A 127,269-nucleotide genomic window follows, 5' to 3' on the forward strand; every position below is an offset into this window, starting at 1 on the left:
ACGCCGTCCCTCCGTGCTCCGCGCGCGCGCTCCCTTCAGACATCCGTCCCGCGCGCGCGCGCTCCCTTCAGACATCCGTCCCGCGCGCGCGCGCGCCCTCGCCGCAATGTCACGCGGGGTGGTAATAACAAAGCCACGTGAAAGATTTATGGTGGGGCACCCCCCCCTCCCCCCCCTAAACCCACCCCCTCCTCCACCTCTGCCGCTGATTAATGGCCTCTCCAGCCCCGCGACCTTATTGCCGCACCTTAACTCATCACGCCAGACACGCCAAAAAATTACATGGAGCGCGCGGGCGGGCGGGCGGGCGGGCGGGCGGGCGCGTGTGCGCGACACGGGTTTAGCGGAGCGATACAAACGCGGACGAGGAGGGAGATTACTGTGGACAGCGCTACTTACGCATGACTCCGAGGACACAAAGTATCTGAATTACCGGCACGACTCGGCCCTGTCTGCTTACATTAACGTCGCTTTTCCCTTCGTAACGTGTCTTTTCAGCCCTCCTCCTTCCTTCCCGTCCCATTCCACCACCGACATCCCCCTCCCTCTCCCACCTTTCCGCCCCCCTCACCCCTGCCCCCAACATCTGCAAACAAATGCGTGCTTTGAAATTGTGCACACAGCCAACGCAAATACGTTTCCAACTGCCCATAGACCACGCTCGCACGCACGAGAGACAGAGATGCCCCGTATATCAGCAGTGTCATGCACTGCAATGAGATCGTGACGGCGCGCGCGGACGTCGGTGTGAGCCAAAACCACACCTGGCCGCCTTTGTCTCCCCAGTACTCGTGTGTACGCACCCAGCAAGGGTGGTTTGGCGAGTGCCACGCCCGTCCGCTATTGTCTCCCCAGTGGTCACGTTCACACACCGCACCGCGTGCTCATTGAAGGGTGAATCGACCTCGGTAGGGGAGGCGAGGCCGGACTGCTCGCTCATTCTCCACTCGCCATGATGTTCACCGCGTCTGGAAATCGAACGTGAGTGGATGTGTTTGTGGGGCAGTGCGCGCAACCACTGGACCGCCGACAATAATGTTCAGCATCACAGTCCTCACCTCCTTCTCAGAGCAAGAGCAGCAATTACCAGGTCCTCAGTATACATAACGTGGTTGATCAGTAGGGAGCCATCTCTTGACCTCGGCCCTGGCATCGATCAGCCTCCCATTGTACCAGATGGGAATTCCGCTGTGGGAGCCATGGAAAGCTTCTACAACTACGTGATCAAAAACGTGTTAAATGGCGTAGGGGTCAGAGGCCACAACTGTCGCACCCCAAGGTGGACAAGGAATTGCTGTGACTCCTGGACCACCCAGCTTTTAGTGCATAATTATATTGCTTCATGATCGTGAGCTGAGGATCAGGGACCCCCAAAAAAAGAAGTAAAATCCAAAGCCCAGGTTTCTTGATGGTATCATAGGCCTTGGCCATGTTAATAAGCCAGGTTAATGAAATAGAGCAGGTTCTATTGAAGTTCCCTACACCTCTGCTGTAGCAGATGGACAGAAGTTATGGCACCTGTGTAAGACTCACCTGGTCTGAGACCCCATTGGGACTCCACAATGTTCTCCTTCGAGTGTCTGGCAAAAAATGTTGAATAATTATTTCTTTGTACACCGAGGAAGGAGATACCCCAGTAGTGGTTACAATCAGTGCAGTCGCCCTACCTATTGTGGGGGACCACCAACGCATTCGTCAAAGCCCGGGGAATCCTTCCAAGCAGCTGTAATGAAGTCAAGGAAGGCAGCTTGCACACCAATCGCCAGCCTCCCACAGCAGTTCACTGGGGAGGTCATCTCTGCCCGGCAATTTGCCCGGTCTCAAGCTCTGGCAGGTGGCACATCAGCCAGGCACATCACCACCTCCCGCACATACACAAAGATCCCCTGTATAGCCTTAAGAGACTGTTGGGGCAAGTGCTGTTAGGATGCACCTATTTAGGCCGGAACTGCACACGAGGTCGTGGGTGCCCAACACCCCGCAGGGCCAGCACGAGGCTGAGTCGACCTCAGCGAAGCCCAGGACCGGTTCAAATATTCGCCGTCACTGTTTTGTATTGGCGCAGTGTGCCAAGCAACTGCTCTACCGCTCCCCACAGGCAACGAAAACGCACGTCACGTGCCTTGCACGCAGCCACTACATTTTGCTGCTTCTTACGCTAAGGGTGTGATAGATAACGGGGGGAGGGGGGGGGCATTTAAACTCAGAATGTTTGCCTATCGTGGGAACTCTAATTGCCACGTAATCGTTGGAAAATGACACCCCCCAGACAAATGGGCAATATATTACACCATGGGTTGGGAGCAAATCTGCACGTTGGGAAGACTTCCAAGTGGCGCTCGGGATGTTTAAAATGATTGAGGAGACGCGCGTAGGGTGCTTCACAATAATAATGTATATGTTTAATGCTCCCTCACAATTAAACGTGTACAAATGAAAATCGGCAATTTACACGGAAATCTGACTCGTGCGACGTCATAGAGCTGAACTTGACTCAATTAGATCTTTCGCGTGGGGAGATGAGATTGGGGAATCTCGACGCGGCTCAAGCGAGCCTGAGCACTGCTGATGAGACCGTGATTGTCGAGACCCCTCCGGACCGGGTACTCTCAGCGGCATCGGTTGATCTCATCGCCCCATCTTCCTTCTCGTTCGCGTTCCTTTTCCGATTCAAAACTTTCATCCTTCGGCAGCTTGCTTGGCTTGTTGCCGAGGAAGAAGGGGCGCATGGACGAGAGACAGCGCACACGGTCGACAACAACCACGTTCACTGTCAGGAAAGGTGAGCGGGGCTTGGGCAGGAGACATCGCTAACACGGATGATGCCCGGTGGTCGAGATTGGCCGGTGGGGGGGGGGGCTCGGCTGCCCGAGTTACCCGTGATCATTGCATTGCGAGGCGGTTATAGATGGCAACGGCTTGGGGGACGGTCTTCACCCAGTATTGGATAGATTACGACTGCTGATGGCGATGATGGTTTGGGTGCCTATTAGGAGACGCGACTATCGCCACCCTGTTGATCGCGCAGACGCCGAACAGCATCTGCAGCGCGAGCATTGGGCATGAATCTGGGGGAGTGTGGCGGTGGGGGGGAGGAGATAGCAGCGCATGCACTTATCTCTGCACACTCTTCCTCCAAAACGCTGTCTTGCTCCAAATACGAGCGAGTGCATTATTGATGCGGCGCGGCGTGCTCAGTGTGCATGCACGGGTCGTGGTGGCGGGGGGGTGGGGGAGTGAGGGGGGGGGGTCACAATCGCGAACATTTTGCAAAAAACCGCGAGCGACGATGATGCTTGAATTGAGATCGGGCGATTAATTCGTGTGTGGTCTTTGAGCTTGACAGCGCCGCGTTTTCGTATACCGTTACATATACGCGCCGTTCAGATGCCACTGCGCAATGCGTTGCCGCGTTACAGCCGGAGAGTGTTGGTGCGCGTCGTGGCGTTCACCATTCGCAGCAGCAAGGACGATGACATCCCGTGCGTCTGGAGTCGGTGATCCTGCGGCAACTTCTGTATGCGGTTGTCGCGTTCGGCTCCCGTGAGTTCGATTGCGACTTAACGAGACCGGCGTTTTGAAGCGACGTGCAACTCCCCTTCCACAGCAGAGAGCCCAATCACCGTGGGCTGAAGGCAACCCCTGGGATCCGACCCTGTAACCGCCACTCCTGACCCCTGTCTCCTGGCTTGTTGATCCTGTCGTTGTGTCTCCGCGTCTTCAAGGCGCTGTCTCTCAAGCACCTGAGTGGCTTGAGCCAAGCCCGCGCGCCATCGCTCTCTTGCGAACCTTTCCCATGAATCTACAGTGCAGTAGAATCCACTATTGTACCGTACGTCTGTGCTCCCCTCCTTCACCAAGCCGTGCTCACTCAGCGTGACGGGCTGTGGTCAAATCGACCGCGTTCGATCGCCGTCCACCGGGCGTGGTGGTGGTGGCTGGCGTCCTCTACGCGGCGAGGAGACCCCGAGATGGACGAGGCCGCCAGGTACCCTCGCGAGCCGTCATCTGGCTCCAATCGTACCCCCCCCCCTCTCCCCGCTCGCCCCACCCCTAGCTCCACGAGAGGGGGGCTATCTAGGGCTTCCTCTCGTCGTGGAGGGCGTTCCGTCAGCAGTGCTGCGAGCAGGGAAATGCAGGGCTGCGTCTTTACCTTTACCCAGTGCTTCAGTTCAGCCGGACGAGTCCGGAACGCCAATTCCCGGATTTGTGTTTGTTTCCACGGGACATCCATCTCGCGTTATCTTGTTCCCGCGATGCTTACTATGACAGTATCGTAATATTATAGGATTTTTGTAGATAGTCATAGCCTGCTACTCTCGTCATCTAGTGGTAGTGCCTTACGCCGATAATCTTTCCTCCAAGTCAAGGAGTAGGCGCGCCCCAGATAACACCGAGTGCGAAGTGAAGCCCTTCCTCTGCGTTCGTGAGTCAAGGCGACCTCCTGCCGCTCAAGTGATCATCGAGCCGATGCTCACCTCTCGTTCACAGCCCCGAGTCAATGGGGGTGGACATTCCACACTCTCGTGTCTCGCTGGCGAGTCTCTCGATCGGACCACCGCCGTTGACTTCCACACCAAAGTGGTAACTTCCTTTATCGACCAAGGAGGAATGATGGGCCGAGTCACCTCCCCCCAACAGGACTTTAAACTCGCAGCCATTCCGACCGCGAGCCGCTCGCTCTGCCTCTGAAGCCACCTGCCCGCCTGTATACGGTGGAGCGCGAAGTGGGGATGCAGCCCCGCCCCTCGCCTCCACCCCTCCCCCCGCCTCCTCCAGTGGCTCTCGCTGACGTTAGGGAGAGATGACAGAGTCGGAGAGGTCCCGGCTGGCTCGGGGACATCCGCAGCGGGGGAAGTGTCACATCGCATCGCGCCGCACGGCCCACACAAAGCGTGACATTAAGGCGAATGCATCTGACGGACGGGAACCGGCAGGATTCGGCCATAAGCGACAAACATCTCCCGCATTAGTATTCACGGTGACAGAAAGATACCTGAAATCAAGGATACATCAGAGCAACGCTTTGGACATTTCTAAGTGAGTGGGTGCGCGTCGTGGCCGTTGTCCTAATGAATATAGCGACGGTCGGGTGGTCCCGCTCCTCGGCTATTTCCGGAGCCGTCTGCGCGCCCCTCGCACGCTGGCAGTGATCTGTAAGGGGAGATTGACTTGTCAGTTTAGCCGGAGTGGGGCAGACACTTTTGACTTGGTACCCTCCCCCCCCCCGCCACCACCACCGCCGCTCTCCCCCACCTCCAACCTCATCCCCACGTCGCTGCTGCCCTCGTCCTATATGCGGCGAGCGTGGCGCGTTTGATGATGAAGCAATTATTGTCAGAAATAATTTTCGGTCCAATTATGGCAGAGGGCAAGACAGCGGAGGCTCCCGGTGCTAAGAGTGCGCATTTTTCACGTTTCATTGCAGATGTGAGCTCCGAGCGGGTTCATATCATCACTGCTACGTGAGACCAGCGCTCTTCCCCATCAAGCGGGAGGTCGCTCCTTCTACTGCCCCCCCCCCCCCCCAGGTTTGAATCTCTCTTCCCGCCGTCCTTCGTGATATCGACTCCATCACCGCTTCTTTTCAAGTCCAGGCTTAAGATCATTTTCTCGTTGCTCTCCCGATCTCTAGGTGTCAAATAAACGCAACGTGGCCACTTTCTCTCTGGGTGTGGGACCTGCGGGTCGCATTTCGACCCTGTATGAATACCAAATGTTATTGTACCGAGTGTCGATTTAGTTTTTTTTATATACCAGGAAGGTCCCGTTTGTGATGTTTGACTAAACTGTTAAGTACGTTTTGAACATTGGGATACATCGCAGAGCTCGCTCAGATATAGCTCGTGCACAGCAGCGGTCACATTTAGACCCTGTTACCATTTGACGTTGTGTATTGTGTTGTTCACACGCATTCCATCACTCTTCCATCTCCAGTGACCGGTCTAGCCACGAGCACGTTGGGGCACCGCGGTGGTGAGCTCCGGTCATGATCTTCCCCTTCACCTTGGCCGCTCCTCAAACTCTCGGATCAGCTGATTGTGGTCTCAGCTCCGTGAACATCTAAAGACAAACTCAACGAGTTCGTCAATAACGCGACCTGAAAAGGAAACATGAATACGATAGGAGACGTTTGGGTAATGTCATAATAGTTGGTGGAGCGGTGTCATCGTGATTAAAGCACCGCGCCAATGGCACTGCAGATATCCGAGTTCCATTCCCGACTCGGGATATCAGTGGCAATTGATTTCTAGTTGATTTTTAATTGATTTCTAGTTGATTTAGTTGATTTTAGTTTTAGTTGATTTAGTTGATTTCTAGTTGATTTAATTGATTTTAGTTTTAGTTGATTTCGTTGATTTAATTGATGTTAGTTGATTGAGTTGATTTATAGTTGATTTAGTTGAATCTTGACTTAAAGCTTTCGTGACTGCAGGAATTCATATTGTTTAGGTCTATCTACGTGACTTTACCAAAAGACCCAAATAATTAGATTTTGTTGATTTTAGTTTTAGTTGATTTTGTTGATTTCTAGTTGATTTCCAATTGATTTCTAATCGCAAAGACAGCGACTGGGGATGATATCAGCGGCAATTAATTTCTCAACCGGCTCTGAACCCCCCCACCCTCATCCCCCACGTCTTTTCTGGCCCGCACTGAGCAAAGTGGTGAAGTATGGTTAACACAATCCCGTGGCCGACACGGCATGGCGAGGCGTTCCTCCGGCAGTGGATCGATAAGAGACATTGCTGATTCTGATTGCTGCTGTTACATTTGATTGGCGATGGCGTCCAGGAGTGCATTTGCTTACTGGATCGTGCATCGAGCTCACAGGTACGCATCAACCCACCATGCAATGTGCCAGCAACATGTAATAATGGTAATGTCGTTGATTTAGTCGTCGTGGTTTTTTACTGAAAGGTTTGTCCGCGACTCAATAGCTACTAAAAGCGCAACCATCCATAAGTCTACGTAAAAACTGGTCATCAGTGCAGTCTCCAACTCCACTCGATCTCTCTCCTGGCCCCTCTATGTATATGATGTGTAGAAGGACCATTGCCCCACACGTCACCGACTCAATGTTTTGTTCTACTAAGGCTACAGTCTTATTAAAGAACGTGTTGGGTATTTCACTGTTATATGACTCTGATATCACTTCAGCGTTTGAACTTTTGCACTTAAGGGTGGCTGCATTATTTATGAACACCTTCACAAAAAAAGCTAGCCGGAATGATAATTCCTTTTGAAAGTTTTATTCATTTTGTGATTATCTCCACATGCTACAACCTTTAATATGCGTTTAAAAACCTGTGTATCGTTGTGTGGGGAGCGGCAGTGCAGAGGTTAGTGCGCTGCGCTACGAACCTGGGTTCGATTCCCGCTCAAGGCCACCAACATCAGTGACGATTTCATGAACCGTTCCCGGACCTCCCCTAGGTCGACGCAGCCTCAAATGAGTACCTGGTGCGCTGTGTATAGCACCGCCACTCGGGCAACAAAGGCGGCCGGGCGTGGTGCTGGCCACCCACCCCCCCTCGTGTGCCGTGCTGGCCTTCCTAGGTGCTACTCGCTAACAACACTTGGCCCATAAGTCTGTTACAGGCTATTCGGGGGATCTTTGTCTTTGCTTACTGAGGAGGAGTGAGGGTGGCGGGGGGGGGTTAGAGGCGTCACGTGTCGGCCCCAGCTCAGCACCGGCGTCTCGCCACGTGTCATCTGCGCTCGGCGCAGTCGCGAACCTCCGCTTGCCACATCCGCTCTCCGCGTCGCCGTGACAAACTGTCGCATGCAAAATTAATGTGTTCACCAAAAATAAAAAAAAGCTTTTATCCTGCCCATCTCATTAGGGCTGTTTGGAAGGCAGACAGCCAACGCCGTGCCGTGTGCAGCTACAACACGGCTCAGGGTTTTTGTGTGTCTAGACACGGTACGCTGTGCTGTGGCGATCCATTTGTAGATACCCCAATACGCTCTAATGCCTATCGTCTGTCTTAGTTTATTCTCAACGGGTGATTGAATATTGTGAAGGGGAATACTTAAATATCTTACGGAGGAGAGCGTCACAATATATAATACGCTCTCACTGAGATGTAATGATAATGATTGCTGAGCCCAGACCCCCGCCCCAACCGCCGAAACGCCAAGCGGCCAGTAGGAATCAGCACTAACTATATGTGCAATACATTATTCTGAAAGCGTTCCTTTAATTGAGCATGGTTGTTAAGAACTTGGACAATGATACTATTGGTGGGAATTCCAGAGATTTGTGGGAGACATACAGAGGCTTTGAAAGGAACAATGTTACAACACTTATAATGTATCCCTAATATTTTAGTGGGATATCCATAAATGGATCACGCTGTATTTGGTTTCTGATCTTTATGGCGGTATCCCGGGGTACCAAATAATACAAAATGGCCGAGGCAATTAAATATGTCATTTCAGGGGCACTATTTTTTCCAAGGGATGTACTTCACTCCGCGACTGGGGTACCAATGAATCCGTAATCGGTGCCACACTCCGCGATGTCGAAACGCAGTGAAGTCGATTGTGCCGAAACCCCGAACGCTCGCGGTACGCACCGTAGTGGTGCATCGTGTACAGCTCGTCGAGATGAGTCGATTTGCCGCATCTCCGACCATCACCAGACTAAACATGACTGCATCACGGACATTGTGCGAGAGCCGGGGTACTATGGTACCCTGGGGGTACCGCCATGAGGTTCATTTCCCCCCACAGCTATGGAGAGGAGCCGAGAGCGGCTTCCTCCTTCAAAATCTCAAAATCTCAGCTGCAATCTAATTGGACGCTTGGTTTGTTGTACATGGGCCCGCTGTGACTCTAGCGGTCGGTGTGGGTGAAACTGAGTCGATTGAATTATTCAGCATCGTGTGTAGTTGTCAAGGACACGAGGAGGACACGCCATGGCTGGAGTTGGTTTTGCTCGCTGGTCAAGACTAATGACGGAATTGCAGCCAAAGGTGGGGGGGGAAGCCAACCGAGGAGAGGACAAAGACAAAGATCCCCCGTATAGACTTAACAGACTGCTGGGGCAAGTGCTGTCAGCGAGCACCTGTGAAGTCCAGCACGGTACACGAGGTGGTGGTGTGACAAGCACCACGCCCGGCCGCCTTTGTCTCCCTAGTGGCAAGTTGTGCACAGCAGGTGCTCATTTGAGGCTGAGTCGATTTAGGGGAGGCCCAGGACCCGTTCAGATATTCGTCACTGGTGTTGGTGGCCATAAGTGGGAATCGAACTTGGGTCGCCTGATTAATATTGCGCAGAGCCTCACAATGAACCAGATATTCTATGTCATATATGCAGTATATACGTGCATGCATATTATATATATGTGGATCAGAAAATATATACATTGATAAAGGAGATGGAACAAAATCTGAAAAGAGGCGCACGTGCATTGGACGTTTACTGGACATCTGCAAAAAAACGTTGCATAGTTCTTCGGATTCTTCCACGATAAATAATCTAATTCTGATTATTGCATCGCAGAATCGTAATACGTCGCCTTTTGGGGAGGCCATTATCTAGCAGTGGATTGACCACGGCCGGTGATTGTTAAATCCACGTAGGACCGAATAATGGGGCTGAACACGCAGAATGACTGCGTCGTCTGCCTTTGATGCTTCTTAAATCGGTTTACCTGCCGACGTGTCTGTGGTCACGTGGGCAACGAGTCAATGACCCCCGATGAGTGAGAATCAAACGATAAAATAATAATGATACTATTGCTAATAATACTATTATTTAAACGAACGCGCGCGTACGGTTAATACGCTCACGGACAATCAAGAGTTAACCGAAACATGATTTCTCGCCGGCCGCATGTACATGCAGACAGACAGGTGGATTGTTGGCACAAGACTTTACCGCTACTAATGGTGAACACGGCACGGGTGGGGGCGAGGTGGGGAGGCGGGGGGGGGCTGTCAGGCTCACAGCGAGCATGAGTTATATTGGCCCATCTCGCGCAGCGGCAACCCTCGGTGGCCTCGATAGACAGCGACTTGGAGTCTAATTGGCATCGAACATCGTCACGCGCGCTACGAGTGACGAATAGAAGATATGCGTTCTGCTTAATTGGTTATTTTGTGATGTAAACACGTGGACAGATCGTTATCGGTGTTATCAGCCGTAACCGATCTGCTGCTGGATGGAGGCCGCCCCCAAGTCGTCTCCATCTCTCACGGCCTTGCGGTTTAATAATCCGCGTAGCACCGCGGCACGCGCGCTTATAATTATATAAACGCTGAATACAATTTGCTAAAGCCATGCAGGGAATCCTCACCGAGTCTCAATACTTTTTGTCAGGATGGTCCTGCAACATCGGGGTGGTTGGCCAATCCCATTCGTTCGTATTATTTGTGTTATGCTTGTTTTACGCAGGAAAGTCTGAGTCGAAAGACTCGTTTTCAGGAAGGTCCTGCCAAGTTGTAGCTGTAAGGGGGCGATGCTGCTGCTGCTGTGTGGAATCCCAATTGAGTAATTTGCAGGTATTTGTGTTCATCATTGGGATGTTTGGACAATACCAGTTACATCGTTGCGATGTTTGGCTTGTGACGATTGTTTGGCTTCACTCGGGAGGAATGACCAGAGCCTCCTTACAATCCCTACCATGTGCGAACAAAGACTGCATTTGAAAAATCTATTAAAACAATACAAATGAGATGGTAAAAAATATTGGTTTGCATCAAGCCGTGACAATCTATCGAGTCCCCATCGCTCACCGGGGTTCGCAGCTGTCAGATGCACCCGCATTGCGCAAGTTATAGTTTTGTAACAAAATATAATTCGCTGGCAGTGATCGCTCTAGCCGATCACGGCATCTGTAAATGACTAATATTTGTGGTGCAGCAAGAAGCCACGGAAGACAGCGAATTAATTATATCAGCAATTTGAACAATTGTAGGCAAGAGGGGCAATCTATATAATGCAATGTTCTTGAGTTAAATATCGTGGACGGAGATAAATGGAAGGAGGCCATTTGAGAAAGGACATGGCACGTAGAAACAGAGAGAGACATCGGTGACGCAAGGGAACCACTCAGCTGTTCCAGAGGTTTCCACATGGGGGCAATGGCATTGTGGGGAGAAGAGAAGCTGGCGAGTGGAGAGCAGTGGTCAGTGAGACCACACACACAGACACATGTCCCCCGTATAGCCCTAACATCCTGTTGGGGCAAGTGCTGTTAGCGAATAGCGCATATAAAGGCCGGTACTGTACACACGGCGGTGGGTGGGCAGCATCACGCCCGGCCGGCTTTGTCTCCCCAGTGGCAATGCTTACACACAGCCCCAGGTACTCATTTGAGGCTGAGTCGACCTAGGGGAGGGCCAGGAGCGGTTCGGATAATCGTCACTGGGTGTTTGTCGTGAGCGGGAAACGGACTCGGGTCTCCAGGTTCGTAGCGCTAACCGCTGCGCCACCGCTCGCCACCCTCTGGCGGCGCGATTCAAGGGCACATCACCGCACGAGGACCGCACGAGGAGCGCTGCTGCTCCTCCCCGCCAGGCCCCACGCACCCACGTGAGCCCAGATCAGATGTTTCACTTTGTCGGCACCACCTGCGGGATGAGGTGGCATAACATGCGTGGCTCGGATTTCTTGCCGTGGCTAACGACAGTGCATTTATGCGGTAACTATTTTAAATGAGTGCATGGGGTTGATCCAGTCATTCACTCCGTATTTGGTCGAATTAATCGGTTACGACTAACGGTTTGCTTGCTACCTTAGGTGGTACGGATACACTTATCCGCATTGCCCCGTGGACTATTTGAAGCGCAGAAACTTGAGTACTGAACTCAATTTGCCACTCCGCACCCCACCATGCCCCTCCCAACGCCCCGTTTTGCAAACCGGAGGTGACATAAAAAAACAACAAAGTTCGTGCAAGACGTGTTGAAGAAGACCGCATATCGACAGGAATGTGGTTTTACCGATCACATAGGCTTTATTCCAGATAGCAGGAAAAAAATCATACAAAATTAAATCATGTACATGTATTTACATCGTTATCTATAAATTAGGGATATGCATTTTGAGGCCCATCATATGCACACACACACACGCACGCGCGCGCGCACACGGGTACACGCGCACACACGCTCATGCACATTGACATCTCATCAGCAGACATTTCTTAAATATGTGAAGATGGCGCACCACACGTTGTGTATACGCGCACACAAACGCTACATCTGACACACAGGACTGAAGGCATGGCTACACACTACGCGTCTTTGTCCCTGCAGATAAAATATTAATCTCAAAAATGTTTTTACAAACTCTGTAACTAAACACGCGCTTCAGCTAAACACACCGTCGGAGATGGGGTTTTGTCAGAAGTAGGTCCCGTGTGATAATTAACGTGTTCAAACATCCGATTCAATTGTGTACCTTTTTTTCCCTGTAACGAAAGCATCCTCGGCGACTGTACACATGCACAATGCTACAGCTGAGCACATCACGTCTAATTCGGGGTTTCCAATGCGCCGGAGTTTGTTTGTTTCGATCGAATAAGTGCCATTCATTCAAACAAAAAAATTGCCATGAACATTGATAGGTCGGAGAAAGGAATAACATCCTTTCATAGAACGACTGATCATCCTCACGAACAGGATACAGCGGTAGCTGCCCTCTGCATGATGTTTGAATCAATGCATTTGGGACACTGCGAAGAGGCCGAGTCGGCATGCACGCGATGGGATTGTGTCCGATCGCAGAAAGGATTTCAAGTCGACGTCGGCCACACGTGACAGATGCTGCCCAATCGTAGACGGGCGACTCCAATAGGAACGGCGCTGTTTAAGACCGCACGTGGAGTAATATCATCGACATCACGTGACACCTGTAAGTGGCCGTCAGAGAGAACCAATCAGGTTGCTTACATCCTGGGAGACGTTTACTCACGGAGAGTACGTGGTTTAAAAACAAATAATATAACGCCAATCAACCGAGTTAATCCTGCAAACTTCTCAATTGGAACCCTGTGCGAATTTATGATGCTGTTTTGCGGCGGTGGTGCTGTGGCATTGAAACCTCGAACCAGTCACACAGATAAGGCGGCGTAAAGAAGCTGCGTTAACTAATTAATAACGTACGACGTGACCAAACGTTTGCGTCTGACTCGTGGAATTCAATGACGGCGAATGAAAGTATTGACAATGTGAGCAGAGAGTTGGTAGCTGCAGTAGCAGTGGCGGAATCGACACGGTCACAATCATCAACCAGCGCACGTGACAAACCCAGCCTGTACACACACACACACGCGCGCGCGTACACACACGCAGCTACGCGTGTGGATATATAAATATACGACACAAACGCAAGCAAAGACAGAGCGTGTGAACCCACTGCACACCTAACCTAGTTCATACCTACACCTACCTACACAGAACCTCTTGCTGAGCCTCAACGGTAAACTGCAGATATTTAAAAATAGAAGCCATATCACGTTGTCAACATGCCGTACGCACAACATAGATTGTGTTTGCTTTGTTGCGGGACAAGGTAAAATTACTTTCTGGTCCCGTGATAAGTGATGAAACAACACGTGTCGGTGTCTGCTCGTCCTCGTGGCTGCGTGACGAGCAGACACAATCAGAATATTCATTTATACTGGAGGAATCCGATGAGCTATGAAGCTCGTTATTTTCTTCTCACAGACGCGAGTACGCAAGAGACGCGCTCCATCCCAGCAGCGTCGAGCGGCGGTTGTGGCCCCGTCAGTTGAGTGTGGGGGAGCGGTGGCGCAGCGGTTAGCGCGCTGCACTACGAACCCGGCGACCCGAATTCGATTTCCGCTCAGGGCCGCCCACCAACACCAGTGACTCAGCCTTGAAATGAATACTACCTGGTGCCGTGCGTAAAACGTCGGCATTTGGGGGATACAAAGACGGCCGGGCATGGTACCGGACACCCACACCATCGTCCGTCGTGACGGCCGTCATAAGGTGCTCGCTCACAGCACTTGCCCCAACAGTCAGTTCATGGCTATACGGGAGATCTTTGTCTTTGTCGCCACAGCACTGCCTCTCTGTGCCATACTCTTAGGTTTTTTTTTCTCTGTGCCATCTCTGTAGCGGCCTTGGGCAGCTTCTGCGGATTTCACGAAGGCGACTACGTTCGGGCGCGGTGCCTCCAACATTGGAGGGCCTCCACTTGACGTGACATCACATTTGTATGCCACCGAGTAAAATAAAACTCAACACGTTCGTCAATAAAGACCGTTGCATTCAAAGGGGCATATATACCGTATATAGAATAGGCGACGTTTCAGGGGATGGCCCTTCTTCATAGCACATTGCCCGAAACGTCGCACATTATATATGTTTTTCATTTTAAGGCCACACAGTGTTATTGACGAATGTGTTGATATTTTGTGCTGTTAATTGTGCTTCTGCACCATTGCGGACGCAGCAGCGTCACCAAATAACAATATAGGGGTCTTTTTTGTCACGATTTGTGCTGTGTAGCTATCAGATGTGCTTTCGGGCTGCTCCACGCGATGTTTGGTACGATGTCCGACGTTTCGCTCCACGTCCTGGGACCCTCTTTCGCTCCTCAAGTTCTGGGAGAAGTTTCTGGAACGTGGGCGGTGAGCGTCAGATGAATCGCACCGATCGAACCAGGGCAGCGACCCGCAAGATAACCGCACGGGAGAGGAGAGGGGCTTATTCGGTGTTTCGACCAGGTAAGGCCCCACTGAGTTCCGTGGCTATTTGTCAGAAGCGACCTGGCGATCACAAATGACAGCTCAACGAAGTGGCTCGTCATCAACATCACGTGGACATTTTATAGCAGCAACCAAATACTCTAAACGCGTGATGTCGATTCTAAATGTGTGTGGGGGGGGGGGGACAGAGGACCTGGAGAAAAATCCACGCGACCACGGGGAGAGAGACACCGCAAACTCCAAATATACAGCAGCAGGCGTCAGGGTCGGGATCTAACCCACGACCCCCTGCGTACCAGGCGAGGTAGTTAACATCTCGCCAACATGGCGCCCTGTTGTTGCGACGTTTCTCTCCGTGTTCCGCAGAGCGAGCAGCGCCTCACTCCCAACTCGGCCCTCGCTAGTTAAGAGGCGTTATAAATAAATACGTAAATAAATGTATCAAACGTACACCTTAATACATAGATATATAGAGTATACATGTCCCACTGACATTTTTGATCCATTGCCACGTGATTCTTCTCCTTGCTTATGCACCAGTTGGTCCAAGGTTAGAGGTTGGAGTTGTGTGAATGACCAATATAATTCAAACTAGCTTGTTTGCCCGTCCAAGGAGGGTGAGTGTATATTGCAGTAAATCTGAAATATTCAATAGAAAAATTGTTCAGCTCATGATTATTAATGAGGGGGGGGGGGGGTTGCTCCATGTGGAGTGACGTCACCCGCTAATGGTTATTGGGGAGGGGTGCGCCATGTGGAGTGACGTCACCTGCTCAAGATTATTAATGGGAGGGGTGCGGCATGTGGAATGCGCGATCTTGTGCGTTAGTGTAAATTTCCACGCGGGCATGAATATTAATTAAGGGGGGGGCTCCATTGCAGTGACGTCACGCACGGATGTAGCACTCTGTTGCGGAGATTAATTTTTTACCGTCACTTTCTGTAAAGAAACGTCACGTTTGAAGCGACTTTGCGTAATCAATTATTTAATTCAGCTCGACCTCACTCTGCGTTAGTGTAAAAATCCACCCACTCATGAATATTAATGAGGGGGGGCGGGCCTCATGTGCAGTGACGTCACGCGGGGGGTGGGCCTCATGTGGAGTGACGTCACGCGCGGGACGGACAGACATTTCTTGGTGATTATAGCCGGTAATATGCATTCGTACATCTAATAGGTCGCGCATAGATCACTTAGATACGTGCTAGGCCAACCCACCAACGAGAAGAATACCGATTATCCACCGCTCCCTCCCTAAAGGCATCAAAACACATTTTCTCGACCCCACGTCCCAGCAGTTGGGCTGCCACGCGCTCCCTCCGAGCCGACCAACCACTGTAAGTTTCAGTAAACCGGCCGAGTTAACGCCTCTCCGCGTTGCAGTTTGCAATTCACATTACAGCTTCAGTTTTCTTTACCCCCCCCCCCCCCCCCAGGCAGTTCAGTGTGGTCACTTTAAAGATGATCATTTATTGTATTTAATGCATTCAAAGCCACGTGCCTGCCTCTTGTGCGCGCGTGTGGTGAGCGCTCACACACACACGCATAGGTGCTCGCTAACAGCACTTGCCCCAACAGTCTGTCAAAGGCTATACGGGGGATATTTGTCTTTGTGTGGCCAAGCCACTACCTTCGTGTGCCGTGCAGACCTTCATAGGTGCTCGCTAACAGCACTTGTCCCAACAGTCTGTTAAAGGCTATATACGGGGGGATCTTTATATTTGGAGGCTGAGTGGGTAGTGAGGGGGGGGGGTTACTGAAGAGCCCTACCGATGCTGCAACCACAACATGCACAATGAATCGAACGTGCACTTCACATCGCATCGCAGCCGTGTGGAGATGTTGCGTGCGACCCAGGCACGAGTGACATCGCGGCCACACGCGCGCTCACGTCCAACCCGCGCTCCCGTTCATTCATCGCGGCGCATCTCCCCGTCTCTGAGTTGCCAACAGGAACGTGGTGGCCGCACGGAGCGGCCCGAGTGGCTCACTCCGCGTCCAAGCAAATCAGCTGGCAGGCACCGGGGTCTGCAATGAAAATAAAATAATCGCCCGACGCCTTCGCCGCTTTAATGTCATGAAGGTCATACCGACGGCGGCGTGTACGTTCACGACAATCATTGTTTTTCACGCGTACGTTATTACGTGTTGTTAGTGCACTGCATTCGTGCTATATATATATTTAGAGTTGCCGTGATATAATTTACGACAATACGAATCGTCACGACGATTATCGCGATATCATGTTTTCGCGATGTAATTATCACGATATAATTATCGCGATATCAACCCCCCCCACCCACCCCTCGTAATTTTGTGTGTTTCGCGATCGCTATCGTTCCCTGTTTCTCGTTGCCTTGCCGTCTGAACTTCCAGGGGCGAGGCAAGGTTCCACCGAAACGTTCTCCAACTTCGTAATTCACACAAGCTTGCCGTCGAGAGCTAATTAACAAACTTAATTAACCACGCCGATGACGTGTCATGTGACCGACATTCTGCAAAGCAGCAATTGAATCACTAAAATAGCCATTTAGTTTGAACCTCACTTTTCTCTGCGTGTGTTGCTTTTGTTAGTTCGTAAATATTTTTGCCGGCTAATACAACTGTTTTGTTTAAAAATATATCGGTACCACGATAAGCACAATAGAACGGCGTGTTGCAAAGAAAGACAACACCACTGCCGTGGACTTTGTCTGTCGGTACATCGTATCGTTCGTTTCACCATATCGCGGGCAATCCTATAATCTGCGCATAACTCAACACAAAATATCCTGGCAGTTTGAAGGGCAAATCAACAACTCGGGCAGACTTCTCAAATCTTCAACACGTTCAGACGAACTTCTCGAAGCGAGTGCGCTGTGCCGCACTGACCAATGCTGTGGTGTTGTTGTCCAACACACCGGTGTGCTGTACTAGTAACGAATTGGCCACGTTCTGTTTACGTGACAACCCTTACTAGTTGGTTGTCGGGTGGTGACAGGTTTAACGACACATTTATATTTACGCGATCTAACCCCCCAAAAAAACCCCCTGTATGATGGAGGATATTGGTTGTGAAAGCCTACATGTTAAGCGGTGAAGTATAGTCAAACAACTCCCCCACATTACCGAGCGTTAAGTCTGAATGACATTTTTAGGCAATCTATACTTGATTCCTGACTTATCCCTGAATGACCTGAAGCTGTTCATGGGTGAATTGCCCCGTGTGCAAGTCCGTGGACGATGCGCCGAAAGGTTTACGTGTATAATACAGAGTACACGTTTGTAAATGCTGTAATTTAATACACGATTACCAACTCCGCCGCCACCACCACCACGAGCTGCAGACTGTCTCAACTGCCCATCACTGTGATTTACGAATCCTTCTTGACATCATCAGCAATCTTAAAGGCGTACACAGGGCAATCAACGGATGACTTCCCCACTCCTAGCTCTGTCAGCAGTGGCGTGCGTGAGCAATTGCAGGGCTGCGCCTCTACCTTCACCCACTTCTGGGAGTGCCCATGCGTCTGAATTTTGTTTTACATATGAAAGTGTAAATGTAGCGTTGCCCTCTAACGAACAATATTATTCGTATCATGGGACCTTTTTAATACTGGAAAAAAGGTCCAATTATACAGTTGCTCACCCCCAGCTACAAATGCTCTGATACGTGTGGCATTGTCTTTGAACTGTTCGCCGTTTGGCGTTCTCTGGTCTGATACTGGGAGTGAGACTCGGCCATAAAGGATGCTGTCCCTGGTGTAGGCCAATCAGTTTCAAAGGCAATGCAAACATCTTATCAAAGCATGTTTGTTTGCATGTTCACCACAAGTACGCGTGGTTAATGCAGACTTGATTCCTTGAATAAGGATTCTGTTTGGTGTTTTAACATCTTGACACAACTGTTTTTATTGCCTGAAAAGGTAAAACCTATTCTTACGTTTAATATTATTCCTGTCAATGAGTTACTCCGGAAGGCCTGAGTCTCATGGCTCTCTTTGAGACGTGTCCTGCTGGAATGTGTTTCCTCCGGTTACATTCACGAGCATTTGGTTTCGCGTGCCAGGAAAGCTAAGAACTCGGAGAAAAACCCGAGCTAGCACACGAGGCCCCCCCCCCCGCCCGCCACGCTTACAACACGTGGCAAGCCCTGGTGGCTATGAGCCATCCGGGCCAGGCTCAACCCTGCGGGGTTGACTGGGTCGTGGGGTGGTGGCGCGCTCCGACACGCGCCGACAAAATCGCACGATTTCTTCGCCGGACACGCCGAGTCGAGAGCGCGGTAGCCGCGATTGATGTTCAAATACCACGAGGTCTCTCCACTGTGGCTGCTACCAGCACTTCAAAGTGAAAGAGGCAATCTTCATTTCACACAGATTACCCCCCCGCCTCCCGTTCCACCCTCAACCCCAGCCCAAGTCTCGCCTGCTGCAATGCAAATGAATTCAGAGTCGAAAGCTACAGATCTCCTCCTCGATGGAGGAGGAGACCTGGTGGATATGACGTCATTGTTACCCACGGGCTACGGGGCAGATTGCTCGCCTCCCACGCGGGATGGTTAAAAATACGGACGCGACAACGATTAATTATCAATCGGTTATTTTTTCTTCTAAAAACCGTAACGCCGACGGACACACTGCACGGCACGCGTAGAACAACGCGTGACCGGGACTCGGCTTCAAAACAAGCCTGCCGTCATTATTAGGGGAGACGTGATTCTAAAATCGACCGACTTCCCACGGATTTCCGTGCACCCCTTTTGGTGCACACTCGTTTGAGTTTCATGTATTAGGTATAACCCTGTGAGCCATGCGGCTCTTGACTCGGGTGCAACCGCAACAAAACAAGAAACATCTTCAAGTGACTACACGCCCGCACACGTGAACGCGCGGTGCGCAGTGGGTTTTAGCGCACCGCGAAATGAACACCCGGTGACCCTGAGCGATTCCATTCCCGCCGTGGCTTGCATCGGTGGCGAGCGATATCTGGACCGGTTATTCCTGCGCGCCACCCTTGCCCGAACAGAGTCGAGCAGTTCAACAATCGCCATGAGAGCCCCCCCCCCCCCCCACGTGGCGTGTGGAGGCCTTCGTCCAGCAGTGGAACTGAAAGAAGGGCTGTAGGTGTAATATAATAATTATTTTAAATCCATTATTATTGAACGCATATACCTATGACTGGAATGTGACGTAGAAGTAGGCTTTGTGCAAATTGGGAAACGTCAAGGTTCGCGTGCGACGCCAGCGTTCACCCAGACTGAGCGGTGGCCCTGCGATTAGCGCGCCGTGCCATGAAACGCAGCGGCACCCGAGTTCAATTCCCCAGCCGCGGCTAGCATCGCCAGTGACGACGTGACATCGGCACCTGCTCCGGGCCTCCCCAAGGTCGACTCCGCTTTAAAAGAGGACCTGGTGCGGTGCGTAAACATCGGCACTCGGGAGACAGGAGGCGGCTCGGCGTGGTGCAGGCACCACCACCAGGATGTGGTGCATCGGTCGGGCCTTCATCGGTGCTCGCTAACAGCACGTGCCCCCAACAGTCTCTTAAAGGCTACACGCGGCGGAGGGGGATTTTTTGATGCAGATTCTACTGCAGGGATGGTGTAGCGGTAGAAATGCCTTCCCTGACAACAGCAAACCGTTGACATGTACAGGAAACCCTGGGCCAGGATGAATGGCAGCTGTCAGCGACTTCGGCAATCGACGTCACGTGGGCTTGTCCCCCCGGCTTAGAATCACGCACGCCGCGATATTTCTTCACGCGATGAATCTTCGCGCAACTCGATTCCTGGCAACTCTTAAAACCCGCGGCGTGGCGTCATTGGCATGGGCCCCGGTGTAAAGCATGCTATGGGACCCCCCAAACAGGCTAACCGCCCCCCCCACCCCCACCTCTCTTTGTAATCCCTGGGGCCTCTGGGTCCCTCCGGCCGATGGACCCCGGCGCAGTTGCACGGCCTGCGCACTCGTGCATAACGACGCCGCTGGCCACGATCCTCTCGAACACTCGCGCGGACCGCGCCGTTTAACGCCAGTGAGCTTTTGGTCAATTCTCACAGTGGAGGCGGAGGAGGCGGAGGAGGCGGGGAGGAGACTCCGATGGGGTAGAGGGAAGAGCGTGGAGACACGCAGATCGGGCACCCAAGCCGCGTCGTCTCAGCCTCACCTTTGGCGCCAGGTCGGCGCACGAGCGGACGCGGTCGAGGTTTGCGACGCGTGGAAGGCAGCGGCGAGGAAGGGGGGGACGGCGCGCCGGGGTCAGGCGTGATGCGCAGCAGCGGCGCAGTCGCCGTCGAGTGTGCAGGCGGTGCAACTGCACCGGCAACGCGCATTTTGGCTATGAAGGGCGCGTGTGTGGTGGGGCGGTGGGGATGGAGGACGGCTCGTTTGATTCTATGCACCAGAGCCCATGCCAAGCCACGCTCGCTCGCAATCTACTCAGCAATTTGCTGCAGTTCAAAGCATCTCGTGGTATCTGTGCGCCTTGACAACCCGTCCCCGGGTATCGTTCACTGGCGCTACGCAACGCGAGAGTGTTATTCAGCGGAAAGAGAGATAAAGAGAGAGAGAGCGCGTGAGAGCGATGAGGCAGCGAAATCTCAGCATTCATCCTCCATCTCCCGGATTGGAGGGATCGGGCTGCCTATCGCCTTGAATTGGTTGATCTGGTTTGACAGCTGCGGATTCATCGGCTTAATGAGTATGTTGCGGTTGACTGCATCCTCCACCTCGTCGGGGTACCACTGCTTGTCTGCCGTGACAGGTAGGAGGGTGACACGGAGAGAAGGACAAGGGAGGGATACCACGCACGCACGCGCACACACAGGCACACACATGCGCACGCAACACCGTTACAAAAATGACAAAAGCATCAGTGAAATTACAAAAAAAAAAGACGACCGTCGATAAAACCGCCGCGTAGGTTTTTGCGATTGCGCCCCACGGCTTCTCCGCCGCGTTTTCGGGTCGTGCCGCGTGGCCGTCGGGCGCGACGTCCGACGTTCCGCTCCGCGTGTCCGGGAGCTTCTTGGGGGCGCGGCGCACGGAGCTACGACGACGCGCCGGACGTCGCGCCGGACCGACGCGCGCGGTGCGAGCCGAGAAGGGCGGCTTCGACGGCGCGGGAGAGCGTCGCGGCAGCCGCTCGGAGCGGGGCGATGGAATGGAAATGTCTCTGAAGCCACGGCGACGTTTAGAGAAAACGCGGCTCTACAACGGGCGAGAAAGTACGGCCACGGCACGGGATACTGCGGCACGAGCATGCACTGCAATCGGCGGCATAGCGTGGTTGGCACAGGGATGAAATGGGTGCTGCCCCCCATTTGTAGCCCAGTGCTGGGGGCATCCTTCAAAGGGATGCCCGACTTGGTGGTGGCGGGGTGTCGCAGGGACAGTGTGACATGGGCCTCACACAAAAGAGGGTCCTCACGAGCGGCCTGGTTTGTCTTGTTGCATTGCGTTATTATAATTATGTAATGATTTGATCGAAAAAGTGGTAATTTTGTTTGAATTCTGATGTAGGCTTGAACGTAGCGAATGAGAAAGAGGCCCCACGTGGAATTCTGAACCTCTGGGTGGGCCTGCCCCTCTGGCCAATGGGTGCAACGTGTTTGGTCATTTTCGTTTTAAGTCGCATTGTTCCTGCAATAAATTGTGTTCCCTCTCTGTTAATTCTCGAGAGATATGCGCGCAGCCAGGCCTGTGATGCATTGTGCTCGTTGTTGTCACTAGCGGTGTAGCGTGGTTGGCACGGGCCCTGGTACAACGAATTAAATGGTCCCTCCCCAGCTCCATTTCCCTTCACCGCCCTGATAGGCTGAGGAGGGGTGGTAGGCACGTGGGTGGCGGCCCTGTGCAGTTGCACCGTCTGCACACTCGATAGCTACGCCAGCCGACTTGCACGCCTAGCAAGATATGTACACACGGCCCACGGCACAGCGACAGTAATTACCGGTTGCGTATTAATCCAAGGGCTGCACCGCTTTCGCTAAAAGGTGGGGATTAGAAACAAAACGAAAAGTGAATGCAAACTGTCGCAAACAAAGCATAGAAACGCAAATATAAACACAAATTGAAAATCGTGTACATCAGGCTACAGGTCAGGTGTGTGTGAATGTTGCAAATTTAGCTGTCATGTATTTTATAAAATTAATTTAAGTCGCCCGTACGAAACATTTAGAGGCTGTTACTCGTTTATCAATCCACTTCTGGATGCAGGCGCCTCCGGTCCATGCCGGTCGTGGGGAGTTGTTTGACCATACTTCACCGCGCTGGTCAGTGCGGTTGTGGTGTCACTCGCCACTAACGTTGTTAGCCACGTCCGGGAATCGTGCAGTGCCATAACCGTTGCACAGCTGCAACTGCATTGGGAATTTGTCGATCCAGGTTTTTGTGATATTTTTTTTACAATTCCAAACTCTGCTACAAGGTTGTAAAGATTGCCGGAGCACGAACAAACCGACATGTTTGGTGTTTTGATATCACCAACACAGTAAGCAAGACATTCCCGTCAGCCTTGCAGACGTGTCAAACGCAGCATTACACTTTTTGACGGAGTTCCATTTTTGACCATTTTCTGAGTAAAATCAGCCGGAGGGGGTTCCTCGCTTTAAAGCAAAAAACCCAAAAACAAACCTACTTTCAATTTGTCAGTCAGCATCAGTGCATCCGTCAGTCAGTCTGTCAGTCCATCTGTCTGCCACCGGTATCACCGTCGTTGCCTCTCAGCCAGTGTCAGTAATCCGCGGGGGCGCATTGCACATCGAACTCGGCGACTGATATCTGAACCGGTTCTGGGTACCCAGTTCACCAGCCCGCCATTGAACCAGCATGGTGAAGTATGACGCTCAACACAATCAACAGGCAGGCCTTCGCCCAGCAGTGCACCGACACAATTACGATCATAAACGATTGTAATTATTCGTGTTCATCGGTGTCCATATGTTAGGTTGTACTGAAACATTTGAAACTCTCTTGTACCCGAGCGTTTTAACCCAAGGTGAGCTGTGGTGCGCGTACCCCGTTGGTCGTCAGAAGCATCCGAAAAAGAAACTCAAAAGATTGAAAAATCATGACGAAGAAGGAAATAAAATTCAAGAAAATCAGCGGCGATGGGTAAGAAGCGAATTCCTCGTGAGTCCCAAGCAGAGAGATTCAAAGAAGAAGAATGAAGAGGAGGAGGTGAGGAGGTGGCTTCATGCTGGGTTCATGCTGTGGCGAGTGACCTCTGTGCTAAATACCTGCGCCAGGGCGGTTACTCCTGGGTGCGATCACACGCGCACACACACACGCACGCACGCACGCACACACACACGCACACGCACGCACGCACACACACGCACACACGCACACACACACACGCACACATACACGCACACACGCACAGACGCACACACACACGCACACACGCACACGCACACACACACGCACACACACACACGCACACACACACGCGCACACACACGCGCACATACACACGCACACACACACGCACACGCACGCACACGCGTACGCACACACGCGCACGCACACACACACACGCACACACACACGCACACACGCACACACATGCACGCACACACATGCATGCACACACACGCGTATGCACGCACATGCATACGCACGCACACACGCACGCAACAGAGGGCGGCACGGAAGACGAGGTTAGGCCACCGGCAGTGAGGGAAACAACAGCGTAGCAGCGCAACGACCGCGGAGGCTTTCCCCGATGCGCTGCCGCGTAGCTCTCCGATGGGGTCTTGGCTCGTGCCGCAATGTTTTTGTTCGGCACGATGTCCAACGTTCACGCGCTGGGAGCTTCTTCAGGAACTGAGTTCCTGAGTTATTCAGGGAGTTCCCGAGTTCCTTAGAAGGTGGAGCAACACGCAGGGCGATCCGGAAACCGAAGGTCTTTGTGTAACATCGGATGGACAAGGAACACTAAACCACTGTAGTTGACTGTCCATTGGATGAATAAAATGGGCTCTCCCGTACAATTCCCTTATTCGTCAAAGCGCGAGACCTGGGCCATACGACTTGGAAGAGGTGGGAGGTAACCACATTTGACCCCACATTCACTCGCGGTGGTGGTGCACCCATCGATTCTGGTGAGCGGCTAGGAGGACTGCCACTCCGGGAGATCAAATCGAACTGTGCGTGTGTACGTTGAACTTCATTCGCACCGTACGTAGCCAACCGTGCTAATCGGAGGTGCTGGGGCAAGGACAACAAACTAAACACAAAAAGCAGTGTTAGAGAAATGAGAACTGGCGACGTCCACATTGCAAGTTGAGTGTTCCGACCGTTACGCGATATTAAAAAAATATATATGTAGGAAGGGATAGAGGCCCCCCGCCACCCCCACCCCACATCACGCCCTGGGGGGCCCAGCAGGGCACCCGGCACTCACTTGGCCTTGGGGTCCCTCGCCCTGGGCTTGTTGTGGCGGGACGTGGCCGAGGAGATGGAGTGCAGCGAGGCGGTGTGCTTGCCCGTGAAGGAGTGCGAGCCGCGCGGCTGGCTCGCGTTGAAGTCGAACTGCATGAGGCAGAAGATGAGGTCGCTCGGGAAGAGCTCGAAGTTGTAGGGCGGGTTGGTGATCACGTAGCTGCGCGACCCGCGGGAGAGGAACGCGCGTCACTCGGTGGGGTGGGGGTGGGGGTGGGGGGGGAGTGTGCCGGGCGGTCGTGGTCGTTGTTGACCGGCGGCCAACGTCACGAGCCGACGAGCCGCCGGCGTTTCGTTCTCGCGCCGGTCGCCTGCTTTGTACTTTAGAAATCTGCGGCAGCGCTCCAGGTGAACTCGTATGTGGCTCCGCTGCCAGGTGGGCGAGTGACCCCGGGGCCTCTCCCGCTTCTGCAGAATTTTTTTCTTTGAAATTAAGGTCCCGTTGAAAAGTTACAAATCATCCGCGTCTCCATGGAGCCGCGCTGGAATGGCCCGGCGTGGGGGGGGGGGGGGACCCGCCGCTTATGAGCCGCGATTTATCCGCCCCCGGTAGAGATCGCCCGAACACTCTGGTACGCTCGGCGCGTGTACACAAGTGGGCTGCGGAAGAACACATCGCTAGAAGGGATGATAACGGTCACGATGTATCATAATTTCAACTTACAATGCGACGCTCATATTCGTAGAGAGAGAACGACTCGGAGGTTCTGGCTGACCGCAGACAAGCGGGAAGGCAGTCACGTGGCGATGAGCCACAGGATGGCAAGCGGTCGAGGCTAGCGACGGAGTGGCAGCCAAGGGAGGGATCGCGCCCCACGTGGACGCCTGCCACCAACGCCGCCACCGCGATAGCGCGACGAGATCAACTCGTGCGGATTTCCGCGTCGCGAGACCGCGGGGGGATGCCGAATCCTTCACCCAGAAGTGGATAGAACGTGGCTGATGATAATGAAGATGATGCCGGCCGTGCGTGGGAGGGTATTGTACGGGGGGTGGGGGGGAGGGGCGGGGGGTGCGCACGCTTCACCGTTTGGGTGACGGGCTGTTGGTGCTGAGGTGGGCGTCTCGGAGTCTGTGGATCCCGAAGGCGAGCATGCTGTACGTCTTGAGGGCCTTGCAGAAGAGCTCGCCGTAGCAGCCTCCCTCCTGCCACACGCACGCCGCACATTAGCCGGTGGCGAGGAACGCCGCCCTTCCAGAGCAGTTAACGCCGCGATGGTTCACGGCGTAACGGAATGCTCGAGTGCGTGCGTGTGTGCGTGCGTGTGTGCGTGCGTGTGTGCGTGCATGTGTGCGTGCGTGCGTGCGTGTGTGCGTGTGTGTGTGCGTGCGTGCGTGTGTGTTTGCATGTGTGTGTGCGTGCGTGTACGTGCGTTCGTGCGTGTACGTGCGTGCGTGTACGTGCGTGTGTGTGTGCGTGTGTGCGTGTGCGTGTGTGCGTGTGTGCGTGTGTGTGCGTGCGTGTGCGTGTGTGCGTGCGCGGGGGATGTACCCCGAGGTCAGCGAAGGGCCCGTCGGACAGCGCCAGCTGCGCCACGCGGCAGCGGTCGCGGCTCGCGAGCGTCTGCGGCGTGCTGTAGCCGCCGCGCAGGGCATTCTCCTCCGCCAGCAGGGCCTCGAGGTCGGGCGTGGCTCCTCCCGTCACCAGCGTGCGGATCAGCGTCAGCGTGTTGTCGTTGAAGTACGTCTGCGGGAGCGTACGCGGCCGTTAGCGCCGCGAGCGGTAAAATCGGCGGGCGGCATCCGACGAGCGCCGCCGAAAGAATCGCAGGCGTTCGATCGCCCGTCGGCCACCCATCTATTCGAGCGCTCGACAAGATAGCGACGCGCGTATTCCAGTACCCCGACAGCCGCCGATCGCTCCCAAGTGGCGGCGACGTCACCACGACGCTCGTGCCGTGCTAGGAACAGTCGGACGCAGACAAGGGGACGGGGGACACGCTCTCGCAAAAAATCGTCCACGGCACCACGAGAGGCTGCAGGCCCGGGCGGTGCTGGTGGTGGCTACGCTGCTGCTGCTGCACGTGGCTGCCTGTAGTCCAGCGCTGTGGAGGCCGCAGCAGCGAGGGCTGGTGGATCACCGCGCACAGACGTTGTGAAACTCCCTTCCTGCAGGAGCGCAATTCCCTGGCTTGCCAAGCAAAGGCAGTAGAGCAAGTGGACGAAGCGCCATCGGTTTAGATTCGTGAGGGGGTAGAGGGCTGCCTCTCCCCTCGGGCGTGTGGATTTTCTCTATGGGCTCCGGTTTCCTCCGGCTTGTATAATGAACACAGCTCATCGTTAATTGGCTTAAAACATCTGAAAATAAAAACCCAATGTAGCGGCAGGAGTAGGACCCTCCTGAAAATGAGCCCTTGGACTATATTGCGTATTTTATATATAATTACATTTACACCCCTTTGTTGTCGCGGTTTAGAGAACGACCCGTGAAAGCGGATATCACAGAACTAGTGCCCAGATCCCTTCGAGTGACCTCTGGTGCACACAGCAGGGAGCGGTGCGTTGCCATGCACTCTGCCAATGAGATTGTTTGTTGCATTGCAGTCAAAGCGATATTTCTTTAAAATTCTTCATAAAAGGAATTGTATCCACATGATTTAACACGACAGTCATTGGTGACCACGCTTAAACCATCACCTCACTAGACTCGAGAACCCGGTTTAATGACAGGCGGCTGCGTGGATCTGGGCCCAGGATCTCAGGCGTGCCAGCTCACTGTGCGACCTCCTCTCACCTGCCCCTGAAGCAGCACAGCTTACAGCGTGTGTGTGTGCGCGGGCATGTGTAAATGAATGGCGAGGGCACCATCGTCTCGATGATGGATGCACTTAAGTTCAGAGCGGCGTGTACATGTGTTCTCATCTCTTGCCATCATCTGCCCCGTAAAGACCGTACTCATTCGCTGTGCTGCCGACAATGACGCTGTTATTCGTGTATTTTTGTTATTTTATTTTCGTACACCCGTTTTCACCGTGCAAGAAATGTTGACCACAATCTTTACTGCCTCTTTGTATATCATCCGCTGGACGAAGGCGGCGTCCACACTCCGTGTCGATCGTGGGGGATTGTTTGACCCTACTTCACCACACTGGATCAGTGTGGGTTGGGAATGGGCAGTGGTCGCTACTAGCCACTGCAGGGAATCGAACTCAGATGGCGAGGTTATTCGTGCAGCACTGCGCTACCGTTGTACCACTCCGCTATGGTTTTCAAAAGCCCTCTGTCGCTCCACTGCTAGATGAGGTCCATTGTGTGACGGTGTTAATAACATTTTGATTCGTAATTAATCCCGTGGATGGAGACGACACCACGGGCGATCGAGAGTTGATTGCGATTTGCACAGCGTCACTTAAACGCTCGCAATTTGAACTCTGAATTCATTTACATTGCAGCAGGCGAGACGTGGGTAGGGGGGGGGGCGGAGGGTGGTGGTGGGAGTGGGTGGGAGAGTGGGGGGAGGTTGGAGAAACTCAGACGGAGCGACAGGCTGGCGAGGCGTGCGTCGGTAACGCAAGGTGGCAGTAGCACGGTTGTTCATTACTCCGCTCGCAGTTAGGGTTTACTTTGGCAAAACTGCTGTCCGGTTAGTTTATCGTCAGGGAGCTCCCGTTAACGCTCACTCCGCTGGCCTCACGTTATGCACGCTCAGAGCGGCTGACCCACAGCTCCGGCTCTTGCTTTGGACTCGACCAGGGCCGGTCAAGGCAGCGTCACAGCTCGCTCGAGTCCTCGCCGAATGTTCTCCGGGTCACCGATGAGACTTGGGAGTGGGTCGCACGTGGCAAGCAGTATCCGCAGCCGTAGCGAGAGGGATACCGGACGCAGTGTGCCGGGCACAGGGATATTTTTCCAGACTGCCAACCCGGACAGACCAGGTTGGAAATGAACCCTGACTGGACCCATCTCTAAAGAAGCTACAACCTCACAGTCGACACCGAATTATCTTAATCGTCAGAAGCGGTGCCATTCGGGGAGGGGGGGGAAATATATCGGTAAAAAAATCCATCGCTGGTGCTGCACTTCCATTCCTCTCGCGTCCGTGCTCCCCGCATTGACCCACGTGCACTGACCAGCGCGTGGTCAAGTATGGCTAGGGGGTGGTGGTGTTAATAGCCAGAGTAATTACTGTACTCATTTATCCCAGAAAGCCGCGTCCCGCCAGTCCGAAAACGCCGACGACACACCGGCAGTCTCTGCCACCGCGATCGTAGGCGCTCCGTAAAAACGGCGAACCGTTACCGCGCCGCCTGGAGCGACGCGATTTTCCGTCAGACGGCACAAGGGGGACACGCGGGTGGCCGGCCAGAATCGCGGTTTAATTTGTGCGAATTCGTGCGCCCGGTACCAAAGCAACGCGGGCTCTCGACATCACGGCGTTAAGAGTTAAGGCGGCAAGGTTGCAACCTGAATTCATGGCAGTTATTACCGATTCATCTCGACTGGCGAGACCTCCCAGGAATCCCTAATTAGAGGCATCCCTGTAGTTCCGGGGCTGCCTGTCAGACGGCGGGGTGTAATTATTTGTAATTTATTGCAACAAAAAAAGAAACGCGTTTAAATCTGATCGGGACAGCAGTAGGAACGGCGCAGCGGGGGGGGGGGTGGGGGACGCGCCAGGAACGCGGCACACGCGAGCGACCCGTTGTCAGATGGCCCAGGAAAACGCGGAGCTCCCATCAGCTCGAGTGCGGAGCGTTTCGCACGGAAAACAAATGACCGCGCCGGCGGGTAGAAACCTGCCCGCGGCAGCAGTTTGCAAAGTTGCAGCGGTTTGATCGCTGCGCCAAAATAATCCGCTCAGCGGGAGGTCGCTAATTCTCCTCCGCTGCCACCACGCTCTGGAACTCGGTATCACCCAGCCATCCGTGCTGTTGATTCCATGCCCCTCTTCGAGTCGGGGTTTACAGTGCCTAGGACTATAGATTCACACCACTGTTGATGCTCTCAATTCACTCCATGTTAACTACCTTGCCTGGTATACAGGTCATGAGTTCGATCCCGACCCCGATGATGCATGGATATTTGGAGTGGTGTGGATATTTTTCCGTTTCTTCTGGTTCCCCCCCGCACCCCCCCCCCCCCACACATTTAGAAACATGCGTTAAAGGTATTTGGCTGCTTTAAATTTCCACGTGATAAGCCACTTGGGTGAGCTACCATTTGTGGCCGGGTCGCTTCTGAAAAAGAGCTTACCTGGTAAAAATAAAAATAGTAAAATAAAAATGTAGAGATTTACGCAACTTTAGTACAAGTTCACACATCACTCGCCAGTGACATTACCCGGGCCAGGGAATCGAACGATTGCGTCGATTTATAATCCATGCATCGATTTGGGATGATTGTCATGCTCATAATACGTGCATCAAATCTCTCGTGCAGGAATCGACGGTGCCGATTTGCAGCTGGTGTTTGCGTGGACACTCTGTACGCTCCGACGACTAATGTGGAAACGTCGCCACAAGGGAGACAAAGGCGGCCGGGCGTGGTGCTGGCCACCCACCCCCTCGTGTGCCGTGCCAGCCTTCATAGATGCTCGCTAACAACCCTTGACTCAACAGTATGTTAAGGCTATACGGGGGCTCTTTGTCTTTTTTAGATGTGCAAGTATGTACTCATATGTGTGTAAGAATGTCCAATCGTGTGCTGGCATACGTATATGGTGCTATATATGCACGTGTGTGCATGTGTGTGCGTGTGTGTGCGTGCGTGCTTGAAGAGACTTTTGTGGCGAGTACTGCGAGCGAGCATCTGTCGAAGGCCGTTATGGCTACACGGGGGATCTTCGTCTCTGTGTGCGCGCGAAACGGTTCAGCGTGAGCGTGCGAGCCAGTGCTGTAAGTACGTGTCCGTGTGATGTGTCTACGTGATGTGTCTACGTAATGTGCCCGTGCGCGCCTTCGTACAAGCTGGGGCGGGGGGGCGTGTCTGTAGGCCTCCTACTCACGGCGCTCATCAGCGAGTCGAGCACGCTCACGGCGAAGGCGGTGCCGCAGGCGAACGGCTGCGTGAGATACAGCTCCGTGTCGGGGTCGTCGTCGTCATCCTGGTCCAGGAACTGCACGTTCGAGTCGTTGACTGGGCGACACCGGCCGACGGGGAGGAGGGAGGCAGGGCAGGTCAGGGAGGGGAGGGAGGGAGGGAGGCAGGAAGGGCAAGCAGGGCAGGTCAGGGCAGGGAGGGAGGAAGGGAGGGAGAGTAAGGCACGGGAGGGCGAAAGGACAAGAGCGAGTGTGACGAGACGGGTGGGCGGGGAGGGGGGAGCGTTGGTAATGAGAGAGATCTTCTTAGTTCTTTCGGTAAAGTCACATAGAATGGAAATAATAAAATAATAAAAATAAAACATTATAAAATTATTCTCACGACGTTTCGGCCACAACGCAAGCAGCCGTCTTCAGGTGGAGAACAGGTCTGTCGAGAAGTCGAGAAGACAGACTTGTTCTTCACCTGAGGACGGCTGCTTGCGTTGTGGCCGAAACGTCGTGAGAATTATTTTATTATGTTTTATTTTTATTATTTTATTATTTCCATTCTACGTGATTTTACCGAAAGAACCAAGAAGATGAATCCCTGCAGTGACGAAAGCTTTAAATCGAAATTTAATGAGAGAGATGTCAGGGTGAGTGTGGTGCTTCTTCAGGGCTCACACACAGCTCGCACCATTACGAGCTTGTCATCCAAGTCCATCGGGGTTCATCGACTCGACTTCAACGCATTGGTCAGTGTGGGTTGGTGTTGGAGAAGAATCCAGAACTGGTTAAAATATCGCTCGCCACTGATTGCTAGCCATTGCTGGGAATCAAACTCGGGTTTCTAAGTTCACAGTGCAGCGCACAAACCATTGTGCCACTGCTCAACCCATAAAACTCGACACATCCCATCACGTCAATTCCACCCTCTCCAAATACTAAGACTGCCTTCCAGATATGGTTGTGGTTAGGTCACTCGGGGTGTTCTGTTGGCCACCTATCCACTCGTGTGCCATCCCGGCCTTCATCGGCATTCACGGAGAGCAACGCGTGTCCCCAACAGTCTATTGAAGGCTGCAGAGGGGATCTTTGTCTGTGTCGTATACTGCATACACAAGTGGCGTGTGTACGTGTGTGTGTGTGTACGTGTGTGTGTGTGTGTACATGTGTGTACGTGTGTGTGTACGTGTGTGTGTGTGTGTGTACGTGTGTGTGTGTGTACGTGTGTGTGTGTGTACGTATGTGTGTACGTGTGTGTGTGTGTGAACGTGTGTGTGCATGCTGAGGAGAGGCTTGCGGAGCCCCAATGTGGTTTCAGGAAAGGGCGGTCCTGCACAGATGCCATATTTTCTGTCCGTCTGCTACAGCAGAGGTGTAGGGAATTCCAAAAAGACCTACATCTCTGCTTTATTGACCTGGTCAAGGCCTATGATACCATCAGTAGGACTGGGCTCTGGGTTGTTCTTCGTGCTTTCGGAGTCCCTGACCCTCTGCTCACGATCATTAAGGACCTTCATGATGGTGAGCGGGCCCGGGTAAAACTACGTGGCCGGGAGTCGGAGCCTTTCCCTGTACACCTTGGGGTGCGACAGGGATGTCCTCTGGCTCCCACATTATTTAACATCTATTTCGACTGCGTAGTTCGTGAAGCCTTCAATAGCTGTACCGGGGGAATTACCATTTGGTACAGATATAATGGGAGGCTGATCGACGCCCGGGTGCGATCAAGGGATGGCTCCCTATTGGTCAACCACGTTATGTATGCCGATGATTTGGTAATAGCTGCTCATTCAGAAGAGGAGTTGGAGACGCTGCTGCTGAGGCTGGAGTGTGCCACTAAGAGGTGGGGCCTTACCATCAGCCCCACCAAAACTAAGCACCTGCCTGGGTATTTTGTACCATCGGGCACTCCGCCCCCACAACTCCCAATCGGTGATGGGGCAGTTGTGGAGAGAGTAGAGAGTTTCCCATACCTGGGCAGTGTGCTCATGACCAGCTCCAGTTTATCAGCAGAGGTCTCACTCCGAATCAGTCGAGCGGCAATATCTTTTCATCGGTTGCGTAACGCTGTGTGGAAGCTACCTGGTCTGTCGCTCCGCACGAAGCTTCAGGTCTTCTCGGCCACGGTCATTCCCTCCCTTCTCTACGCTTGCGAAACGTGGACCCCCCTAGTGGAGCATCTTCGCCGGTTGGAAACATTTAGGCTGGCCTGCCTACGATCCATCCTGGGTTTGACCAGGCTGGATTGTGTGAGGAGCTCACAAGTCCTTGAAAGATCTGAGCAAAGTCCCATCAGTGAGCTCCTCCGGCAGGCAAGGCTGCGTTGGCTGGGTCATGTAGCCCGCATGCCCAGCCACCGCATGCCTAAACAGCTTTTGTTCGGCCGGATCGAGGGGGCTAAACGGGCGCGGCACGGGCTAGAGAAGAGATGGAGTGATGTGGTACAGGAGGACGTGGAGCTGAGTGGACTTGCCGATGACTGGTACCAGCGGTGTCAAGATCGGCCTCAGTGGAGGAGGCTCGTGAAGGACGCTACTGGGCAGTTGGAGGCAGTCGCCCTCCAACAACAACGGAGGGCGGAGGAGCGACGCTCACAACAACGAGCGGAGCGCCGGGTGGCTAAAGCACAGCAAGTTGGCACAGTAGGGGGCACAGGTGGTGCATCAGCCAGTCATCTCGGTCATCTCGGTCAGTCGACCCGTGGCACCTGGGTCTGCCCCGTGACCTCCTGCCAGCGGGCGTTCGACACTTCACGTGGCCTCAAGGTGCACATGGCCTGGCACAAGCGTCGTGGTGACGTCACCGCCACTTAGTGGCGAATGGCGGTTGTTGTGTACGTGTGTGTGTGTGTACGTGTGTGTGTACGTGTGTGTGTGTGTACGTGTGTGTGTACGTGTGTGTGTGTACGTGTGTGTACGTGTGTGTGTGTGTACGTGTGTGTGTGTGTACGTGTGTGTGTGTACGTGTGTGTGTGCGCGCGCGCGGTCACGTACCGAGCTCGGTGATCATGGGTACTCCGGACCCGTTGGTGACGGAGGGCTGCCGTGTGAGACCGTGCACGGGGCTTGTGTCCGGGGTAGTGCGATCCATGCCGGGCGGAGTGAACCCTGCAGGGTCAACCGCACAACAGCAGCAGCGCACCCAGCGAGGTCGTTACAACCGGTGAGATGGTTACGATTATAGAAATCAATACAACTTGAGATATCACTACAATCAGTGATATCAATTGAACAAGTGATATCGTTACAAACACGGATATTTCTTCTCCAACTAGAGAGATAATTACACGCATCGGAAGTATTACACCAGGGGTGATAACCATAACAGCGAGTTAAGAAATGGTAGCCGGGGAATTATTATGCTTGGTGAAGTCACAGTCACACGGGTTTGAAATAGCCGGAGCTAAGCGACACATCACACCAGCTGAATGACATCATCACACCCGGGGGCAATCGTCGAACTGAGTGACGTATTTACACCCACTGACAGCGCGTGGCGATATCCTTACAACCGCTGAAGTCGCCACATTTCGTAACTCTACTGCACCCTTCGATGAAGGTGGGTCATTACCCAAAACACCACCTGCTTTAAAAAAGACAAAGATCCCCCGTATAGTCTTAGCAAACTGTTGGGGCAAGTGCTGTTAGCGAGCAGCCATGAAGGCCGGCACACACACGAGGGGGTGGGTGGCCGGCACCATGCCCGGCCGCTTTTGTCTCCGGAGTGGTGTAGTTTACACACAGGCACCAGGTACTCGTTTTAGCTGAGTCGACCTAGAGGAGGCCCGGGACCGGTTCAGATAATCGTCACTGGTATTGGCCGTGAGCGGGAACCGAATTCGTGTCGCCGGGTTCATAGCGCAGCTCGCTAACCGCTACACCACCGCTCCCCACTCGGACACACGCAGGGTGTTACTGACGAACATTGATGCTCTTCACCAAGCGCAATCACCGTACCCGCGTGGAGAAACCATAGCGACTCGGTTCAGAATCAGAAACGTCAATCAGACTGGACAAATCCGATGGGCTATGAAGCTCTTGTTCACAGATGTCCAGTTGGAGGAGAAGAATGCGAAGAATGCGAAGAAGAAACCGATTTGGAAGTGCAATCGTGGGTTCAATCGTCACAGCCGCAAAAGAGGAAACGAATCTTGACTTAAAGCTTTCGTGACTGCAGGAATGCATTTTCTATGGGTCTTTCGGTAAAGCCACGTAGATAGAAAAATAATAATACAAATATTACGACGTTTCGATCGCAACACAAGCAATCGTCTTCAGGTGAGACGATTGCTTGTGTTGCGATCGAAACGTCGTGATATTTTTAAAAATTATTTTTCTATCTACGTGGCTTTCCCGAAAGACCCATAGAACACGAGCAGACGAATGTTTCCGTGTCGACGCGTCACGTTCGGGAGCACGTCTCAGCTCTCGGGGAAACAAGGCCACGTGGCTCGTTACCGCGACGTGAAATCAGGGGCAGCAGAGCAAGATCAAGGCGGGCGAGCACAAGACGAGTTTGCGTGTGTGGGTTTTTTAATCTTTCTTCAGGGGGCAGTAATGTCGGCAAGACACTGAGAATGCGTGAGAGAGGGGGGGGGGCGTGCAAGCGATGGGGCGCACGCCGAGAAAATGGAAAGAGGCACCGCGACACGCGCTACGGTGCCGTGGCAGTCACCTTCTGCCAATGGAACAGAATACAAGTCATTAAATATGTTCGCAGACAAACCTTAATGGAATTTGCTTCGGAGCCATTTCTGTCCCCAGTGATTGGCTCGCCCGAGGGCACGAATATGTGTCAGCTTGAATCGGGGAGTAAGGGGAGTAAGGGGAGTAAGGGCCCCCCGCTCGAATCGGGCTGACAACTCCCTCCCGTCGGGCCCCATGCTGAAGAAATGGTTTTGATTGCCACGCGGTGGTGGGGTGCGGAGATGCCTCGCGCGCGCGCGTGTGTGCGCGTGTGTGTGTGCGTGTGTGTGTGCGTGTGCGTGTGTGTGCGCGTGCACGTGTGCGTGCGTGTGTGCGCGTGTGTGTGTGTGTGCGTGTGTGTGCGTGTGTGTGTGCGTGTGTGTGCACGTGTGTGTGTGTGTGCGCGTGCACGTGTGTGTGCGTGCGTGTGTGCGCGTGTGTGTGTGTGTGCGTGTGTGTGCGCGTGTGTGTGCGTGTGTGTGTGTGCACGTGTGTGCGCGTGTGTGTGTGTGTACAGGTGTGTGGGGGGGAGGGAAGCGGTAGTGCAAAGGTTAACGCGCTGCGCTACGAAGGTGACGATTATCTGAACCGGTTCTGGGCCTCGCCTAGATCGGCTCAGCCTCTAATGCGTATCTGGTGCGGTGTATATACAGCGCCACGACGAAGACAAAGGCGGTCGGACGTGATGCTGGCCACCCACTCCCTCGTGTGCCGTGCCGGCCTTCATACGTGTTCGCTAACAGCACTTGCCCCAACAGTCTGTTTAGGCTATACGGGGGATCTTTGTCTTCGGTGTGCGGTTGCAACCTAGGTTCAACCCTGACACCACGCACGGCAGCGCAGCGACGGTGGCGAGCTTGTGAGACTCATCCCATGGTCCACCTCGAAATGCCTCACCTCCACGCGTCTCGAGCCATCCCCCAAACCCTCACCTCTCTCCACATTCCTCACCCAACCGATTCCTCACCACCCAACTCCAGATGATCAACACTGGCGGATCAGCATCGCCCGTAAGCGGGGCTGCCTCATGCCAACACCCTGATCACTCCACCTCTCCAGTCGTGGATCAAATTCAAGATCGCATTCAGCATCTTAAAGATCCTACACTGACTCGCCTCTGCCTAAGTCTCTCCTCCCATGTCACTCTCCTACCTCTCCCCTCCCATCTCACTCTACTCTCTCCTACGCGCACTCTCCTACCTCTCCCCTCTCATCTCACTCTACTCTCTCATCCACGCACTCTCCTACCTCTCCCCTCTCAACTCACTCTACTCTCTCCTCCACGCACTCTCCTACCTCTCCCCTCTCATCTCACTCTACTCTCTCATCCACGCACTCTCCTACCTCTCCCCTCTCATATCACTCTACTCTCTCATCCACGCACTCTCCTACCTCTCCCCTCTCAACTCACTCTACTCTCTCCTCCACGCACTCTCCTACCTCTCCCCTCTCAACTCACTCTACTCTCTCCTCCACGCACTCTCCTACCTCTCCCCTCCCATCTCACTTCTTGCACCTGGACTCGAAGAGGGGCATGGAGTCGACAGCACGGATGGCTGGGTTGTACCGAGTTCCAGACTATGGGGTGCAGCAGAGGAGAATGGAGCGACCTCCTGCTGAGTGAAGGTTGACTGCGGGCTTTGACAGGGAGCTTCGTGGATTGAGATCGGGCACATTCCGAGTGATTTTTGTTCAACGGGGAACCACCATTAGTCGAGGGAATGAAGTGTAATTAACGGGGAGTGTGGGTGCCTTGTGACTGCGGCTGTACCTGCTGCACTACCAAGGCACCGCAGAGTGCGTGCGAGGCTTTGTGTGTGTTCGTGCTGCGTGAGCGCTGTGAATGAGTACACCTGTAATGACCGAGAATTGAGGGAGCAGGGAAAGATATGAGGGGAGGGGGGGAGTGAGGACATACTGGTTCGGGGATGTTCAGATGCCCATCATAATTACTGGGGGGGTGGGTGGGGTTCGTGTAATTAGTGTCAGCTGCGGAGCTGGGTGGAGGCTCTTGAACTCCGATATAAGAGCCGGGTTCAGAGCCAGGAGGGGCCTCTCGCTCTCTCTGCGTGTCGCTGCTGCCGCATCGCGTCTTCGTCCACCTCTTTGTCTGCGCGGGTGACGCGGGGCTACCCAGACCCGCTGGAGGCAGAGGCGCGTTGTGTACCTGCCTGGACGTGGGACACGTTGGACGCGCACCCTGTGAACTGTTCTGGACGTACCCACGACTCTTGCCTAACGCCACGTAGCGGTCACAATACATCACTGCCCTTAGTCCGTCCACTGCTGGAGGAAGGCCACCCCCACGCCGCGTGGGTGTGGATTCATCACGACGATGGCCAGTGCGGATTGGTGGAGCGGGGAGGTTGGGGGGGCAGAACTGGTTCACTGATCTTAGCCGTGGCTGGGTATCGAACTCGGCTCGCCGGGGTGCGTTGCGTAAGAGCGCTAAACGCAGTCGAAATGAAACGACATAAAAATCGCCAATAATTTGTAGATTTCTTCCTCATGTGTTTTTGTTGTGCCTTCTGAGACTCGAAGAAGAGGGCGTCGTCTCTCCGCAACTGCCTACCAGCTGTGCGGCTGCTTGCTGCTGCTGCTGCACGTGTGGTGGGTTTGTCGGCATTTAGGGTGAATTAACAGCAGCACCGTGCACACCCCCATGCCCATTCTCCTGCTCCCAACGCCGTTTTCAATATTTAATGCGATTTTTTATGAAAAACTTTCAGGCGGAGTTTTAAGATAAATCATTACAAATGCATGAAATTCAATGCAAATCGGCGAAAAATCGCGTGCCTATAAATCATGTAGAGCCCTTTATATATTTTTTGAGACATTAATCCGCACGGACAAAATGCGGTCTGCGTGAGATAACATCTGTCAAATCACATGACCTTTTTTGTCATATCACATGACCGTGAACGGCGGCGGTGTGATCTGATCGAGGCTGGCAAGCGGCAAACCGCACTCGGGCAAACGTAATAACGTGGAAACGCGCCGCGCGCGGAGAGGGCCGGTCCTGCTGCGCTGTCGCCGCCGCCGCCGCTGCTGCCGCTGCCGCTGTGCACCGCTGTGCACCGCTGTGCACCGCTGGCCCGGTGGCCTGGTGAGTGTCGCAGGGCGGCAGGCTACGGGGGAACGCACGCACCCACGGAGAACCGCGGGACCAAAACCCCGAGTGCACGCTATCAACTAAGCACCCCCCCCCCCGCCCTACACATCGCCCGATATTTAATCTCGATGGCGCTGTCGGCGTCACGTCGCGACGCGCCGACATTGTCGCTCGAGGTCTCTCGCGAGGCGGTGCAACGCTTCGTGTTGTGGACAAGGGCCCACTGAAGCGGATGTTGCGACGCTACCTCTTGAGATACCTGCAAGTGGACGCTCTGGGAGTGACATTTTCCGCGTGATAGTCGAGCCGATAATTTAATTCCTAGAGCTGGAGTTTTGGGCAAACATTATACGCGGAACCAAATATTAAATGTGATTATTTTTGCGTGTGTGTGTCTGCAGTCATTGGTGACCGGTCTGAGACCATCAATGCACTCCCTTTGAGAACCCGGTGTCAAAATCCAGGCGGTTGCCTGGATTCGAACCCAGCCCCTCGGTGGAGCCAGCTCGACAGCACGTCACTCTGAGCCAGCGGTGACCCGGCGGGTCAATAATGTATTGTTGGAGGGCATGGATGCCCGCAGGGATGGGGGAGGCATGAGAGGGGAGTAGTTTATACAATCTTACTTTTGTAAAGTACCGTTTAGTAACAGACCAACTACAGTAACTCGAATCTAACCAACTAGAGGGGCTCTTCCACCCGCAGCTGCGCGAGTGGGACATTTCAGGCGCTGTGCCTTTAGCTTCTCGGGAGGATCTGACGGGAGCCGGGCACGGCGAGGTCGCAACGGAGTGGTGGGTGGGGGCCCCGGACCCAGCGCGAGCCCCCCCTAGCGGTCGCGCGGAATCGCTGCACTCAGCACGGGGTTCGTGGGGGGGCTAAACTTTTTGTTATTTTAGCAGGTAAGGGGCCGTCCATAAATGACGTCACGCGATTTTGGACGATTTTTGACCCCTCCCCCCTCCTAGTCACACGGCATCAAAAAAATTCAGACCCCCCCCCTCAAATATGACATCACAAAGCTCTGCCCCCCCCAAATAAAACGTGCTTCAAATCGCTTTAAACTATTGTCATTGTAGTGCGTATTTATTGTGGCGCTGCACTCTGATGTTGTAGGAGTGTTGTTATAACAATTAGTGTTGTTACAACAATTCTATATTTATTTAAAGTTGCGCATTTTGATGTGACGTCACATTTCTCAACCCCCCCCCCCTCTTCACACATCGTCACAAATGTCTGACCCCCCCCCCTAGGTGCGTGACGTCATTTATGGTCGGCCCCTGATGATGGTGAGTATCGTGTGCTCGTCTTGCCAAGCCAGGCGACAGCCGATTCATCAGCAGCGTGCAGAGGGAGGGAGGGCGATCACTAGGCACGCGTTTGCCAGGGCCCAGATTGTTTATCTCCAGTTCCGTGCAGCCAGCCCATGCAAAATGCTCCTCTCGCCGGATGACAACGTTAATTATCTTTGCTGTTAACACGCTCTAAAATGTGCAGGTTATTTATTTTATTTATTTTTCCACATTGCACCCCGACCACATGCCCACCCACGCAGCAAACGCCCCCCCCCCCCCAAACTGCTGCCCAACTGCCCACAAACACTCCCCGGAAAGCCCTCAACAGACTGTTGGGGCAAGTGCTGTTAGCGAGCACCTATTAAGGGCCGGTATGGTGCACGACAAGGTTGCAGGGTGGTCAGCGGCAATAACCGAGCCGCCTTTATCTCCCCAGTTGTGATATTTTACACGTGACGCGAGGTACGTATTTCAGGCTGAGTAAACCTAGGGGAGGCCCAGACCAGGCTCAGAAATCACCCGCTACTGATGTGAGCAGTGGCCGGGAATAGAACTCAGGTCGCCAGTTTCGTAGTGCAGTGAGCTAAGCGCTCTGCCCAAGCAAGAACCACATGCAAACGGAAACACGCGCAGACACGTGTGCAGTTTCTGATGTACATGCACAAACACACATACGCATGCACTTAACGAACACACCGAGGCTGCAATGTGTGACAATGCACATTAAGGAAAAGTTTCCAATTACATGACTATTGAATCTCTCTGCGGAGACTGTCGCGTCTTGTTTGACACAGAGGTGTTCCCGCTCGACGAGGAATAATCAGATTTCGACGCGGGCCTAAGCGGCACGCCGCAAAGTCAATTTGAGTCAAAATCAGAACCAAACGCGGCACAAATTCCTAAAGTGAACGGCGGCGAGCGGCGGAAAAAAGCGAGTTGGCAGTGGTGCTCCAAGAGATCAAAAAAACATGCCAGTACCACTACCATCTTCATTAGCATTTTACTATCATAATAATACAATAATACTAAATACAATTATTTAGTCACGAAGGCCACGCCGAGTCCGTCCCAGGACTCGGCTCCCTGGATTGTTTGAGATGTTTGGCCAATGCCATTAATGAGCGCTCGGGGTTCGCGCGTGTGAGAAAATCATCGTCCTCTAACACACGCGACCCGTGCATCGTTCCCGCGGGAGTTTTGAATGCCCGTATCTCAAATGAGTGGCATGATGACGAAAGGCGCAATTGGAATCAAATGTGCTTCTTTTCTTTGCGTGTGTAACTTTTGTGAAAGCACGAGCGGCACAGAGAGGAGCACACGAATTAGGAATGGCGCGCAACTTAAAGGCCACGTTGATGGTGAAGGACAGTGCAGGCTTGCGCAATAGCTGTCGCTGGGAGAGGGGACGGCCGTTGGTCCAGACCACGGAGAGACTCGAGAGAGTGGCAGCCACGGGAGAGGACATAGCCTTGGGTACGTCCACCGCGACAGATGGAACGATATAACATCAGTTTGCTTGTATGCAGGAGTTAGGTGGATTGTTGCACCACTACCCATGGTGGACACTTCCCGTGGTGGACACTACCCGTGGTGGACACTGTGGTGGACACTTCCCGTGGTGGACACTGTGGTGGACACTACCCGTGGTGGACACTTCCCGTGGTGGACACTTCCCGTGGTGGACACTGTGGTGGACACTACCCGTGGTGGACACTTCCCGTGGTGGACACTGTGGTGGACACTTCCCGTGGTGGACACTGTGGTGGACACTGTGGTGGACACTACCCGTGGTGGACACTTCCCGTGGTGGACACTGTGGTGGACACTACCCGTGGTGGACACTACCCTTGGTGGACACTGTGGTGGACACTACCCGTGGTGGACACTACCCGTGGTGGACACTACCCGTGGTGGACACTGTGGTGGACACTACCCGTGGTGGTCACTGTGGTGGACACTACCCGTGGTGGACACTGTGGTGGACACTACCCGTGGTGGACACTGTGGTGGACACTACCCGTGGTGGTCACTGTGGTGGACACTACCCGTGGTGGTCACTGTGGTGGACACTACCCGTGGTGGACACTGTGGTGGACACTGTGGTGGACAATGCCGTGGTGGACACTACCCGTGGTGGACACTTCCCGTGGTGGACACTGTGGTGGACACTACCCGTGGTGGACACTTCCCGTGGTGGACACTGTGGTGGACACTACCCGTGGTGGACACTACCCGTGGTGGACACTTCCCGTGGTGGACACTGTGGTGGACACTACCCGTGGTGGTCACTTGTAGTAGCGTTGGCAACCACAGGTGGTACCGACCAACCAGCCAAACCCCGCCAGGCTCAGGGGCCCAGTGGTGTCCAGCGCGATCACCTTGAGAGTTGGCCTGCAGAAGGCCGATGCTGTCGTCAAAATGCATGGACTTGATGTTGAGTGAAGCGAGGATGCACTCCTTGTCCTGCAGGGACGGGTCCTCGATGTTGTTCTGGTTCGCCGACAGGATGACGCACATGTCGCACAGGTTGATGTTGACAGCCCTGAGGTCGGCGCGGCTCAGCGGCGAGCCCTGTGCCGGGGAGCGGGAGCGCAAAGAGGTCGGGTTAGCCGGGATGGCGCGGACGGCACGATCACCGCCTTGCTCGAGCCATCGCTGGCGGAAGGGCCTCCACCTCAGGGAGCTCCGGAGGGCCACCCACCCAGAGGGTATTTGGCCTGCTCTTCCAAGCTGGCCATACATATATGGGGTGGGTTTTGACGTAGGAATTAGAAAGGTTCCTGGCAGCAGCAACAACAAAGGACAAACACCTCGCCGAGGTCGAGCACCGAAGGATTATTGCGCAACAAACGATGAAATAAGAAAAAAATGTATCACCAGTTTTTCAATGGGCGTATGAATACGGTTGTTACCTAGTAGCAGCATTGCCCCCCCTACTGGCAGACTCACGCCCAGTTGATGGAGGCGTTCCGGCCACTGGAGGTTGCCCTCGGCACTGCAGTGGGTGAGCTGTGTGATGCACGGCACCTCGAGATGCTGACGCATTAGGAGGCCTCGGTGTGCAAATCCGTATCCTCGTATTTGCATAATTAAATACCCAACGAGAGAGAGGTGAAGAAACTGCCAGGTTGGTATCGCCCCTTATGGCGGCGTAACTTATCAACGCCACTTCTGGAAATCTGGCCACGGTTAACATCAGTGGCGATGATCTAAACTTGGTCCTGAGCCACTCCCCCCCCCTCCCCCATAAGGTCAACTCAACAGCCATAACCGAGTACCTGGAGCGGTGTATAAAGCATGAGGACGAGGAAGACAAAGGCGGTCAGGCGTGGTGCTGGCTCCACCACCCTCTCATGCACTGTGCCGGCCTCCATAAGGCTCACAGCACTTGCTCGAACAAACCCGCGTAGGCCACACGGAGGATTTACCGGGCAATGCCATCGCAGTCGCTCGTAATCCAAGTGTGGCTTTGCGGGTTGGGCAGTGCGTGGGAATATCTCCTCTCAAGCTTCCGCCTACGGGCCGCTTGCGGGGGCACCTTCTACAACGGTCGAATTATACCCCTCCGGACGATCGCACCGCAATTCAAGTAGCTCGGCAGAAGGAATGCTCCACTTAGATAACCGCACTTGGATAGCACGGGCCGAGAGGCCCTTGCCTCGCGTGCCACTCGGAGCTTCCTCGCAGCCCCTCTGTGCGCCGTGCCAGCCTTAATACGTTGCTCGTTAACAGCCGCTCGTGTCCAACCACCTACATAGGCTACATCGGTCGCCTTCACCCATTTTCAGGTGGGGTGGGCGGCACGTTCGCCGATAAAACATCAGGCGTGTATTGTCGGGGGGCCCCCACATCAGGGGCCACACTAAAGGCCACCAGGAGCCGCGAGTGGCCAGCCGGCCTTGCAATGAAGAGCCACCGGGCTGCACGGTGGGTGAGGGCGGGGGAGAGGGGGGCGGATTTTTGTTGGTCCCTTATCTTGCACGTAACTCGCGGCCGTGACCTCGAGCGGAATGGCGAACTCTCTCCTGTGGGCCGTCTCACCGGGATGATGGAGATCTTGGGGAAGTTGTGCAGCGACTCCCACTCGCGGCGGATGTACTCGAGGGTGCCCACGAACACGATGTGCTTCAGCTCGTGGTAGTGGAAGTTGCTCGCACGCAGCGGCATCACGAAGTTGCGCAGGCCGATGAGCGCCGACTTGGCGTCCCCAAAGATGCAGACGACGACGTGGCCACTCAGCACAGTCATGGACGCCTCGCTGCGCGTCTTTGGTGGGGGGCGGGGGGCGTGCAAGAGGTGATGTCAACAAGAGGCAGGAGGATGTGTCAGGCCGAGACGTTGGCAGCCTCTTTCCTATGAGACTGCGCCAACTTATTGGGTGAATGTGCGATACTACTTCGCAAACGGTGACATTTCTCAATACTTTTGGAATGCTCTCCAGGTAATGTTGGGAGCCGTACTGCATTATTTGCGTTCGTCCCTATGTCTCTCCATCCAGTGTGTCATACAGGACTCATTATAAGCTCATAAACAGGTCCAACAGCAAGTGTTAACGGCTCCGTTGGGAATCGATGACCTTTGTGCGTGTGTACGTATGTGTGGCTAAAGCACAGCAAGTTGGCACAGTAGGGGGCACAGGTGGTGCATCAGCCAGTCGTCTCAGTCGTCTCAGTCAGTCTTCCCGTGGCACCTGGGTCTGCCCCGTGACCTCCTGCCAGTGGGCGTTCGACACTTCACGTGGCCTCAAGATGCACATGGCCTGGCACAAGCGTCGTGGTGACGTCACCGCCACTTAGTGGCGAATGGCGGTTGTTGTTGTTGTTGTGTGTGTGCGTGTGTATGCGTGCGTGTTTCTCTACCAGGATAACCCTCTCGATGTCGCGGGACGGACACCAGTGGAACATGCCGGTCGAGTCGTACTTCTTGATGTTGCAGTCCATGTCCTCTGCTTTCTCGGTGCCCGGGATGGCCAGCAAGTCATGCCTACGCAGTACGTGTATCGGTACGCAGAGTGACACATCCATGACGGTGAGAATAGCTCTCAGGCTACCGAGCATAGCCACATTTAACAAGGCAGTTATGCTTCTCTGCTTTATGCAAACTCTGGAAGGTGAAAATCATGCATACATCAGCTTCATTTCAGTTTAATACGCAGGCTTGCGCGACCAATATTCGTAATAAAGGTTTTTGGGTTAGATCGCCTAAGTATAAATGTGTCGTAACCCTCCATTACCCGACACAGCCAATTAGTAAGGGATTTCTCACGTAACCAAAACGCCAATTGGTTACTACTTCAGCCCACCAGTGTGTTGGAGAGTAAATCCACAACATTTACAAATTGAGTACGACGTTTGGAATTGGCTTCATTCAAACCCCCTTTGTTGCCCAGTCTCATATCGAAAGCCAGTCCGGTCCAGACCACCGGTCACCAAACCTCAGCCGCCCATGTGCCCCAACCCTAACCATAACCTCCCCGTCTTCTATGTGCAACACCGCACCAATTTCTATTGGCGAGTCGTTGCGTATCCACGTGTATTGTCGCCGCGACGCTGCACCGCATTCCACCTTTCTCCTGCACGGTATCCACGCCGCAGCTAACGCCCTTCCCTTAGCGGACCGTTGGCTCGAGCGGCGTGTCACCGCCGCACTGGAGGAGGCCGAGGGACTGCTGCTCTCCGCCCGCTGCAGTCTACCAGCGGCCCGGAAAATATTCCTCGGCGAGAAACGAAGCCTCGGCAGATCGTCACCGGAGTTACCTGATGACGCGGGGTGGCGACGAATTGGGCGTCGTTCGGACCGCTCCGTTTTTCTGCTTCTTGTTGATGGGAGAGAGAGCTGAGGACTCATCGACTGAGGGGGGCGGGGAGGGTAGGGGGGATAGCAGGGTTAAAGGGCAACAGCAAGGACCATGCACACTCGCAAGCATTGGCGACGTCGGCATGTGGTCGCGTCACTCCCGTTAGGACTGCTCTACCACCCTATCGCCATGCACCACGTATTAGTAAGGGATTGTCCGAGGTGAACGTCTGCGACCAAACTTCACGAAACTTATGCCACGTTACATTTATTACAATAACACACAAAGCCCTCTTTTTTTTGTCAAGAAGTCACTGCCTGGATGAAGACCTTGCTGCTCTATTGCTATCCATTCTGCCACACAGAGGCATCCGCACGTCCCTCCATAGTAATTCCTTTGGACAATGGACAATGGAAAGTAGAAAAGCAATCCGGCGCTTTGTAAAGAACAAAATGTATATTCTGTAAAAAAAAAAAAAACGCGCCACGGTGGAATATTTCAGGTGGAACGCGATGATAACCGCCAACCGATTTGCGCGTCCAGAGATAAACGATGGAAATGAAGAGGGGAGTCGGGGCGTGGGACGCGGGGCGAACTCGCTCCGGGGCGATGTTCGTGGAGCTCGCTGCGTCACTGCGTGAGTGGCGTCGGTCGTCACAGAGACAGGCGGATTTGCAGGATAAGAGCAGGTAGCTGAAAAAGAGACGATCCTGGGAAGAAAGAGAAACCAGGACAGGTGGCAACCCTACCCCCCTCCCACACGTGTACACAGCGCCCTTGGACGATGTGCACAGTGCAGGATGTCGCCATGTGTACATGTACACGTGTACATGTCAACGTACAGCCTTTCGTCAATCCACTGGTGGATGAAGACCTCTCCAAGACATGCAGGTCATTCGGGTCTGTTTGACCATACTTCCCCACACTGGTCAACGTGGATTCGGTGAAGGTGGGCAGCATAGACGGAGTATAGTACACAGAGGCGGCCCTAGACTAGCTGCCAGCAACTGGCGCCCGAGGGCGAACCATGTGATCGGAGCCCCGAACCCCGAGGGCAGATCCAGGCTGAGGTTTTTGGTAAACTGGGAAACAGATGCATAATGATTCGGTTTGTCCGTCCATCCATCTGTCCAACCAATACATTTTCAGAAATGTTGAGAAATGCATTATAAGTGATATTCCCTTCGTACGTGCACGAGAATTGAAATAATAACATCTTCGTTATTTTATTTGTATTTTTTGTCGGTTTCCCCCCCTCCAATTTGGCGCCCCACTGAACTTGGAGCCCGAGGCGACCGCCTAGTTCGCCTATAGGGACGGGCCACCCCTGATAGTACAGTACAACAATGACTCACCGCACTGCCCTCTACTGCCCATATTGCAATACCAGTTACATGCCGTATTGGATTTAAACGGGTTTGTTTGACCGTACGATAGAGAAACCCCAGGATAATCTACGCCCCACGGGATGCAAAACATGTGGACTGCTGCTGTACGGGCCGGTGAACACGCAACGCACAGAGAAGTCCTCAGATGTCACCCGGCCCCCCTCCACTGTGGCCCAAGAGGTCAGAGCGCTCAGTCAGCAGCACCAAGAGTCCCGAGTTCGAATCCGGGTCTCGGCCACCCTTACTTAAAAACTGCGTTCTCAAGTTCTCGTGCGCTGACTGTCTAGGCCCCGGTCACCGCCAAAGGCTGCACAGAAGTGGTCTTCAATTTGGTTTTGAACCTCCAGCTCCGCGGATTGGGTCGGCTGTCAATGCGACAAAACCAAATCCCGTGCCAGCAGAGCGTGCGGGGAAGGTGCGCCCTCTGTTGTCCACGCGAAGGGTTTGTCGAAAGAAGAAGAAAAAAACGTTCCGCACGAATATCTCGCGAAACACACGGACTCGCGCCACTGCGCCGAGGGCTTCCGTGAAGATTCTTTTGCCCCGTGAGCTGACGCCAGTAGCGCGCCCGGGGGACTCGGTTTGGGAAGGAGACCAAAAGGGCGCGCGTAGGGAGAACGCCGCTGCCACGGTGACGAGGGGCGATTTGCTCGTGGCGGGACGGTGTGGTCACAGGCGGCGTGCGAGATGCGCTGCATCGGAGGTAACTCAGCGGTGGTGCGCTCTTCCGATTTGGCTCCACGTAACGGTAAAATGATAACGCTCGCAAAAATAAACAAGTAAACATCCAGCAGCGATAGGAAAAACGCAGAATTTAAACAAAAATGCGTAAAAGCAATATCTGATGTGATAATTTAAATATAAGGAAGGAGAAAAAAAAAATCTAAGAAAGCAGATCGATTAGAAGCCAATTGCTGTGGCCAGGAATCTAACTCGGGTCACCGAGTACAGAGCATTAGCCACTGCGCTACCGCTCCACCCATGATACCTTAACACTTCCCATGAATCTTTCCGACAGTTGTGGCTCAGATATTTGGACTTTTTATTTTATTTTTGATCACCCAGGTCACTCGCTCTTGCAAGTGAGACCCGTGTACACTGTTGGGCTCTCGCCTACTTCAACAAAGTAAACGAGTTACCCCGAGACATCAATGTATAGGTGCAGCCCTGCAATTGCTGATTCGTGCCAAGATACACGCTGTCCGAGGCCATGGCAAGCAGTTCAGAATGGGGTCGAAGTCATCTAGCGATGTTGAGGTCAAGCTCGTCGTAGACGCGACTGCCCCCCACCCCCCGTCATAGGAACGTGGAACTTCCTCCACTGGATAGGGGCCACCAAAGTTTTGATGAGTGGCACCCAACATTCGTTTGAGCTTTGGGGCACGATCACCTCGTGAACGTGGCTTTGGTCAACCTACGTTTGCTCTCTTGGCAGGCTGCATGGCCCACATGGTTTGCGTTAACTGTCTAAGAAGATGTGCTGCGTGCTATTTATTTGAAGGTAATGGCAGCGGTTATGACGACAGGCCGCAGGGCACTAACTCTAGAGCAATGCAAAAAGCAAAGTGGTTGCATTTTCAAAAACGAAACGAAGCAAAGCAAATAACTTACGTGATTGGATTAATCCATTAACAAAGTACTTGGCTGCAAAGAATGAAAATGATAAACACGAAGTTATGTTGAGAGAACAGAAATGGAAAAGCACAAGGATAGCACAATGGAGAAAACGAGAGAATGAGCGCACACAGTTTTGCATCCCTCTAAATGTCCGTCCGATGATTATTATTGTTTCAAGTAACCTGGTTTTTTTTGTCTCGTATGTCACGCGGACACAATTGCAACGTTTCTCATGGCAGGTTGAAGCACTCGCAAGAGCGTAGGGGTACACTGCATTCTAAAACAACAAGGACACCATTGTATAGTGAAAACAAAAGCTTAGCCATGGATAAATAAATAACAACAACAACATCGCTGCGTAGGTGTTCGCAGGCTGTGCTATACAGCTATTCGACTGTGCTTTTGAGTCGCACTGCACGGTGTACGACATGGTGCCCGACGTTTCGCTGCTAAATAATTCACTCTCTGGAAAAGCTCCGAGGACGCGGCACGAAACGTCGGACACCGAAGCCCAACATCACGCGGTAGGTGGCAACCCGAAAACACATCCGAGAGCCAACAAAAAAACATGTATTTTTTTACAAAATCCTTTCGAACGTTCTACCAAGCGCTGCCTTCTACACAAACAGCCGAGCCAATCAGCAGGCGGACGACGAAACACAGCGAGTGCATGCGACATGAGCCACGCGTGACATCACGTGACGGCGAAGACGGGACGAGACGGGACAGCGGCGGACGGACAGGCGGAATGTCAAACTTACAGGTGCGGAAAGTGGTTGGGAAATCATGAACAGAGAGGGACGAGAAGGGCGGCACCGTCCTGTCGGTGTGCCGCGGGGAGGTGGACATGCAACATGCTTGTTTCAGCCTCTGGTAGAATGACGGCTTGACTGGGATGTGGTGGAAAAGGAGGAGGGAAGGCAACGCAGTGTTAGTCCACAAACAGGGGAAAGTATTGGGGGGATGGGGGTGGGGGGAGAGGTGAAAGAAACAACAAGAGGCAGAATGAGAGGACAATAAATGAAAATGTAAAAATGGTCAGAAATGCACAGAGCCAAGTTCCATCACCTGGTAGTCAGCCCCTTGTGTGAAGGTCGGCAAGGTGTGGACATCTTTATAACAATCATTAAAATGATGATGGACACTCATTTGTAGCCCTTTCTCCGTTCATTAGCGGATGAAGGCTTCCCCACGCCGTGTCCATCACGGGCGTTTTTTGACCACACTTCACCGTGCCGGTTCTATTGCGGGTTGGTAAAAATAAGGAAGGCCCCAGGACCGGTTCAGATATCATTCGACGCTGCTGTCTGCCGTCGCGGGGAACAGTTGGAATGTTTTTACACGTCACACTATGTGCTTATTTTGTGCTTATGGGCTAACCACTGCGCCACCACCCCCTCTGCCCCAGCATTTTAATAATGCACAACCTTTGTCAATCCAGTGGTGAAGGCAGGGTTCCCCATGGTGTATATGTATTAGCACATTACCATTGGGGCACTTGCTATTGATTCCCAGCTGCAACAAGCGCAAAGCCAGTGCCTCGCATCACTTGGACGCAACGTAGGATAACGACTTCGCACGTCGGTTTTCGCAGCCAACGTCTTGAGTCATAATTGATACTTGGGTTAGGCTTCATTCATTACGCGGCCGAACTCAAAACATCAATTACGAGTTGTGGCAATAACCCCCGAATACATCCTGCGGCAAAAAATATTAACATCGACAAAGCACAGGCAAATTATTTATGTCGGAAAGCCTCGCTGGAATCTCAAGACCCATTTTCGGGATAGGTACCCGCTACACCCGGGGGTTTTTGGCCCATTCCAAATCAGCGAGCGTCTGGCTTCATGTGGAAGGAGGACCCATCATGGGCCCTGCCGACACGCCACCACCGCCACACTGTGGCAGGAAGCGGAGGGTAGGGTCGGGAGTGGGGTGAGACACATTGCTGAGCTGTCAATTTGTGGTGGCCAGATTCGCTTCCACAAACCAAGTTAGTACCTCAGTGGGCTTTGCCCGGTAGGATGGGGATGGTTTAGTTGCATTTGCATGTTTTTTGGATGATTTATTTGCCTTTGCCTGCACTTTGCGCTGCTATCGCGTCTTTTGCATTGTTTGTTGCTGCAACGGTCTTACCCCGTGCCCCTACCGGGGATCTGTGGGAAAAAAAGAGCTTCATGGCTCATCGGATTCCAACCAGCAGAATAAACAAATATTCTTACTGTGAAAATGTTCCACGGGAAATACAACTGTGGCAATGAACTCCCCCTCCTCGGGTTTCAGCAGCCAACTGCCGCTCGTTCATTGGCTGTTCACGGCGGTGGAGGCAATGCCTCGCGCGGCTTGCTGACTCCCCCTGGCGTCTTCTACGCTGAATAGCCGCCACTATGCCCTCTGGGCTCCCGTGGCCGTGTGCGGATTTCCTGCATACAGCTCGTGACTTTACCGAAAGAACTAAGAGTATGAATCCTTGCAGTCACGAAAGCTTCAAATCTAGAATTAAGGTGGAGTGGGGCCAGAGATTCTCAATTCCCGGCGTCGCACGACACATCACCGCACAGCGGCTGTCCGTGATTACCCAACATCGGGCGCGTGCAGTGTGTGCAAGCGGCCCGACTTGTTTATCGGATTGGAAAGTTTGAGGTCATCGTGAAACAAAAAAAGGTGGGCTGTTGGCCGTGAGGGGGGGGGGGGTGTTAAAGGCCTGCGAGGAAGGGCAGTCGAAAAACACCGTAATGGGGTTTCCTTTGCACGCCCACTAGCATGCCCTACTCTCAGTGTTTCATTCCTTGGCAGCTTCGTCTTCCTCAGCCGTTGACCTTCCTCCACTCGGCGGGAGAGCGAAGTGGTGCACAATCGCAAGGCTGCGAGTTCAAATCCGGGTTTGGCGGTTGACAGCCCATCGGCACTCTGGGGTCGATAAAATGAGCACCCACTTTGTGGGGAAACCAACAGTGGTTGTTCTATGGAGAGACTCGGCCCCGCCACGGGAATGTGGAATTCCCATCAAAGGATCAGAGTTGTGAACGGGAGATGAGCACTGGATTTTACCTGGGCAGCTGCCTCCTCCACCGGTCTCCCACTCTCTCTACGATCTCTCGCCAATTCCGTCCAGCACGCGCCTTCAACTCTCCTAATCCCATCCTGCCATCTCACCCACTAGTCCATCTAACTGTAGTCACCGAGTAGTGGATGACGCCTTCAATGGCACGCCGTGCAATGACACAAATTGCACTTTATGTTGCCACTAACAAAGCATCATTCAGTTGTGCACAGTCCTCTGGTACCGATAGTGAAACGTAAAGACAGACCGTGTGTGCGTAAAAAAAAAACCATAAGCCGAGGCCTTCTGTCGAAGCCCCCCGTCAACCTTCGCTTTGTGGGAGGTTGCACACAGTGTTGGTGTACGGTGCTTCTTCTGCAAAATTTTGCTGTCTTTTCTTGGATTTTCTGTTTGCACATAGTCACTTGAAGATGTTTTCTTGTTCATGTTTTTGTTTTTTGTTTGTTGCGGTTGCACCCGCTTCAAGAGCCGAATGGCTCACAGGGCTATACCTAATAAATGAACTTTAACTTGAACTTCTGCCATTCTGCTGCCCCGCAGCGTCTACAACTCCTTAATCACCGACTCCCTGGGCTTGTTCAAGGCCAGCCTCGAGACCTGCCAGCGTCTACGAGATGTGGTCGCACTCATGAGCTGAATACATCCAGATTGCGTTGTGATCTACGCATGAAAAAGGTTGAGCGCATCCTCTCGAAGGCACGATGGAGAACTCGCAGTGCTGTGTTGCCACCTGTTCTGGGTTTTCCCAGGACGGTGCTCATTTTGAGGCTAGCTGCTGTCCTGGCAAATCTGTTAAGTCGTCCTGGGACGTAACAAAATCCAGGTTTTGTCAGTTGCACAATAATAATAATGAACACATCTCTCAAGAAGAAGCAATTACATTAAGTTATCCCTTCTTTTGGTATTGTGAGATATTATTCTTTACGTAATATTAATTAATAAGTATGTATTTACCCAGAAAAGCCACACTGGGTCCTCTCTCAGGAGGGGGGGGGGGGTCTCGCATTGCGACGTTTGGTCAACACCGGTGGCATTGTTTGTGTTTAGATATGGGAGGAAATCGCAGAACCTGGAGAAACCCCGCGCAGAACAGGGGGAGAGCGTACACAGGCCCAAACAGAAAGTACCCATGTCAGGAAATCAAACCCAGGCCCTTCTTGCTGTAAGGCACGAGTGTGACCATTGTTACCACGTGTGTGTGTGAGTGAGTGTATGTGAGTGTGTGTGTGTGAATGTGTGAGTGTGTGTAAGTGTGTGTGAGAGTGTGTGAGTGTGTGTGTGTGAGTGTGTGTGTGTGAGTGTATGTGTGAGTGTGTGTAAGTGTGTGTGAGAGTGTGTGAGTGTGTGTGTGTGAGTGTGTGTGTGTGAGTGTGTGTGTGAGTGTGTGTAAGTGTGTGTGAGAGTGTGTGAGTGTGTGTGTGTGAGTGTGTGTGTGTGAGTGTATGTGTGAGTGTGTGTAAGTGTGTGTGAGAGTGTGTGAGTGTGTGTGTGTGAGTGTGTGTGTGTGAGTGTATGTGTGAGTGTGTGTGTGAATGTGTGAGTGTGTGTAAGTGTGTGTGAGAGTGTGTGAGTGTGTGTGTGAGTGAGTGTATGTGTGAGTGTGTGTGTGAGAGTATGTGTGTGGGTGTATGTGAGTGTATGTGTGAGTGTGTGTGAGTGTGTGAGTGTGTGTAAGTGTGTGTGAGTGTGTGTGTGTGTAAGTGTGTGTGAGTGTGTATGTGAGAGTGTGTGTAAGTGTGTGAGAGTGTGTGTGAGTGTGTGAATGTGTGTGTAAGTGTGTGTAAGTGTGTGTAAGTGAGTGTGTGAGTGTGTGAGTGTGAGTGTGCTGAGCCTCTTTCTGCACCGTACGTCGCCAACCCGTGCTAATCGGAGGTGTGACGTCACGGAGAGGTCACGGCAAGGTCAGCCACGAGGCTACTTGCTGACAGCACTTGCCCCCACAGTCTGCTAAGGCTATACGGGGGATCTTTGTTTACTGCAGGGTGTCTCAAACTAAAATGACGAAGAGTAAAACGATTTGTTTTTCTCTTCCCATAAACGGCTGCTAAAGTGCCATGTGGCTCATATCGAAGGCAGTTCCACAGTTTCGTACGTAACGCTTCAGACACTTCAAAGGCATTGGGTGATTATTCGGACAAATCGTGAAGTGCCATTTTTTTTGTTTTGCCACAGTCTGTCCATTAAAGGGTGTACGTCAAACGGAGACCATTTACCGACTGGCTTTTGCCATGCACGCTGGGATTATGCCGATAACGATTTTAGTGCATTCAGGTTCATGGGCGTGTTGAAACCGCCAGGTCCACCAATTAGCCATGTCTCCTGAAGCTAAAGATAATCACGTTCAAAAACGGCAGCCCACGTGCATGCTACCAGGATGGGGCAGTGAAATGTTGAGGGCGCACTTGGCTAATGCTGGGCAGCCTCCCCACTCACCCATGGAATCCGCAACGAGAAGGCGGGCAGACAAAGTGCGTGCGTGTGTGCATGCGCGTAAAACTAATACATGTATGTATTCCATCAAGGTCCTTAAAATCTGCTGATCTCCAACTCTTCAGCACTCGCTCTTTTTGGTGATCGGGTTTTTGTTAGCATGGCACCCAAGCTATGGAACGCCTTGCTACTTGAAATCGGGCAATCAGAGTCGGTAGTTATATTAAAGTCAGCTTTGAAAAGCCATCTCTTTAAAGTGGCCTTCATTCTCTCGTTTGGTCGGTTGCCCCAGGTCTGTTTTTGTGCCATGCATAGCGATGAAATGTAATTATTTAATTATCATTGCGTGCGTGTCAGCGAAAGCTCCGCTGACCTCCTGTCAGCGGAGCCTTCGGCACTTCACGTGACGGCCTCAGAGTGCACCTAGCCTGGCGCAAGCGCCGCGTCGAAGCCACCGCTGCTTAAGTGGCGAGCGGTGGCGGCCGGCGGGCGGCACTCGCTGGCCCCGTCCCCCGTGGGTGCCGAGTGTTTACTCGCTTTCCACTCACAGCCCACTTGCTCCGAACGCGAGTTCAGATTTTTCCGCAGATGCCCGGGGAGGCCAGGAAGCATTTGGCACGATCTGAATCTTAAGAGTTCCTCCACGGCAGCGGCTGTCGGTGGGGTATTATCGCATCGTTAATAGGTACACGGGCGCAAACTCGGTGGTAGGACTTCCGCCGTCGGACGCGACGCTTTGTTACAAAGCGTTTAGCGACTCTCAGCAACCGTGGGGATGGCGTGCTCGGTCAAGTGACTCACGAGTGGCAAAAGATAAAAATACTAAACCGTGCTCACGCAGAGACGCGTGGGGCGCAGACGCGGGGCCACTGACTGTCCGTTGTTAAAATACATTTCAGGGTTTTTTTTACGAGTTAGGAAAACACATGCGGACGAACGGATTCTGTCAATGCTTTCCAACACGCAATCGCTCTTTGGAAGTGTTAATTTGGCGCTACGGAGGCTGACGGGTAGCTGGCAGGGCAAAACGCATTTTCAATTTGATAATTCGGCACAATTGAATTCCTAACGATAGCCATTGCTGTCATTTGTATCAGTGTCCCGAGGTGTGTGTTTGCCTTTGGATGTCTGATTGGAAGTGGCATCGCATTGACTCAACCATGAACACTACCAGTCCACGGGACTGCGAGATGGAGATGTTTTGAGAGTCAAGCACTTACATCCTTTACAGCCACATTTCCTGATTTTCTTGGCATCAGAAATGTCATCGTGGCAGGCCTTGCAGTAGAAGAAAGCTCTGCGAAAGAATAAAAATAAGAATTATGCACATTTTTTTCACGTGCAGTCATAAACGCGATAATTTCACCAACTATATTTTAACTCAATAAAATCAGCAACAAAGGTTCGATCAGTCCGCAAAAGAATGTGATAATACTGCCATTCATTTATCAAGTAAATCTATGCGTTAAGCACTATAACATTACATTAATACTTATTAAAGCCCTTGATCAGTACACTGCCAGTTCAGTGCCTCCCCATGCAGTGTCAGTCTTGATGGTTGTTTGTCCGCACTTCACTACTCTGGTCACTGTGGGTTTGTGCAGGCGGGGAGCGTGCGGGACGCAGGACTGGTCGAGGCATCGCTCGCCACTGATGTCAGACGTGGGCTGGGAAGCGAACTTAGGTCGTTAGATTCACATTCACAGTGCCATGGCCACAATGCTACTGCTGTTCCTCGACAGTTTGTATTCAACAACGAATTTACATTAGAAATATCGTCAATATCGTCCTTCTCAATGCTACGTCGCGTGTGCTGATGTCCTTTCTAGGCCTGCCAGCCGAGGAGGCTACGTCTGACCGCTCACTTGCAAGTGACGAGGAGTTTTGCATCTGTGACATCTGTCCACGCACATCAACGCACGTGCACGTTTTCACAGAGCGCCCCTCCAACTCTCTGTGTTTTGACAGCTGACTCTGCTGTTTGCGCATGTCCTACACGAGTTAGGCCCTCTTTGGGTGCACATTATGGCCGTCCGTGTGCGTGCGTGCGTGTGTGTGCACATCAGCTGCAATTCTCTAGGTGTGAGCTGTCAGGCACTGCATGCGATGACTGTGTGATCTCGTTCAAGTTTATTTCTTTAACCAGGGGAGAACTAAAGATACCGGGAGAGTCTCATTTGATGGTAGAACACTATGTGTGATGATTGTTGCAGTAACCTGTGTGCTGGTCGAGCAGCGTGTGTCATAATTGTTGTGGTAACCTGTGTGCTGGTCGAGCACTGTGTGAGAGATGACTTATGGAACAGTGTTCAATAATGCATCTTTTTTTTAAACATTCCAGCAAATATAGCGGTCTCTGGTGGCAGGAGGGAGAGGCCACGTGACTCCATCACGTACAACATTCAAATTGAAAACCCGTAGTGTATCACGAGATTAAGAATCAAATAATAATCGATGAATCCAAGTACGGCATCGTCACACCCGGTCACAGTACCAAGACATCGAGCGTCTTCCCTCTCCCTGAGAGGACCGATAAGCTCACGAGCATCACAATACGGCTCTGTGTGACGGACCAAGATGGGCAACGACCTTTATCAAAGTAGCCATTTTTTTTTCAAAAGCCGGAAACTCTTTTCCCTCTCCATTTATTATTTAGCGAGCTGTCACTCAAAGACGCCCGACTCAAGGCCTGCGAAATGCATCTCACAAACCGCTGCGTCTTGGCAACAACCCAGGCTCATTTAGACGAGAACAGAGGCTGCTGCTGTACCTCTGACCAAAAATGATAATTTGCAATATAGTTATGGAAATTCCCCAGGGACTCTTTCATGTAGATTGCGTATGAAATTCCACGCGACGGGGGGGATGGTTAAGTGGAATTTTACAAGCAAAATCGTGGGATTTATAAGAATAGGTTTTACCATTTCTGGCAATAAAACAGCTGTGTGAAGATGTTAACAGACCAAACTGAAACCTTTTGCAAGGAATCATGTCTGCATTAACCACATGTACTTGTGGTGAACATGCAAACAAAACGCAGCATGCTCTGGTAGTTTGTGCATTGTCTTTATCGGACGTCCGTGTGAAGGGGCGCGTAACCTCTTGACCTACGGCTTGAATCTTGCATCTCGTAGCGGCCGAGGACTCGCCGGGGCGGGGGGGGGGGGCGTCGTAACGACGCACTCACCGTTTCACCTCCTTGGCATCGCTTGCGATGAAGAAGCCCAAGGTGCCCTCTTGGATCTTCACGTGGTTTCCAGGGTTGATGAGGATGCTGCAAAAGGGTCAACGCGGATGCTTATTAGTCAAGCTCATCTCCGTTGCGAATTCTTAAAAGGGTTTCAAGGTTCTATTTAAAATGTTATTCCGACCCCACTCAACTGGCGGGGTGGGGGTCAACAATAGTTGAACATACAGTGCAACGTCGCCTATCCGACCATCGCGTAGCCCCTCTGACCAATTAACCGCCCTAAAAATAATCTGCCCAGAACGACTTATGCTTACGGGATGTTGCTAATGAACGTTGTTGTAAGTTTGTGCAACATATTCGATTTATATTTGCGGTATTGCTGTACTTTATTCAATTTATTTTACCTTCGTCATTCTGGTTACCCAGGTCGCTCTTGTAAATGAGACTATCCTGGGCTCACTATTCCTCACCCGTTTAAACAAAAATACATCTGAACTGGAAACTCCTAAGTTCAGTACCTGTGCACGGTGTAACTTTACTGCACGAGTTAACGTTATCCGACCGTTTCACATATCCGCCTACATCGTGTCAGACATGCGACGTTGTACTGCGTCATACAACAAAGATCCCCCGTGTAGCCTATTGCAGAATGTTGGGGAACGTGCTGTTACCGAGCACCTATGAAGGCCGGCAAGGCACCATAGAGGGTTGTGTGACCAGAACTATGCCTGGTCACCGTTGGCGCTGGTGTTTACACACACTGCACCTGGTACCCATTTTAGGCCGAGTAGACCTAGAGGGAGGTTCAGAACCGGTTCAGATATCACTCGCCACTGATGTTAGCCGTGGCCGGGAATTGAACATAGGTGACAGGCTTCACAGCGAGGTGCGCTAACTGCTGCATGACACACACAGTACACATACATGCACGCACAAACAGTACACACACAGTACACATACATGCATACACATACATGCAGTACATAAAGAACTTCGCATCTACCGAAAGAACCAAAGAGTATGGATCCCTGCAGTCACGAAAACTTCAAATCTAGATTGAACTTCGCATCTATTATGAAGCTAAGATTACCGAGTATGTATAAAATGCAGAAAGATAAAAAAAAATCTGAAAAATGCCCAAATAAAAACTAAGATGAGGCTTTTTTTAACGGACGATAGCTGAATGGGCAGCGTCTAAGGTGAAGTAAAAACTCCGATGTACGGATTTCCAGCGCAGCTTGTGTGCAAGGAGGTCTGAGTGGGACCGACTCCACGAATGCATTTGTAGGGCACTGATCACCGCACCACCAATATATATATAACATACTGTCCATTACGGGAGCAATGTAGTATGGAAACGCTAACCAGGATATTTGTTAAAACAGGGTATCTCTTGCTCTTATTGGTTTAGAAGTTATGGTATTTGCTTGCACGGGACTTTCATGAGTATTCAAAAGAACCGTTCGTTGCCAGAAGGCGCACCCGTCTGGCTATCCTGCGTATGCTGAGAAGTCCTCCAACGATTTGGTGAGAGGCTATCCCGAGTCCCAAGGGAGCTTGTGTTCATCGACGGAATGAAGCTTGCGCCTCATCATCAGCGGCAGCCATGATCAACCCACTGCTGTATTAAGGCATCCCCCAAACATCAGTGTGATGTTGTTAAAGTAACTTGACAGGACTCAAGAGTTCGGCCATGTTTTTGGACCACGCTGCCACTTGGGGTGACTGCCATGATTGAGCTTCGTCTCGCAGTCGCATCACCCATTGGTTGGAGATGCATGCGTGGCAGCCAATTAGACGCGACTAGCTCTGATTGGTTCAATTTGCACGTGCGGGAGAGTGGGTTGTCGTGAGTAAAAGTACAGAATTACCACCCTTGCTCCCGATTGGTGGGACTTGCACGTGCAGAGGGGGGATGACTCATTTTCCCAGTCGGAAATGCATTGCTTGTTCAACATCAACATTGGTTGATCCTGCATGCTTTCAAATCATGTAGCCTATTGTCTGCAACCGTGTGCGGAGTTCTGATTTGGAGAAATTTACTCGGGTGACGAGGCGTCATTGCTTAGGGTTGGAGCTGTTTTTCCATTCGCTGCGGGTGGCCAGGCGCTGTGTATATAACTATCCGCATTGGAGGGGAGCACCAGCACCGGCAGGAGTCTCAAAAGCAGTGTGGGCCTGCGTTGACAAAGTCGACTCAACAGTGCACTGGGAACTCCCAGACGTTACGTTGTGAGTAAACTACGTCAGGCTGTGTAGTTTATGCTGTACGCGGCATTCCTTGTGACAAGAGTGATTCCGTGTGGCTCGGACCCGGGAAGTGGTCGAAGTGACCGTCAAGGGCAGGCGTCTGTCTCTAGCGCCGCCCTGTGGCGAAGAGGGATCGGTGCAAGCGTGGGCGACCGCACTCGCCGCTCGGAAACACTGCGTGTGGACTGGGGCCGACTCGCTGGCTTGCTGCATGGTGCGAACTGTAGTGCTGGATGGTGGTGTTCGACTGCTGTGGCGCCTGACCACAAGTGAAATTATTGTTGAGTATGGCAAGGCGTCATCTGGTGGGTTGTCGCTTGACCTGCCCTGCACACAAGCTGGTAAATCTGATTTCTGCGGTGCAAAAAGGGGGCTGGGTAGTGGGGGGTGGGGGGGGGCATGGGCCCAAGGACTCACGAATTCCAGAACCCAAAAGTATAACCAAGTGGGGATAAAATCGCGAGGTTTTCATACCCCGCCCCCCTGGAATCCGAATGGTTCTGAAAGGTGGACTCTGCGCACATCTGGAAGGGCTCTCCAAGACGGCCTTGTTTTCAACGTGTCAATTGAGGAATGTGCTGGGTTGCCACTAAGTGTGCGTTTCGATTAAATTCACATTGTATGCTCCCTTTTACATAAAACTGCCCGACTCCAATAGAAACCCTTTGTGGTGGCGTGCCTTCAAACTGACGCGAAGTCCCCCCGACGGAGTCGCACGCGTGGAACTCCACCCATCCGCAAGTGACCAGGCTAACGGCAGTGACGCCGCTAATGCGTCCGTACATCAGCGGCTGTCCTGACCTGTAACTCAACTCTCGTGCACGTGCTCATTTTCATGGCGGCGGGGGGGGGGGACATCTCGGACCACATTCGCAACTGACTTGCAAATGCGATTGCTAAATGATTATCGAGTGTATAATTTTAGTGTAATTTGTTTTAGGGGTGTGTTTTATACTCCCTAGCCATCTAACGTCCTCTTGAGTTCTACCATTGCAAACTCCAGCTCTGGCTATCTGAAAAACGAAATTAAACGACTCCACCGGTGGGCATCCTTATGGGTTTGTTTCCTCCTTTGGCTGCCCCCCCCCTCTGTCCCCATGTATTGGTCTCGCCCACCGACCATCCTCCCTCCTGGTGACATCCTGCCTGGCTGACTCTTGCACTCAATGCCAAGTTCCAGCAACGTCTGCTGGGATGGACTTGTGCTTTGCATCGTTTATCCACCCACTTCAGCCGTCCACTTTAAGAGTTTTTTTTTTTTGTCAAGCCCTGAGAACCATTGTTGTAAGGGCGCTTTAAACATTTTACATTATGATTAGAGTGAAGACCTCTACACTTTGATGGATTTGTATTTGTTATCCGTGCACCTCGGCTGCTCTTCCTCAGCAGTTCGCCTGCTGTATTTTTTCACCTGAAGACGATTGCTTGTGTTGCGATCAAAACGTCGTGATTTATTTTTTATATCTACATGACTTTACCGAAAGACGCAAAGATTAGGTTAGTAGTTGCGCAAATGAGGATTAATGCAACTTTCTCGTTTACAGCTCTCGGACTGTGACAATTTCACTTTCCGATGGCGGGGGCGAGTCGTATGCATGGCTCAACTACCGGCAATTGCCTCGTACTCATTTTATTGAACCCCGAGGGATGTTGGGCTGAGTCGATGCCCACCGAAGATTTGAACTTTCAAATTTGAGTGGCGATCTACTGCCGAGCCACCTGGCCAATTACAAAATAGCATCCTAATTAGTTAGGCAATTTGTTTCAGTCATTGTCATTTTCACCATAACTGTCGCAATAACACTTATCCATGACGAAGCTGGCAGTCGTTGGCGGTGGCCACCGCCGCTGCCGATTGTTTCTGCAAATATTAGACCGGCACCTGCTGCTGATAATTGGCAGACACGCGGTGCCGGCTGGAAATTCCGTGTTCTCCATCACTTGGTGTGGTAGTCGTGGAGAGCGAGGGGGGGATTTCTGTTTGGGGTGGCTGGGTGTGTGTGGGTGGGTGAGAGTACATGGGGTGTGGGTTGGCACTGCTGACTGCCAAACAACATTAATCTCCCACAAGGATGCTGGTCATTCGTACATGACTGGAGTGGCGGGGTTAAGCGAGCCTGACGGTACACATCAGTCGGCACAGGGAACCACTAAATTACGATCGTCACTCGTGATCTATGCACTGTTGGATGAATGCCTCCAAGCTGTCACCGTTGCTGCCACCCTTATAAATGAACACTGCATTTGGCTCCTGCGTACGAGCCGATTTTCATCCCTGCATCTCCACGGTGGATGCCGTCTGAGGGGGTGTGTTCCACCCTTTGGCTGTCGCTCCATGATTCGTCTCGACCACTGGTCACCACCATCGCCTCGTGATGTGTCCTACCCAAGCCCACTTCTCTTTGCAGTCCGTATGATGTCGAACCTGCGTACGTTCTGATCCAGGAGTTCCTCTAACCCCCCATCCCTCTGTAATTCCAAGTGTACATATCGTAATACATTAGTGATATTGAATAAAATATATAGTGTTATCCATTTTCCTTGTCCACTGTCCATAGGCAGTAATACGCACAGATTTAGATTTTTTTAACGTTCGTCGAAATAGTCTAGCAAAATCGTTATTTAATTGTATACCTGTGACTGATAGCACGCCGGGTGGCACCAGTTCATGGCTGTGTACAAACGATATGCACAGAACTGTCAAGGGGGAAACTCGGCCCCCTGCCCAACACCTCCGCTTCCTACCGCCAGACCCTGCCACTGCCGCATAGTCGACACCTGACCTCCGTCTGCTGTTCGTCGCGTCGCCACCATCTGGCTTCAGTTACCCCAGTCGATGGCTGACCGCTAAGTGCAGCACAGGGTGAGCCAACGCAACTCCGTCGTTACAATCGGCTAATTGCAGGCACTTAAGAATTACGTGATTAATTGCTTCCTCCCTAATGTTCTAAGCACATTTTGTTCCAGTTCCCTTTATAATAAACCGCTTATGCATTGCCCGAGACCCAAAGCATTCTGGCGTTTACAAGAGGTTTCATTAACACGCGAGTCTCATCACGAGGCTGCCCGATGTAGCTTCGTGTATCCATCGTGTTTTTGCTCCTGTTACACGCTGCTTCGCGTGGGCCTATGCACAGCTTTCCCTTGTGCTCTACGGCGAGACACGTGCTCGCTCCGATATTGAAAGGATGTCAGACGTGCGAGCCTCTTCCACAGCTGCTAATGACTATAAATGCTTCACGGCTAATGACGGAAGCTGCTCGGAGCTAACGACGATTAATGCTCCCAGCGACCGCCGGGTGAGGACAATCGGCGCGAGTGGCAGGGAGGCAGCAGCTTGACTTTAGATTCTCTGCGCGTTTTTGCAAAGAGAAAAATCGCCTACTGCCGCAGTGCAGCATTTCGGTGAGCGCATTAATCCTGGTATTACACCCCACCCGTATTCAAATAAATAAAGTTCTCTGCGTTAAATATATTTAGGAGTCCATCCTATTAGGCTTCCAGACCTTGCATAATCCAGTAGCGTTTGTCTTAAGCACGCCGAATCGGCGGTCTGGGGATCATCGGCAGAGGCTAAAGAGTTGCTCGGAGGCTCAACTGGACCCATGTGGCAGTCTCAGCTGGCAGCAGCCCCTCGCTCGGTGCCCTGCCCACTTTCATGTAGCCCCGCCCCCCACATGGGTAGCCCCGCCCCTTGTCAAAATATTTTAAGTTTGCGACAAAATGCGAGCTCAACTAATATGTAGGAGGCTTTCGCGGACAATGTTATCCATCGGAGGTTTTTGGGTTGGATCACGCCGCGGTTTCATGCGTCGTTAAACCCGCCACCAGGCTGTCGCCTGATGATGCTTGTTGTAATTACTGGCGAAATGTCTCTAATTGTAAATGTGGGTTAACTCTCCAACGCATCGGTGGCGCTGTACTAGTAACGAATTGGCATGTTTTGTTGACGTGACGCCTTACTAATTGGCCGTGTTGGTGGTGGCAGGTTTAACGGCACATTTCTAATTACGCGATCTAACACAAAAACCTCAATGGACAAAATGCCAGTTTTCAAAAAAGCTTCGGGACACGGGGACAGACTTCCTGAAACCAGTGGGGCTGCCTCTGCCAAACGAACGTTTTTCTAGCCTTGTACCCATAGGCTGGTTAAACAAACACTGCTACTGGTGGTGACCCAGATGTTACTGGCGAGTGCCCGCTCCTCCATGCCGTCCATATATTGCACAACAGACTCATCACGATGGCATGCTGTGAGATAATCACTGAATAACCAATTGGCATGCAGCAGCAGGCATATTGTAAGGAAAGTAATGAACGTGCATGCGGTGAGGAACGGCGCCCAAACGGGGCATTGACGGTGACGTGTCTGGGATATGTCCTGCAGGAACACGGATGGTGGAGTTTGCTTGTGAGAAAAATGCAGTGAGTGATGTAGGTTATACATAAAAAAGGTTGACGGTGTAACTGGTCTGTCAGGATTATACAAAAAGCTAAATAGGAGACACGTAAAATCGACGTTAACACAGGTTATTTTGTCGATTGCAATTATTTGCCCCAGGAAAGTTTCGCTACGTCAAAACTCATCGGCAGGTTCCTGCCACTGGGGATTGGCCAATGTCATGAATGACTTCACGTGGCAGGAGCCCGGAGAGAGCTGTGTACGAGGGGGGGGGGGGGCGACACTTGGCACTGCCACGTGACGCCCGTTACACCCGGCTCGTGCGTGGATGGACCTCGTCGCCGATCTAGTTTCCTAACCAAGCTCAAAGCCTGCTGCCTTGCCGTCAGAGATCGTGTGCGTCCATTCGGGGGGTGTGGGGGGGGGCATTTAGTTTAGTCGGCAAACGCAGATGAATGTGCGACGGCTTGCTGCTTGATCATTAATAATGAGCTCGCAGCTGGGCCCAGGCACGCGGGGCCCACCCCGTGATTTAATTTGCATTTCGCGTGCCGTGGCAAAGGAATTGCCGCTGCGTAGAGGGCTTTGCTGCGCGGCTCGCCGATGCGTCGCGCGGTTGTCGTGCGTGTTTGGCACAACGTCCGATATTTCTATTCGACGATTTATGAAAAGAACTCGCCACGGGCCGGCCGACGGCAAGGAGCCGAGCCCAATCCGAGTCGGTAAATGTCAGCATCTGGCAACTTTCTTCCGTGGTCGAGGGAGAAAGTGAGCAGCTCGGTTCGGTTCCCCTGAAGGGAACTGCGGCGTGCGGAGCGAAACGTCGGACGTCGTGCCGAGCAACGCGCAGTACAACCCGTGCAGCATATTTAATCTGAGAGAGGATGTCTGGAAATGGCATAGAAGGCTAAATGTGGAGAGCTATGTCGTGAGGCTGAGCTTGACCCCGACAGTTCGTGGCCTGCCGTGTCTTGTTCGGTATGACGACCGGTCAATTGAAATGTTTCTTCCTCCACGTGCTAATTTCGCGTGGGAGGAAACTGGAGAAGCCAGAGAGAACCCACGGGGCATTCGAGGGGTAGGAGGCGGCAATTGGCACTGCCATCTGCTGGCTACCCGGCACACGGCCCCACGTGGAGCCACGAGGCGAGCATCATGCCAAACGCTACGCAGTGCAGCAGAGCGGAGAGCCGTGGTGTCGTGTTCTGGTTATACTAAAACAACATTTTTTTTTATTTGACCAGGTAAGGCCCGCTGAGCTTTACAGCTGTGTTTTTCAGAAGCGACCTGGCCACAAATGATAGCTCAACCAAAGTGGCTTATCACGTGGGAATTTCAAGGAGCCAAATACTCTAAGCGTGTGATGTTGATTCTCTAAATGTGGGTGGAGAAAAAAACCGGATGACCCGGAAAAAATAATCCACGGGGAGAACATGCGAACTCCAAATATGCAGGCGCCGGGGTTGGGATCGAACCCACGACCTCCTGTATACCAGGCGAGGCAGTTAACATCTCGCCACCGTGTCTGCTGGTGCCTGGGGTGTAGTTGGCAGGGAGAAGTCCGGTTGGTGAGGTGAGGTGTGGGATGTGCTGTCTGCAAGCAAAGATGCTCGTCGCTCAAGTAAACGTGGGTGGGCAAAACGACACTAAATACGACGGGGAAAGGGGGGAGGGGAAACGTGGAAGGATGATCACCGACGTGCAATAGGAGGACTTAAAATAAGTAATACACGTGACGTACATATGCCCGGTACAATCACTTTGATGCATACGCAGGCACAGAACGGACACAAATTCCATTTCTAAAGCAGGCAAACCAGAGGTGAGTAACCGAGTGTAGTGGATCATACCGCATTTGGCAGCTGAAATAAAGACATTAGGAAATTGCGCGTTATTTTTGTAGATGTATAGAGATTTTTCCTGGTAATAAAACGGCTGTCTTAAAGCAAAGATTGACTCTTAAGCATGGTAGGTGTAACGTTCAACATCAGGTGCTTGGTGCGGAGAGAAAACCTAACACTCCAAAAAAAAAGCGCAGTGTGAAATATCTGCATAAACACAAGTAATCATGAAAAATGTATTTGCGGTCGTTAAAATAAAGAAAAATGCAAATATACATTCATAATAAATGGCAACTTGTTGGGCACCAGTCTTTTACTAAATAGTGAAAGTTGACTACAGCAAAGTGGAGTGAACTCATTGTGAGCGTCGCATTGGCGTGGGTTGGCCGTGGTTGGGGATATTAAACAGCGACCATTACTTGTCAACGCACTTCGCCAACTTTGCAAATGCACTGTAATCTCACGCAAAGGCACCACTGGTATAACAAGCGTGTCGATCTTCGTGGAAAGTGCTGTTGGTGGGCAAGCTGCACGCGGGGACGGGTCGTGTGGCCAGCACGGACGGCCGCCTTTTGTCTCCCCGCGACTGATGTTTTATGCACCGCTCCTGGTACTCTTGAGGCCAAGTCGACCTAGAGGAGACTCTGCACCGGTTCAAAAATCGCTAGGCCGCTGACGGTAGCCGATCAAACTCTACATCTGGGTTCGTAGCGCAGCGTGCCACCGTTACCCATTCGTCCACACTTTAGCACTTATTTTTAAAAATATATAATCTCGAAACTGTGGAAATGAGGTCTTTTAAAGGTCCAATTTATCTTGACGATCGCTTCAATAACTTCACTGGAGTCAATGAATTGTGTTTATTTAATTAAAGGCTGGTGTCCCCAAGGTATATTCACAGCTCTTCTCATTCATTGTCACCCTACAAATTGTACTCTAAATATACACGGGCAACAATAACTCGTGTGATCAACACATTTTTTTTGATTAGCTTCTAACATTCGTGCACACACCTTCACGGTGTTTCATTAGGCATCTGTGCCTCGATAGGTGCCGATGTTGTTTGCCAAAGTTGCTCATCGCGTCAAGACGGGGGTCCTTCGTTCACCGTGGCCACTGCACGAAGTGTTCTCCCGGTGGTTTGAAAACCGAACGGGTGACTGTTCAAATCCAAACGGCCAAAGAATTTCGATTTAAAGCTTTCGTGACTGCAGGGATTCATATTCTTCGTTCTATCGGTAAAGTCACGTAGAAGGGAAATAATAAAATAATAAAAATAAAACATAATAAAATAAAATTCTCGCGTCCTGAGGACACTGCTTGCGTTGTGGCCGAAACGTCGTGAGAATTTTATTTTATTATGTTTTATTTTTATTATTTTATTATTTCCCTTCTACGTGACTTTACCGAAAGGGCCAAATAATTGTTATTTCACACACCTTTGTCCGTCCACTGATGGGCAAATGTCGGTTGGTGAATGGAGGGGGGGGGCACCAGGACCGGTTCAGAAACCACACGCCACTGCCGTTAGCCGTGGACCGCAATCTAACTCCAGTCATCGGCTTCACAGTACATGGCGCTAACCGTGGCGCCACCGCTCCCCTTTCGCTTAACAGTTGCATATGCACTAATCAACAGGTACATGTGTAAAATGGAACGCTAGGGCTGTTCTGTATGGCTTTCCACTTTGTATTATCGCTTCGATACGAGGCATCGGGGGACATGACGGTCGAACTTTATGCGCACGACTCGCCTGCTCTCTCGCATGTCCGACTTGTACTCGATGGCAATGAGCAGCAGCTTCAGCTTCATGAAGACCAGCCTGCAAAACACACGCACGGCCGTCACTACGAACGCTCGGCGTGCACCACCACCATAGGGCTTTTAATACTTTTTTTTGCCCTTCCACCCCGCGCACCTCCAATTAGCACGGGAGGCTACGTACGGTGCGAAAGAAGTTCAACATACAGTATGTACAATAATAACGCGGCATTTACTGGTGCCACGGAGATTTCGACTAACCCTGTCGTTTTGAAATCGAGCAATGGCAAAGATTCCTCATCATACTGATGGGCGAGCATACCTTTCAAGTAAATAAGTAATATAAAAAAAAAAAATTTTAAACACGCTTTAATGAAATGTACCGTACTAGTAATTGAAGAACTCCACGACTCAAGGAAGTGACCCCGAAGCTTGCCATAACGTAAGGGACCGTGGTCATTTACAGCCAACCTCAGTTGACCGTGGACAATGAGACCCAAGCCGAAACATAACATATAAAAAAGAATGTTAAAAAATATTTATTTTTATTTTTAATGATAAAATATAGTATTGTCATCAGTATGACATAAGTATACCAAGTTTGCAGTCGATACCACCTCGGTCACTTCTCTGGCAGTGACAAAAGTGATTGTGTGCACAAAATTAGAAATGCGGTGCTGATGTTGCCAGGTAGGCAAATTTCCCCCCTCAATTACCCAATTAGTGCGGCTAAGATGCTTGCAATGACGGATGAGTGTCGTTTGCGGGTCAATCCGATGCGGTGGGTCTCGTGTGACCACACATAAGAGCGCTTATCTTAATTAAACGTTGGCAATGTTCATTACAACGGAACTGAAATGTATTACATCACAAAGTTGCACAACATTGGTCAGTGCTGCTCGACTACAGTGTCTGCACCCACCGCACGGTCCACTTTCTCCGTGTTCACAAATCTATTGTCTGCTGAAACACAAATTAATCCGCTGCTACAACTGGCGCTTAGCAATCACGCAAAGCTGGTTGCCGTGGAGGGCCGCGAGCACTGGAACTTAAGGTGGTGCTGCTCGTGATTGGCATGGGAAATCGCTTGCTTCTCCTACTGCTGCTGGCAGAAAGTGAGAGTTCAATGGAGCCCTCCTAGAAGGTTGGCATGGCGGGGGTGGGGGTGGGGGCCTGTGGCTGCCGTGCAATTGCACCGCCTGCACACTTGACGTCAATGCCACGGCGTCGAGGCACGTGTGTGGATTGCGGGCTGCGGTAACGGCGCAGCGAAGCGCGGTTCGTCATTGTGAACGCCGCCAACGGCCGATGTCGTGTTCTCCTTTCCTTCAAGGCCGTGTCAGTGGTGGCGGCGGTGGTGGTGGCGCTATCGTGGTGGTGCAGGGGACGCAGACCCACTCGCAAACGGTGGGGAAGGACAGCCCCGTGAAGGCGTTGGACAGGTACTCCGTGTACATCTCGTTGGACACTCCCTCCAGGTAATACTTCTGCCAAGTGTCCTCTTCGATCTGGTGCGGCAAAGGGACACGCAGAGGCAACAACAACCGCCATTCACCACTATGTAGTGGTGACGTCACCACGACGCTTGTGCCAGGCCATGTGCACCTTGAGGCGCGCACACACACACACCCACGGTCGCATCGATTTGCATTGCTGGACATGAACGCCATGGTCCAGCGAGATGTCGCGTAGCCACCGAGAAAAATAAACCACCCGCGTCCACTGCAAGTTCTTGTTAGTGGTGTAACTGTCATTTCTGACAAGCCGGCTGATGTAAGTGTGCAAAATGCCCGGCGAGAAAACCGTAGCTTGGGGAGAGGCACGCATCCCCATTGTCAATGGCATCGACCCCCAGGGAGCATTGTGATGCCGGTGACAGCGGCACACTCGCCACGTCTAATAACACGTCTTTTGTTTTTGCTGTTGTGTGTTTTCCTACAATTTTATTGCCAAATTGTACTGTCAGTGTCGTGAGACAAAAACTAATCTCAGAGTGGTGCAGTGTTAGGGGGGGGGGGGGATGGGGGGACGGTCCGAGGGGAATGCTAGATCACAGAACTACTGTTAAATGTCATCACGTGATGTGTCATCCCCGTGAGGGATTCCGTGTTTTCTCACCCTCCCTGCTACAGGAGGGCAATTGTTTTTTTTTGTTTGCTGCATGACATTCAAACCGATTTATATTTAACTGCGAGCTGGAAATAATCCAAATGTAAGTGCAAGGCCAAAGTTGACACGCTCGCTCTTCATGCACAGTCATTGGCAGCTGGCCTGACATCATCGGCTCGCTACTCGTCGAGGAACCCGCTATTAAGTCACAGGGGTGACCGAAAACCCGGATTCGAACCCAGCCTCCCGGCGGCGCTGGCTCAAGGCTCTGACCTCCGAGCTGGCGAGCTGATGGTCGTGCCGTGCGCTCTGACTGACACCTTCGGTCAATCGCACGCGGCGGTGCCTCCCTCCCGGGGACTCGGGACTATTCTGAGTTTCCTTTTAAACGCGGGGTCAAACACGTTAAGCCGCAATTCTACACGCAGCGATTATAAATACACGATACAGTATGTTGTTACGTCCCGGATGACAAAAGGGATATAAATAGTAATATAATAAAATAACGGCGCACAGGGTGGAACGCGTCCGAGAGGGACGTCCAACCGAAGGAGACGGAGCGATGAAATTGGTTCCCGTGTGCAGGCGCTGGGTGCATCGTTTACAGCAGACAGATCGCGAGAGGTGGCGATGGCTGCTTGGGATGGCCTTCATCCAGCAGTGGATTGACCGCAGCTCATGGCGATGAAGAACACAATTCATAGCCTATTAATAATATCTGTCGGACATAGCGTGACGTTCCGATGGGCACCTGGTGGCAGATGCAACCTTTTAAATATAAATCTGCGGTTAAACGGCAGTTGTGGGTATTACCGACCGATGCAAATAAAGCCGACAGCGAGGATACGGTGAGATGCACAAGGGATACCGGATTCCCCAGGCAACACCGTGGGCGTGCCACCTGATTTTCCGTGTGACGTCTTTTAATCCAGAAAATACGGTTGTTTAAAAAAAAATTCTTGCCCGTGTGGGGCGGGGGTGGGGTGTTTGCATTGTTATAGCTGTATCTATTAAAATATGCATTTATTTAGTTGTAAGCCATGCATATACATAGATTTAATAAGCTTATAAATATGCCGTGTGAATTATAACAATTCACAGCCCTGTGTTACTCCACCGCCGTGTTGATCATGGAGGGGGTGGGGGGGGTGCCTTGACCGTACATCATCGTGCCGGTCGGTACAAGCTGTGAAGATGAGCAGCATAGCTGTACTAGCATAGAAGTACAGTACAACAATAGACGTTGCCTGTCTGTTCGCTGTGCTGCCCACAGTGTCACCCTGCAGCAGCCTATAACACCTGCCACACAGGGTTGTTGTCCGTCCAACTCCTGCTTGGCTAGCCAAGATCTGACGAGAGTGTAACATTCACAGTGACTTGATCATCGGCTGCACCTTTGTGAGTATTCTATAGATGAGGATGCAGAGCGGCAGAGTTGTATCCCAGTGTCTATACAGAAGAGGAGTGCAAAGCCAAAAACTAAGAGCAAACTGCGGCTGTCATGTCCAAGTGATTTTTTCACAAACGATCATTGACGCAGTGCTCTCCTGCGTACAGCTCTGAGCCAGTTGGGACTTTCCACGTTCCCACGGCAGACGACTGCCGTTAACTTCCCACACTAAGTGGCGCAGAGGGGTGCGTCAATCTCTGACCCAGGATTCGAATTCTGGGGCCTTCCAACTCACGAGCGGCTCAATCGTGCGGAGCCACCGGGTCGGACGGCACGACCGCTGTGCCCGTGTGTGTGTGCGCACATTTAACTTATTTCGCACCGTACGTAGCCAACCGTGCTAATCGGAGGTGCGGGGGAAGGACAACAGACTAAACACAAAAAGCAGTTCTGATCAAATGAGTTTTCAGGCTGGATTATAAACGAGGTACGGACGGACGCGGCCAGCCCTTGACGAGGCGCAGCGCGTGCCCCGCCCACTCGGTTTCCATCCCTTGCTGGCAGCGTGGCTTGACGGGACGAGGCCACCGTACCCGCGTTGGAAGTGTCATCGGCGCGTTCGCACATCTACAGGTGCCTTCGAAGTAGCCCCTGGGAGACACGGCGGTCTAAAGCTCTCAGTGTTAATTCGATTTGCATCCTCCATTTGTGGAAGAAAAAAAGAAAAAATCTAAGCGGACCAAAACGCGGTGCCCCCGTTATTAGTCAGAAATAAAAACACGCGTGGACACTCCCCCAGTGTCCTTGCCGAGCGGTGTTTAGTCTTCCACTAATTGCGTGGGTCGTAAAGAGGTAAAGGCTTGGCCCTGCAATTGCTTGCTCGTGCGCCTGTTGACGGACAGCGGAGTTAAATGGAGCCCCCTTCTATAAAAGGTATTTTGGTCTACTCTTCCATGCGAGCTGGACGTCTTTCAGGAGGGGGTGGGAAGTAACCCACATTTCTCCTCGCCGCACGTGACCTGCTGATCGACGAAGCGTGGTGTACGCATTTATACTGCCACGTCGGGAGATTGAACCGGTGACCTCTGGACTGTATAATATATAAAATATCGTAAATATAATTATACAATGAATATTACAAGAACCAAGGTCGCATCCCCTGACTTGCCGAATATTTTCAGGATATGCTGTAAGGCTGGCTTGGAGGTAGGAATTATTGGCATAAGGCACCAAAATGAGACTACAAGGTTATACCTATCAAGAGTAATGCTAAATGATCGCACCCAATGTTCCTGCGATCCTACAAAATTGTGTGCGTGGAAAAATAACGAGGAAAAATACGTTCAGTTTAGTTTTTTGAAACGGCGAATTTTGATGCTCGCCGGTTTGGGCCACGCTCACCTTGATGTACGAGCGCATGGAGAAGAGGTTCGCGAGCATGGTGGAGAGGCCGGGCGCGAGGCAGCTCTGGGCGATGAACCCGAGCTTGAGCTCGGCGAGGCAGATGGCGTCGTCGCCCTCCTTCCAGTTCCAGCTCGGGATGTTCAGGAGGTGGGCCTGGACGCAGGGGCAGCAACAACAACGGAGGAAGTGGTGGTGGCGGCGGTGGGGGTAGTGGGGGGGAACTAGCGGGCAACGGTGCTTTTGCAGTGGTTTCAACGGCGCCGTGTTCAAGCCATCGCAGGTCACAGCAATGCTCGCCCACCCACTCACCACAGAGCAGGTCACATCAACCCACCCACCCACCCACTGACTTGGCTACCTACTCATTCACCCACCCACTTGCCCACACACCACACTGCAGGTCACAACAACTCCACCCACCCACCCACTCACTCCCCACACTGCAGCTCACTTCTCTTTTTGCTTATTCCCACCCACAGCTCCACCTTTGAGTTCCCTCCCACCATCCCCAATCTCTTACAATAACCTCGCCAAATTCACGAAACGTAAACTCGCGTCTTTTACGACGTTGCTCGTGCTGTCTGCTGGCCTGCGGGCCTGTTGCACAGCAAGTGTTACAAAAAAGTGTATGAAAACTAAATACTAATTAAATATATATAAAACCGCAGCATAACGACGGACCCAACGGTGTACGGAGACGACTGAAATACAAGTTCTGCAGAAAAGCACTAAAAAGAATGTTGCACAGGGTGTGTTTTGTTGAGCCAGGTAAGAACTCGAAAGAGCACGATTGGCCTCGCGTGCAAGAGCAACCCGAGTCACCACAATGACGAAAGTAAAACAATCAAAACCCATGGTCACATGATGAGAAATTAATCGTGAAGTTGGGTACAATGTTGATCATCGTGTGCAGTTGGATACAGTTAATTCCGGGCAGGGCTTAATCACAGGTGAGCTGCAACCCGCGTCTGATCTCGGGGTCTCAGCCGTGCCCCTCGGTACTCTGACCTCTGAGCCACCTCCCCAGTCTTGGCACTTCGTCTTTTTGCCGTTTGGCGGGTTGAAGGATTTTGGGGCCGTGTGTGCGAGGAGAGAGCATTCGTGTGGCCGTCGCAGACGACGGTGGCGAGCTGCTACCTTGTTGTGGTACTGTTGCATCTGGGTGATGACTCGGATGCGGGGATGGTAGTTTTTTATGGAGATGACCCTGCAACGACAAAAGTGGCATGGCCCAGTAAAGCCCGGCGACAATTCGATTCAGACGGATGCACCAGTGCACAGATGCGACTCATGCGAGCACAACTCCTAGACGTGGTTCACCAGCTGCGCCGGAAGAGGAGCTAGCGCAGGTTCCAGCGCTGCGATCGCTCGCCCACGCCACTGCCCTCAGGAGGGCCTCCACCAGGGGGACCTCCAGAGAGACCTTCTAGAGGGGATGTCGTCTAATCCTTAGTGGCCAGATGTCTTGGAAGAAGTCGGAGTACCCACACTTTACCCCACTGTATGCAATCTGACAATCGGATAACTGCCGGGCACACAGTTATACTGCTGGGTGGACAGACGGAGGTGGCGTGATTTTAAGAAACTTGCCCATTGTTTTAAATACTTCAATTCAATTGAACTGGTGACCTGACTTTCAAGTCCGTGGCAGCATCGCCGAACTCAGCCAACTCCGTGGGATGGGAACAAAGTGATGTTTGGCTGTTGGCTGTGGCCAATGCGGCTGTGGCCAATGCTGCTGGTGCACACCAAACCCACCCAGCAATCCGGCCACACAGCCAGCCCCTCAGCCAGCCACTCACGCACCCAGTCAGCCAGCCAGCCCCTTAGCCAGCCAGCCACTCGCCCACCCAGTCAACCAGCCAGCCCCTCCAGCCAGCCACTCACGCACCCAGTCAGCCAGCCAGCCCCTCAGCCAGCCAGCCACTCGCCCACCCAGTCAGCCAGCCAGCCCCTCAACCAGCTCTCCAAGCCATCCACCCAGCCACTCTGACCCCCAAGGTCTCACACAACCACCCACCCACCCACCCACTCCCTCAGTCCACTGTTTTGTGTTTAGTTGTTGTCCTTCCCCCCCCCCGCACCTCCGATTAGCACTGTTGGCTACGTACGGCGCGAAAGAAGTTCAACATGCACACGTAGTCGGCGACCTATGCATTAAAGCACGTCCGACACGTTCGTGCGGACGCGTGGCAGTGAGTCTGCCGTCGACTAAGGGCGCTGGCCCCGGTGCCGCTCGCTCGCTCCCTGGCTGGCTCCCTGGCTCCCTCGCTGGCTCCCTGGCTCGCCTCATGATGTTGGAGGCGTCCTCGGCGTCGGGGTCTCCGCAGTATTTGTTGGCGAGGATGAGGCACGCGTCTGCCGCCTCGATCTGCACGCGGCGCCCCGCACACGCCGGGACACAACGAAGACAATGACCACGACAGACGTTCACACGTGGCGAGATGTTAACTATCTCGCCTGGTATGCAGGAAGTCGTGGGTTCGATCCCGACCCTGACACCTGCTGTATATTTGGAGTTCGCGTGGATTTTTCTCTCTCCAGGTCCTCCGGTTTTTCCCTCCACGTTTTAGAATCAACGTGCGTTCAGATAATTTGTCTGTTGCTCTACATTTCCACGTAATAAGCCACTTCGTTGAGCTATCATTTGTGATAGCCGGGTGGCGTCTGAAAAAGAGCTACGTAGCTCAGTGGGCTTTGGTAAAATAAAAATTAATTTTTTTTTAGATCCACCGCGGTTAGCGTTGCCAACCCTCCCGCATTGGCGGGGAGTCTCTGTGGGAATTGGCGTCGATGTCCTGGTGGATATGGAAATAAATTCCGGGAGATTTTAATAAATGGGATGTTTTAAGAAAATGAATGCACATAATTCAGCCGCAAGTGCATTCGTTGTTAATACGATTTTTCATTCCCTTGACAGTGCAACCACTTAATACGTAATGTGTGCTGTCATTACGTCAAGTTGGAGAGAATCTCCCCAGAATCGATTCATTCAGAGTTTGCATCCCTCACCACGGCGCCTCTGTCCTCTCCAAGTTACATTTCCCCACGTTATAAATGTTACGGTGACAATTCTGTTCAATTCTGTGCATGATGGCAGCAGCAATATGTTGAGGAGCTCCATGCAAAAGTGGAGGTCTGCTAGCCATGAGAGAGGGCATCGGCTGGGAGTTAATGAATGGAGCATAATGAATAAATGAATGAGATGCGGTCAGATTCCAGCCAGCATGAGTTCACGACGGGTCGGCAACTTTCACGTTAATCTGACAAAAATTCCAAAGTTCGACTTCGCTATGAATTTCTGAATAATGCGGAAATCAAAAATCAGTTTTGGGATCCCAAAAACATGACGCCACAGGAATGGACGCCACTCATATTGTGCTATGAAGCCAGGGCCCATGCCCGAAACGTTGGCAACTTTCCAAACATGTACACATACACACATTGAGCCGGCTGGAGACGCTACGCTCGCGATCGCCGCCAGTGCGGAGTGAAACGGAGCGTGCTACCTTGACCCGCGCCAGGTCGTGGGGGTTGAGCACGGAGCCTTGGTAGAACTCCACCTGCGTGAAATGTCGCTTGAACAGCGCCTCCAGCTCCAGGTTCGGAGAGATGCTGCGGACGAGACGTCGAGTTCTCCGAATCTATCCAGATTCCCCCCCCCCCCCCCCGCGCTAATCCGTTCGTATCTCTCGTGTCGGAGAGCTGGTCCGTGGAAGCGGATATCGCAGAGCTGCGTCTGAGAGGCCTTCAAGTGGCCTCCGGTTCACACGGCGGAGGGCAGCAAGATATGTGTGGAGATCTTCATCCGAAATTTGGCAAACATGCACCCTGATGCTGGCACACGACGGTGCTACCCTTACGAATGACGTCACGGGGATCTTTAACGTCCACTGTGAGCGAAACAGATGGCGCGTAGTGTTGTTATGATTCTAACACCTGCCAGTGATAACCAGGGCGGCCAATGGATTCGAACTGTGAACGCACCACCACGCGTGTGGTGGTGAAGGACTATGAGAAAGATTTCGGGTCTTTTAGGGGCAGAAATATTCACCCCTCGCCCACTCGACTCGCTCACTCGATCGTTGCGATTCAGGGTCACGCTTCCATTCAAATATCGATTATTTCTTAACATTGTTATGAATTGTAGCCCAGGGGGAGCAGGAACCCATTACCTATAATGAAAGCGATTTGAAAAAGTCATGGATTCATGCACGTGTGTATTGTGAGCTTGAGAATCGATTCATTCATGTACGAATCGCTGCGTCGGCCCACCTGGATTTGTATTACAATAGTTAAACTTGCGTTACACCAGCAGTGGGAATAGGGGACAGGCCGTGAGGTCCGTAGTGCAGCGACACTACCCAACTGCGACCCACATGTACACGGACAGGGTTGTACAGCTTGCTTAATCACGTTTTGTGCACAGCAAAGGAATTAACCAAAGCATAGACTGGACATTTGAAATCGACCCCTCCCCACTGAGTAATGCCCCCCCCACTCCCTGCCTCCCCCACCCCACAGCCCATCAATAATAATAGGATTCGTGGATAAGAGGATGACGGATGGAAGTGGTTTCTTGTCACTTTATCCATCACGATGATGAGCGAGGCTACGATTCTTGCACGGTCGTTTTGAGTCAAATTCACAGCCTCGGTCTGGGAGAGGTCACGGGGGGGGAAAGGTGGGGGCCCGCGATGCCCGACTTAAACACTGAATTACATTTTAAAGAAAATAACAAATGCCAAAATAATTTTTTAATGAAATATGTTGATGAAATTAACAATTTTTTTAAGTAAAATAAAAATAGTTAATGGTAATTCCACAACCAAGTTCGCTGAGAAAGTGCGCCACGCAGGAAGCAGAGATCCCTTGATGAGTTGCGCCTCATAAATGTAAATTGTTATTTAAAGAAAGCACCTAATGGAACGCGTTTCCATGGCCACGTCCAAGATTTCACAGAAGTTATCAAAATTCGCGATTTATCCGTGGCGACCTGCGGTGACCTCCACGCCGCCACAACGGCGGCAGCAGCGCGAGCGACGAGGGGGCGGGCGGGCGGCGCTCACTTGTGCAGGAAGACGATCTCCACGTTCACGTCGTCGCGGTCCTTGTGCAGGAAGTCCTTGAGGAAGTTGGAGACGCTCTCCAGGGTTATGTGGCCACACACGACTATGTGTCTGAGGAACGCAAACAGCGCAGGGCTCGGTGTGAACGGTCGGCCGGCGTTCGTTTAACCCCTTTCCCAATTCCGATGAAGTACGTACGCTTACCTCATCGGCATTAAATCCGATTTTCCAGTCCGATGACGTACGTGAAAAACTAAACTCGACTAACTTCATCGGTACCGAGGCTCCCGCAAGGCCATGCGGGAGGGCGTGTGGCACAGTTTGGCGCCGGCCATCATAGAGTGCGGTCATGTCGCTCCGGTTCTCTACAGCGAGTCAAAAATAACGGGGCTATGCCTCTCTAAAGTAAAATTAGCGCCGAGCCGCTTGCGAGTTCTGAGATTCAGCGGCGAACAGGACACCCACCCCGCAGCTTGCGGACGTGTCATAATGGGAAAGGAGTTCATGGGCACCGTCACCACTTTCCACTGGCCACATCCGTGCCGGGCCGGGGCAGGGCCCTCGCGGTTCAGGGTGGGTTTTCACTGCCAATTTGCAGCACCGAGTCGCAACTGAGTCGTGCTACGCTGGCCCTCAGAAGGCCATCTCAGTCTGGCTCGGGGCCAAGCAAGGCCAGGAGCTATGAGAGCATTCTCGTTGCGTGTGCGACATCGGTGAGGATCACGGCGTCGCTGCGTCGTCTCACGTGTGGCCTCAACGGTTCTGCTCGGCTTCTGCAGTGGAAAACCAACGTGGCACTTTGCTGTGCCGTGCCAGGCTGGCTGGGCACGGCCATGGCACGGTTCGGTTGGTAGTGGGGTGAAAAAAGGTATTCTGTTGTAGTCATGTTTTTAGTCCAGACAATGGCAACATGTGGAATTTTTTTAAAGTGTAAATAGCGTGAAAATTCATTTCAGTTATTCTCTGCATCCATTTGACTCGAGCAGTCAAAAAATGTTGCCCAATCAAAGTGATTCAAGTGTTGGTGTGGGGCACGAAATTCCCCTTTTTAGATAATCTGGGGTCGGGTACTCTGATAACAATGTAAACGTTACATTTCATTGTGTTCTGAAAAAGTAATTTCCAGTGCATATCATCATCCATGATCTATCGACTGCTGGGAAAAGGTCGACCAAAGCTCTTGCAAACTCTCAGGTCGTATTCATCGAGCTGCACACAATCTGATCTCGTCGTGTCTTCTCCACGCTGGATGCCCTCCCTTTGACTGCTTCTGCGTCGGAAGACTCCGACAATGGCCATAATCTCTTCTGGCGACGTGTCCAGCCCAAACAATTCTATGATCTATAAGTATTATTTCCGTCTCTTAAGTGCCATTACAAGTATGCATCTCTCCATGCTTTTTTGCACACTTTTCATAGCTTGTTCCACTTTGTTGGTCAATGTCAAATGTTTCTGATCCCAGTGTCATTGCGCGTGTTCTACAACCGATGCACTCATCTCTTTTCGCTCCCACGCAAAGCACCGCTCTCGTGCCTGACCTACGTGTGGTACTTTACCTTTCTCCTGGCATTTCCCCGTCCATGTGAGGTTCTGCCTTCCTGGTCCTCTTTCTCTAATCGTGTTTGCCTCGGGCCATCATCTCCCACATCTAATTCGCAGTCCTTCACATCCTCGTCCACTGCCTGGATCCACCCCTCTCTCGGCCCTGCCTCTCAGTCTCTGCCCCAGTGCTTCCATGTTCATCGCCTCTCTTCCCATGCGGTGTTCCTCTCTTTCAACAACATCCTCGCCATCCGAGTCGACTATCTCTCGGCTCGTCTTCAATGGGTACTATTGTCTCCAATGTTTGAGCCGATCCAGTTTTGCAAACCCCGAGTTCTCATCTTATCATCATTCCTGTGGTGCGCAACTTCCACTGCTTCCTGGCTGCGAGTCTAACATTCAAACCCCAGCGTAGTGCTTTCAGCTAAACGTAACAACAGCCGGCGAGTAGAAAATGCTCTCATAAGCATGGGGGCCTGGCTCATCCTTCACTGGTCAGTCCAGAGTCCGTGGTGGGAATTCCACATCACTATCGGCTGGGGAGACATTTCCATGGAACAGCCACTCGTGAGAATGACGACGACTGAGTGGCAACCAGGGGAGTGAACGCGCCCAAGGGGACGCCCACCGGGGAGATCGAGTGAATAAATCCGCTCGCGTGCAGGCGCTGGGCGGATTGTGATTACATCGCAGGATCGTGAGAGATGGCAGTGGCATGGGGAGTCCTTCATCCAGCAGTGGAATGATAACGGCTGCGTGGTGATGATGGAGGAGCCAGTTCTGAATTCCTACAAAATGGCACGACTCAGCGGAGTGGAGCAGCAACCTCCGCATGACGACACGAGAGTGAACATTCTTTGCGGCAATACATAAACCAATCGAACATAATTATTCACGCATCGCGTTAGAAGGCAGCGCTAATGAGGAATGTGCTGCTTGTGAATCGTGCCCTGTGCATCTCACCCACCGCACTGCGTTCTTATCATTCTTATCGTTTGTCCCACGAAAATTACGTTCAGATATGAAAACAATTGACCTTGATCTTACTACAGCTTAGCAGGTCCACAATTGAGGCGACCTCACGGTCAAAAATGTCACGTATAATACACACAGATGTTATTTGAAAGGTAATTATCTACATTTGTTGATAATTACGGCTTCTTTGTGGAATAAGTGGGCGGTTTGTTTGGCGCGCATCAAACGGAATGCACCGCCACCATCCCAGCGTAGATGAAAGCGTCACTTCACCGCGGAAATTTGAGCGCATTTCTCCCCTACCAAGAAAGGTGGACACGTCATTTCCCCCGATGTGAATTACGGTTCCTGATTGCTTGACGTGGCATGCCCAAGGAAAACACCACCTGGCGATCGTACCAATGGCAATTCTGGCAAGAAGCGCCCGATGATGCTGGATGTAATTGACAGGGAAACGTCGTACTCAAATTGTAAATGTTGTGGATTTACTCTTAAACACACCGGTGGGCTGAAGTAGTAACTAATTGGCACATTTTGTTTAAGTGACAAACCTTACTAATTGGCTGTGTTGGGTGCTGGCGTTGCCAACGACACATTTATACTTAGGCAAACTAACCAATAAAACCTTAATTATGAATAATATTGGGCACGAAAGCCTACGTGTCAAACTGACTCACAACCCCACACCTTTCAAATTGTGTCCGCAATGTGCATCCGAATTTGCGGAACTGCCCAGCTGCATCATCGCTTTCACACCTCTCCATTTCTCTGCTTCTTTATTCTATTTCCCAATCGTACTGGGAACGGGCAGAGCTCTATGGCTACGAAGCAAATTACAATTTGTAGGGGGAAGAAAAAAACAAACCTCGACACGTTTGTCATCGCTGTGTTCTTGTTATTTCTACTTGTCCAATAAACATGGAACGTTGGGCCAAACTTCGTCCAACGGTTCTACCCGCGCGCCAACGTTGGCCCGACGTTGCATGTTTACTTGGTGTGCACTGCTGCCAGCGACATGATCGCCAAATAATTTGTTTAGATCTATGGAGATTCATAGAGCGGTTGGATATGACCAGGGCTTAGTTTGAGCCGGAGTCTGTCCAGATTAGCGGCCTGGACAATAGCATCCACTCCCGACACATAACATCCAGTATACCTCGCTGAGACTGGCGCTATTAATCACGCGCGTAACCCCAGTAACTAGTGACCTGGAACAGAAAATACATATCTCGATGGAGAAATTAAGCCCTGGATATAACACGAGTGAGTGTTTGTGTGTTGAAGGGCACTGCATGGCAGATGCACAGGTGATGTAACGTGTGCACGGAGTGTGTGGACATGGAGGGGTACCAAGGGTGGAGATCAGCAGTGGATTGGCGAGCTGTAACGAGCCGACTCGGACTACAAGGGGATGGAGTGGAACGCGGTAGACCCATATGACGCTTAGTGGGGGCTCTGGATCTGGCGCCTTGGCTTTCACCTTTCCCCCAAGAAGCCAGCTGATTTGGCATGTCATCGCCTGGTCACAAAGCAACTGATGCAAGGAAGGCTGGAATCTCTGCTGGCTGTTGATGGCAGTGGCTGCTCGTCCCGTGCCGACCTACCCTCCAGTCTTCCATTTTCTGCGTTATTTGCACTTAATTGTATAGATACAAATATTCGGGGCAGATAAAAATGTACTCATTTGTTTGCTGAGTAATTTGGCCGTTACAGAATGAGGATTGACTCAGTGAAACTCGGTTCCCCCAGCCGTCCGTTCTGTTGAATTCCTGTTGCTGTTCAAGGTCAGGCTTAAGACCTTTCCTCCTCTTCTCCCTCTGCCTGCCTCGTTCTGCAAAAGCACCATGCCCACTGTTTCTATGCGGCATATTGACATGCTATATTAATCCAAATTGTATTGTACCATTGCATAGTACTGCTGTAGTTTAACGGGTGATGACATTCTGTTCATATGCAACCTGTTGCAGACATTATGAGGTCCATCGGTGGACTGCACAGAATTTCTCCGTAAGATTACATTCAGGGCTTGATTGTAAGCCGGGTCTGACCGAGTCCGTGGCCTGGAAAATATTTCTACACACCGCACCCAGTATAGCTCTCACCAGTCTCAGGTTCTCGAAACCAGACCTTGGCCTCAAGGTCAGCTCGAGGACATTTTCTCAGCTCTCATCCTTGGCCTTGGCGTTCGCCCGAGGACTTGGCTTGGAGGCACCGGCCTTCACAATGGCCTTGACCTAAAGGATCCAGCCTTGACATTGGCCTCCACCTAGAGGATCTGGCCTTGACACTGGCCTCTACCTAAAGGATCCAGCCTTGACACTGGCCTTCACCGAGAAGATCCGATCTTGACACGGGCCTTCACCTAGAGGATCCGGCCATGACATTGGCCTCCCCCGAGAGGATCTGCACTTGACACGGGCCTTCACCTAGAAGATCTGGCCTAGATACTGGCCTCTACCTGAAATGCTTCCGGCATTGACCTCGACCTCAGGTGTCCCAGCCTTGGATCCAATGCTGCCTCTCGCTCTGGCGGTGGCTGCTCACCAAGTGACGACCCGCTACAGTTTTCCATTTGCTTTGTTGCTTGTACTTTATTTTATTTGTTTTGGCTTTCATTTCACTTCACAAATGGGACTATATCCCGTTAATCTTGAGTTCACATCTGGTAAAAGAAAAAAACTTTAAATTTGAAATTACTAGCAACCCAGCAAATATTCACTGATAAATTAAGCCCCAGTTACCTGCACTCACAAATAAATGTCGGTGGGTGCGCATCCACTTGAATGCAGTGCAACAGCCGTAGTGGCACCAGACACAACGTGCAAACATGCGCGCTGCCAACACAACCGATCGGCATGACAGGGATCGTGCAAAAGCATTTGCGAGAAAACACTCATTACGCCGAGCGAACGGACGCGCTCCCGATTGCGCTCGTTACGAAACCTCCATCAGTGCATGTCGTAACAGCTGCTCCAGTCGGGCTAGAAAAAAAATCGGACACACAGTCTTTGGAATGCTGACGATCACCAAAGAGGTTTAAATCGCTGCGTGTGCATTCAAACCATTTCCGAGCCTTCGCTTACATAATATCTCGTGAGGCTCATCGACATGATTCAACAGCCACGTTTCATATTCAAATTTTAATCAGGAGTGTGACAGTTGTTGCTTAGGTCGCCCTCCTCCTGCCAGGTCTCTGTGCACGGGACGGTTCATCCGGCCAGGTGGCTCGTGGCAGGAGAGCGAGTGGCTTTCAAGCGGAAGGGAAGGTTGTGAGTTAAAAAATCCTCGTTGGGAGTTGACATCCTTCCGGGGTTGATATAAAGTGGATTCCACTTGGTGGGGGAAGTCGACTGTGGTTGTCCTATGGATAGACTCGCCCCTGTCATGGGAATGTGGAAATTGCACCAACTGGCTCAGGGATCGTGAACCAGGGAATAACTCGATCCTCATTTTAAGCAGCAGGAAATCACTGACTGAAAACGCAGGTTTAATACTCTGCTTCATTCGAAAAAAAATTGAATAAAATGCGGAAATAAAATGTGTCATAAACCCTCCTCCACCCGATGCAGTCACACGAAGAAATGTGCCAATGGGATTGCACAGATGGTGTTGCTGAAGCAGTTATGAACTTGCCACGTTTGTTCACGCCACAAACCCTATTAATCGGCTGCGTCGGGTGGTGAAAAGTTTGCGACACACGCTATCTTACGTACGCAATCTAACCCGAAACTAATCATTTATGATTCATAACATTGGCCGCAGAAAGCTTATCCACAGCATTAAATGTAGTATTCATTTACTGGTAACATGTCCCATCGTGTTAAGACTCCCACTCCTAGTTTCGAAGGTGGGCTCTAAGTCAATGTTCTTCATAGCAAGGCCCGCGGGCCACTGACGGCCCCCGGTGGCCTTTAGTGTGGCCCCCCCACAATACACAAATGTGAAAAAACCCCTTCCAGGTGGTGTGGCGGCCCTCACGCTGCTAAAGTCTTATCGGCGAAAGTGCTCCTCCCTCTGAAAATTAGTGAAGAACACTGGACTAAGTGGTCGGCGGAAACCGCCTGGAAGGCGGGCGGCCTGAGCAACAACGGGCGACGAAGTCACACGCGTAAAGCGATGATGCGAGTCGCAATCATGGCTGCGGACACCTTGCATCCAAGCCACATCCCGTCAGCGTTCTTTGCAAACGTTCGAGGCCGCATCGCTCATTCGGTCGACTTACTTTCTGCCCCGCGTCGGATTATATTTCCCACCGTATTTCTTCCGGTTTAGGATGAGCGCAGCGATTTCTGGCACGTAGCGAGCAAACATTGCCTACATGCATCATGGAATAGAAAGAGAGCATGCGGAGAGGTGTCTGCCTCTGAGCGTGGATGTTTTGGGGGGGTGAGGGGGGGGGGGTGAAGCAGGGGGCAGGGGGTGAAGGGAACATGGGGGGCATAGGGAGGATGGGGAAACCTCTGTGTACAGCATGCCATACTTACTTCCTTCCACTAACAGCACTATAGGTGCCACCATATTTCTTGCGGTTTCCTATTAATTCTATTATTTCAGGGACGTAGCTGGCAAACATGGCCTACAAGAGGAAAACAGGAGAGAAGAACAGACAAACACAGAGACTAAAGACAGCAAGTTTCGAGTGCAGAGAAGGAACTGAAGAGCTTAACTGTTGTCGGATGTTTCACAGTCCACCGGTTGTATCCGTGACCCGTGTCGCACTCACACATGCTCGTCAAGCACATGGTCATTTTCTTTTATATTACTTTTACCAAATTCTTAAAGTTCAGATCACAAATTGTGGATGTGAGTAAGATTAATGATTTACCCTTACGCGAGGTTTTTTTTTTCCCCGTGGCGCAATGAGCAGCGATTGCTTTACGGGAGAATTAAATTAATGTCGCGCCAGTTGCGTTTGCAACTCTGCAACTTTCTTTTAACTCATCCTGAGCACTTTTGAAAATGAACGGAAACGTAGAAAATAGCCGCCACGGTCACACGTCGAGAGCGGGGTCGGACACACGGAGACAACGAAGCATTGTCGTGAGGCCATGTTTTTTTGTTGTTGCAACAAACATAAACCCGTGGAGGATTTCTTGCGATAAATCTGCCCGCGCGTACAAGTGCGCCTAATTAACATGACCGGCTTGCCAGTAAGAAGCGGGTGGGACGGGGGGGAATAACTGGGCTAATTTGAAGCAAAATGCGAGTTTGTTTGCGATGAACGCCTTCTCGTTTTACGTTCACGGCTGCCACTGGCATCGTGCGATGGTGATTCGAGTTGATTTTTTTCAGCTTGTCCCCCATTGTAAATATCTGTGATTGGATGAAATGTGCCACCTGTAGCTAATATAAAATCGAAAGTGTGTTCGCTCGTAGCACGAATGCATTATAACCACGTTTGGGAGTAGAATAGAGTTTAGTTTTTGGAAGGGAGAAAAGATATATATATACACATTTTTATTCATCCTATCTATTTTCCCAAACAGCTTTCATTCGAAATACACGGACGGCAGTTATTCGAATTTGAGAAAATTAATTGGAAACCTGCAGCTTGCGATGGGGAAATGGTCATAGCAATTACAATGCAATTGTCTGGGAAGCAACTCAAATCGTTATAACTTTGAGTTCATATGAAACAGTCGGGGGTATAGTCATCACTTTAAAGGGGACAATAATTTAAATGCCTAACACTGAAAATGTGCCTCGATGGTGATGAAATGCCAAACCATCTCATGGAGAAGTGTTACCAGCAAAATAATTTAGTTATCCATAAAGAGTGTGGAGTGAAGTCGTTCCAAAGCACGTGATGCTTTGCCGATTAAATGTAACTCCAGTAAAAAATAACAACAGTCACGTCAATTGTTTACGAAGACTCGGGAAGTCCTCATTGGAGTCTCGCAAGGCTGTCGCTGTAGAATTCTGCTACATGGGGATGTTGGGGGCCAGGTTCAGGAACGAGTGTTTCTGGCTTCATGCGGCAGGAACCCAGAGAACCCCGCAGACGACCCAGTGAATCGATTGCATTCTCGGGGAGGTGTGTATTGTTGGTAGCAATCGCCGTGAAGTGTAATGTGTGTGTATGACGAGGTCTCGAGCTGAACTGGAGGGGGGGGGTGTGTAATGCCGCGTGGATTAAAATCGATCCGTGCGCCCACGGTGCACCTTTGGATTGCGCACGTACGAACAAATGTTTTCATTATTATTATTATTGCGTTAATTCGTAGCATGTTCACCTGACAAACGCTAGAGGCACTGCCATTCACCGCATCGTCAATGAAACGAATAGATTCCTGAATCGATTCACGACCACAATCCTAGATGGGCCATCAAATTGTACCGCGGAGGTTTTTGCCACGGTTGTGACGTACGACTCGCCGACGTGCGTTCGGGTCGCTCCGCGATTTGCCCGGCACGATGTCCGACGTTTCATTCCAGGAACCAAATGTTTTTTTTTTTCTAATCAACCCCTGGTCTGTGTAGCTCTTTTTCAGAAGCGACCTGGCCACAAATGATAGCTCAACGAAGTGGCTTTTTTTTGCTGTCTGTTTGTTCCAATCGAGCTCCTGATGACGACGCTCCCCAGCACGTGGGGCGAAACGTCGGACGTCGTGCCGGATTGCGCGTGGCGGCGGCGGCGGCAACAACCCTGGTGGAACGTCGGGAAAGCTGTGCTCGCCGAATCGCGACTCAATTGTCGCGAGCCGATTGGGTGGGGACGGCCGATTCAACGGCGAGGGTGAGGAGGGCAACCGCCTCGCAGTTTCTATCGCAACGGGAAACCCTCCAGTGGCCGTTATGTTTCTTGGCAGAGAGGAAAGACGAGAAGGGATGCACAGATCGAGGGGGAAGTCTGGATTAATACAGAAACCGCAAATCCAATTAAATTATAGCACATTCAGAGTATATAACAACTTGTTAATTATAATGATAATAATACTGGCTTAATAACGTACGGCCCTTTGTCAAGCCACTGCTGTATGCGAGCTGGGTCAGTGATTAATTATTATTTTATTATTTGACCACGTTGGTCAGTGTGGGTACACCAGGAGCAGTTCAGAAAAAACTTGACACCGATTTTGAACCACGGCCGGGAATCGAACTCGGGTGAACCAGGTTCGTAGCAGCATAGAATCAGTGGCGAGTGGTATCCCAACGGGTTCTGAGCTCCCCCACCCCATCATCAAAAACACGCACTGACCAGCGTGGTGAAGTATGGTCAAACAACCCCCACGACTGGTATGTCGGGGAGAGGCATTCATCCAGCAGTGGAATGATAAACAGCCAAAACGTTTAATGCGATACAACAATGTTAGTCACAACAACAACAACAACATCAAGACAAACCTGTGTTGGATCCTTTTAATACAACACTGAACAGTAGCATTACCACTCCCTCATGGGTAATTATGACGGCTCGTTTAAGATGTAAAATCGTTCCCATGACCCTAAATTATTTAATGGCTAAAGGGCTTCCACGAGATGGATCTCTACACAGCCCTTCTAGCATGTCATTTGGTCTACTCTTCCGCGCTGGTCAGGAATCTTGGAAGAGGTGGGGGAGGACCCACACTGCACCCCACCACACACTACCTGCCGATCGACTCATATGTGGTCTATCGTATTTTGTAAAACACTTTCTGGTTTAAATAAAAATAAAAACCTGATCATTTTAACCTAATCGTCTGTTATTTTAACCTCTAATCATTTAGTCTTCAAATATTTTCAATGCAATAATAAGTAAATACCAATATTTGCATTCACATTGTGCCCAAAATGTAACGAAATACGTCTCTGTGCACAGCTTGCCCCTGTGTGCGTCACAAGGTGACTGCATCAGCCGACAAGTGGGCATCGGCCTGCCACGAGGTCGGATGGGGGGGGGGGGTGTAGCGATGATCACTATCAAAACAAATCGTGGGTACTTATTTGGTATTCAGGCTTTTCCCATGTGACAGCGCAAGGCTGTCGCATGGGAAGGCTGCGATTCACAGACCAGAGTCTGCAATAGGGGGGCGATGTGAACATGCGCATTCTCAATTGAGTCAACAGTATACACATTTTGATTTAAAGCTTTCGTGACTGCAGGGATTCATATTCTTGGTTCTTTCGGTAAAGTCACGTAGAAGGGAAATAATAAAGTAATATAAATATAATTGTTTTATATTAATATTATTTTATTATTTCCCTTCTAAGTCACGTAGAAGGGAAATAATAAAATAAATATAATTGTTTAATACTTATATTACTTTATTATTTCCCTTCTACGTGACTTTACCGAAAGAACCAAGAATAAGTATACACATTGTTACTTAGGCCATCCAATTTCGTCGGGCTCAGGGTATAAAATTACCTTCGTATTAAGCGGTCCTCTGATGATGCTAACAACAATGAAGCTCATAATATAATAATATAATAGAAACATTCGTTTTCAAGTGCGCAGAGACGTGCGACCTCTCACCAGTCCCCCGAGGATGAAGAAAACCATGAAAAGCCGTCCCAGGGTGGTCTTGGCGTAGACGTCCCCGTAGCCCACGGTGGACATGGTGACCATGAGCAGGTAGACGCACTCCCAGTACGTCAGCTCCTGCGAGTTCTGGAAATTGTTCCACGGGTCGCCCGAGTTCTCCACCTGCCCGCAGTGGCGCCCACTCGTCGTCATCATCGTCACCATCGTCATCATCACTATCGTCACCATCGTCATCAGTCATTGTCATCATCGTAGTCATCATTGTCATCATCGTCATTATCATCGTCGGCATTCTTATCGTCAGCATTCTTATCATCGTAGTCATCATTGTCATCGTCAGCATCGCTATTATTATCGTCATCATCGTCATCATCGACATCATCATCATCAGCAGCCAGAGCGATTCATTTCGGTCGAGTCCATCCGTATCGGCGAGCCGGAAAAAGCTTCCGCTCCCCGGCATTGGAGTTAGCAAGTTATCCCCGTGGAGGTCCGGTCCCAGGGATTGTTCTGCACTGACCACAGCGTATACCCCAAAGTCGATAACACCTGTTATGCATGGCAGTCACCTATCCAGGGACGATCCAGGCTCAAGCCCGCTTGGCTTCTGAGGTCGAGCGAAAGTGGCTCTGACAAACTCACCCGCAACGTGCCTTACCTCGTCAGCTCGTTGCAGCAAAGCGGATTTGAGCCTGGACAGTGCTCGTATCGGCCTCCCGACCATACGTACCGAGCGCCGGTGGCCAGGAGACGGCAGTACGGCAAACACTGATGTTGTATTCTACTTCTGTGCTCCCCACACTCGCCAACCGGTGCTGACCGGCGCGGTCGAACGACGGCCAAATAACCCCCAGCATTCACGAGGCACGGGGAGGCCCTAATCCAGCCTGGGACTCGAATGAGCGCCATGCGTGCGCGCGTGTGAACGCTCGCTGGCGGTGTTTCGGTTTTTCTCGGACGACGTGATTCGAACGGACGCGAGAACGAAGCCACAAACGCATACCAGGTGGATGAAGCCAGCCGCCGTCAGCCATGTGCTGATGAAAATGGACAGCAGGTTCACCAACTTTATAGAGTTGCTGGAAAATACAGAGGCACGGCACATCTGTTAAATAACTTAAGGTCGTGGATAAATAATCGCGTCGCGTCCGCGCTCGTCAACATGGGGGGGGGGGGGGGAACAAACGTCTGGGATCGTTGAGACTCAATAGGTGTGCACCGATGCACCGATGCGTCGATTTGAAATGGAAGTTTTTAGCGCGTGAGACGCGCGCCGTCAAATCGCGAGAGAATCGACGCTCCGATTGTTTACGCGGCGTACGCTGCGCGCGTGCAGCCTCGAGAGGGGGGCACCACTATTGCTCACCGCAACGCGTAAAAGGCGACGTTTGGCAGTGAATGCAGTCATGGTGTTGAGTCGCAAAGCGTCCGTCAGAATGGGATACGCACGATCGATGCCTAATCAATATCCTCACGTCACATGTAGAACAATGGTTGTGCAGTGGTCAACGTGTTCGTTGCGTTATGTGGAAACACGAGTTAGATTCCAAACCATGGCTAGCGTAAGTGGTGAGCGATGCCTGCCCCCACCCCCGAACCCCCCCCCCCCCCCACTTCACCAACCCGCACTGACCAGCGTGGTGAAGTATGGTTAAACAACCCCCATGACAGAGAAGACCTAGGGAGGCCTTCAGAAGTGGATTCACAAAGCGCGGTAAATTGTCATTTATTTTAATTACTCGCCTTTTGCCCGTCCAAGGACGGGTGTGTTGCAGTAAATCTGAAACTTGCAAGCGAAAAGCAGGCCGCGACGTGATATTCATTGCATCAATTCGTGTGCAATTTGTAAGGGCGCGGTGACACAGACCTATTGCATTTAAAGGTTATAATCCCTTGTTCATCATGACGTCCTTTTTACTTTGATGTCTCAACAGCGTTACAGAGATCGTGTGACGTGAGGGTTCTGCCTTTGTAGTGAGGGTTGTAAGTTGACGCTGAGGAGGGGGAGGAGGCGCCTCGCCCCGCCATGTGGAGTGACGTCAGCCGCTAATTATTAGGAATGGGGGGGGGAGGTCCATTTGGAGCACAATCACCGCATGGGACTTACTTTGCCAGTACCTAAATGTGAGGATAAGTTTTTCCCTTTTCTGGCAATAAAACAACTGCGGAGCAACGATCACCATTCCTGCATGCCGAAGAGAGTTTTTAATCGGTGCAGGATTACCTGCTGCGACGTACGGATTGGGAACACGGGGACATTGACAAAGAAAATGCAAGGAAAGCTGAAAAGTGCGCAAAGAAGCGTGGAGAGGTGCATGCTTGGTGTTTGCACTGACAATAAGAGGAATGCACCGATCGGAGAACATATGCACGTTGAAAACATCGCATTTCCTCTATATTGACAGTCGACTTGGGCAGGACACGTCGCGAGAAGGGGATGCTGGCCAGTGGTCGAGACTAAAAACTAAAACTATTTTTATTTTGCCAGGTAAGGTCCACTGAGCTATTTAGCTATTTTTCAGAAGCGACCTAGCCACAAATGAATGATGTGCATTCATTACATTAACTTTCTTAAAACATCCTATTTATTAAAATCTCCCGGAATTTCTTTCCATATCCACCTGGAGATCGACGCCAATTCCCACAGAGACTCCCCGCCAGTGCGGGAGGGTTGGCAACACTAACCGCGTTGGATCTAAAACAACTATTTTTTTTATTTTACCAAAGCCCACTGAGCTACGTAGCTTCTTTTCAGATGCGACCCGGATATCACAAATGATTGCTCAACGAAGTGGCTTATCGTCACGTGGACATGTAAATGTGGGGGGAGGGGGAAGCGAAGGAGGCGGAGAAAAATCCACGCGACGAACGGGGAGAGAGACATGCAAAACGCCAAATATACAGCAAGTGTCAGGGTCGGGATTGAACCCACGATTTCCTGCATACCACGCGAGGTAGTTAACATCTCGCCACTTGTGACGCCTGAGTGATGGCAGCCAGAGGAGAGGAAGACTGCCCAGAGGACATCTGCCCCGGAGATGGACCCATGAAATGAGCATGTTTCATCGCACTGGTGGGATGGTCAGCGTCTCATGTGGGCCCTCATCCAGCAGCAGATAGATCATGACTGATGATGATGATAATGGTTTGTTATTTCATTTCTAGGTGCTGTCTACCTTTATGACACTGTCAACAGCTACAGGTCATGTGACTTCAGTTGACAGCCAATGGCACTTCTGGTACGAACTCATACTTACTACCAGTGCCATTCGGACACTTTGCAACGACGGCATTTAAAAACGACAACGGACACATATAAAATGTCACAAAAATAGTGCACATTTATGTCAAAACTAATAAATTACGGTACTTTATCAATCCGCTGCTGGATGAAGGCTTCCTCACGCTGCGTCGGTCATGGGATTCGTTCGACCATACTTCACCACTTTGGTAGGCGCGGGTCGGTAACGGGCGAGTGCGCGGGTGCACGGGGACCAGTCCAGGCATCGCTCGCCACGGCCAGGAATCAAGCTCTCGCGTGGCTGGGTTCTGAGTACGCAAACGACTGCGCCGCCGCTCTCCCTCTGCCCGATTTAAATTCAGTGCCCAAGCACTCACGGCTTCAAGAAGAAGAAGCCTTCAAGAAATGTTAAAATATATACATATCACCAGGACATTGTCACTGAGCAAGTATCCCATCAGAGTTCTAATTCCGAAGCCCATTTCGACGTTTGAGACGGCCCGGGACACTCGCGCTAATGTAGCCCCCAAGCGTGACATTCAAGTGGATTATAAGGAGCTTAAAACTCGAAGCCGTATTCCGCTCAGAAACGACAACCAGTGCCCTTTGCTGGAATCTCGCTACTCCCAGCGCTCGAGAAACTCGGGACTGTTTCTTGCCGTGCACCGGAGTCCCCTAGTGTCGATGGACTTCTCTTTCCCAATAACATCTGCTAAATCCAGCAGCGTTTGTTGAACACGCTGCCAATGAGACCCAGAAGGTTGAAACCGGTCCGGAGTTTGCATTGCTTGGGAAAAAATACTGCACGTATGTATGGAGAAAATCTTTTCCCTACCGTACGTAGGCAACCGTGCCAATCGGAGGAGCTTGATTAATTGTTCTTGGGGAAAGTAAATAAAAAGGCCGTTTGACTAAACCACATTTTATATTTCCCCACGAAATCTAAGGTCGGCTAAGCTTTGTGTTTCAACGGACTAGTGAGACTTAAGGTGAACAAAAAATATACAACGTCAATCCACATCTGTGCTCGTCTGTGTGCGTATCTCACGACCGCGCTAGCCGTGTGGATCGCGCGCAAACTCGCGATCAGCGCGATCGACGCGATCACTGTGCACGTTTTGACGTCGCGAGGGGGTAAGCGCTCGCATGAACACGCGCGAGAGGAAGGGGCGGGTGGCGGCGGGGGGGGGAGACTCACCTCGTTTTCAACACGTTTAGGAACTGCAGAATTTCAGAGAATTGTATCAGCCGCAAGGCCCTGAGAAACCGTAAACCTAGGGGGAAAAAAAAGACACAACACACAATTTGATTAGAACACAAAGTTACTGTCTGAAAAATCATATCTTTAGAACTGCTTTTTGTGCTTAATTTGTTGTCCTTCCCCCGCACCTCCGAATAGTACGGACTATGCACGGTGCGAAAGAAGTTCAACACACATGCGTACGTACGATAACTGCGAGGACAACTCTCCCCTCTCTCCACCACTGCAGCCTGCACTCCTTTAATGGAGGAGGAGGAGGAGGAATAGCAAAACGACACAATCTCTTCCTGCTGAATCTCCGTCATCGTGGCCGGCAGTAGCGGCAGACCTCGACATTGGCACGTAAGCTCCTGAATCATAGTGCAGCCATATGCAAGAATGGAATTGCAACCGGATGAAATTCACAAATGGTTCCTGAAGGTGAAACCGCCAGCACGCGGAGCGAAACGTCGGACGTCGCCGTGCCGGGCAACACGTGGTCAAACCCCGCGACGGCACACCTCGCGACGGCCTACGCGGCGGAGCTCAGCACAAACCACTCGCGACGTGGTTTTGACGCTGCCCCTGCACGAGTGAACGGTCACCGTCACGTTCATGGCGAGCGGCGGCGCTGCTCACCCCAGTATTGGAAGCCCTCGAGGTAGCGCTGGTATCCCCGCTGGCCCTCCTCCTTGTCCTGGCTACTCTCTTTCTTGACGCGAAACCCCTTCTGGTAGAGATCGCCAAATGACTTCTTGCGGCGAGGCGGCTGGACCGTGTCGGAGTGGCCACCGCCGCTCTCCGCTCCGCGGTAAACCAGCATCTTGCTGGAAATCATCGTCGCTCGCCGGCGCGTTCCCTGTCGTTTTTCTATTCAAATTTTTGTTTTTTTCACTTCGACCCGACGTCGCGACTGATCCCCACCGCGAGCTGCCGAATTAGCTCCGAGCGCCGTTCCGTACTAAAGCGGCCAGCCGCCGAGTGGAAAGCTGTGCTCGCGCAGTTTCCCGTCGCGTGAATGAGGAGTGCGTGGAGAGAGAGAGAGACAGAGAGGGAGACGGAGAGGGAGACAGAGAGAGAAAAATAACTCGTGCTAACCCCGCGTCGTTTTATTTGCCACTGGCGGAGTTGAGCGGCCAGTGGGGAGAGGCATTGGATGGAGGAGTAAGCCCCGGTTGTAATGTTTTAGCGGCCGAGAGAAGCACTAATCCAGGAGGCCAGATGGCTCGGGATCCCAGCAGCTGTGTTTATGGGGAGTGGTGTCCGTGAGGCTAAAAGGCTTTGGAGAGCCTTGTTTGTGGAAAGTTTCTCGTTTGTCGGGAGCGTCCGGTGCCTTTCCTGCGAGTGCCGCACGGCTCCCCGTGGTAATTTCCAGGCTGTGCCCACGTGCTTGGTTGGGCGCGATGTCCGACGTTTCGCTTCCACGTATCATCTGGGAGCTTCTTCGGGGAAACTGGATTGAGCGGCCAGTTTTCTGCATCCCCCGATTATACGGCAACGCGTCCGTAGATCGCGCTGAGCAGCACAGCCCGGCAGCCACGTCAGAGAGTCGGCTGCTTAAACTATTAAATTATTATTTGACCAGGTAAGGCCCACTGAGCTATGTAGCTCTTTTTTAGAAGCAACTTATCACGTGAAAATGTATATCAGCCAAATACTCAAAACACACGTTTCTCAATGTGGAGCGGAAAAAGCGGAAGACCCAGAGAAAAATCCACACAACCACGGGGACAACACGCAAACTCCAAACATACAGCAGCAGACGTTAGGGTCGGGATCGAACCCACGACCTCCTGTAGATCAGCTGAGCTAGTTAACATCTCCTAGCCACCGTTGCACTTTTGGTGAGCTCCACCATGGATTGTCATGGGAAATGGCTTTGAAAATGATGATTCCCGATCACTAATCCAGGTCATCGGATTGTTGAAATAAGTTGATATGACAATTAATTTAATCATTCACTTTGTCCACGAGAGCCACACGGAGACTTTTCTTCAGGAGGTTTCTCTGTTAGGGTTTTATCCGAAGATATTTTCAGAATCAAAATCAGAATCTGTATTTATACTGGAGGAATCCGATGATCTATAAAGCTCATTTTCACGGGTGTCCAGAAGGCAGGGTTGAGCGAATGATGATGCATGTTTATTATACAAGTGGGCGGAAACCGGAGCACTCGCAGAAATCACACACACGCGCGAGGGAGCAACGCTCTATCCCCGTACAGATGGAAAGAGATGGCGATTCGTCCGCTTGCTGTACTGCCTTCTCCTGGCGAGCTAGGGTATGGCACTCCCTCGACACCCACGGGGAGGAAGTTTCACAACGGTTTGTGCGGTTATACACCAACACTCGCTAGCTCCACAGTGCTAGCAGCCACGTGCAGAGTCAATGGTGGTTGTCCGATTGGTCGACTCACTTGTGTCATAGGAATGTGGAATTTCCACCATTGGCTCCAGCGCTGTGAACAGCACATGAGCACATGAGCACATGAGCACATGAGCACATGAGCACATGAGCACATGAGCACTGCCTCAACGATCGGTTTGGCAAGAGATTGCTTTCGCTGCTGATTAAGACGCTCGGCGCTGTTGTCAATCCACTGCTGGATGAGAGTTCTCCCCGTGCTGTGGTGATTTTTTTAGTTTTTACCAAACTTAACCACGCCGGTCAACTTGGGCTGGTGAAGGCGGGCAGCGTAGACGGTGTCATAGTACAGTACAACAATAGGTTTTTTTCCTGCACCGCCCTCGACTGACAACGTAGCCCCTGATTCTTGATCACTCTTTGCAGACTTGTCCTAAAGCGTGCTGGGGAGGGGGGGGGGCGAAATCCCTCGGGTTTGTTTAACGAGGTATGAGATTCGCGGGACATTTAGTTTTCCCAGAGTTGCCCTCGTGTAGGGGTTACCACCTGTCCAGGTTTGACCTGGACGTGCGGCAAGCCTACTCACCACTCCGTTTAACCCGGAGAGTTCGCAGGAAGGCATCCGTGTGGGGGTGGCGGATTCATTTGATTTGTGCCGAGACCTGGTGCCGGAATTGTGTTTTTATTTTGCGTGAACTTTATTACAGGCTACTGCAACAGTTCTGATAGACCCAGGCCAAACCGAGAAAAACAACAATAAGAGAGAAACACGTCCGGATTTTGTGTGTGGGGACAAGGTGGCAACATTACAGGAACAGCCTGCAATAAACTCCGGCCAAATCCTCCAATCAGATTAAGACGCTAATCTGCTTTACGGCACTGCCGCCTGGGAGGCCGGTACAGTCCATCCCCTGCGTTGCGTTCACAAGCGAAAGCTGGATTAGTGCCGGCTCATTCTCTTCCGAAGAAACAAAGAGTCGGTGGCCAGGAGGGAGGGAGGGACGAACGAACGAACGGGCGACGGGACGGACGTGGGCCTGCCAATCCTGTCCGTCGCCGACCTCCGAGTCAACTGTGAGGGTTGGTCCATCTTGGACATGAAATAACTCTCTCCCTTGTAGTCCACACACACACACACCACCCGCTCTCTCACATGCAACGGCCACCTACGACACAAACTGACTTGCCCGCCCGTCAGGCAGAGATGACGTTGCTTTTCTCAACGACATTTAAGCAAACCTCCTTATGGCGCCTAATAATCGTGAGCCGAAACGCACTCGTAAGAGCACAATCCCGCATGTCTCGCTCAAGTCGTCCAGAGAGGACGTCGGAGTTTCAGTTCAGATGTCCCTCCGAGCTCCGTTCAGAATCAGAATCTGTATTCATCCTCGAGAAATACAATGAGCCGTGAAGCTCTTTTGCACAGATGTCCAGTGGGGGCGGGTCAGAAAATTACGGCCACAAACAGTACAAAAAACGATAGGAGAGCAAAGTGTAGGAATGGTAACCAAATAACTAATAAATAAATATAAGCGAAGGTTATAAGTAAAAAATTGCATAAATTCCACTCTTTGGACTGGTGCCAAAGAGTTTGGGTCCGTGTCATTTGTCCAAAACAAGTCAAAATGTTTTGAGATTCGCTCTCGGAATCAACGCGTCCTGCCAGCTGTGATGTACGGATTAGGAACACAAACAAAAACAAACTCGAGATTGAAAACCAATTTCTTGACAACTGCTGATTGTGCTTCGTTTGTTGTCCTTCCCCTGCACCTCCGCTTAGCACGGTACATGTGTACTATGTACACAGGTAGAACTTCTCTCGCACCGTATGTAGCCGACCCCGCTAATCGGAGGGTGCGGATAATGGGATGAAATCAATCGCGCTGTCCCCCGAGATACACCGAGTGTTCAAATTTTAGACAGCTCCTTTGGTTGCACATATTAAATATCTGCAATTTAATAGCGTGCTGAAAATTGTTTTGTTTTTTTAGTTTGAATTAAACATTACAGGAGAAGTTCTAATGCGCACTGCGCCCGAATTAGATTTAGCTGCGTCCGGAGGTTTTATGAAACACGAGGACACCTCGCCATGCACTGGCATGCATCGGACATCGTTGAACACTACGATGGTCGTCATCGCCGCTGTCCGCGGGTGAAGGCCTCCTCAAGCCGTGACCCGTCGGTCAAGAGCCCGCGAGGCAAGATTCCACCCAGCACCTCCGCACCACGAGCTGAACTCATCACTCGGGCGCTTACCAAGTGTCGACTGCCCCTACTGGAGATCTGTGAAAAAAATAGCTTCATAGCTCATCGGATTCCTCCAGTAGAAATAAATCTTCTGATTCTGACACTCGACCACTGGCCGTCATGGCCTCTGGCGGTGCATCCTGCTGACGGCCCATTGCCAATCCACTGCCGGATGAAGGCCTCCTCCCTCCTCCCTCCCACGACGTTTCGCTCGTGCGGGTTGCTTTGACCGTACCTCACCACCTTGTGTCAATACGGGTTGGTGAAGTGGGCGGCACAGGGCCGGGTCACATGATCAACTCGCCACTGACGGTTGTGCCGGGGCCTGGAATCGAACTCGGGCCGCAGGGTTTGCGCCGCACCACTCCACCCCGACTCGCTGAGAAGCGCAATAATTACAAAAAAAACCTTCCACGACGCTCTCTTTGCGATGTGTAATTGGGCCTTCTCGACCAATTGTGTAGCGGCACCGCGCGGGGCGACGCAAACCTCATCCGCCCCCGGCTGTCATGAACCAAATACTTTGTTTTCATCACAGTCTCACACGGCATCAATTAAATGCTTGTGTCAATCAGTGTGTGTTCCCATGTGCTTTGTGCCCTGGTTAAATATGCATGCGAAATGCAATGAAGCACCACGAAGCCATCTAAAGTTTGTGTATTATTCATGCGTCCGATGGTGTAAGAACATAAGAAGACAAGTCAGAATAAGTTGACGTCAACATGTTGTGTGCAGTTGCACGAGGCAATGTGACCCGCTGTTGGATGGGATTTGTGTTTCGCGATGAAGGCAACCGTATGGGCTTACCAAGCCAGCTCCTGTTGAGGTACACAGACACGAACACTGGAGGTACGGTGAAGAAATCCACGATGGAGTTCACCTCCAGCCAGAACCACAGCTTGTCGTTGGCTGCGATGAACTGCACGGGCACACGGAGCAGACCCGAGCACCCCACACACACCGCACACGCACCGCACACGCACCGCACACGCACGCACGCACATGCACGCGCACAGACACGGCCATCACACACGCTCGCACGCATGCTCACGTGCACACGTGCTCGCACACGCACGCAAGTGCACACATGCGCAGACCCAGGAATTACACACACACACAGACCCGGGCATCCACACACACACACACATGCATACGCACACAAATCCCGACATCCCCCATACACACACGCTCACGTATGCATCCGAGCGTACACACACGCGAGCGCACACACACACGCAAGGGTTGAGATTAATTTAATGAATTTTGGAAACAAGTAATCAAAGTACAGTAGCTTCAATTCCAGCAAAAGAGAGCTAATTTAAATTAAGACTGAGATTGTGTGTGTGTGTATATCCGTGTGCACGTGTGCGTGTGTGTCCTATATGACACGGCGCGCGGATTAATCAGCGCTCCCCCTATGTTACAGGCATAACTGTTTATCCATCATTAAGGCACGTATAGCAAGTAACGACTTAATTCCCGTTTCAATGGGGGGGAGGCTGCTTAGCAGGGAAAGGTGGACCGCGGTTGGTGGCTGCTTGTGGGAACTGGCATGTGATGAACCCGGGTGTAAGAGGTGATCAAGTTTCACGTTTATTTGTCAGAATTATCAGAATGGTTATACTGGAGGAATCCGATGAGCATGTAAAGCTCTTTTTCGCAGACATCCAGCAGTAGCATTCCATGTAACCAGCGTGGGAACTCGAGGGACCTGGGGACAGGAGGTCTCATTTGCGAGAGAGGCACCGGGTCACCAAAATGACAGACGCAAAACTAAATAAAGTGACAGCGTTGGAAGCAAATGTAAATCTGGCCAAAGAAAACTGCGTGACATGAACAATCGTAAATATTTCCCCAGACGCGGGTCGAAGTGACGTAATAAATCTCCCCCTCCCCTCCCCTACGCGTAAGGTGGCTCGGGCAGATAATTTTTTGACCGTTCAGAGCCACGACAGCCAGACTGAGCTGCGAGAACGCTAAACGGACGTTGGGTGGGCGACTCGTGAAAGGGGCACGGGCGAGTCGAGCGCAAGCGCGGCGGCTGCGTCTTCTGCCTTACCCGCAAGCCAAAGTAGAGGAGGAAGAAGATGTTGAGGCCCATGTCGAACTGCAGGGTGGTGTCCTTCTGGAAGTAGTGGCAATCCTCGATGGGGCTGCGGAGACGACACGCGGGCGCGCGGGACAGGACCAGTTGGCTCACCGCACGGACGCGCACAGCGGCTTCGTGGCATTTCGCAAGCGAAACAAAAAAAATGCTTGCGACGAAAAGTGACGATCACTGACGGCACGTGCAAGCAGAATGAATGATTGCATAGCGAAAAAAAAAAAAAAAATCGAGAATTTCAGAGATCTACAACCGAATGATTATGAATGTGCCCCATCTCGCAAGCTAAGCCTGGCTATTCGCGCTTGCGTGGGTGACCAACCACCAGGGCTTGCCAGGGGTTGTTGGTGATGGGGCTGTGAGGTTTTGACCTGCAGATGACAGCTTGCGACTATCACCCTTTGTACGAGGCGGTGTTCTCTGGGCATTACAATGGTCCTCCCAACGCTCATCAATGGAATGGGCCAAACGTCTTGAATAAGTCATTTTTATTGTAGTTATTGTGCCGAGTGCTTTGACACAATAACTACTTGTGAGAGAGCGGGTGGTGTGTGTGTGTGGGTACGACTACAAGGGAGGAGTTATTTCATGTCCAAAATGGACCAACCCTCACAGTTGACTGGTAGGGTGGCAAATTGCCCACATTCATGTTCATTTACAGGAAGACAGATTTAGTTTATTACAGCGGGAAGGGCCCAATAAAGCTGGTACGCTCAATGTCATGGGCATCCTGTGACTGCTGCAGCAGTTATAAACTTGCCACGTCTGTTCATCACGTGACAACTTTCTTAATTGTCTGTCTCTAGCGGTGGAGTGTTTACGACACACGCTATTTCCGCACGCTGATCTGACCCAAACATTTCAGTGCGCATCATAATGTCGATTCACCTTCTAATTTCCCACTCGAATGACTTTCATAGCACATCCATTTAATTTGCATTGCGACTCTTGGAGCCAACAGCGCCAATGTAATATGGGCAAAGTGCCAATGGAATCAGTCGAAGGTGGCACGCGTGGCCTCGACGTCAAACAAACGATCAAACCAAAAGAAAAAAAAACATCTAATTTGTGACGACCGCTGGCGAGTACAACACAAGCCACTAAGGTAGCAGTGCTTCCCACACATTGAGTATTCAAAACGTTGGTTATCCTACGGACAGTCACTCCTTTCGGCCATAGTATGGTGTAATTCCCACCGCTGGCTTGGGCTTTCTGTAGGTGATAAGTGCTGCACTACGCTTACGTGTCCTCATCGCGATTCGCAAATTGCCTTCGATTGGTGAAGTATGGTCAACGGATACATTTCCACCACCGGCTCTGCAGGGCCGTGAATGGGCAATGAGCATCACCGCGGTGCTCATCTGAGTAGGAAATCTCTTTGGAGTAATTTTTTTTTTATTATTTCACCACACCATGGTCATCATCAACTCAAAGAGCAAACCGAGGCATGGTTAAAATTCCTTTTTTTTTTAGCAAAATCCAATTTTAAACTCTGGCACTCGTATATGCAAACGAATAAATAAACGAGACATTTGCAAATGTGTGGAAATGGGGTTTGCGCAAGGTTTTGAATATCACCGGGGGAAAAAAATGAATAATCAGCAGAGCTGTGCATGCAATTCCAAGCGCTATGTTTGCAATGAATCTCTCCGCCCGCGTCGCCGTGCTAATAATCCTCCGGCAGCCGTTGCCGTCAGACGACATCAAATTTCTGTTCCTAATGAAACAACCTCTCCACTGACCCTCGCTCCGCTGTAGATGCCACGGCGAATATCACGGCTCGCGCGAGCACGCAAAGTGACGCGGCGTGTCAACGTCGGCGGCGTCAGCAGCAGCAGTGATCTACCCACTGCTGGATGAAGGCCTCTACGGCAAGACAGAGCGTATGCCGAGTCTCATTTTAATGGTTATGGCTGCCAATGTTGAAGTCGCTAACATTAACGATATTCTGTTTTCATTACGGGATTTAATTACTTTTGTCAATTCGCGTGATTAAAATTGGCATTGTCGTTACTTTGAACGTAAATTCATAAATGTTGCAGTGTAACATCAATTTAATCACTCTTACCCAGAAACGCCAATCGATAACATGCACACTGTGGTCTGTACACGCGGTCACATTCACACTGCGTCGTGACTGTGCTACACGAAGCTGTAAAGGCCTTTGTGGAATGGAAGGGCAGATGTGCTGCTGCGTTTGGTGAGAACAAAGTACGAGCATCAACGCTCCGGGTCGTTCGACCGACTCCGAGTAACCATCGCCATCGGCATGGCTTATCACGCCACCGTCGATATCTGCACCCGTCGCGGTTTCACCCCCGCCATGCCAATCGACCTGACAATTTAACACGCGACTGACTTGATACCGCGAGCGATGGAGCTACGCATAAGCAGACCGAGCGTAAAGCTTCAGCGTGCCAAAGTAGCTTCATGAGCGCCCCGGATCCGCCAAAGAAAAAAAAAAATGGGATGCAATAAAATATGATCTCGAGTTAAAATCCCAACAAAACATAAAGAAGCCAATCTTGTCCGCATCTTTCGTGTCTGCAATTCCTCTCATTATCTATCTCTTGCCTACAGCCCATCCGTCATCTCACATCTACATCCCTTGCCGAGACCTCGCTCGATTTGCGACATCTTTGGCTCATCTGTGTCGCTCCTCCTAACTGCGTCTCTGTCTGCATGTCTCTCATCTCACTACGGCAAGGGTCTGCATCCCTTCTGTCACCTTACAAGGAAAGTTTGCAGGGGGGGGGGGGTCAACAGTAGCATATGCTTAGAGCCCCCAACGGTCCAGCATCAGCGGTGGGTGCCGTTATAATTCTGAATCGACACGGCGGGATTCTGTCACATTGCAGGTTCATTGAAAACATAGCCACACGGTGTACCGAGAGTACGCAGAAGGGCATGCAGGTGCGTTGTACACACACACACGCACGCGAAATCACTCGGGCACACGTGGTCAGTCTATGCACACTCACCTCGTCGCACTTACACCAGGAACAGGGTTTCGGGTAATATTTCGGGAGGGGGGGAAATAAAACAAATGAGCCTACCACCTTGCAATGTTATATATATGCACACACACATATACACACACACGCGCGCGCAATTTTTTTCCCCGTTTAACCAGGCGAGAGCTCAAGAGACCAGGAAAGCGCCTCACTTGCACGACAGTAACCTGGCTCACCAATATGACGAGCAGAAATTAAATGAGAGTCAAGCGAAGGCAGCAATTGTTCGGCTCCTTCAAGAGCGAACAATAACAGCAACCCCGGCATGCTTTGCATGTGAGGGCCTGTGTGCAGGCATTGTCATTTTTAGTGGCTGTTGAAGTTCTTCTTCAGCTGGAGAAGAAAGCGCCCGAGAGCGTGGCTCTCTCCACGCGATGTCGGGTCGGTACCGCGTGTCGTTCGGAACGATGTACGACGGTCCGCTCCTCATTGCCGGGAGCCGTTTGAGGAAGTGAAAGCGCGTTCGCAGCATGCGGAGGGGGAACGTCGGAATTCAAGTGGCGGACGTCGTGCCGAGCGACATGCGATACAACCCAGCAGCAAAATCCTACGGGGTCATAGAACTTCAGTTTAGTCGTAAGAGGTTGGCCAACGCCTTTGGTCTCACTGTCAATAAAGTAACATACGTCCTCGATTGAATGATTATCTACCTTCGATTCCTTAATTGGTAAACAGAGCAAATTTAACAATAATGAGACGACTTTTAACACTCGGCATTTTTCGCAAACGGACTAAAGTTCGAGTGCCATTCGGTGCAATGTTGCGCATCCCAACCCCATGTGGTACGGGCGGTAAAGGTTGGATTTGTGAACGTATCTGTGGGCGGTTAATGGCTCAGGGTGGACATGTGACAGTGGGATAAGTGACGTTATACTCTACGCTCAGTTTACGAAAACCGTTTTCTTGGCTATGAAGAAAAATCTAAGGAAATGGAGCTCACGGTGCGGTTAGGCAGAAATTCTGGTGATGAATTAGTGAACGTTTCAAATAACCTTCAACAGGGCTCTTAATCGGAAATATAGGAGATCCCCTCTTATCCGTGGTTGTATGGGGGCACCTATTATTATTATCGGCGGGGTTATTTCATTCATTGGAAAGGATATAACCCTGCGGATAATGGAATTAATTTGACTCCTCTTATCTGTGGAAAGATCACGAGTATCAGTAAACTGATTTGCTGTGCATTGTGGGTAAAACCGCGGACAATTGTAATAAATTAGGCTGCCGATAATCGGAGTTTGACAGCCCTACAGCTGCCATGGATAACTAATGGGTAATAGGGCCGCAGAGAAGAGGAGTTCTCCTGTACATGACCTGTGACCGCTGTTTAAAGGGGGCCATGCAAAAACCGAGGGGGAGGTCAGGGAGGGCACGACACAGTCAATGTTAAACAAACTGTACCCTCGCGCGCATTTTGAGGACGGGCTCCAGTGCACCTTCTTAAATTGCCACCGGCGTTCAATATCGTGCCATGATTTGAGTAAGGAATGCTTAGCCGTCAATATGAGTGGGGGGCTCAGGCCCTCCCTCACTACCCATCCCGCCCGCTACGTGGCTGGTAATCTAAGTTTCAGTGGCTGTGTCGACCTGTCAATAAAGGCTCTCCGAGTCGGCTACACCATATTGGATTTAGAAACAGCTTGAATCGCTGCAATATCGCAATTGCAGCCTGAAGACCGACACAGCGGAGAGCAGGGGAAAGAACCCACAGCGATGTTGTTTTAGTTCTTCTAATAAATACCACCATGGGACATTACAAAGCCCTCTTTGCTTTAAATGGCAAGTGATGTGTGTCAACAGCCAGAAGCCTGCACCACCCCCACCCCCCCCTCTCTTCTCTGCACCTGCTATTCCGACAGATGACGGTCGTGCATCCGAAATTGTGAATGTGAATAATACAGGGGGCAGGCAAATTCCACGACGTCATAATCACCTTTGATTGAATGACCTGAACTACAGCCGCTTTGTGAATCCACTGCTAGATGAAGGCCTGGCCACCCCACGCCGCGTCGTCGGCATCACGGGGTGGGGGAGCAGCGGGGGATTGTCCATACTTCCTTTATTTTACATTGCACCCCCCTGCCCCCCCCCCCTCCCCACTTAAAACCCTCACCCCTCTCCCGGTGTCTGTGTGATGGATGAACTTACTCGGACGAGTCGATAAAGTAAATCACCAGAGCCCCGATGCTGAGAAGGAAAACGAGCACCACCTGCGAACAGCCACGGGGAGAGGAGGGGGGGGGGCGGTGAGTTGGTGGTGAGTTGGTGGTGATTTGGTGGTGAGTTGGTGGTGAGTTTGGGGAGTTTGTGGTGAGATTAGGGAGTTGGTGGTGAGTACGATGACGACGACAAAGAAGCAGAGAGGGGTGGGAGGGTGCAATGATAACTCTAACAAATGTTTTGTGCGAACACTGATCCATTGATCCTTGGCGATAGAGGAGCAGTCTGCAATAGCTTTCCCACAACGGGAGTGGGGAGGAGGGGGAGGGGATATAAATATGCTAAATGGAATGAAAATTTAGCGGTGAACATTAACGAATGTCCCCCTTCATGGACACTGAAGACCACGTGACGGCTCCATCACGTCTTTCTGTCAAGCTGTGCAGCGCCGTAATTCGTGTTTATTTTTTAAGTGCGGAAAATGCCCAGGACGGAGCTTATCGGATGCGTGGTGCCTACCGGTATGAGCTTAGGAAACTAGCGAAGATGATTGTCGACGTTTAAGAAGATTACCCGACTATTGTGGACGACTGCTTGTTATTAGGTCCATGAGGGGCATCCCGAAGACAGAAATTTCCTAAATCGCCGGTCCCAGCGTGACCCGGCTGATGATGCCGATGACGCCAATGACATCACCAGGCCCCCGCCTATCACCCCCCGTCCAGCGGCACACCAACGTGAGACAAGTTTTTTCCCCCCCTCCGGGTATTTTCGTGTTTAATCCGAATAGCCGACACTCCGCCGAGTTAATGAAAGGAGACTCGGCAGAGTAATCGATTTCTCGAAGGATTGGGAGAGGTCCCAGCTCGCAACAAAAAATACCCGGATCGCCAGCGCGATGACGAACACGGCGTGACGCGGAACGGCCCAGGGACACCGCGGCACAACTTAAACGGGCCCCCTTCGTCGAGCAGACGAGATCCTGGGGGGACAAATCTTCTTAGCAGTTAATTTGCTAACCTGCGAGCCCGTGCCCTTACGTCGTCACGGATAAGCGGCGTAACACTGTACACAAAACGAGCATGTAAATTCATCATCATCATCATCAGCCACGATCAATCCACTGCCGGATGAAGGCCTCCCCCAAGTCAGTTGTTACGAAGAAACTGAAAGGCGGCAGCTTCATCACATTAGATAATGCAGCATGTACTTGTTTGTTACGAGTATTCATAGTAATTATAATTATATGAATTATAATAATAGAAATTATAATAATTATAATATCAAATAATTGATAGCCCTTGGTCGGTCCACTGCCTCCCCCATAACATTCCAGATATGGGGGTTGTGTTGGCCATACTTCACCACGCTGGTCGGTGCTCGTTAGCGAAGGTGATGGGGTGGGTGGGGGGGGGGGCGCACTCAGTGACCGGCTCAGATATCACTCGCCACCGATGTCAGCCGTGGCTGGGAATCGAACTCGGTGTCGTCAGGCTGACAGTGCAGTGCTTGAACTACCACTGCACTACCACTTGTGCCCACCGGCTTGCAGAGGCCGGGGTATGTCCGTATCCAAAGATCAAGGTGTCATTCGTGACCAAAGCCCTTGATGCTGTCACACTTTCATCGCTGTGGAGGGCGGGGGGGGTTGATGATTGGTGGCTGGAGCAATGCCCCAAGTTGAAGCCACTCGTTTCCCAGTGTGTGTGTGTGGGCACCGAGAGCCTTGCCAAGGCTCACCCGCCTTTACCCACAGACAGATGACCCACGGTCCCACTGCACTGTCGCGGTTGCCATTTTGCCTCCTTGGGAGTCGCAATGTTGTAGCTATTAAATCAACTATCATCACACTGTTAGGAAACGTAAGTGAGCTTGAGCTGGACACTCCGCTAGAAGGGACGGTGATGGCCAATGGCCATGAAGGTATTAAGGTCGCACTCATTAGACACAAAGTGCTCGCATAAAATGAACTGAAATACCTTTCCGAACTCGTCGAGGAGCATAAGTGATCACGCCAAGTCCGCTCATCCTCGCAGCAGTGACTTTGGCTAACCATCGAACAAAGACGGCCACCGCATCGCGCGCTTTTAGAAGCGCTTCTGCGGCCTTCTGGAATGCTCTTCCTTCCGATATTAGGAAGCCACTGGAGGCTATGTACTTTTCAATCGAGATTAAATACTCATTAATTTGTGATAATTGGTTTTTTACCCTTTTATCTGGCAACAAAAATGACACATTTTTTACGCCTTTTGGCGTCATCTGGTACAACACCATGTGAGACTAGGCTCTAAGAAAAGCTGTCTCGGGTGTGGACCAATCAATTTCAAGGACAGTGCATACATTATCAGAGTTGTCTTTTTGTTTGAATTCCGACAGCAGGTATTGTGGTCAATGCAAACATGACTCCTTGTAAAAAGGTGTCAGTTTTGTTGCCAGATAAAAGGGTAAAAAACACATTATCATATTTTGCTACTGGCAAAGGAGGTTCCAATGGTATTAATTTGTGTTTCGTTTGTTGTCCTTCGCCCGCACCTCCGATTAGCACGGGTTGGCTACGCACGGTGCGGAAGGAGTTCGTACAAGAATAGCGATTGCCTTGGAATGGAACACGTCCGAGTGGACGCCCACTGGCGAGATGGAGCGACGAAGTGCCGGTGCGAGGTGGATCATTGCATCGTGGGATGGTGGGAGCTGGCAGTGGCTAGGGGAAGCCTTCATCCATCCCACAGTGGATTTACCATGAATTATACTACTGCTCCTGCTGCGGATAATAATGCTGCTGCTTATGATGATGATTATCATAGTAATGGGAATTGTTAATTTAACTTCAATGCTGTTATTGGTGATGTGTGTTATGGATGATATTCCCATCACTTGCGATGCACCGCATGGACAGTGAGCTTGTGAAGAAAGGAAATGCTGTGTACTTTGCGTGCAAATCTACAAATTTTTTCCATTGGAAAAAAGCCGCAAATAGCGATATCTAAATTTGGGCTCACACCCCACGGTGCCTTGCAAGGAAGCGATTGGCTAATTGGCATATCCTTTCAGCCTGAGCAATCTGTCAAGCCTAGGCTGCAATCACATCTCGAACAAAGTAGACTAGATTATAATATTCAAGAGTACAACATATATTTTGTTCCATTGGCCAACGAGAGGGTTTTTGGTCTATGTGCAACCGACACTTATCTTGGGGTCATGGGTGAAGTGTGCTGCCCCAAGGGCTGGCTACGGCTGCTGGGCGATCAATGGAACTTCCACAAGGAACCACAAACAGGAACGTGAGTTGATCTTTTTAGTAATTTTTTGTTTCAAAATACGTTTTTTTTTTGTAATCTTCCCCAAATGTTATCCTGCTCGTGATATCCGCGTCGCGTCATGCGCCGCAGAAACCATTCGGAACTTTTGCCGAGCAGTGCAACCCTTCGTGTTAGAGAACGGTCCGTGGAAAGCGGATATCACAAAGCTACTTCTGAGACCCCTTCAAAGTGGCCGCTAGGCAGCACTTTCGCACCCGCTCTACCGGGGGAGATTCATGTCCGTTGCATGACATTTGCGCCGATATTTACTTGGAGCTGGAATTTAGAAAAAAAAATGAAGTGCAAAACCAATTTTAATGCGCAGCCATTGGTGACCGGTAGAGACCATTACGTGGGAATAGAATGTAGAGAGGATACATTAAATGGAATGTGAAATAAAGTGAGTGGGCTGGGCAGGACACGTCGCTTAGAGGGATGGAGGCTGGTAGCTGAGGTTAATGACAGGGCAGTAGCCAAAGGAGAGATGGAGTGATGACATCAGCCCGTATACAGGATCTCAATAGATATTGGCGATGGCGAAGACTTGGGGAGGCCTTCATCCAGCAGTGGATTGATCATGACTGATGATGATGATCAAGAGGCCGAGGACCACAAATGACTTTCATCGCTTTGTGATTCCCAACACAGTCTCTAATTTTTACCTTAAAGATAATGACATCATCATTATCATCATCGCGACGACGACCTAATATTTCAATTTGGTTCATTTGCTCTGAAGAAGGGATGTTTGGCCAAAACGTCGCCGATGATGTTTCCTTTGGAGGCCACAGTGCCACATGAGTCAGGGTTTCCTCCCACGCGTATAAACACTCATTCATTGGCTGAAGACATCTTAATTCATAGAGGACTGCAGAGCTTGGCCAATTGTTGGTGCCGGCTAACCACCCGGTCGCCGCCTTCCAGCCCCTCGCGTAGTTCCTCGGCGATGGCGAGAGATGCAATTTGCGTGAACAACGCTACATAAAACTAAACGACGTTATTCAGGAATGCGAAGGTTTATTTTATTGTATTTCATACTCGCACATCACTGGCATCGCAGCAGCGGGGGCAGCGGGGGCAGCTGCTATCGCCAAATAAAACGCGGGACCTTCGCAAACGGGTGTTGGCGGGTGTGTGCGCGCACGCCCACGCCACCGTGGATTGCTCACCAGCACGCGGCCGGTTTGCGTCTGCGCGGAGATCATGACACCGGCCCAGTCCTTCACCGAGGTCATCCAGCCGACCTCCGAGTCCTCGGCCTCTTCTCGTGGTCGGTATGTGCCCTCGGAGGGAGGCGCTCCGTCGGCTTTTATCTTCTGTAATTCCTGTCGCAGCGAGAAGGAGCAGAGGGAGGGGAGGGGAGGGGGGGGCGCTTTGTATCAACGTGACCTCCATCGATCGTTTAACAGTGGACAAATTACGCACTCTGGGCTGGAAATGCGATGTAACGGTCATTAACGAAGTGGAGCGCTTGCCGACTTGACCACCTGAGTTCGATTCCCAGCCACGGCTGACAACGGTCACGAGTGACACCCCCTTTACCGAGGCGCACTGCCCGGTGTGGTGAAGTATGGTCAAACAGCCCCCCGTGGCAGACACGGCATGGGCAGCCCTTCATCAAGCGGCGTGCTGGCTAAGGGCTGCACGCTTCTACAAATAACTTACAACACTATGTCAACCCCCTGCAGGGTGATGACCTCCCTCACGCTTTGTCAATCATAGGAGGTTGTTTGACCATACTTCACCATGCTGTGTGAGTCGGTGAAGTAAGTGGCGGTGGTTGGGGAGGGGGGGCGGGGAGCACCTGGACCAGTTCAGACATCACTCATTGCTGATGTCAGACGTAATCGGGAATTGAACTCCGTTCTCGAGGTTCGTAGTGCAGGGCACTATCGCCGTGCCACCACTGAGACACAAAGCAGCCTTCCAGCTGGAGTGCAACGCACGTTATGACATCTGTCATTTCCACACCTCCGATGAGCGCGATTGGCTATGTACCGCGAGAAATAAGTTCAACGTTCGTACACGTACATACAATTCATATTCCACCGTTGCATCCCAACCGCGTGGAGCGAAAACATAATGGGACTTCGTATTGACAGTATAAACACATAATGGCCGTCCGTGTAAGTACATGTCACGGCAATCGTATTGACCATTCAGAGAGATGGGCCTGGGCCAGACGCATCGTTACTGTGACAGATGGTGGCACGTGGACGAGACCGATGACGGAACGTCAGTCAACTGCAGCGGACTCGCCGAAGAAGACCCCAAACGCACGCCCGCCACGGAGACGGAGCGATGGAATAAAGAGCTCTGTTGCTCGGGAGCGACGGATTGCGGCCAATGCAGGACGAGGGATTGTGACGGACTGGAGAGGGCTTCTCTCGTTACGCGTTCGGTCCGTGGGCAGTGTTCATCCAACAGTGATAACTGCATTTCAAATGGTAATATCTTAACATATACCACTCCATATTTCCATTCTAAATATTTAATTAAGCCATTTCATCATGTAACTTGCATTGTATTATCATAAAAAAATATAAATTACCGGTGTAATATTACGCGTGTCACAGTCCCTATCGCAATGCTCCAGTGTTAACTTCATTAAAAGGCAGAACTGAGACGCCGCATTCACACGAACGAGCCCTGGCGCTATAGTTCAGTGTGCACTGCGATCCGCATCTTTTCATTAAATCAATTTTCACTAACTAATTAATTGCACAAGGAACTTGTATGGAAGTTGCATTGAATGGGTAACAAATACATTTCCTGTAAATAACCTATGCTGAGTAACCTTTTACATTTTTACCTTTTCTCAATTCCCCAGTGGATGTAGGCCTCCACATGCTCTGTCACTCACAGAGTATTTTTTGACCATACTTCACCATGCTGGTCAGTGCGGGTTGGCGAGGGAAGGACGTGGAGGGTTACCCAGGATCGGATCTGATAGATCTTGCCACTGATGTTAGCCGTGGCTGGGAATTCATCTCAGCTTTCCAGGTTCGTGGCACAACGTGCTAGCTACCGTCCCACCACTCAACCAAAATTAATGAGTGGTTGATTAAACAAAAGTTATGGGTAGAGTGGTGGCGCCGCAGTTCGCCTACCGCGCTATGAAGCCAATGACCTGAGTGTTATTTTCAGGCATGGCTAACAGCAGTGGGCGAGTCAAATGTGAACTGCTCTTCCTGTCTGTCCACTTCACCGACCTGCGCTCATCAGCTTGGTGAAGTATGGTCAAACAACACCCATGACTGATGGGGCGTGAGTAAGCATTCGTCCAGCATTGGATTTACAAAGGTAAGAGGGAGTGGCAGGTTCAGAAGTGACAGGTGAAGGAATCAATATAATTAATGATAAGAACAGCGATCATGGATGATGATAAAGAAGCCAAAGGGGAACTGGGCAGGACAACTCCAGAGCGGAGACGGCGCGACGAGCTGCAGCAGCGAGACGTCGTCACAGGAGTGTGAGGCCGCGACTGGGCAGGAGCAGTTCAGGAAAGCAATGGAAGAGCGTGGGCGAGAGACCTCTGCCCGGTAGAGGAGGAAGTGACAACGCCATTCCGCACCTCCGATTAGCACGGTTGGCTTCGTACGGTGCGACAAAAAGTTCAACATACATACAAACTGCTGCCAGTGACAATTTGTACTGAACAATTAATTCCGATTATCACGGTTGGCTACGTACGGTGCTAAATTTCGATGTAAAGCTTTCGTGACTGCAGGGATTCATCTTCTTGGTTCTTTCGGTAAAGTCACGTAGAATGGAAATAATAAAATAATAAAAATAAAACATAATAAAATAATTCTCACTACGTTTCGGCCACAACGCAAGCAGCCGTCCTCAGGTGAAGAATAGGTCTGTCGAGAAGACAGAGTCAGACTGTGGCCGAAACGTCATGAGAATTATTTTATTATGTTTTATTTTTATTATTTTATTATTTCCATTCTACGTGACTTTACCGAAAGAACCAAAAAGAAGTTCAACAAACATACAACAATGAGAGCAAACAGCTCAGCCGCACTAATCGGGTACTGGAGGGGAAAATATTGAAGCATCATCGCAACGTTGTGTTTCAAATTTTTGCGCAATCAGCCCACACGTTGGACTTTTAAGTAGCTCTGACCACAAAGTGAATGTCGGCGGTCCAAGCACGATCAAAGTTAGTGTGAACCGATGTAAGGACCGCCAAATGTTTGACCTTCTTGCTGTGGCATGATGATGCTGGTTGTAATTACCCGCAAAACGTCGTACTCGAATTGTAAATGCTGCGGGTTCACTCTCCAGCACACCGATGTGCTGAACTCATAAATAATTGGCATCTTTTTGGTTGACGTGACACACCTTACTAATTGGCTATGTCGGGTGGTGGCAGATTTAACAATATATATATTTACGCGATCTAACCCAACAAATCCCTGATGTATGACGTTTACCTATTGCTGACAAGTGCAAGGATAAGAATATGTGATTAGAGGCTGCTTAAATGCCTCAGCGATTTAAAGTGCCTGAACATCTTCATCTCCATTATTCCAATGCCCAGCTGTCGTTGTTGTCATTATGTTTGCTGGGCCTCGGTGACCCACTGCTTGGCAGCTGTCCCAGGTGAAGGCAGCACCAGCCTGCAAGTGGCCATGCGTCTGCCAGTAGGGCAGAGGCAATGTTGATCTTGCTGTTTTGCAACTAAGCCATTTGCGAACAAATGTTTGCTTCATTTGGACCGTGACGTCCCGGGGTCCAAATCCATCCGGGCAGGCATTGTAGCCGCACTCATCGAGTACTAGAGGGGTATATCTTCAGACCGAGGCTGGTGCGGGTGTGTGCCAACTTGTGGTTGGCCGCCAACTTTTTTGTTTGTTTGAAATTCCAGTTCAACCCTCGGTAAAGGAAATAAAGACCTCGCAGGATTTTTCGATTTAAAGCTTTCGTGACTGCAGGGATTCATCTTCGGTAAAGTCACGTAGAAGGGAAATAATAAAATAATAAAAATAAAACATAATAAAATAATTCTCACGACGTTTCGGCAACAACGCAAGCAGCCGTCCTCAGGTGAAGACCAGGTCTGTCGAGGAGACAGCGTCGTGAGAATTATTTTATTATGTTGAATTTATATTATTTTATTATTTCCCTTCTACGTGACTTTACCGAAAGAACCAAGAAGATGAACCTCGCAGGATATCTGTCAATAACACTTCCATGCAGATGGTCCATTGCCCGAAACGTTGCCTCTTTTAAGAGCAAAGTGTTATTCGCGAATGTGTTGAGTTTGTTGTGATTCGTGCTTGTGCACTCCTGCCAACGCAGCAGCAGCAGCAAGCAGCATCATCATCATCACCACCACCACCAAATAATTGTCTCGTTCCAGGAAAAGGTTCCCTGTCTCTACTTTCACGTATCAATTGCTAACGCGAAAACCCGTTACCGCTGCCGCTTCACTGTAGGTCACGCAAATGAAGAGGCGCGGGGGGGGGCACCGGACCCTTTCATGTTCGCCGTTGAGACATTTAGCCCCTTACATTATTCACATCCCTCTCCGGGTCCGCACCGCTGCTGCTGTAATTGAATAAAAAATGCATACAGTGTCTCCATGACAGCAATAAAAAATTCATGTAATTATATCTGCGCACCGAAAGATGCTTGTCAACGGAGCCATTAAGGACCACTCGTCACGTAAACAACGAACACACAAAACACAGAAAGCGTCAGGTTCCCGTTCCTTATGTTAGAACTACTTTCACTCGCGCGTTGCAGCAAGTTTGGCTTTTTGGAATAAATGATCAAAAGAAAACAAAAACGGGCGCAGCAAAGAAACGCTGAGAAGTGGCACGTTCGGAGTTGCACGTTGAGAGAGAGATGAAGGAGGAGCGCATGCTTCAGGGAACAAACGCAAATTAGAGACGTGTTGACGGTTAAGTCGGTAGGCTTCGGCAGGACACGTTGCTCGCAGGGGTGATGGCGAAGTTACGACGACGGCCATCGTGATGCAATGGCAGTCAAATGAGAGGGAAATGCATCCGAGAAGTTGCCCACAGTTGGAGACGGAGCCACGTGAGACCAGTTCACGTGCAGACGTGCACGGGGGATCGTGAGAGATGGCATCGGCATGGGAAGGAGGCCTTCGCACAAGCGGGGAACAGATAACGACTGCAGATAGGGATGATGAATGTATACTCTTAGTTTTTTCGGTAAAGTCACGTAGGTAAAAAATGAAATTAAAATTAATAAAAAGAAAATAATAAAAGTGATTTTTTTATTAAAATTAATAAAAAGAAAATAATAAAAGTGATTATTATTATTTTAATTTGATTAATTTTAATTTCATTTTTTACCTACGTGACTTTACCGAAAAAACTAAGAGTATGAATCCTTACTGTCACGAAAGCTTCAAATCTAGAATTAGATGATGAATGTATTTGTATACCCATGGAAGCCGCCTTCACTGAATCTCTCGACGGCTATTTCTGGAAAGTTCTGCTTGGGGTCACATGAGCGAGAACCCTCTGAAACTGAAGAGGCAATTCAACATGCTTGCCAAATCTATATCTTATTATCATTTTAAGAGCACACGAGAGCACCAAGAGAAAAACAAAGTGGACAAGGGAGTAAGAGCGATGCTCAGAAATGCGTTGAAGAGATGATCGAACCTACTTACTGAGCTGCCTTACAGGGGCTCCGCCGCGTGTTTACCCAGGAGATGATGGGCGTCTCGTGCCAAACGGTCTCGGCGTAATCACACAAAAAACGCTCACTTGAAACAAATATTTTTTTTGGGCATCGTCTCATTAAATGCGTTTTTTGTATATTTGAACAGTTTGAATGTACGTAACCGCACTATGCATATCATCTTCGGTGGAACGGTGGCATAGTGGTTGGCGCAATTTCGTGATACGGACCTTGTGACCAGAGTTTGATTACATGCCTTGGCGAACATCAGTGGCAAGTGATATCTCAACCTGTCCTTCACCAAAACTAAACTATTTTTTATTTATTTTACAAGGTAATACCCACTGAGCTATATAGCTTGTTTTAAGAAGCAACCTTGTCACAAATGATAGCTCAGCGAAGTGGCTTATCACGTGGAAGTTTATAGCAGCCAAATACTTGAAACACATGTTGAGTCTCGATGTGGAGGCAAAACCCGTAGGACCCCAGAGTAAAATCCACGCGACCACGGGGAGAACGTGCAGACTCAAAATATATCGCCATCAGTCAGGCTCGAACCCACGACCTCGTGTACACCAGGCGAGGTAGTTAACATCTCGCCACCGTGGCACCCCAACCTACATTAACCGCGTGGGTGAAGTATGGTCAAATAACCCCCCCATGACAGACGTGACGTGGGGTAGCCCTCATCCAGCAGTGGACGCACAGGGCTGTCGAATCATCATTTACTGCAGATGCACCTGTGCAGCCCCTCCTGTCAATCCACTGCTAGACGCGGGCCTCTGCAACGTGTCAGCAGTTATTGGACCATACTTCCCCACGATGGCCAGCCGAGGGTTGGTGAAGGCAGGGGAAGCGCAGACGCTGGGGGAAATAATTTCTGCACGACAATATGATTACTAATGAACTCGCATGACCCGCCCCTCCAGCTGCTGCAGTCACCAAATTATTCTCGTGATTTATTGTACCTCATCTTAATCCATCTTCATTCCGCCATTGAAGGTTCCATATAGCTCCAATCTGAAGCCCCCCCCCCCCCCCCCTTGGGCAGAGTCTTATATAAAACACAGAATCAGTTTGCCCCCCCTCCCCACTGCCGCGTCGTGATAGCATCTCTTCCCGCTCCTCTCTGATGATCTGCACGTTCATTATCTCCGCTTCTATCCACCGCCATTACCCCAAAGATCTCCGTTGTGTCGCCTCCGCCAGTCCAGTGAACGGGGAGTGCTCGCGCTGTTAAGGGTTTAGCGGCTCCTGTGCTCGCAAACCCGAACTCTGTCCATCCCAGCAGTGTGAATGGGTAACACCTCCGATTTGCATGGTTGGCTACGTACGGTGCGAAAGAAGTTCAACCTACACACGTACAGGTCGCGTGTGGTGTGGTAAGGTGGCGGTTGACTCCCACTCCTTCCACGACGCCTGGCCACCGTGGACGAGTAGGCCAAATGCCCTCTAGAGGGGGTGCTCTGTCATAGCGGAGACCCTTCCACCAGCAGAGGTGTGAGCATGCACTTGCAGGGCAGCGCCTTTGCCTACCTGGAGGCACACGTCTCGCTCAGGTGTGGTGGTGGTGGGGGGCGGTAGGGGGAGGTCGCTGCGACCCAAGTTAGATTCCGGCTCACGGCCAACACCGGTGACGATTATCTCAACCGGTACTGAGCTCTCCCACATGTTGACTCAGATGAGTAGCTGGTGCGGTGTGTAAACATCACCCCAGGGGAGACAAAGGCGACCGGGCGTCGTGTTGCTGGCCACCCAACCCCTCCCTGCACCCTGTGTATGTGTGCTCAGTAACGGCGCTTGCCACGCAAGTGTGTTCGAGGCTATAAGGAGGATAATTGTATTTGGTTGTCCACCAAAGGTAAACTAAACTACGATTTAAAGCTTTCGTGACTGCAGGGATTCATCTTCTTGGTTCTTTCGGTAAAGTCACGTAGAATGGAAATAATAAAATAATAAAAATAAAACATAATAAAATAATTCTCACGACGTTTCGGCCACAACGCAAGCAGCCGTCCTCAGGTGAAGAACAGGTCTGTCGAGAAGACAGAGTCTGAATGACACACTCCAGGCTTGGAGCTACTATTTAAGCTGGGATGGAGGGGGGAAGAGCGCCTTGACAAAAAATGTGCATATCAAGAGGAATTTAGCATATTTATTATGTTTTATTTTTAGTATTTTATTATTTCCATTCTACGTGACTTTACCGAAAGAACCAAGAAGGTAAACTAAACTAGATATGAAAGTCCTGCTGCACCCTCAATCCTCCTGTCCGTGTGTCCGTGCATGCTACTACAGCTACCGAACGGGCCACCCTCTCACGGTTCGATTGCCATTTGTAAACCTCGAATCGATTAGGCCATCGTCACCAACCCCGCAATGACCAGCGTGGTGAAGTATGGTCAAACAACTCCCGTGTACCAACACGACATGCCTTCGTCCAGCGGTACATTATTCTTGCAAATCAGATACGTAGAGTTTACTACCCCAGCTGTATAGATCTATACCAAAGGCGTTGAACCAATATATATCGACACGGTATCTTTCATCAACGTGTCGGAGCTCGTCAAATCTCGGGAGCTGAGCAGGTTTGAGCCTGGATATTTAATGCTTGAATGAACCACCACCATGACCGTACTGGGTATGATCTTCATCACATCCACTGTTGAGCTCATGTTTTTTTTTCCGATGCATGATCCCGGAACCATAATTATAAAAATATAACTACACCACAACAAAACCCATATATCTTGGGAGCAATCAAAACGCGCATTTACAGCCCCTTTCGTTGTCAACCCATTGCTGGATAGGGGGGCCTTCCCACGTAGCCGTGGTCGTCATTTGACCATACTTCACCACGCTGGTCAGTGCCGGTTTGGAGAAAGATGTGGGCGGTTGGGGGGTGGTGGTGGTGGTGGAGAGGTCACAATACTTTCTATGAAATCAAAGCTGAACTGACAAGGAAGGCAAGGTTCGGTATTTGTGGAACAGCAATCGTGCAATCGCGATACTCTATGTGCATATAGAGATGTACGTGCGGTTAGAAATTAAAGGGGCTTGACGCGCCCTTGCACACCACAGCGTCGAAGGTGCAATGAATATTGCATGTCTACACGTGTCCGTGGGAGCGAAGGGGGAGGTGGGTGTCACGCACGCTCGATCACCTTGTTCGCTTTCTTGCAGTGGCAGCAGACCGTCCAGAGGTACTTGAGTGACCTCCACGACAGAATGATGAAGAGGCCACCGAAGAAGGTGACGAGCGAGGAGGCCAGGAAAGCCCACCACATGCGCTGCTCGTTGTTGCACTGGATCTCGGAGAAGATGACCCCCATGGTGCCCGCTGTGCTGTGCACGATCCAGAGGGGTTGACACCGCAAACTCGCCGCGGGGAAATTCTTGTAGAGGCCCCCCGAGCTAATGTCCACCACGGCCTGCGTGTCCACCGCCGAGAAGACGTCACAGGTTCAGCTTTGTGTCAACCAAAGCCCGGTGTCCACCACGGTCTGCGTCCGCTAAGGCCTCGTGACAATCACGGTTCGTGTCCACCAATGGTCGTATCCACCACGACCTCGTATCCACCACCGCCGCTCTCGGCCACCACCACCAGGGTCTTGGGTCCACTGCAGCTGGACCACCACGGTTCGCGTCCACGGATTTATTCGAGGGCCGGGGATCGAGTCCACCGATGACTCGACGATAGTCGTGTCCACCACGGTCTCGCGTCCACCACCACCACCACGGTCTCGCGTCCACTTCGGGCTCAGAGGCCGGTGCGAGCGTCACCCGCAGCTCTGTTCATTCGGAGCGCCGCAGCCATGGCGACCGCTGCCCGCGCCTCTTCATCCTCATGACGCAGCCTCATCCCGATCCTCCGTCTACCTCTCCTGCTGCTCCTGCTGCTGCTGCCGCTGCTGCGCCGCTAAACCGCTCCTCTTCCTCCTGCTACACCGCGGGCGGCTCCCTGGGATGGCTGCGCTGCAGCCGCGATGGGAGCGGTTCGGCGTTGTGACACGAGGAGGAGAGGTATAGATGATGAGGAGGAGGAGAGAGCTGGGAGAGGCACGAAGAGAGAGGCAGCCGGGAGGGGAGGGGAAGGGCGCATCCCACCCTCCCGTGGCTGGTGTTCGAGAGCAGCGAGCGTTCAGCTTGCGCGCGGACAGAGAGAAGCAGCAGCAGCAGGAGCAGTCGCACGCACGCACGATGGCGCCTCTAGTGGTTGTCCCCAGCTGCGCGATTAGTGAGCCCAGGGGGTGGACGGCTGTAATGATTCGTCGGTTAAGTGGATTAAGCGACTTTAAATATATTTGACTGTTTTGTTGTGTGGCAGTTGCCATTGGTCCCCGCCTCCCGAAGGCCGGAAACCCCCATGATGAACTACCGCCCATCCATATGCACCTGATGATGTTGACCGCTTTGCCAAGTCCCGCCTATTACCTCCCGTCCAGCGGCACACTTCATCCGATTAGTCGAGCAATCCAATGGAACCGATAATCTGGTAGCCAGCACTAGGGGGTCATCGTCGGGGTTAGCAATGGTTTGCTGGAGCGGTGGCGCAGCGATTAGCGCAACGCGCTGTGAACAAGGGAAACCGCAGGTCGATTTCGCAGCCACAGCCAATATCAGTGGAGAGTGGTACAAGAATTAGTCTTGACCCCACCCCTCCCTGAAGTATGGTCAAACAACCCCCATGAGCAGACACTGCGTGAATGGGTCTTCATCCAGCAGTAGATTTACAGACGGGCTCGTAAATGAACGCACTGTCATTAATTAAAGCACCATCTGCGCACAATGAGGTCGCGCACACCCGCAGTTACTGGTACGGCCTAATATCATCCGGACGCAGCACTGTCTGTGGACGATGCCATTGTGGTTACAAGGGGTAATGCATATTTTGTTTTAAGCCTCGTGGTAGGGGTGAGAAACATCCGTTTAGAAATGCATAGGATTGAAATAAATTAAAGGAAAACCTGAATTTGCATAGGGCACCGTTGGGGTAAGCTTAGGGATAGTCTCACGATTCGGTTTGGCTCCGTTGTGGGCGGTGCAGCAAATGCATGTGGTTGAGCTGCTTTGTGCGCCCGTGTCTACGCTCCCCGCCATCACCAAGCCGGAGCGACCAGCCTGGGGAAGTATGCTCAAACAACCCCCCACGGCCGCTCATCCACCGGTGTGCCATGAAGAAGGCCCATTGCTCAAAACGTCGCAGATATAGATGCCCCTTGAAGACACTGGCATTGACAAATGTGTTTGATGGGGTTTATTTTACATCCAGCAGTGGATTGACAAAACGGCTGTACACATAAGTGCGTGGTCAATGACCTTGCGAGGTTAGGGTTAGAGTTAGACTCAGTGCTTGATTTCAGCCGGAACAGTCCAGAACCCTTTATCTTTTTTGCCACTCCACATCGATCTCGCGTTATCTTGTCCTTGTGATAATGATTAACCCTCATAGGGTGATATGAATACTGTACAGCATAGGGTACAATCATATGGGATTATTATGGATAGGCGTACTTTCTACTCTTGTGGTTGTGCCTTACGCCAAAAATCCCTCCTACTCTAAACAAGTCGTTCTTGAAAATTATGGAGTGAGCAATGAAGCGCCGAGAGGGAGTGAACATGTGGGTGCTGTCGTGGGGACTGCATGGTGTGCTCTTAATGCCATTGTGAGAAGGTACGTGACCATACTTCACCACGCTGGGCAGTGAGAGCTGACGAAGAAACCCACCTGATATGGGAACACGACTCTAGTCGCATTCAATTGGCTCCAGCCACTCTGCAATTAAACAGGTGCGTACAATTCATGCACGTCTCAAATGCCCAACCAGCTCCAAATAGCGTGAATGTGCAGAGGGATATGGTGCTACTTCAGAGACTTATGCAGACACAAGCCACAAGTTTCACTGTGAATGAAAGTGAGATTGCGCAGGACGCGTCGCTAGAAGGGATGAAGGCCGGTGAGCGAGCCGAGCAAAGCAGCTACACTAATGGGAGGGAAAGGACGACCAGGGTGGAGATGGAACAATGAAATCGGCTCGTTTGCAGGTGCTAGGTGGATTGTTACATCACAGTAGCGGCTTGGAGAGGCCTTGCTCCAGCAGTGGACTGATGGTGAGTGATGACGACCGATCCGGATTAAAAGGTCTTTGAGCCGCTGGGGGTGATGAGGCACATCTTGAAGCGCGGGTGGTCTCCCAGTCACTCGTGTCTGCACGCGATTACTCATTTAAAGCTGAGTCGACATCGGGAATCTGTGGAATCTACAGTGATATTCTGCGATTGGAAAGTCAATGTCATTGGTATCGGCAAATCTGTGACACTTTGATTTATTAAATAATTATTTTTTATACAGAAATGTTGATACTAGAAACGCAATTGGCCAAATCTACTCGTGACACTGGTGAACTCCGCACCGCAGACAGAGCTGTCCACTCCAAAGCTCAAACAGTCGCGCGATGAAGATGATGAACACGAAGTCGTCAAACATGGCACACGACAGCGGGCCGAGTATTGGACATGGTGCAGGGTCCTTCATGCACGACTCGTATTGCTCGCAATCTGCAGTGTCCTCGTCCACGCAAGTCACGAGACTTGCGTATAGTTTTGGCAAAAATTGTGTCACGTAGGAAACCGAACACTAAATCTAGTGACTAAATCGCTGAGTTTGCAACACTGTTTACATCGGAACTCCACTCAATAGCACACACCCGCTCACTCACCAGCACACCCCACTCCACACACCCGCTTATTCACCAGCACACACCACTCACCAGCACACCCCACTCCACACACCCGCTCATTCACCAGCACACCCCACTCACCAGCACACCCAACTCCCCAGCACACCCCACTCCACACACCCGCTCATTCACCAGCGCACACCACTCCGCAGACGAACGCACCTCCACCACTCACACATTAAAGTCGCTCCACGCACGATGGCGAGCCTGAGATGGGCTCGTCTTGGCGTGAGATCAATTCGGCAGATGAGATTCCATGACGGGTTTTTGATGACGCTGTAATTAGTTTTTCAAGTCATCAAGTCATTGACAGATTCTGCTGGCATCAGCCCCACTCACACACGCGAGGCTGACGTCAGCCTCATGGACATTATTGGTTCATTCCGTGCGGCTCTTTAATCGTCGATTACATCTCATGCACCTGTTGTCTGCATCTACATTATGCATGCGCTTGCTCTGCTATTGAGTGCAATGTCATTTCATAACGCGGACACGAAGCTTCGTCATCCCTGTCGTTCCACCCTTTCGTCACCTCCCGCATCGGTTTTTTTAAACCCTTTATATTAAGTTCGCTTGCTTGTTTGCTTGCGTGCTTGCTTGCTTGCTTACGACCGTGCAAATCTTTCGGTCGTTTTTTAACCCACTTCCCGTGATCCAATCGAGCTGACATTTTCCACGCAGACTCGTTGTGCGTGACAATTAATTTTCGTGAATTTTTTTTTCCAAAATTTGACACTGTTTAGGGAATTTTTTTTTAAAATATTTAATTACCAATTGCTTAATGCTGCCAGACAATCATCTGACCCATAGGTGGCAGCCATCTCAAGCCAGAGGACGAGAGGACTCTAGCCGCCACGCATATAAAGGATTTATAGTGAAAAACTTTGTTTTTACGGGTTAATTTTTTTAATTCTAAACCCTCTGTCAATCCATTGCCGGATGAACACCTCCTCTCCGCGACGCGTCGACCGTGACGGTTGTTCGACCATACTTCACCACGCTGGTCTGTGCGAGTTGAAGGTAGCACGCATTGAAGAGGGTTGCTGGTTGATCGGTTCTCGGTTCAGATGTCGCTCTCCACTGACGTCGTCCACGGCCTGGAATTGAAACTCATCCGCCGATTGATGGCCCCTGAATCACCAGGGCTGAGTGGCCGGTTCTAGCGGACGGGAGCAACGGGGCCGGTGCATGTGCGCGTGTGTGCACTGCGGCAACAATAACCCGAGTTCGATTCCCGCTCACGGCCAACACTGGTGACGAGTGGCTAAACCCGGTACTCGGCCCTCCCACAGGTCGACTCAGACTCAAATGAGTACCCGGTGCGGTGTGTAAACATCACCCCTGGGGAGACAACGGCGGCCGGGCGGCGTAGTGCTAGCCACCCACCCCCTCGTGTGCCGTGCCGGCCTTCATAGGTGCTCACTAACAGCACTTGCCCCAACAGTCTGTTCAGGCTGCACGGGGGATCGTTGCTTTTATCTTTTGGACCCATCAGTGTGGTGTGTAAACATCAGCACCGGGGAGTTGCCACATGTCCAGGTTTGACCCAGACAGTCTGAGAGTTGGCATCTATGTTATATTGACTTTTCCGCGATTGAGCATTATTGTAGTACACTGCACAATTTAGTAAACTGCACAATTTTGCTCGGCCGAGGCTGACTGAGAAATATGTCCGCGTCTGATGGGGGGGAAAAGGTGGCAACCCTAAAAGGGAGACAAAGGCGGTCGGGGGTGGTGCCGGCCACACTTGAACCCGCCCAGCGTGAACAGGTGCTCGCTCGCAGCAGGTGCCCCCCCCCCACAGCCTCCCATGTAGGCTACACGGAGGATCGCAATCTGTAGCCTTTGTGTGTGTGAGATTTGAGCAGACACGATATCTGTTGCCAGGGCAACGCAATTGGGTCCCTCGGGTTACCGACTCAGCGGGATGCACGCGGGCTCACCAGAGCCCTCTGGTGGAACTCACGGAACACTGCTGTCACAATAATGCCACGTGCGTCACAAAGAAGTGCGTGGCATTGTGAACAGCAGCAGGGGCGTGAAACCCAATCGGACAGCGGACCGCTTTGGATTCAAATCCACCTCCCGCGGGCCACAGAGTTGAGCCTATGCAAATGAAAAGCATAACAGCGCGGTATTCATGTGCCGAGCATCGGTTGTGTAAAAACGGTAGCTCGATCCAAGCCGCGTAATGTCAAACCATATTAAACACATTCCTGCGGAGGGAACTGGTAGGAACGTTGGGTTGCTCGGTCAATGACCAGGGTCAACGGCCGGCGGCGTGGTGTATTCCGCAAATATGGCCGACTGTGAGGGCGGGCACAAGCCGGCGTGAGTAGGTTAAACGTTGAGTTGTATAAGGGCAACATGGGGTGACCAGCCCCTCCCCACCCAGCCCCACCCAGTCCCACCCTCCCCACCCAGCCCCTCCCCACCCTCCCCTCCCTACCCAGCCCCTCCCCACCCTCCCCACCCAGCCCCTCCCCACCCTCCCCTCTCCACCCAGCCCCACCCCTCTCATTTTTGGATGCACAACGGACGGATGGACACAATAATCCCCTGTGGGCTGGTGTAACTAGGAGGTTCCTACCAGTATGAATAATATGATATGTACAGCTCCGCGCTAAAGTGCTGCGGCTGTTTATTTCGTGGTGCCTGACGCCTCGTTGTTTGAATCGCTACATCAAAGTTCGGACGGAACAAGTGGCTCATGCTGCCAGCTATGGCTGCAAAGTTTGGTCGTACATGTCATGTATATCGTTTTTTGTTCAATTGGAATCACAGTTCCTATAATCACTGTTACATTGTTTTTATAGCTTTATTTTGGTGATATTCGAAAACGTTTGGTTAAGCCGTGTTTGTTTGTTGAAGTACGGAGTTAGCCTGATACGGTGATTTTTTCTGGAAGATTTTTACTGATTTTTTCCAGGATGTTTCTGTTGCGAAACGTCACTTTAAAATGTTCTTTGTTCATGATTTGTTTATTACGGTTGCACCCGAGTCAAGAGCCTCATGGCTCACAGGGCTATACCTCGATTTAAAGCTTTCGTGACTGCAGGGATTCATCTTATTCTATACACTACTACACTATACACTACATTATACACTACTACACTATACACTACACGACTACACACTACTACACTATACACTACACTATACACTACACGACTACACACAGACTCGAGCTCTTCCTGGGGAATTCCCAGGTGTTCCCAGGCCAGTCGAGCGCGTGCTGCCCGCTGGAGTTCCATGGAGAAGTCTACCGCATCATCACAATTCTCTAAAATACAATCTCTTTTCCCGCGTTCGTCGGATTTTTTATTTAAAACGGAAATGTAAACGCGGGATTTTTTGCTGCTGGAGTGATTAGGATGGCCGCGTCTGTCGGGGTTGCGTGTATGGAAGCAGCGCGAGGAACTTCCTCGGATTTCTAAGGGACACAGAGGTGGGGGGGGGGGGGTACTTCCGCGGTTGTCTATTTGCCCAGATAACGTGGCCGTGGAGAGCGACGGGGGAGAGGGGTGGGGGTGCACACATCGCGTGATGGGGAGAACTGCACACGCGCGCGCGGTGGACTGGGTGAGGGCGGCGGGGGGTCAGGGAGGGGGTGGAGGAGGTCGAGGCAAGGGGGCATCGATCGGGAGAGCGGGGGGGGGTTAGAATGTCGTTTTTAATATTTCAATAAGTCATGAAATTTTAACACGTGGCGGGCCGGAGAAAGAGGCTTTTGGGGGAGTGAGTGCGGCCCGCGGCCCGTGTGCTTGCCCACTCCCTGGTCGTCTTCTTCGTCGTCTCTCCTGTCCAACCTATATCGTCTTTCCCCCCCAATGTTCTGCACAGGCCACAGCTTCTGGTGTTGGCATTGCCAAATCTCGAGGATAGTGCATTGTGGTTGCTGCCAGGGCTTCTCTTCTGGGATGGATGGTGGTGGGAATCAGAGACCAGATGGCTCAATGAGCCGTTCTGTCTACAGGAAAGTAACCCATACTGACGCCTACCTAAAACCTGATTCCCACCACCATCCATCACAGAAGAATTCCCTCATCGAAACGCTACACCATAGAGCTCAATGTATCTCCGACCATGAACACCTAACCAGTGAACTCAAACACGTACACCAAGCTCTCAAGGCGAATGGATATTCTGACTACACAATCCGCAAAGCCGTCACCCCAACCGCGAGGAAGTAGCCATCTGTGGATCCAATCATGACCATCACCCTGCCATACATAGCAGGGGTAACCAAACATATTTCTAAAATAATGAACAAACACAAGATCCAGGTTAGATTTAACACAGTACATAAAATTCGTGATCTGATCCCATCTGTGAAGGACAAGATTGCTGACATGCAATATTCCGGCGTCTACAAACTAAGCTGTGTCTGCGGCAGCAGTTACATTGGGGAAACTAAGCGACATCTCTCGGACCGTGTTCGTGAGCACAAGGCAGATTTGAAACACGGTAGGACCAATACTTCTGCCGTGGCTGATCATTACTTTAAGGCGGCTAGCTCACACGAAATGATTTCTCTAAGACGATGGTACTTTGCAAGCCTACTGGCTATCAACAAAGATTCGTTCAATTTCGATTTAAAGCTTTCGTGACTGCAGGGATTCATCTTCGTGGTTCTTTCGGTAAAGTCACGTAGAAGGGAAATAATAAAATAATAAAAATAAACCATAAAAAACAATACTTGACTTTACCGAAAGAACCAAGAAGAAGAAGATTCGTTCATGAAGCCATCCATATATACAGACACAATTTCAACCGAGAGGAAGGTTCTATACTCAGCAATCATTGGAAAGATGTCATCAACCACTTTGGGTCATAACTTAACTTGTGTTTTCTTGTCAATCAACCTCCACCATCAGCAGTGTGGTGGGTGGAGCGGGGTGCAGGGATTTCTTGGTGGCCCTTTGCTGCATTGGCATTGCTGCTGCATTGGCATTGCTGCTGCATTGGCATTGCTGCTGCATTGGCATTGCTGCTGCATTGACATTGCTGCTGCATTGGCATTGCTGCTGCATTGGCATTGCTGCTGCATTGACATTGCTGCTGCATTGGCATTGCTGCTGCATTGGCATTGCTGCTGCATTGGCATTGCTGCTGCATTGGCATTGTTGCTGCATTGGCATTGCTGCCCCGCCAGTGCTGTTGGTGCTGCTGATACACTTGGGCTACGCCCATCTCCAAACCTTTATAAACGGTTTGCCTTTAGAGGCGAACCCCTTTTCCTGATGACGACCGCTTATGTTGCGATCGAAACGTCGTGATATTTTTATTCACTTTATATTTTTTCTTTCTATCTACG

The 127,269-nt window shown here is 51.3% G+C and overlaps 1 protein-coding gene and 1 long non-coding RNA gene across 2 annotated transcripts; one reads left to right on the forward strand and one right to left on the reverse strand.

The window, feature by feature from the left end:
• Positions 1 to 20,586: 20,586 nt before the first annotated feature.
• LOC144720535 (calcium-activated potassium channel subunit alpha-1-like) lies at positions 20,587 to 118,820 on the reverse strand. Its single transcript, XM_078597321.1, has 31 exons — positions 118,377 to 118,820; positions 109,713 to 109,868; positions 105,233 to 105,294; positions 100,026 to 100,119; positions 98,774 to 98,885; positions 93,314 to 93,389; positions 89,878 to 89,953; positions 88,866 to 89,036; positions 84,892 to 84,983; positions 77,891 to 78,001; positions 76,331 to 76,436; positions 75,110 to 75,192; positions 73,959 to 74,028; positions 72,819 to 72,974; positions 69,317 to 69,426; positions 67,911 to 67,979; positions 65,810 to 65,851; positions 57,662 to 57,748; positions 55,695 to 55,771; positions 49,742 to 49,870; positions 45,935 to 46,028; positions 45,038 to 45,161; positions 44,220 to 44,444; positions 42,557 to 42,749; positions 34,080 to 34,193; positions 31,065 to 31,195; positions 26,613 to 26,807; positions 26,148 to 26,266; positions 25,083 to 25,280; positions 23,914 to 23,933; positions 20,587 to 21,425 (listed from the first exon to the last, which is right to left on the reverse strand). The coding sequence occupies exons 1-31, from the start codon at positions 118,542 to 118,544 to the stop codon at positions 21,274 to 21,276; spliced, it is 3,612 nt and encodes a 1,203-aa protein (XP_078453447.1). The 5' UTR covers positions 118,545 to 118,820; the 3' UTR covers positions 20,587 to 21,273.
• LOC144720536 (uncharacterized) lies at positions 59,788 to 109,677 on the forward strand. Its single transcript, XR_013585773.1, has 3 exons — positions 59,788 to 59,896; positions 69,252 to 69,396; positions 107,787 to 109,677. It is a non-coding gene; the product is annotated as an uncharacterized LOC144720536 (long non-coding RNA).
• Positions 118,821 to 127,269: the final 8,449 nt, after the last annotated feature.

This window comes from Lampetra planeri, chromosome 9 (genome assembly GCF_965212315.1).
Source record: "Lampetra planeri chromosome 9, kcLamPlan1.2.h2, whole genome shotgun sequence".
In the NCBI taxonomy this organism is placed as follows: domain Eukaryota; kingdom Metazoa; phylum Chordata; class Hyperoartia; order Petromyzontiformes; family Petromyzontidae; genus Lampetra; species Lampetra planeri.

What these genes read in the sequence shown, in the direction of transcription:
- LOC144720535 (XM_078597321.1), bottom strand. Translation starts at nt 118,544, where the DNA reads ATGGGGGTCATCTTCTCCGAGATCCAGTGCAACAACGAGCAGCGCATG. An exon ending in GATGTTAACTGCCTCGCCTG is followed by an intron (nt 57,749 to 65,809) that starts GTATACAGGAGG and finishes ACCCTTTTGCAG; the next exon opens with CATCCTCATCAACCCTGGAA. An exon ending in AACAGCCCGTCACCCAAACG is followed by an intron (nt 25,281 to 26,147) that starts GTGAAGCGTGCG and finishes CGGGTCGCGCAG; the next exon opens with CTACGTGATCACCAACCCGC.